General features: G+C 33.6%; 2 protein-coding genes and 1 long non-coding RNA gene across 13 annotated transcripts; 1 reads left to right on the top strand and 2 right to left on the bottom strand.

Annotated features, from left to right (window-relative positions):
• Positions 1-30,462: 30,462 nt before the first annotated feature.
• Positions 30,463-32,663, bottom strand: LOC114324567 (uncharacterized). The gene is made up of 2 exons (XR_003651555.2): positions 31,801-32,663; positions 30,463-30,921 (listed from the first exon to the last, which is right to left on the bottom strand). It is a non-coding gene; the product is annotated as an uncharacterized LOC114324567 (long non-coding RNA).
• Positions 32,664-57,144: 24,481 nt separating this feature from the next.
• Positions 57,145-125,378, top strand: LOC126888329 (collagen alpha-1(III) chain-like). Of its 8 annotated transcripts, XM_050656481.1 has the most exons (7): positions 57,145-57,308; positions 95,323-95,400; positions 100,520-100,672; positions 120,396-120,672; positions 121,003-122,709; positions 122,752-122,772; positions 122,815-125,378. In XM_050656481.1, the coding sequence occupies exons 1-7, from the start codon at positions 57,234-57,236 to the stop codon at positions 125,313-125,315; spliced, it is 4,812 nt and encodes a 1,603-aa protein (XP_050512438.1). In that variant the 5' UTR covers positions 57,145-57,233; the 3' UTR covers positions 125,316-125,378. The 8 variants fall into 8 exon arrangements, with proteins under 8 accessions (XP_050512438.1, XP_050512437.1, XP_050512435.1 ...); XM_050656480.1 differs by lacking the exon at positions 122,752-122,772 and having other exon boundaries at positions 122,794-125,378; XM_050656478.1 differs by lacking the exon at positions 122,752-122,772 and having other exon boundaries at positions 122,773-125,378.
• Positions 69,858-77,830, bottom strand: LOC126888330 (clumping factor B-like). 4 transcript variants are annotated; one of them, XM_050656485.1, is made up of 6 exons: positions 77,604-77,830; positions 70,744-70,845; positions 70,565-70,678; positions 70,386-70,499; positions 70,207-70,320; positions 69,858-70,027 (listed from the first exon to the last, which is right to left on the bottom strand). In XM_050656485.1, the coding sequence occupies exons 1-6, from the start codon at positions 77,767-77,769 to the stop codon at positions 69,858-69,860; spliced, it is 780 nt and encodes a 259-aa protein (XP_050512442.1). In that variant the 5' UTR covers positions 77,770-77,830. The 4 variants fall into 4 exon arrangements, with proteins under 4 accessions (XP_050512442.1, XP_050512439.1, XP_050512441.1 ...); XM_050656482.1 differs by having other exon boundaries at positions 69,858-70,141; positions 77,604-77,829; XM_050656484.1 differs by lacking the exon at positions 70,207-70,320 and having other exon boundaries at positions 69,858-70,141.
• Positions 125,379-131,227: the final 5,849 nt, after the last annotated feature.

Genomic DNA, 131,227 nt, shown 5'->3' with positions numbered 1-131,227 from the left:
TTGCTAATGCACGATAATGCAAGACCTTCCGTTGCACGAACTGTAACGGAATATTTACAACAGGTAAATCTTCGAACTTTGAATTGGCCACCGCATACTCCAGATCTTAACGCGATCGAAATTTGTAGGACATAATTGGCAGAAGACTACGATAGGGTTTGTCACCTCCTAGAACCTCACAAGAGGTAGAAACAGTAGCTCCCGAGATTTGGAATGATATTGATCCAGACCAAATTGCAAACCTCATTTTGTAATATAAAAGTACATATTTCTTTTATTATCGAACATAAGCGAATGAATCAAAAAACAAAATGTTAACAAGGCCTGAGGCTACAATTGAGTTTAAATTTCAACATTTTATAAATGCTAGAATATGCCAGGGTGTTCCGAACTTTTCGAAAAAACACAGTGTGATTGTTACACCCGGTATACAATGACATTTACCTGTCTATCAACAAGATTGTTACAACGATATTGTTAAAGAATAAGGCTATACGATATTTAAAAAGTCACTCAAATCGGACAACAGGTTTACAAAATTTGAAACATCAGAAGTGTTCCAATTTTAAGATGGTACGTTAATTTATTGGAGTAGTGTTGTTTCGATGCAGGGCTGTTTATTATAGCTACAAAATAGGTTCAGAACCACTGTATTTACATTAGTCTACGTGTTCTATGGCGTTCCCATTTCATGTTATTTGTAGTTTTCGCTTAGCTTCTTAAGCTTAGGTGGAAACCAATATATTGTGTTTTGAATGGGCCGAGCCTGGGGTTATAAGTGTTCATTCTATTTACGGTATCTTTAAGTTTTCTTTCTACTTCTTCAAATATTTTTTGAATATTGCACTTATGACTAACATTATCGTAAGCTGCTGTCAAATCAATTAAAGCGATGTTATGAATTTCCTCTCAAATCACTCTTCAATATATGTTCTGTCCATCAACTTTTTATATCGAGTAAAAAATTCCCTTTTCGTTGCTCTCTTCTTCTACGCTTGATGGACTCAAAAGCGTTTATTTGTAGAGTATGTTTCCTTTTTCTGTTGTTCTTCTTTCTCCGTCATTATGGTATCCTTCAATACACGGCACTGCGCTGTGTAAACACGAATTGAAACAGTCGAAATCACCGACCGCCGAAGCGTTGATACGGCACTGTCCCGTTACGGTCACGTCACAGTATATAGAGGTTCCCTCTTTATACTGTGGTCACGTCACGGGAGTATGTGAATCGACTTTAAATGTTTTTTTATTATAACTTGCGAGATTTTAGAAACTAGTTTTTTATTGTTATCGACCTTTAGTTTTTAAATATTAAAAAAATTTACTTTTACAATATTACTTTTTATTTGGCGATTAAAAATTTTGGCGTTCACAACTTCCGTATGTATGGTTAAAATTTGCTTTTGATTATATTATTTTTTAAAATGCTCTTGCAAAGATTTTTGAGAGACATTTACCTACTACGGTGAAGCAATCACCATGACACTAGTCAAGAGGATAGGTGCATCTAATTTTAGTTTACCTATAATTAAATATAATTTAAACGTAATAATTAAATTTTGTCAATAGTCCTGTTGCCAGGGGGGGTACAACGGCCTCCTTAATTCAGATGGACTTACCCAAGTTTTTTTTATATAGTTTGACCCGTAGAATACGAATTTTTTGGGTAACAGTTGATCCGGATGTCGATAAGATTGTTATAGACAAAGAACTTGAGGAATTACATAACAGCGATTTCTCGCAAAACAAAACACCTTTTTGTATTTTTTGGGTCATTTTAAGCAAAAAATATTCCTACAAGTTTTTTCGTAGAATGCATAGTTTTCGAGATAACCGCGGTTGAACTTTCAAAAAATCGAAAAATTGCTATTTTTGAACCCGAATAACTTTTTATTAAAAAATAAAGTAGCAATTCTGCTTACCGCATTTGAAAGTTTAAGTCAAATTATATCGGTTTTGATTATTTGCATTGCTAACAATTAATTTTTTTATTGTTAAACTAATCTATAAACACATAGTGTTTCCCGTGCCTAATACATGCGTTTTAACGCATGCTACGTAGAAATTGCCTCGCTTGCACTCGTAGCTACTCTGCCTACTCGTTCGATTTTAAATGAGAAATCATTGAAAACATCACTCACATACTAGGTGTTTATAGCTTTGTTTAACAATAAAATAATAAATTTTTAGCAATGCAAATAATCAAAACCGATATAATTTGACTTAAACTTTCAAATGCGGTAAGCAGAATTATTGCTACTTTGTTTTTTAATCAAAAGTTATTCGGGTTCAAAAATTACAATTTTTCGATTTTTTGAAAGTTCAACCGCGGTTATCTCGAAAACTATGCATTCTACGAAAAAACTTGTAGGAATATTTTTTGCTTAAAATGACCCAAAAAATACAAAAAGATGTTTTGTTTTGCGAGAAATCACTGTTATGTTATTCCTCAAGTTCTTTGTCTATAACAATCTTGTCGACATCCGGATCAACTGTTACCCAAAAAATTCGTATTCTGCGGGTCAAAATATATAAAAAAAACTTGGGTAAGTCCATCTGAATTAAGGAGGCCGTTGTACCCCCCTGGCGACAGATGTTTTAGACATTAAAAAAACTGAGCACAGGCTGCTCAAATCCACTTGATCTCTAACCTTAAGATGCCCAGTGGTTTTTGATAGGCCTAGATAGGGTAGGCCCTTTTTCCCACATCGGTGAGACAATATTTACTGTCTTTTTTGCTATGCTCTCTCTTCTTGACTTATGCACATTATGACATAAATTGAAATAATTGTGCTGTCTGTACGTATGCACAGTGAATAGTATATAGACTGTGAATAGTTGTATTTATATTTGCGACCAATATCTTGTTTATCAATTTGTATTTAAATCAAGTGCAATTTGCCAGATGTGGCTTAACAATACTCATATCTGTGAATTATGTGTGCCAATATAGTAAATATAAGTCTATTAAAATAAGTGTATATATTTTAAGCTGTATTTGAAGGTGCTATATATATTTTTGTTTTGGTTTCTGCAATGTCCGATGTGGCAGCTAATATTTAATAATTTGGTTAAATGTTAAGTATCTAAGGTCTGTATATTTTCATTTTGTATGCTTCATGGTTATCTCATTATTTAAGACTGAAACTGGTGCAACGAAATCTCTTCGATAAAATAATTTTTTACAGTTTATCGTTAGGTTAGGTACGATCATTTTTTTTATTTATTGTATACAACATATATACCAAAGTTTGAGTTAAACCTAGATATTTATTTAGACCCTTACAGAGTCTTTAAATATCATGCTTATATGACTGTTTGTTAAGATTAATCTAACTTAATAATCTGAACAAGAACCAGTTTTTACCTGTTCTTTTACAGATTAGAAGCTACTTGCTAGTTATCATCCTTATTAGATATTTTACATTTCTTCCACTGTAGAGTGGATTTAAATAGCTATAAAAAATCATTGAAATGTATTTATGAATAACGAAGCTATGGCAACTTTTAAATATAATTTAAGATAAAGTTTTAAACCTCAACAAGCTATGAGTTCAAAAAGAACAAGCCTGTATCAGCTGACTGCCAGGGAGACATATTTTTAGTTTAAAGCCTATACTAGATTTACAATCAATATGCAGTAGAAATAAACAAATCAAGACACGTCAAATGCTACTAGGAGCACTCCCGAATCATAATTTACAATGTATATACATTGTAAATCCCAAATCATGATTTACAAAGTTTATACATTGTAAATTACGATTCGGGAGTGCTCTTAAATAGTAGCATTTAACGTGTCTTCGTTTGTTTATTTCTACTGCATCTTGGTTGCAAATTTAGTATAGTTGTATCTACTAATCCACCAATAAATTGGACACATTCATTTCACTATTTCTAATTATATTCTTAGTTGTTGGAGAGTAATTTCTTCACATGCCTGTCGAATAATTCTTGCACGAAGTTTGTCTGCGTCTATTGGATGGGTTTGGTAAAATGTTTATTTGATAACTCCCTAGCCTAGAGGAAAAGGTATAAAATTATGAGATTTGGATATCTGGGTAGCTAATCTATTTAGCAATTGCTTCAAAGTTGTGGCTTAATGAACAGAACACTCAGATAACTAATGTTTGTTTTTAAACCAGGAGGAGTAAACTAAAAAGGCAGATTGGCACCCAAGAAAGTCACTAGAAAAATCACCAAATACATCTTCTTTTTTGGTTGATCATATTGACCTTCGACGGTGATCCATACATATACTTATACGTCGCTAAATAGTTCGAAAAAAAAACTGTTTTTTATATAAAAGTAGACTAAAAATCTAAAAATTGAAGAAATAAAGCAGAATACAAAAAAATCGCCTATGTAACTTAATTAACCTATGAAATGCCAGTAATGTCAAAATTTTATAATAGTGGAGTAGACTTACCTGAGGTTGGACCAATTACAAACAAGAATTACCGTGCGGTAAATTTCAAATACTCCTCTTGGTTTAAAAAGAGACCAAAATTTAATTGTTCATTAAAGTTCACAGGTAACTCTTTAAAAATTCCTGAAAGTATTTTTTGAGGTCGGATTTTTCTCAAATAATTCGCTCACACCAGAGATTTATTTTGTGAAAACACTCTGGCTTTTACAGTTTATTACCAATGAGGATTATCTGCTGTCCAATAGCAACATTTCTGTAATGGTAGGTACTACTATATTTCTAGTGAAAGTGGCATCGTCGGCAAAGATCACATATTTTAAAAAATTGATATTGTATAAAAAATATTTCAACTCATTTGATCGTTTCCTCTTCTTCTTTTATGATATTATTTTTAAAATTAGCTTTGTTACTGCAATCTAGTCATTCAATATTCTTATCTGGTACTTCTATCGTTGTCTTCCAAAATAATATTTATGTATAACATATATTTACATATTACATATTTTACATATTAAATATTTACATATTATGTATAATTAAATTTTTTTAAATTAATCTTGCAGCCATGACACACAATGTTATTAAAAGACTTAGAAGTAAATATTGTTGCAACGTAATTTAAATTTGTTATAAATGTTACACAGTACATAATATCATTTTCATGGCAACTAAGTTGAAATGTTAAATTTTATAACTTGTAAAGTTAATAATCTTTTTACAATTTTCAACAGCTTTTTCATTGAGTAGTTATTTGTAATTAAATTTATTTAAATAATTATAATTTTTATAACTAGTTGTTGATACAGGGTGTTCCTTTTGTGACTCGAAGCTTAATGAGTTTTAAAATTTTAAGTTGTCGTAACTTCTAATTATTGTTACAGTAAAGTAGAAATAGACATTTAAAATAAAAAAGTCGCTAATAAAAATGATCCATTTTCGACTTAGACACACTATAACATTATATGTATATTAACATAATTTTAGTTTGTTGACGCCCTTTAGCAGAGAAACTTAATAATATTTGTTTTTAAATATATTTACTAATACTTTTTGTTTATTATAAGACACTAGTCATTATTGTCCTAAGTTATATTAATATTTTTAATATTTATTTTCATTAGTTATTAGACGATATGTTCATTGCAATAGCCGAAAATATGTGTAGGCGGTAATTTTGTGGAATATTTGTTGTACCAGTTTATTTATTTATAATAATAGTAGTAGGTAGACTATTTTCCATTAAGTACGAAGAAAAATATACTATTTTATTATTAAATAATTATGTTATAGTTACTTATTATTTTAAAATCAATAGTTCTCTTATAAATTTCTCATTTAAGTTCCAAGCAAATATATTTTTTTAAATAGTCTAATGCAAAATTTTAATCGGTAGTTGTAATAATAATTTAATATATATCTTGTTATATTTTCAGTAACTTTATATTACTGCTTTTTCGAGGTGGTCTCATATGCAACCTTCTTTAAACTGAAAAACATGTTTATCCATAAAATTTAAAAGAAAGCATAGTTTCCTTTTAGCTTCCAATGATTCTAGCGATTTTACAACATCTTTTTTCAATCAAAATAATTTCTGGAGTTAATTTCCTCAAATATCTCTTCGTTCGAGCTGAATTTGGAAACCCACAATAATCGGGAGTGGAGGGGATCTGGAAAATAAGCAGTATGCGAAAGAGATTCTAAGCCCTAATAATTCTAATAAAACTAATTAAGGGGAAAGGCGCAAAATTACGACTGTCAAAATTTTCAATGTGTTTTAAATGTATCCTTTTTTTCGAACCCTGAGAAAACTAATTAGTATTTTTGAAAAATTTAAACGCAGAATGAAAGAGTACTTTATTACCGAGGGCCGAAAGTCCCTCGAATATAAAATACTAGAATAAATAAAAAGTGTCTTTTGAATGAAATATTTGAAATTAAAAATCACACTTAGTAGAAGTATTTTCTTTTATTTTCACCCCTGTAAATTATTAAAATAAATGTTATAGAAGTTTTCAGGAACTTTCGGCCCTCAATAATAATGTAATATTTCATTCAACCCTTAAATTTTTCAAAAATATTTATTAGTTTTCTCAGGATTCAAAAAAAAATGAATATATTTAAAACACATTGAACATTTTGACATGCGACATTTTGCGCATATGTACTTAATATTATACATAATATGCAATCCCAAAATACAGTAGCAATAACCTTTCCGACCCATTGAAGAAATATTTGCCGCTTCGAAGCACTTTTGCCGCCAGGCAGCAGTACACTGCCATCTGTTCATTAGGTTCTAGTAATGGATCTAGGTTTCACCAACGGTTACCAGTTGATGACAAAAGTCAGATGGATTACGTTTTGTAAGGTCCAAACACTGCTGAAAAGTGGTCATATGATTATATTTTTGCGTCAATGGTCAGCAAATGCATGAACATTTTTTCATATTCAAAACTTTAATTTAAAATATGAATAGCGCGATCTTTACTAACACCTCTGGCAGTTGACGAACCTATACTTTACGATGAGCTAAAACCATTTCACAGTCTCCTGTCCAACAGCATCAGAGAACTGCCCAGTACGTGGTTATCTAATGTAGATAAACTATTACTACGAAAATGAATAACCATTTTCAATATATTGGGATATATGGTGGGATATGTTATATGCCATTAGAGTGAAAACTTAGTCTATTACTACGAAATTCACGACACAAACATTTGATAGAGCAGTCTAAAGAAGCATTGGTTGCCTAATATTTGTAAGATTAACAGTATAAAAACAGTGCAAAAGATCCGTATGTACTAAAGGGCGATATAGCGTGTTATGTGGAGCGCTTCACTACGAGACAAGATCCCAAACCGCCAGCTAGGACAAAGATCACGAGTGGCTCATGTAGTAGAGAGAATATCAACACTGAAATGGAACTGGGCAGGTCACGTGGCTCGAATGATGAACATATAGCAGATGGACAAAGCGGATACTGGAATGGAGACCAAGAGATTATGCCTACCGGAGCAAAAATCGTCCACCAATTCGTTGGTCTGATGATCTAAAACGTTGTCATAGGAATTAGATGCAAGAGGCACAAGATCGAAATCATCATCATCATCAGGGCTTTTCATTCCGGGTGGAATGTTTGCCGCTCTTACTTAGAGCTCTCTGATTCGCTTATTACGGTGAATCACTCCGCATTCCACTTGTATGTTGTCAATGTTTCTTGTATGACTTGTCTTTCGTTATAATTTTCTTCCATTCATTTCGATATGTGCAAAGTTCTCTCTAGTTTCTCACTTCCAGAATTTTGATATCTCTCATGACCTGATCCTCCCATCTCCCTCTGGATCTTCCCCTTGGTCTTTCAGTTTCTGATTTCCATCTGATGATCTTCTTAATCAGTAGGTCGTTTTTCCTTCTCTCTATGTGTCCCAGCCATCTCAGCCTCTGTGCTTTAATAAATCTAACTATATCTTCTCCCTTCATTATGTCTCTTAGTTCATGGTTCATTCTTCTTCTCATTTCTCCGTTGTCCATTCTTATCGGGCCCCTAATCCGCCTGAGGATTTTCCTTTCGAATATTCTCAATTTTTCTTCATCTTTTTCCGTGAGGCACATTGTCTCGGCTGCGTACGTAACTACTGGTCTGATTGCAACTCTGTATATTTTTAGTTTTGTATTTCTGGATAAGTTCTTGTCCTTCATAAGCCTATGATATCTTCAGTATGTTTTGTTACCTGCTAGTATTCATTCCGTTACTTCTTCACTTCTCTTATTTTGGTCATTCACTATTACTCCCGAATATTTAAATTGTTGGACTCTTTCAAAAGTGTAGTTTTCTATTTTGATTTCTCTCCTCCTGTTATCTTCTCTTCTATAGCAGAGTAGATATTTTGTTTTTCCTTCGTTAATTTCTAGACCTCTTTTCCGTGCTTCTTTTGCCACGATTGTTACTGCTTCTTTTAATCTTTCCTTGTCTCTTCCCATAAGAACTAAATCATTTGCATATGCAACTATTTGTGTTGAGGCGTGGACTATAGTTCCTTTAATTTTGCCTGCTGGCCTTGACTGTTCCTTTTACTGCTATGTTAAATAATGTGGTTGACAGGGTAATTAATAATGCCTTGTCGCACATATGTTTCTATTGCAATTGATTTTGTGCTACCTACTTCTGTTGTTACCTTAGCTCGAGATCCATTCATGGTCATTTTTGTTAATCTGATTAACTTTGCTGGTATATCTTGATTTTTCATTTCAATAAATAATTTATTTCGTCCAATACAGTCAAAGGCTTGTCTGAAGTCTACGAAGAAGATGTGGAGTTCTATGTTGTGTTCATGGCATTTTTCGATTGTTTGTGTAACTATGTGGATCGCACCTGTAGTGGATCTGCCTTCTCTGAATCCTTGCTGATAGTCCCCAATTTTTTCTCTTTGAATTGAGTGAGTTTTGTTTGATGAGGGCTGTTAGAATTTTATATGTTGTACCCAGTAGAGATATTCCTCTATAGTTGTTACAATTTGTTACTTCTCCTTTCTTAAATATCGGTATAATTCGGTCTTCTTTCCAATCCTCGGACATTTCTTCTGCTTCCCATATTCTAACTATTAGGTTATAGATGCTTGTTAATATTTTTCCCCTCCGTAACAAGATCGAAATAGATGGAAAATTATGACGGAGATAGTGGACAAGCAGTGAACAAGCGAAGATTGAATGATGATGAAGATTTGTAAAATTGTCGTTTTTTTAAATATTTATATTTTTTAATTACATGGAACATTCAAATATCACTATTATATTTTTCTTCGTATGGTATATTTTGTGTTATGTATCTTACTTTTAGCACATCGTAATATTAGCCGATAATTTTTTGTTTTACCCAAATATACGTAACAAGTAGTCATGATAAATATTCTAAATATTTTCGTGATGTATTTGACGGTAGACGAGTGTAACTAGTCGTTCGAGCGCTTCCCAAAGAAACTAATAAGTTATAGAGGAAGCGCGTTTAAGTCAGCTTAATTTAGTTATTATTTATTTTCTTCAACTAACACAACAAAAATAACAGTCATTTAGAGAGGTTTAGAGTTTAGTTTTGTAGGGATCGTTTAAGCTTTTTTAATGGGTTAACATATTTAAGAAAGAAGTACGATGAAAAACTTTCAATCAGTTAATCAATGATGGATATTATATCATTGTGAGATGCTTGCCTTAGTCGGCGAACACAGTGGAGGCGGTTTCCACTTACGGTTAAACCGCGCGGACCCGCTTTTAACCGTTTTAAAAATGAATGCACCTCTTGAAATGTACACGAACATAGCCAAAGCAGGTTCGCGCGGGCCAACCGCTTTAGCCCGCCTGACCGCTTTTACTAGAATGAGAATTTAGTTTTTTCCGCGCGGTTTTAATGTTTACTCGAATGAGAATTTAGTTTATTTACTCTTTTTGTCGCGCGAGTTCAGTGATTTTACAATGAATATGTAAATATGTATTTATGTAAATTACACCAGTTTTTAGTTAAACGATACTCCACTTTCTCCAAAATATAATTAAAAGTCTCTTGAGTCATTCTCATATACTGGAAGAATCGTTCATTATCTTCTTTTAATTTTTGAACTATGATGAACATAGATGATGATATTCTCCATAAATTAATCTTTCTCGATTAATAGGATGTACACCAACTCTCTTTCTTTTCAGTTTAGTCAAAACAGAATCTAAAGCAATTATATCGTCATCGGAAGACGACATTTTGCTAAAAGTAGTAGACGCAACTGAAAAATTTGAACGATCTCTCTCGCTTTTACCCGTCTTCACTGTGTTACCATACCCGCGCGCGAGAACCGCTCGGTTTGCCCGTAAGCGGAAACCGCGTCCACTATGTGTGCCGCCTTAAACTTATGTACCTAGTGTATTTTTTCTCTAAGATTCTGGTCATTGTATAACGCTACTTTATCTATCATTAAGTGACCTTAATATGTATTAGAGGTCTTTTACAATACATCTATGTTTCTCTCTCAGTTAACTAGGTCACGTTGCCTTTGTCGTGCTTCGTTTTTCCTCTTTCTTATTTCCCCCTGTACCTCATTCCAAGTGCCTTCTCTCCCTAGAATTTTCTCAGGTATATTGTTCGAAGTTAGTTCCACTTCCACGACCAAGTTAACGTTCTGCCGCTCTCTGTGCCATCTCTCGTAGATAAATTTGTACATTTGTAAGCTCCGCAGGGTCACGTTTACTTCAATACACGCAGGAATCCATTAGTCCTGTCGCCAGGGGGGGTACAACGGCCTCCTTTTTTCATATGGACTTACCCAAGTTTTTTTTATGTATTTTGACCCGTAGAACACGAATTCTTGGGTAACAGTTGATCCGGATGTCGATAAGATTGTTATAAACAAAGAACTTGAGGAATTACATAACAGCGATTTTTCGCAAAACAAAATATTTTTTTGTATTTTTGGGTCATTCTAAGAAAAAAATTTTCTTACAAGTTTTTTCGTAGAATGCATAGTTTTCGAGATAAACGCGGTTGGACTTTCAAAAAATAAAAAGATTGCAAGTTTTGAACCCGAATAACTTTTGACTAAAAAATAAAATAGCAATTCTGCTTACTGAATTTGAAAGTTGAAGTCAAATTCTATCGGTTTTGATTATTTGGATTGTTAAAAATTAATTTTTTTATTGTTAAACAAAGCTATAACCACATAGTTCTTGAGTGATGTTTTCAATGCATTTCTCGTTTAAAATCAAGCGACTAGGCGCGCCTACCAACCAGTTAGGTAATTTCTACGTAGCATGAATTAAAACGCATGCATTGGGCACGGGAAACACTATTTGTTTATAGCTTTATTTGACAATAAAAAAATTAATTTTTAGCAATGCAAATAATTAAAATCAGTATAATTTGAGTTGAACTTTCAAATGCGGTAAGCAGAATTGCTGTTTTATTTTTTAATCAAAAGTTAATCGGGTTCAAAAATTGCAATTTTTCGATTTCTTGAAAATTCAACCGCGTTTATATCGAAAACTATGCATCCTACGAAAAAACTTTTAAGAGCATTTTTTGTTTAGAATGTCCCAAAAAAATACAAAAAAATGTTTGGTTCTGCGAATAATCGCCGTTATGTAATTTCTCAAGTTCTTTGTTTATAACAATCTTATCGATATCCGGATCAACTGTGACCCAAAAAAATTCGTGTTTTATGGGTCAAAATACATAAAACAGACTTGTGTAAGTCCATCTGAATAAAGGAGGCCGTTGTCCCCTCTGGCGACAGGACTACATCGTATCTTTTCTGAAGTGCTTCAAACAACACCGGATGAAACCGGATTAACGGTGATTCCGTTTGACAACAACACAAAAAACTGCATATATAAAATACTCTGTGAATGCAACAGTTTCTAAGTGGGAGAAACCGCAAGAATTGCCAGTATAAACGAGCATAAAACATACTCATGATCAGAGAACTTGAGAATGTCTGCATGGCAGTAGCAGACTTAGGTTGCCAATAATAAAAGAAGAAGTCAGTAACAAGCATATACCAACAATAGCCTAACAAGAAGAAACAAACAAAACACTCAAAATTTGATACAATTAGGGAAAAATACTACCCTCTTATTTTTTTAACTATGACTGCTGTAGCCTTTAAGATTGAGGCCAAATATGTCCATTTTGAAAAGACATCACAACAAATTGGATATACATTTTAGAAGAGTTTTTTAAAATAATCTTTTTTGAAAACGATTTCCGGAGTGGAAGTCAAAAAGTCAAACAAAATGTAAAGTTCATTACAATCAACAATTACTGTGGCTTAATCCCATATCCCATAGATTCAGATCAGAAGTTCTCAAACCAATTCAAGACCGAGAGAGGTGTTAGACAAGGATGCGTATTGTCACCTGATTTATTTAACATTTATGGTGAACATGTCATGAGGATGGTTTTAGAAGGATGGGCCGGTGGAGTAACAGTAGCTGGTAGGAAAATCTCCCAATTTAAGATTTGCTGATGACACTACACTTATAGCAGCAAATGAGCAAGAAATGTTTGATCTTCTGCGAAGAGTTGAGTACGAAAGCAATAAAGTTGGTCTGAAAATCAATAAATCTAAGACAAAAATAATGGTGGTCGACAGATTTGACACTATTCAACTGACTAACATATTAGAGGAATACCAGATAGAAAACACCTTTGTCTATCTCGGGTCTAGTATAAGTAACGATGGTAACTGTGAAGCAGAAGTTCGGAGACGTATTGGTATGGCAAAAAATGCAATGAGTCGCTTAACAAAAGTTTGGAAAGACAGATCTATCTCTCAAAATATCAAGATGAGACTGGTGAATGCCCTTGTATTCTCAATATTTCTATACGGAGCAGAGACTTGGACTCTTCGCGCATGCGATCGCCAAAAAATTGATGCCTTTGAGATGTGGTGCTGGAGAAGAATGCTGCGCATACCGTGGACAGCTCATAGGACAAACGTTTCCATTCTAAACCAACTCAATATTAAAAAAAGGCTGTCCACAATATATCTGCAACGAATTCTGCAATTCTTTGGTCACGTGGTTCGCAGAGGTGACGACAGTTTGGAGAGATTAATTGTTTCTGGAAACGTTCCGGGGAGAAAATCAAGAGGACGATCACCAACTAGATGGTCTGACCAAATAAAGCATTCAGCTGGAAACTCATTCTGCGAAGCTCTTAGAGCAGCTGAAGATAGAGACCAATGGAGAAACATTGTTAGGAATATTGGAAGAAATCACGATCCTCAGTAATGGGGAAACGACAGGAGAGAGAGAGAGAGAGAGAGAGAGAGAGAGAATCCCATATACACAACATTTAAATTAGACATGCCACAAAAAAGTAGTTTCAGAACCTTGTACTTCTTACTAAAAAATTTAAGCGATCTCCATTTTTATATCGGCTAATGATATAAAAAATACTAGTCATATAATTTTAGTTCAACTAATTCACTAAGTGATATATTATTATTTTATTACGTTTTTTTTTTCTGTAAGAGTTGTACTTAAAGGGCCGAATGGTGCAATATTGGTAGTCATTAGATAATTGTGTGAAAATACTGCAGACATATTTTACTGAAAAGTGATCTCCATCTAATTTTATCGAAGTAGTTTGGGTATACAAACAATAAAAAATGATGCAGTATCATTAGTTAGATTTGAGTGTTATTTATGTTTAATTATTTAATAATAATAGTCTTCATTCCTATCCTTGATCCTATATGAATTTTAGTGTGTTTTATTATAAATTTACTCGTAATTTTTGTAGATTTGTGTACTTTTATACAATATATGTTTTTAGTCAATATTACACCTGTAATTTTTATTTCTTTCCCTTTCCTAAGAAATTTTCGAAAAAGAATTTCGATTTTTTATTGAGATAAAGAGTGGAGGTCTGGCCATTAAAAACTCTAATTTAGTGCCACAATGTAAGAGATGCCAAGCATATGGGCATCCTTGGAAATACTGTACCCAAGAACTAAGATAGAGTCAGCTTATCGCCAAAACAAGCTAACTCCTCTTACCGATACTGAGCTAAGTTTGCCTTTGTACTTGAAAATTCTCAAAGAAAATCAGATAAGTCCCAAACAGATTTTTAATGTGACAAACAGAATGATCTCAAAAAACTAACTGAAATGGTAAAACTTTTATTTAGCCAAAAAAAGATATATCTTTTATTGATGCAGCTCATTGTTAAAGTAAAATAATATTTTACCTTTTATAATAGTTATTTTTCTAGTTCTGTTAAACAAGATAAGTGCCAGTTAGGTTATTTTTGCTGTACTATTTCAGTATAAATATACAAATTTTAAGTCATGCCATGGACAATCGTTTGTAGGTTTGTAATTTCATGTACCTGAAAAAAGAAGAGAAAAAGCAGGAAGTGTTATGAAACAACGAGCAAATTATAAACGATAAAATATCTGCCAATAATAGACTGAGAGGATAGGAACTTTTATTATTTTGTATGTGTAAAGAAGTTATTAAACATGCCTTCAATGTTAAAGGAGAAGAATATTTATTTGTTGGCAAGACAGTTTGTGGACAGAAGTGGTAAAAATGTACTATAATATCCTCCTCTATTTTATAATAGTGGTTATGTAATGTTATATGTCAGTTCATATTTTATTAGTTGTCACAATAAGTACGGTATTACCAAGGTAACCAGGAACTTTGGAAATTTGGCACAATTGTTAAAAAGTATAGATTGTTACATTACCAAGTCCAACTTGATGATGGTTATTGTCTAAAACGTCACATTGACCAAATTCGTAATACCATGGTACCTAAAAAGAATGTGACCTTTGTAAACGAACCAGAAGTAATTATTTATCAGCCACAGTATCAAGAAGCCCCCTGCATCTTCTGCCGTCTATCCAACGTTCAGTTCCTCCAGTTCATTTACATCAAAACCCTATCAGCGAAAATGTAGATCCAATATAGAATCTGATCATCCTGAGAATGAACTGGTACTTATTAATAAACCTGCTGCGGTGCCCATTAATGAACCTGCTGCTGAATAACGGAATGCTCTTCCACAGTTAAGAAGATCTGAACGAATTCGACTTCTAAATTCAAGATTTTAGATTTAGGTTTTAAATTCTTTTGTATTTTATAAGTTCAAAATAGCGTGGGACACTATAATATCCTCCTCTATTTTATAGTAGTTGTTATGTAATGTTATATGTCAGTTCATATTTTATTAGTTGTCAAAATATTATTATAGAAATGTCCTATTTATTCCATCTGAAGATATAATATGTACCCTACAACAAAACAACCGATTCTGATTTAAAAATCATTAAAAAACATAGTGAAAGCTTTTCTACTAATCCCACTATGTATACTAGAAAATCCACGAAGAGGCAGTACCTGGACTGCAAACTGAGCATGCAAAAATATACAGCTTATATTAAGAGGCAACAGTAGCGATCAACAGGTAGCAATAAACGGGGTCAAGATTACGGCTGTAATTTTGAATATTTTGTCGAGATATTTGGCACACATATTCGTAATATAATAAAGGAATGGCGGTACAGAGCCCAATTTGAGAAATATATTAGTATGTGGAAATTACTCTGTAATTAAATACAATAATAATAAATTAAAAACGAGCCTGTACCATTAAGAAGAACAAAAAAATACACTTTCTTCAAATAAACTTTTTTATCCCATGCCTAGATTTTGCATTTTGGACCTACTAAAATTTTTTATTTCTAACAAGAAATCAAACATATTATAAATAATAAATAATTAGGCAAAATAGAGAAATTGTCACTGTCATTTTGACAAACCTGCGTCAAATTTTCTTTTATCTGTTCTGTTATCTTTATCGATATCTCTTCAGTGCAGTAGTGTATTATTTTAAGAATTCGTTATTGTTGCTTCATAGGAAAGTAGTGTTTATTTATAGTTAATTTATTATATTTTTGTGTAATAGAACTAAGCTGTTGGCATATTTAAAAAATAGATTATTGTTAAATATAAAGGCAGGTTTTGTTTTTATTTGATTTAGAGTTGGATCACCATCTCCATATAGCAATTTCAGCATCTATGCATCATCAGTGAAGCTAGGTAGTCACAACTCTAAACCAAATATCAACACCCTGCCTATGTAAGGGAAAACATCGCGATGCAATGATTCTACCTTTTGAGACGCAAAACAGCGACATCTCTCGTAATACGAGGAAGACGAAAAGCCCTAGATTCAAAGTTTACTACATTTAAACAATAAGAAAAATTATAAATTAGGTTATTGTTCATTGTGAGTTTAATTATATTGTAGATAGCTAAGTACCTATATTTTACGTAAAAATATTTCGAATTCTAATGTGAGTATATAAAGTTTTAGGAGGATTTTTTATTATAAAAATATTATCAATAGTTTAACAAAATGGGAAAAGTTAATCAAACCAAAAATAAAGTGAAACCTTCCAAGAAAAAGCCCATTAAAACCGTGCCAAAATTATGCGACATGGAAATTATGAACTAAATAAAACACAGCTCTTGTTTCACTTCACAAAGAATGGATTATTTATTATTACTATGTCGTGCAAATACCTATGTTAACAAATTTTCACCCACTTTGGTTTATTTTCATAAATATTAATTTACTACTAACAAAATTGTTTTCGATTACTTCCATTTAGCGCGTCTATGAGTATAATTGTCAAAATATTCATCTTAGATAATTTCAAAGATTGCCACTGTTGCCAAAGTTTCGCAGACCTTACGAAAAAAGGTATAATACCACAAACCATACATACTTATAGACGATTCACGTAAATTGTCAAGGTCAAGACAGCAAATTAGTTACCATTCCAATCCAGAGATGTCGCTGTCAGTCAATTCTCTTGTCATATTTAACAACTGACAGTTGACAATTAAATTAATTGGTTATTTACTTTTTATTTTACTGTTTGTGGCTTAATTATTTTATTACAGTGGTGTTACGTTTTTAATAAGATTTAATCACAATTTTAATTAATTGTATTAACCTCCTCTCCGTTTTTATGAGTAGAATTTTTAGTTTACATTGATCATCCCGTGTTGTGTTTCTCCACATTTAAAAAAAAAACAATATTGGGATAAACCGTAATCGTACCCCCTCCTAACTGCCAAAGTGTCATGGCCGCCGTCGGGACTTATTGTGCTGACATTTACAATGTTTACATATAGAAAAGTTTGTTTTTTTCTGCTTATAATGCCGTTTTCTAAAGATATTAGTGAACAAAATCGATTTGCTAACAATATTTAATATATTTTAAATGTGCTAAAATTGGATTCAACAGCAAAAGTCGCATAAATAACATATAAATAACGAATTTGTTTACCTATTACAAATGGGGTTATGTGGTTGTAACTGTTTATTTTGGGAATAAAATGAAAATGATCAATTAAACGACTGGAAAACTGTAAGTATTACAATTAAAACATGTTTATCCTATCACAAGAGTTCACTTCATTTTAAGAAAGCTAATTATTATTATACAATAGACATTTATAAACTGCCATGTACTTTTAAGGTTACTTTTGATCTGTTTTCAACATAGATATATAATACTCTAGATTGCGCCCTGCGATCTTAAAATGGGTGACGGTTGCGACAGAGATAAATGAGCCTATTTGGTCGGTAGTCTCTTTTTAATTTAAGGGGAATATCGACGACGTGAATATCCCACTTTATCGAGTAATACGTGTTGACAGTTGGAGCGGGTGGTGACGGGAAATGGTCTTTGGTCTTCGGACGTGGATAATCGTGGTTCGAATCCCATACCAACTTTACTTTTTTTATTTTTATTTAATCAATATTGCGTTTATTAGATATTTTTCATCTGAAAAATGGACCTAAGTAAATCTAGCAGATAATAAATGTATCTATAGTAAGTTAATATTGGAATACATAATTTGTGAACTGCATAGTAAAATAAAAGTCATTCGTTATTAATATAAATTCGTCCTTATTCGAATTAAGTGAATGTTTGTTTTGCTTCTACTTTTTTAAAAAATTGTAACAATAGTTTCATAAATAAAAATAATGTCTAATTACTTATAATTGAATCTGTCATTTCAAAAACAGCAAAGTCCACAATTTTCAGAAACTAACTTTTTGAGAGGAATAGCCTCCTTTAAGATAAACGTTGTGTGCAAAAACGACACCAGTCCAGTAAAAACATTAGGAACAAAACTACAATATAACTCTGAATTTTGATGTCATCCATTTCATCCAACTTTCGACTATATAGTTAGTTTTCTTTGCTCTTCTGTAAAATTAGGAATATGTGACTCATGTTGTTTTTGAAATGACCGATTCAATTAATAAATCGATGGTACATTATGTTGATATTAATTATTGGTAATTTTTTACGAATATTTTTAACAATTACTTTATACTATTTACAATTAACTTATTAAAAAAATAACATTGGCTTTTATATTTTTAAAAATCTATAGGTACCTACACAGTTTTTCTTATTTGTTATATATTTCTTTGCATAGATTTACTTTAGAGATGTAATAATATCTAATAAACGCAATATTGATTAAATAAAAAATAAAAAAAGTAAAGATGGTATGGGATTCGAACCAGGATTATCCACGTCCGAAGACAAACGACCAGTTCTCGTCGCCATCCGCTCGAACTGTCAAACCATCAAAATACTCGACGACAGAGTAGGATAGTGACGTCGTCGATACTCCCCTTGAATTAGAAAGAGACTACCGACCAAATAGGCTCATTTATCTCTGTTGCAACCGTCACCCATTTTAAGATCGTAAGGCGCAATCTAGAGTATTATATATCTATGGTTTTCAAAGCTTATGATTAAATTTTACCTCTTTATTAATTAGATTTGCCAACAAAAGATGCATGATTAAGGCCAAATGCAATTCCTTTGCTAAAGTCATAAAAAAAGTACAAATACAGTTAAAAAAATTATTTTAAAAAGGTCTCTCAAAAGACATGAAAATATACAACAACTCAAAAAACTAGAGAATGTAAAGAAAGCCAGGTTATTGGAAATGGAATTCCTGTTTAATTGAAAGCCAGTAAACTATCCAAGACTTTTCAGAATCAAATGTGTCAACTTGTAAAAACGATTCTTCTGACATTTTTAGTAAAAACCAGATTATCCTCAAGAAAAATTCTGTTTAAGTGAGACTCGAAAGTCATATTTGTGAATGTGTCATCTTTGAATGAAACAATTTTTTTACCTAAACAATTAAATGTATGGATCTAATTAAAAACAATGCTGAATCAAGTACAGTTACAGAAATACAATCCTTTGAACTTCTAAATGTGATTGTTGAAAGTGTCGAAATAGCTACTGCATAGGGATTCGAAAGGGATAGACTTGTTATGAACGCACTTGATCATGTACTTCTTACTGTTATAAAGTTGAAACAAAACTTATTTTATGCTTTTTTATCAGTCACTTTTAATTGTGTATCAACTTTACGTGGTACATCGTGCAAAAATTGCTAAAAATGCAAACATTATATTTATTTTCTGTGTTACATTGGATAGTATGATTGAATGTCTTCCTCTTTTAGATAGTGAAGTGAAGAACATCTTGAAGTTCCAATGATGTTTCAAGATGAGGTAAATCGACATAATTGTATGTTAGAAGGACAGAGAATATGAAGAAATGTTATTGCTGCATATTTAGTGTAGTGAAATACAAACTTCAAACATTATAATATATTTTTTGATTTCAAACATTTCATATGATTATGAAAGAACATCTTTCTTTTTAAAACAATGAAGAAGTGAAGAACATAATAAAGTTCCAACGAAAATGATTCCAGATGAGGAAAATCGAAATAATGGTTGTATGTTACGTGTATAGAGAATATGAAGAAATGTTATTGCTGCAAACTTAGTGTAGTGAATTAAAAACTTATTGTCAAATACAAATCAATTTATTTCATACTTTTATAATATATAGTGATATAATTTTATATGTGTTCAAATAAAAATATTAATAAATAAAATACAATAAACACAAATCATGTATATCTTACAATGAATTACAAAATCAAAAATTAATTACAAAAATATCAAAATAAATCTAAAATATTAAAAAGTTACATATAATTTTTATAGTACCTACATACTTTGGTTGGTACTCTAATAATTTGGAGATCCATTAAAGTTTGTAGATGGAAATTGCAGGTATCTAAAAAATATAATAATATAAAGTAACTCAACAATCTCTTTTTAATTAGGGTAGCAGTTGATAAAGATGACCCTTGCTCGGGAAATCAAATGTATCTAAAAAAAAATTAAGTAACAGCTTTCTAACAAAACAATCTTAGCACTAAACGGAAACAAAGATACTGGTAAGTATTAAAACATTTTTTGAAAAATCTTTCTGAAAGTGAAAATAAAGACTACTCTCTATGGGAACAACTAAAACTGGGCATGCTTTACAAAAAAATGTATCCAGAACAAACTTCTTCTCTATAAGGCAATACTACGACAAGTCTGGATGTACAGGATTTAAATCTGGGGAACTGCCAGTAATACAAATATGCAAAAACTATTAAGATTCTAATCCGAAGTATTTTATGATGTCCGATGTTTTTAGTACCACTACCAAATATCATGCTAAACTGAAAATTATAGGGTAAAAATCTGTCTGATCACCCAAACTTTTAAAAGCTGGATGCTTATCTGATCTAGTCCAGAGGCTGGTTTCGGTATTGCAGCTATAAAATACTTAAATAGTAAGCATGGAAATTTTTATTATGGTCCGCCTTGAGGCAAACTAGGGCACTAGAGGGTTAAGAAAAGTTACAGATCTCTACACCACTGGGAAGTAGATAGTAGTTACTAATTTGTAAAAAAGTCAGAAATATGGTAATGTAGACTAAATTAATATAAATATGTAAAGAGTTCTCACCCCTGAGTGTAGTTCCCACTGTGTCATTTTTTATATCTGTCATATTGTTATCATGATAACAGATTGCATTAAAGTTAAAATAAAAAAGAATTAAAGAAGTTCATATAGTCCTGTCGCCAGGGGCGGTACAACGGCCTCCTGTATTCAGATGGACTTACCCAAGTTTTTATTATGTATTTTGGCCCGTAGAACACGAATTTTTTGGGTAACAGTTGATCCGGATGTCGATAAGATTGTTATAAACAAAGAAGTTGAGGAATTACATAACAGTGATTTGTCGCAAAACAAAACATGTTTTTGTATTTTTTGGGCCATTCTAACCAAAAAATGTTCCTACAAGTTTTTTCGTAGGATGCATAGTTTTCGAGATAAACGCGGTTGAACTTTCAAAAAATCGAAAAATTGCAATTTTTGAACCCGAATAACTTTTGATTAAAAAATAAAATAGCAATTCGGCTTACCGAATTTGAAAGTTCAAGTCAAATTCTATCGGTTTCGAATATATACATTGCTAAAAATTTATGTGTTTATGGCTAAAAAAAGCTATAAACACATAGTGTTTCCCGTGCCTAATACATGCGTTTACATGCATGCTACGTAGAAATAGCCTCGCTTGCACTTGTACCTACTCTACCTACTCGTTCGATTTTAAATGAGAAATCATTGAAAACATCACTCCAGCACTAGGTGTTTTTACTGTTGTTTAACAATAAAATAATAAATTTTTAGCAATGCAAATAACTAAAACCGATATACTTTGACTTGAACTTTCAAATGCGGTAAGCAGAATTGCTATTTTATTTTTTAATCAAAAGTTATTCGGGTACAAAAATTGCAATTTTTCGATTTTTTGAAAGTTCCACCGCGTTTATCTCGAAAACTATGCATCCTACGAAAAAATTTGTAGGAACACTTTTTGGTTAGAATGGCCCAAAAAATACAAAAACATGTTTTGTTTTGCGAGAAATCGCTGTTATGTAATTCCTCAACTTCTTTGTTTATAACAATCTTATCGACATCCGGATCAACTGTTACCCAAAAAATTCGTATTCTACGGGTCAAAATACATAGAAAAAACTTGGGTAAGTCCATCTGAATACAGGAGGCCGTTGTACCCCCCCTGGCGACAGGACTAATAAAAATACTCTATTTTTGAAAAAATATTTAAGTGCTTAAATACTTTTTTAGATAAAATATACATAAAATTTATTTTTTCTACAACCGTCTTAAAAATGCAACTTTCAGCACTCCATACAAGCGTTAAAAACGCTACCTTAAGGCACTAGTGCTTTAAAATTTTTATGGCACTGCAGTTCGTATTGACTGTATAGGCAATTTTGATGTAATGTCAAAAAAATATAAAAATGGAATGTCAGTTCAAGTAATAGTTATTTATGATATAAGTGTTAAAAGTACACGTTTAACCCTTAAACGCCCAACCTTTTTTAGGTCCCATGTATGCCCAAGGGTGGGTAAAAAATGTCCACCTTGAAAATAGCTAATATATTTATTGAGAGTTGTTGGAAATGGATTAAACTTAAGAATCTGATGCTTAAGAAACACAGCATCTTCTAAAATATTAATATAAACAATTTACAAACCTTAAAACAAAATTACAATATAAATAAAAATTAACATACCAGTAACTGCCATTAATTCAAATTTGTCGATTTTCTCCACATTCTTCCTTTCAGCCTCCTCATTGGCAGAGAATTATGTCGATAATGTAATTATACGTCGATAATTATATGGATTATGTTCCTACCAACGAGAAATTATAGAGAAACCTTTAGTAACAAGTTTTACAAAAGGTGTACTTTTTATGACCACCCATATTTAACTCAAGATATTACTTTTATTTTCAAAAATATCGGTAAAACCAAATTAACATTAGATAAAGGGCTGTATTTGTAACAATAAATAATTTTTGAAAAATTTTTACACATGTAATAAATAAGTTACAAGGGAATACGCATTAGGTGGACATTTTTTACCCACCCTTGGGCGTTTAAGGGTTAAGGCACGCATGTGAAAGTTTGCAGAATGAGCGATAGCGAGTTCTGCAATTCACATGAGTGCCTTAAAAATGTACTTTTTAACACGCATATCATACAATATTTTTTCTACAAACGTAATTACAGGACAATATCTACAAAAACTTTTACTTGAACTTGACTGACATTCCATTTTTATATTTTTGTGACATTACATCAAAATTGTCTATACGGTCAATACGAATTGCAGTGCCATAAAAATTTTAAAGCACTTGTGCCTTAAAGTAGCATTTTTAATGCTCTTATGGAGTGCTAAAAATTGAATTTTTAACACAGTTGTAGAAAAAAGTTTTTGTAGATATTATTCTGTAATTACGTTTATAGAAAAAATATTGTATGATATGTGTGTTAAAAACTACATTTTTAAGGCACTCATGTGAATTGCAGACTTTCACATGCGTGCCTTTTAACACTTATATCATAAATAACTATTAAAAAACTAACAGAAAATAGTAAAAATATTTGAATGAGCATAAGTAAAAAAGTCACTCTCTCAACCAATAAACATTTGTGATTAAAATTAATATACTTAATTGATTATAATATGAATGTGTTCTTGTAGAGTTTCATATAATAATTTCCATTTGACTAAAGAGACACAAGCTGGAATACTTAGGTCAATAATACTTAGGTATGAAACACCCTAAAAAATATGAACTTTTGCATTTGATAATTCAGAGAAAGATCCAAGGTAAATGTGGTTCTGGTAGAATCTCACAATCATAGCTGAACAATCTAAGACCATAGTATGGAAAATCGACTCCATCATCATTAGTTAGAGCTGCTGTCAATAAAGCCACAATAGCGAATATGGTAGCCAATATGATATCCAACAATTGATAACAGTCATGGAACTAAAAAATGTATTATTTCAAAGTGTTTATGGGATAAAATTAGTAAGAGTGACATGATACCTAACAAAAATTTGATTCAGAAGATTTAACATAAAACTTGTAATTCTCTTATACTAAACTCACAATAAAGATGCACCAGAAATAAACAACCCAAGACATGTTGAATGATACAAATAGCACTCCCGAATCATGATTTACAATGTATAAACTTTGTAAATCATGATTTGTGAGTGCTCCTCATAACATTCATCATGTCTTGTGTTTGTTTCTTTCTAGTGCATCTTTATTGTGACTTTAGTATTATAATTATATACAGTGTGTCCACGGTTGGGGTGCCCAAGAGGAAAAACTTTTTTATTTTCAATTTTAGCGAAAAATGTCATTATTGATAAAAAGTTTTGCTTGTTCTAAAACCCCATAAAACGAAATAAAATTCAAGTTTTTAAATCCTGCTTAATTTTGTAGCCAATTTTATGTAAATCCCTATTTTATGTAAATTTTTGCACTAAGTTTGAAATCTTAACAATAATCTAGTGTTGCCAAGCCACAATGTAGCTTAGTAACTATCAACTTCGATAAGTAATTTGCGAATTGTCAATTTTTTTGACAATGTTAAGCGTTCAATAAAGAATTTATCTTGTGATAAATTTCATTATTAAAATTGTTGTATTAATAATTATCAAATTAATAAATAATTGGATGATTCAAGGAGAACGACAAAGTCTGGCTTCGTAATCCAGAGAAGTGAAAGGGTTGTTCTCCCAAGTTATTATTGTTACAATTTCGAACTTAGTGCAAAAATTTATAGGGATTTACATAAAATTGGCTATAAAAATAAGCAGGATTTGAAAAACTTGAATTTTAGTTCATTTTATGGGGTTTTAGAACAAGCAAAACTTTTTATCAAGAATGACATTTTTCGCTAAAATTGAAAATAAAAAAGTTTTTCCTCTTGGGCACCCCATCCGTAGACACACTGTATTACTATTTTTATAATAAAAAGATTATAATTTATAAAATGTGATGCTGTATATGATTTCAAATATTAATCTTTTCTATTACCATATAAAAAAATATTGCCTTTACTCAAAAACATTTTATTTATCATAAAATTTTTAAAGATATATTTAAAAAGTTCATAAATATTAATATCCACAGAGAACGGCAGTTCTCACCAGTGGCGCACAACACCCCTACATGCGACACTATATATACACGAAATTTTCGATTTTCTAAACCTGACTGAATTTAAACTTGGGCCAAACCCCATCTTAAAGTTTAGGAAAAGACTCGTCCATTCATATGTCAACCATCAATTTTGGTCCAAGGGTGTGGATTTTACGGCCCTTCCCATTTAATGCCTGTTTTTCGTTCTCGTCCCCAAAACTCCCAAAAATTTAAGCCCGACCTTTGCGGCTTCTGATAGCACAGATAATTACCTTTCCAACGCATGTTAAATTTTGAAAATCGGTTATACCATTCAAAAGTTATCGAGCTCAGAAATATGACTCAATTTTTATTTAAAAAATGGAAAATGTTTGTGGATATGTATGTACAAAATATGTATGTACAAATACAGCTTGTTTTATATGTTCGTTCATGGGTATTCTTTCATTTTTCCGACTGTATGTATGTATGTATGTATGTGTGTGGAAAAGTTACACCGATCTGAATAATTTTTTCTGTGTTTCAAGAATGTGTGAGGGCCGATTCAGAACCGGTCTAATTTTTGACTTCTGACTACCCTTAAGCCAGCTAGAGGGCTAGGTAGATACAAAATAGCATATTTTTTGGGCGTATATATCTTAGGTTTAACAAAAGACAGGAAAACCGCAAATACACCAAATCAATAGGGTTGAGTTAAGCTTTTAAATGGCGCATAAGCGATCAAGCTGAGACATACACACTGCTCACCATAGCCAAAAAACTGAAAAATTAAACTTTGAAAATTTTGGTTTTTCGACAATTACTCAAAATTTCAACCTACGAATTGCGCCAATAACTGAGCGTTTGTAGAAGGACTCAGGACGCGTCTAACGGTGTATACCTCATATCTGGGAAAATTCGAATTTTTAAGTTATAGGCTTCATAAGTATGATCAAATCTATTTCTTATGGGAAAAACGGGTTTTCAAGCTCAATAATTCCTGTAATACGTTCAGTTATCACACTCAATCTTGGATGCATCAGATACTACTTGTCAATACGTTTCAAATTCATGTTTGGTGATCAACATCAGGTAAGCCGTTCAGAAGTTATAGAGCTCCAAATGTATAATTAGTCCAGGAACTGTAATTTTTCACTTAGCAATTTTTACAGAATGGATAGATTTGTTTGAAAATTTGACAATAAGTAGTGGATAGTCCAAGGATCAAAATCTATATGATGCAGAAATACGCTTTTACCATGGGGTGTGACAACCAACCTCATCTCGAGGGTGGAAATTTTTTATTATATTTTGACCGCAAATGCTGGTAAAAATATTAATTATAAGCAAAAAATGTTCATTATACATTTTTTTCATAAAATTAATAGTTTTCGATTTAGTGGTTATCGAAGCTGTTAGTTTTATATCGAATAAATTACTAGAGACCGGCAGTTCCCGCCAGTGGCTCAGAAATTCACCCCCCTACACACGACACTATTATTTGCACGAAATTTTCAATTTTCTAAATCTGACTGAATTGAAAATTGTGCCAACTCCCATCTTCAAGTTAAGAAAAAGACTCACCCATTCATATGTCAACCATCCATTTTATTCCAAAGGTGTCGATTTTACGGCCCTTCCTATTTAGGGTCTGTTTTTCGTTCTGGTCCCCAAAACTCCCAAAAATTTTAAAAATTAAGTCCAACCTTTGCGGCTTCTAATAGAACTGATCATTACCTTTCCAACGCATGTCTAATTTTGAAAATCGGTTATACCATTCAAAAGTTATAGAGCTTAGAAATGTGACTCAATTTTTATTTAAAAAAGAGAAAATGTTTGTGGATATGTATGTATGTGTGTTTAAAAGTTAAACCCATTTGATATTTTTTCTCTGTGTTTGAAGAGGGGGTCAGGGCCGATTTAGAACCGGTGTAGTTTGTGACTTTTGACCACCCATAAGCCAGCTATAGGACTTGGTAGGTACAAAACAGCATATTTTTTTGGGGTATATATCTTCGGTTCAAGAAGAGACAGGAAAACCGCAAATACACCAAATCCATAGACTTGAGTTAAGCTTTTAAATGGTGTCTAAGCTGTCAGGATCAGACATACGCACGGCTCAGTATCGCCGAAAAACTGAAAAACTAAACTTTGAAAATTTTGGTTTTTCGACAATTACTCAACATTTCAACCTACGAATTGCGCCAATAACTTAGCGTTTGTAGAAGGACTCAAGACGAATCTAACGGTGTATACCTTATATCCGGGAAAGTTCGAATTTTTAGGTTATAGGCTTCATAAGTATCATCATCCAGCCTCAAAAGTCCACTGCTGAACATAGGCCTCCTCCCCTCGTTTCCAACCCCATCTATCCTGCGCCGCCCTCATCCAGTTTTTATTTACCTTTCTTAAGTCGTCAGTCCATCTTGTAGGCGGTCGACCGACGCTTCTCTTGTCTTCTCTTGGCCTCCATTCCAATAACCTCTTCGTCCATCGCCCATCTGTCATTCTGGCTACGTGTCCTGCCCATCTCCACTTCAACCTGGCTATCCTCTCGATGACGTCAGTCACCTTTGTTCTTCTCCTGATTTCTTCGTTTCTGATTTTGTCTCGCAGAGTTATTCCTAACATTGACCGCTCCATTCTTCTCTGCGTGACTCTTAGTTTGGTAGCCGAGGCTTTAGTTAAGGTAAGTGTTTCTGATCCGTACGTCAAGACTGGGAGGACGCACTGATCGAATACCTTTCTCTTTAGACATGTGGGTAACTCACTTTTAAAAGTTTCTCTCAGTTTTCCAAATGCTGCCCACCCAAGACCGATTCTTCTCTTCAGCTCATGAGTCTGGTTATCCCTGCCAATCGTAATTTCATGTCCCAGGTATTTATATCTATCTACGAGTTCTATTTCCTTCCCACCAATACTGATGTATTAAAGTATGGTAAGATAATCATATAAGTATAATAAAATCTATTTCCTGTGGGAAAAACGGTTTCTTAAGATCAATAATTCCTGTAATAGCTTCAGTTATCATACTTGGCCTTAGATCCATCAAATACTACTGGTCAATACGTTTCAAACTCATGTTTACTGATCAAAATCGGTTAAGCCGTTTAGAAGTTATTAAGCTATAAAAGTATAATCCAATTAACGATTATTCTCGAAATGGTTTATGTAGTTGTAGTGGTTACGACGCTAAATTTGATCTGGCAACGGGCAATCCGATTTCATTTACCGGCCATCTCAATATTTTTGTTTCAATCTATTTCGAATAGAAAAAAATCTAGTGTACATTCGATAGATACTAGATTATTTGGGATATAATGCAACAAAGGTGACCATTTATAAAGCTTGACGTGTAATAGGTAGTGTGACCAACTCCAATTCAGTCGAACTCGGGACAAAGCTGAAAAAAATACTTAAAATCCGGGAATTTTCAATGAAAATCGGGCCATGTTTTTCAAATATAGAACTTTAATATCATCATTTTATTGATAATTTAACATTTTTATGTTGACAATGATATTTTTGTTGGGATTAAGCAACAATTGATTGTAATTATAACTACATTTTTCTTAGTTTTTGACGTTTCGACTCCCAATCCGGAAATCGTTCTTAAAAAAGGAAATTTTTTATGTTGTACTAGTATTACAAAGAGCACTGAACGCTAGAATGCTGGGAAAAAGACCGGTTGGAAAGCCAAGAAAGGGCTGGGAAGACACAGTAAACAGCGACGCACAAGCACTTTTAGGAGTCCGTGTATGGAGAAGAGCAGCCACATACAAACAACAAGGGTGGAGGCAAAAAATAAAGGAGGCCAAGGCTCAATTCAGACATTGTCGACTTTTTTGCGTCCCACCAATTCAATTTAATGTGAATTCTTAAAAGAATAACGTATTCAAAATTTCAAAATAAAATTTTACCAAAACGTTAAAATTCGGATGGCCCAGAAGCCTTGTCCGGGATGACACGACTTCGTAATTCAACACTAGTAATAGGGGAACATTGCATTCAACTTCATACATTTAATTTATAAATAACTTTGAAAAACTCCTGATACAAGAATAAAAAACCGCTAAACGCCGTAAAAATGAGTGGCGCATAAAATATTCCAGCTACAAAAGATCTGATATGAATATTACGTGGCGCGAAAATGGATTTTCATTTGATGCAAAACAAAATTCTAGTTTTATTTTAAAAGATTTTTCCATAATATTTGCTAAATTTGAAGTAAACGCGCCACAAAAGAGTTTTAAAATGCAAACTGTATCAAAGTTACTCTTTTGTGGCGCGTTTACTTCAAATTTAGCAAATATTATGGAAAAATCTTTTAAAATAAAACTAGAATTTTGTTTTGCATCAAATGAAAATCCATTTTCGCGCCACGTAATATTCATATCAGATCTTTTGTAGCTGGAATATTTTATGCGCCACTCATTTTTACGGCGTTTAGCGGTTTTTTATTCTTGTTAATTTATACAAAAACATTAAATATTTTAGTTTTACTGGTTTATGGCTGTAAGGTGTCTCTGAATATTTTTCACTCTTTTATAAGATGTTTCGAAAATTGAAATATCTCTGAAAGTTTTTAATATTTAAAATCAGTTTTCATAAATTTATCATCGGTTAATATTAGAGATCTTAAGTTCACAGTGGCACAAACAACTGAAAATATCTTCTGCAAGTGGAAGAAGACTAACATACATTTTACATACATTAAATGTTTTTATTTATTTCGTTGGATATATCTATGTGTACTCAAGCTTTAGCTATCTTCATTGTAAGAATTTTAAGTTTAGCGTGATATTTGGTAGTGGTACTAAAAAAATCGGACATCATGAAAGACTTTGGATTGGAATCTTTGTAGTCTTTGCATATTTGTGTTACTGGCAGTTCCCCAGAATTAAATCCTGTACATCCAGACTTGTCGTAGTATTGCCTTATAGAGAAGAAGTTTGTTCTGGATACATTTTTTTGTAAAGCTCAGTGGTGTCATGGCAAAATTAGCAGTGCGGGAACGCAGTGCCGGAACGCACTGCTAATTTTTGTTTACAAAACCTAAATTCTCTATTATTTTTTTTTCTTTTCTTAACCAGTGCGGGAACGGCGTTCCCACGCGTTCCCACATCATGACACCACTGTAAAGCATGCCCAGTTTTAGTTGTTCCCATAGAGAGTAGTCTTTATTTTCACTTTCAGAAAGATTTTTCAAAAAATGTTTTAATACTTACCAGTATCTTTGTTTCCGTTTAGTGCTAAGATTGTTTTGTTAGAAAGCTGTTACTTAATTTTTTTTAGATACATTTGATTTCCCGATCAAGGGTCATTCATCTTTATCAACTGCAACCCTAATTGAAAAGAGATTGTTGAGTTACTTTATATATTTTTTAGATACCTGCAATTTCCATCTACAAACTTTAATGGATTTCCAAATTATTAGAGTACCAACCAAAGTATGTAGGTACTATAAAAATTATGGGTTACTTTTTAATATTTTAGATTTATTTTGATATTTTTGTAATTAATTTTTGATTTTGTAATTCATTGTAAGATATACATGATTTGTGTTTATTGTATTTTATTTATTAATATTTTTATTTGAACACATATAAAATTGTACCACTATATATTATAAAAGTATGAAATAAATTGATTTGTATTTGACAATAAGTTTTTAATTCACTACACTAAGTTTGCAGCAATAACATTTCTTCGTATTCTCTATACACGTAACATACAACCATTATTTCGATTTTCCTCATCTGGAATCATTTTCGTTGGAACTTTATTATGTTCTTCACTTCTTCATTGTTTTAAAGAGGAAGATGTTCTTTCATAATCATATGAAATGTTTGAAATAAAAAAATATATTATAATGTTTGAAGTTTGTATTTCACTACACTAAGTATGCAGCAATAACATTTCTTCGTATTCTCTGTCCTTCTAACATACAACCATTATTTCGATTTATCTCATCTTGAAACATCATTGGAACTTCACGATGTTCTTCACTTTACTATCTAAAAGAGGAAGACATTCAATCATAGTATCCAATGTAACACAGAAAATAAATATAATGTTTGCATTTTAGCAATTTTTGCACGATGTACCATGTAAAGTTGATACACAATTAAAAGTGACTGATAAAAAAGCATAAAATAAGTTTTGTTTCAACTTTATAACAGTAAGAAGTACATGATCAAGTGCGTTCATAACAAGTCTATCCCTTTCGAATCCCTATGCAGTAGCTATCTCGACACTTTTAACAATCACATTTAGAAGTTCAAAGGATTGTATTTCTACTGTACTTGATTCAGCATTGTTTTTAATTAGATCCATACATTTAATTGTTTAGGTAAAAAATTTGTTTCATTCAAAGATGACACATTCACAAAATAATATTTATATATATGACTTTGAGTTTCACTTAAAACAGAATTTTTCTTGAGGATAATCTGGTTTTTACTAAAAATGTCAAAAGAATCGTTTTACAAGTTGACACATTTGATTCCAAAAAGTCTTGGATAGTTTAGTGGCTTTCAATTAAACAGGAATTCCATTTCCAATAACCTGGCTTTCTTTACATTCTCTAGTTTTTTGAGTTGTTGTATATTTTCATGTCTTTTGAGAGACCTTTTTAAAATAATTTTTTTAACTGTATTGGTACTTTTTTTATGACTTTAGCAAAGGAATTGCATTTGGCCTTAATCATGCATCTTTTGTTGGCAAATCTAATTAATAAAGAGGTAACATTTAATCATAAGCTTTGAAAACAGATCAAAAGTAACCTTAAAAGTACATGGCAGTTTATAAATGTCTATTGTATAATAATAATTAGCTTTCTTAAAATGAAGTGAACTCTTGTGATAGGATAAACATGTTTTAATTGTAATACTTACAGTTTTCCAGTCGTTTAATTGATCATTTTCATTTTATTCCCAAAATAAACAGTTACAACCACATAACCCCATTTGTAATAGGTAAACAAATTCGTTATTTATATGTTATTTATGCGACTTTTGCTGTTGAATCCAATTTTAGCACATTTAAAATATATTAAATATTGTTAGCAAATCGATTTTGTTCACTAATATCTTTAGAAAACGGCATTATAAGCAGAAAAAAAACAAACTTTTCTATATGTAAACATTGTAAATGTCAGCACAATAGGTCCCGACGGCGGCCATGACACTTTGGCAGTTAGGAGGGGGTACGATTACGGTTTATCCCAATAATAGATCCTGAAACAGTTTATTCCAATAGACAAGTGTGCCATCAACATTTCGGGCCTATATATTTTTGGAAGTTTGTAAAAGATTATAAGGTAATATTTATCTAACCAATCATCCTACAAGATTCTTTCAAAAATTTTCATTCAACTTAATATTACACATCAGTGCTTTCATTTCAATATTTGAAGTTTTCAGTAAAATATTGAATACAACATTGAATTTTCTCTCTGTTGTTTTAATTTCCTGCGAAATTTCATAAAAATCCCGCAAAATTTATAATTTGAAATTCCCACGTAACTAAAATTTGTCAATTTAGTTCCCATTCCAATCAAGAGATGGCGTTAATTCGATCCGAAAGATTAACATGGTCGTGAAACGTCTATGAGTATGTATTGTTTGTGTATAATACTATCTCCTGAATTTATATTGATGACGCGCTTCTGTATGCTCTAAAGGGATGTGTGAAAATCGGAATCTAAAGCCGGTTTCCAAAATATTTTTTAAAGAGATGTTCTGTAACAATTATGATATATCTTTGTTTACTCCTAAAAAGGATTAAAGTCAAATATGTGTTAAATATAAAGGCACGTATCCACTACGTTCGCAAACCTCTTGCGCCCCGCGCTCCTTGCAACTGCTCTAATTGCAGAAAATAAAAAACAGAAATATGAAAAAGATCAACCTACCAAGTATTCTAACTAAACTGAAGAGTAACTGAAAATAAATAAAATGTCACTGTTTATAAAAGAACACAGAGAGCCAGTGCAGTGCTAATAAGAAATGTAGCTTTACTATTCGCTCCGTACATGACGGACACCTAGCGTTGTCTCCTGACATTTTGGACAGTGGCGTACTGAGCATGGTTCTGCGGGTTCCGCGGTACCAGGGACCGGGCCCCGCAGGGGCCCGCTCTAACGTGCTTTTTGCTTCTTTCGTTTCTAATTTGTTTCTACACAAGTACACACTACGAAATGTAACTGTTTAATACATTTTAATTTTTGTGTAGGTATTTATAAATAAAAACAAAAAAAACTATTCATTAAAACATTTGAAAACCTTTATTAAGAAATACAGAGAGGTTCCTTCAAGGTTACACAGAGAGGTTATTGCAAGGTTCCTTCGTTTTACCTGCTAAACAAAGCCCTTATCTCAACACTTGTTTAGAATAACCGCCGGTGCCTGCCTAAACACGTGCTAACACAAACACTTTTGTATTTTTTATATTAGCACGATCCATGAGTAAAAGTTGTAAACTGCAAAGTTACAGTAATTCGGGAACAGATATTCAATGCAAGATTTATACACCTTTATACACTTTTATAACACTTTTGTATTTTTTATATTAGCACGATCCATGAGTAAAAGTTGTAAACTGCAAAGTTACAGTAATTCGGGAACACATATTCAATGCAAGTTTTATACGGTCATAAAAATAATACCAAGACGTTCGATGCTCCTTTTGTTCGCATTTATAGCACCCTCATAACACTGCAGAAATATAGACAATTATAGTGGTAAGGATAATAATGAGAATAAAATATAGACACTAATTTATTTTTAAGAAAATCTCGTCGTTTGATTGATATAAACTTCACCGATTCAAGGTTTTTTTTAGATATTTTTTTATTTAAGGGTTTTATCTCCCTAGATATTTGTCTGTAACTATTTAACTTATGGGCCATTCCACGAATATACGACTGTTTTGGATTATCGCGACAACGAATATTTTAGTGTGCATCATAAAAAGTACGATAGTAAATGGCTCTAATATTTATTCCAATAAACAACAATTTAATTTGCAATTTACTTTCTTTCTTCATATTTCGCACAGTAAAATATTCGATGTCAAGGTAATCCAAAACAGTTGTATATTCGTGGAATAGGGTATATTAATAAATGTATCACATATGGAATTTGAGAATCTATTTTGTTGATATAAATTTCATTCCAATGTTCATTTTTTAAAGTTGAAGTAGTTTTCCGATATCGGTTTTTAATTTATTATGACTGCTAATATTATGTCAAAGAAAGAAAGTGATATTGTGCCGATGTGTGCTTTTGCCCAGGAAAACAAAAAGTCCAAAATATTTACAATAGCAAAACCTATATTTTTTTACTACTTGAGATTTTTGGTACCACCAGTAATTTTTAAGTTATTTAAAAAAAATTTTTCATAATTAAAAAAACAATTTTTACTTAACCAATTTTTTTCAAAAATGAGAACCGATAATACTTACAGAGGTCATTTAAACACTACATAGGTAAGTCAAGTAACTTGTGAAGCGGTAATGATTAGTTTCATATGAAATGCTAATTAGGTGGTGATTTTTACGATTTTTTTTACCAAGAAAAGGGACCAACTTTGTTTTGAGCGTACCTTGTTTACTTTTGATGCTAGAAGCTTAAAAAAAACAGAAATTCAGCTTTTTTAAACACTTTAAAAAAGGTGTGATGAGTTAAAAAAAATAAGAACCTACTTTTCATTACCTACGACTCTGCTCCTACTGGGTCTACAGAGGACTTTTTGAGTTATTTCCGAAAAACTGTCTAGAAACGTAGTTTTTTTGTTGAAAAATGAAAATATTCACTCGCAAGCAACTCAAAAAGTATTGACTTAGTGAAAACATTCTATGGAACTAAAGTTGCTTAGAATTAGTTAGTTTATCCAATTCCGGACTTATCTTGAAGGTGTGACAAAATCACACATTGGCACAATATCACTTTTTTTCTTTGACATGTTAGCTATGTTTATGCTAAATTTCATATCAATCCAAAGGGTCCTTTAAAATTTGGAGCAAAAACCGTGAGTAAAATGAACTATAAATTAGCTTGAGTTTTTATAAAAAAATGTATGATACATTTTATGATATATGATAATTTATATTCAATATTTATTAAAAACTTTTGATGGGTATACAATGTGTGGTTTTATTGGACAGGCGGGCCCGCATCCCAACTGGAACCAGGGCCCGCTGATCTATCAGTACGCCACTGATTTTGGCCGACAACAATTTGAAATTAAGCATATACTAAATACATAGTAAGTTGCAAATTATTATTAATAAGTTTTTAAACGATATTTTTCCAATTGATGTACACAAAGGATGTAGTATTAAGAACTGGATTTCTAAAAATTCATCACAATAATTTAATCTTTTTAACCCCAAACGGAACAAAAAGGGAATAATCTATCCTCGTTCTTAAACTAGGAGGAGTAATTCAAGTTTGCCGCGCTATAATGCTTGTTTGTAAATGGTCCAAACACAAGCAAGTTTACTTCACTAAATTTTTGACAATATTGACTTTTAAATTTCTTTCGTTAATTAATTATATCGGCGATTTTTTGTATATTCAGAGTTATTTCTTCAATTTTTAGATTTTTAATCTTCATTTATATAAAAAAAACTGATGCTTTTAGAACTCTTTAGCAAATTGTTAATAATCTTATAAGTGGTCTAATACTGATTACTGAATTAGCGTCGACATGGTCAACCACAAAAGAAGATGAATCTGGTGATCTTTGTAGTGACATTATTTGGTGTGAATCTGTCTTTTGAGTTAATTGCTCCTAGTTTAAATATATGTTCTCTAATTTACTTGTCATTGTTGGAGATCGATAAAATGTATGCTTATTTTTTGGCTGTTATTAGCATAATTAAACACCTAAGCAACATTTATTTACCATTGTTGATAAAAGTTATACAAACAATGACACTGATATTAGAAAGAATCGCCATAATTTTCATATTTCGCCGCTACGGACGCTGGCATCGTTTCGTGTATCCCCCACCATCGTCACGCACGGAGTGAATTATACTATCGTTTGTTGGTCCTATTAAATTCTTATTCTTTTGTTTATATCTAAAAATTCGTGGTGTTATTTGCTCCTATCACTATTAGTTTTTCTCCTCTCTTTCATTAATGCTTCTATTTAGGAACTACTTCGTTATTTGGTTTCCTTTGCAGTTTGTTTTCTAGATTTCGCCTATAGCTTCTATTATAATGTCATTCAGGCTCTTTACATTTAGTCATTGCTTTCCAGAATATTCTTCGAATATTCTTCAAATGTACACTAAGCACCAAAATTAACACACCACCTTAAAAATGGGACATTTTTGATGTCTTGTATTTCCTAAACCTGCTGTCCGATATTTTAGTAATTTTTTTAATATTTTATAGTTTTATTCTTCAAGAATATCGATGTAATAATATTGTTGCTAAATATATAAGTGTCATTGTATACCGGGTGTAACAATGATAGTGTGTTTTTTTTCATCAAAGTTTGGAACACCCCATGGAATATTCTGGCGTATATAAAATATTTAACCCGGCACCTGCCACGTGGCTTTGCAAGACGTCAACTGCCACGTGGGGTGCTCACAGCACCCCTTAAAAGTTTTCTGGGATCTACTTGTTTATAAACAAAATAATGTGTGTTGAGTTACGCAAGAATATAAAAAACATGTTTTATTAACTTATTAGCTACTAATATATTATAAAAGTTAAAAAATAAAATTAAAAAGGTATTATGAGCAAATTAGCAAGTACCAACCCATAGTAAATGAAGTGAAGTAAAATATCTAAAAAATTAAGATTTATTGAGTATAGAGACAATACTAATGATTAAAATCAGTTATTACAATAAAAAATGTAAATCTGACCTGTTTATCAAAAACACAAAAAAAAAATTTAAAATTTAAACTGCCAGATGATGACACCCCGATTCGACTTTAGAGCTACAAGTTCAGAATGACACTAAATAACCACTTCAAACGCAAACAGATCTATGCTATATAATATTATAGAAAGCTACTGTGACGCACAGCACGGTTAACAAACTTGAAATACCAAATATTCGATGAAAATGTGTTATGGGGTGCTGGTAGCACCCCACGTGGCAGGTGCCGGGTTAAATTAAAACTCAACTGTAGTCTTATGCTTTCTTAACATTATGCTTTTTAATTCATTAGCTTATGTTGGATAATAAAAAAGTTAGGTACTTTAACAACTAGCCATGTTCATCATCAATACAGGGTGTTTCTAAATAAGTGCGACAAACTTTAAGGGGTAATTCTGCATAAAAATAATGACCATTTGCTTTATAAACATATGTCCGCAAATGCTTCGTTTCCGAGATACGGGATGTTGAATTTTTTCTTACAAACCGACGATTTATTTATTGCTCTAAAACTGGATGAGATATGCAAATGAAATTTGGTAGGTTTTAAGAAGTAGTTTATATATTACCCGGTCATATTACCCGTATGCACGCCAATGGTGATTGCACAATTTTATATTCACCATTGGCGTGCATACGGGTCATATTACCCGGTCATATTACCCGTATGCACGCCAATCGTGAATATAAACTTCTTAGTTGTATGCCAAAAAATGCGCAATAACTACCTCTTAAAACCTACCACATTTCATTTGCATACCGCAACCGGTTTTAGAGCAATAAATAAATCGTCAGTTTGTAAGAAAAAATTTAACATCCCGTATCTACGAAACGAAGCATTTGCAGACATATGTTTATAAAGCAAACGGTCATTATTTTTTCATGCAGAATTACTCCTTAAAGTTTGTCGCACTTATTTTGAAACACCCTGTATTGATGAAGAACGTTGCTAGTTGTCAAAGTACCTAACTTTTTTATTATTACGCTTAAGCTAATGTATCAAAAAGCATGATGTTAAGAAAGCATAATGAACAGTTGAGTTTTAATTTCAATATTTTATATACGCCAGTATATTCCACAGAGTGTTCCAAACTTTGAGGAAAAAACACATTATCATTGTTACACCCGGTATACAATGACACTTATATGTTTAGCAACAATATTATTACATCGATATTCTTAAAAAATAAAGCTATAACATATTAAAAAAATCACTAAAATCGGACAACAGGTTTAGGAAATACAAGACATCAAAAAGTCCCATTTTTAAGGTGGGGCGTTAATTTTTGTACTTAGTGAATTTGTATTATCAGAGTCTGTCCAGGTAGGTCTGGACTTCTTTTTAATCATTTAGTATCTCTCATTCTCAAGTTCTATTTCTATGAAGGCTTTGACCATTCCGTGGTCGCTACCAGGTGAAAATTGGTTTAGGACTATAACCTTTTTAAAGATTTGCTCCTTGTCAATGATCATAGAAGTGATTTCGTATTTTGAGCAGGAAACCAAGTTTACGTGGAATTAGTCATAGTTGATTGTAATGACAATTACATTTTTACCTAAAAAAATATGACGTTTTGATGTTGAGACAATCTCCTCAATGAGTGGTTCTACACTTTTATCATTTTCATTTTATTTTAGGGGGTGTTTGGTCTGATCTTAAAACGCGATTGCCAAGACATATTGACCGGTTTTTAATAAGAATACATTTCCCTAATTCCAGTTATTACAGTTATTCCGCTGATACCCGGTCCTCACCAGAGCCTCGTTTGTGATAACAGAGTTGATCAAAATGAAGGTTGAAATTTGAGTAGGAGAAGCTATTTGGCACGCATCGCTACCCCATTAGAACCCCTATCAGATGGTACTGCTATGTATTAAATAAAGTAGTCACATTTTATAATAATAAGTTTGGTTTTGTGTGTCGTATTTAGAGTAAATTATATTATTTATAAAAGTGTGTACCACTAAAACTAACCTTGGCATCAATAAGAATGATTAGTATTGTGTAGTGTATATATCGGATATCAGTTATTTGAACATTCCTTCTGACCTTATGGATGATATAGACATTACCCTAGTACTTTCGTAATTTAAAAAAGAAAAGAAGTATATACCTATAGCCTATAGCTACATAAATATCAGTCAAAACATTTACTAGTATTTAATTAACCTATACAGATCGAGATAGAAAAAATGTGTTTTGCATAGTTAAATGATATGATGATAAATATACAGGGTGATTGATTAAGAATGTCCAATCTCTAAGTTGTAGATTCTAGACCTCAAAGTATTAAGATTTAACTCAAATCACTTTTATCAAGTATGATTCGTTACTGAGTTACAGGGTGTTTTATTTAAAAATTTAAAAATTATTTGTACCCAGTACTTTAAAACTATTTAACATAAATGTCGTTGTCATACTCAGCAGAAAGTGAAGGTACTGTATGTACAATACACCCTTCTAAATTATGATAAACGTTTCCGGCTACTACCAGAGGCGTACCACAGAGGACAGTAAATAGTTGACCCTTCCCAAATTCTACCCCACTGGCGGAATTGCTATTTAAGCGCAATTTTTCGATTCTCCAATACTGTTTGTAAATAATATATCTACTTTTTACCCGAAAGGATAAAGCCATTAGTTTTCGAGATATTTAAAGTTAAACATGTAACGGCACAGTTATTTTTAGTCCTGTCGCCAGGGGGGGTACAACGGCCTCCTTTATTCAGATGGACTTACCCAAATTTTTTTTATGTATTTTGGCCAGTAGAAGACGAATTTTTTGGGTAACAGTTGATCCGGATGTCGATAAGATTGTTATAAACAAAGAAGTTGAGGAATTTCATAACAGCGATTTCCCGCAAAACAAAACATTTTTTTGTATATTTTGGGCCATTCTAACCATAAAATAGTCCTACAAGTTTTTTCGTAGGATGCATAATTTTCGAGATAAACGCGGTTGAACTTTCAAAAAATCTAAAAATTGGAATTTCTAAACCCGAATAACTTTTGATTAAAAAATAAAATAGCAATTCTGCTTAGCGCATTTGAAAGTTTAAGTCAAATTCTATCAGTTTTGAATATTTGCATTACTAAAAATTTATTTTTTTATTGTTAAAAAAAGCTATAAACACATAGTGTTTCCCGTGCCTAATACATGCGTTTTATACATGCTACGTAGAAATCGCCTCGCTTGCACTTGTACCCCACTCTACCTACTCGTTCGATTTTAAATGGGAAATCATTGAAAACATCACTCAAGCACTAGCTATTTATAGCTTTGTTTAACAATAAAATAATAAATTTTTAGCAATGCAAATCATTAAAACCGATATAATTTGACTAGAACTTTCAAATGCGGTAAGCAGAATTGCTATTTTATTTTTTAATCAAAAGTTATTCGGGTTCAAAAATTACAATTTTTCGATTTTTTGAAAGTTCAACCGCGTTTATCTCGAAAACTATGCATCATACGAAAAAAATTGTAGGAACATTTTTTGGTTAGAATGGCCCAAAAAATACAAAAAAATGTTTTGTTTTGCGATAAATCGCTGTTATGTAATTCCTCAACTTCTTTGTTTATAACAATCTTATCGACATTCGGATCAACTGTTACCCAAAAAATTCGTGTTCTACGGGTGAAAATACATAAAAAAAACTTGGGTAAGTCCATCTGAATACAGGAGGCCGTTGTACCCCCCTGGCGACAGGACTATTTGATTAATGTATTGTGCCGCTTAATTTTAAACTTCAAATTTCTTGAAAACTAATAATTTTATCGTTAAGAATGAATAATAATATCAGCAGAAAAAAACAAATATATGACAACATCTAAATACCCACTACGATGTAAAATCGAAATTGATGGGAAAATAATACAGCATGAAGCAAGGTTTAGATATCTGGGAATAGATATAACCAGTTACGGAGATGTTGAAGAGGAAGTACGACAACAAAGCTTATAAGCAAGTAAAGCGGCGGGATCTCTTAATGACAGAATCTGAAAGAACAAACACCTAAGACAAGACACAATAGCAACAATCTATAAAGCAGCAATTAGCCCTATATTGACATACACGGAGGAGACAGGACCTGAAACATCTAAAACGAGACGACTACTAGAAACAACAGATATGAAAATACTTCGACGAATATCAGGGAAAAGTCTGTTGGATAGGGAGAGAAGCGAAAACATAAAAAGATCATGCAATGTAGAAGACATTAATGGATGGGTGACAAAACGGAAACAGGAGCGGAACGAACAAATTAGTAGAATGACAGAGGATAGGATAGTACTATTAGCACAAGATAAGTCACCAAATGGACGGAGTAGTATTGGCAGACCAAGAAAAAGGGTACACGACAATTAGACCGAAATCATTAGACCGAAAGCAGAAGACCGAACTCATTAAACCGAAAAGCACTTTACCGAAGCCTCACTAGACCGAACAGCATTAGACCGAAATGGTACATAAATTAAAAAAGATTGCAGTAAATTACGCTAAGATTTTGTATATCTGTCTTTTTGTTTATTGTATTTTTTTTGTAATATTTTATATATAGACTGTGTAAATTGTTACTCTGTACAGTCTGATATGAAAACATGTGCATCCGTTAAACACATTAGTGGAGGTAAAAATAAATTAAGGGTAGAGTGACGTTAAAACACCATTTTAACTTTTTATAATAACCATCCAAATAACATTTATTTGTAATTACATTAGCCTTATCTCTTTTACTGCGACAAGTAAAAAGAACTGCTTTTCGGTCTTCTGCCGTTCGGTCTAGTGAGGTTTCGGTAAAGTGCTTTTCGGTCTAATGAGTTCGATCCACTGCTTTCGGTCTAATGATTTCGGTCTCTTTACAGTAAACCAAGAAAAAGATACTGCAATAATTTAAATAATTTAGGAGTCTAATATTGAAGAAGAAACAGGCTTTACAGTCTACATATATGAAGAAAGAAGAAGTAGTAAATAACTAATAATATACTCTTCATTCTTAACGATAAAATTATTAGTTTCCGAGAAATTTGAAGTTTAAAATTAAGCATCACAATATATTAATCAAAATATCTGTGGCGTTACATGTCTTTAAAATTAATGACATTGTTGCGAGTGAAGAGTATATTAATTATATTATATTACATACAGAGTATTGGAGAATCGAAAAATTTCGGTAAAATAGCAATTGCGCCAGTAGTGTAGAATTTGGGAAGGGACAAACATTCACTGTCCCCTGTAGTACGCCTCTTGTAGTAGCCAGAAACCTTTTTTTGTTATAATTTAGTAGAATGTAAAGTAACTACATTTTCTGCCTTTATATATGTAAAATAATTAGTAATATTATAGTTCAAATTTAATTCTTTTCTAAAACTGAAAAGATAAATTCAGCAAGTCGTACTGCTACCACATGTCTTCTTTAATGTCTACTTTTTTATATGCTGACGTATTTGCTTTGCATATTTTGGGAATAACTGGACATACTAATACATTTTGGCTTAAGTAATTTAAGTAACTAATGCCTGGTTGCACCAACATATCTTAGGCTTAAGACGTGCCTTAAACTCCACTTACGAAACATACGCATTGCACCATTGAGTCTCAGAACAATTTGCAGCTTGCCACAATGGATTGCCACGTGGACTTTATCTTAAACTTATCAGTTATAAGCCCTATCTATAAGCTGAGCTGGGCTAAGCTGGAGCTTAAGATTTGTTGGTGCAACCAGGCATTAGACTTGAGTGCGAATCACTTGTAATAAAGTAAACTATACAGGGTGTTTCATTAATAATTGCGAATATTTTAACTGTAGCTTCCTAGGCTTGAAACATTAAGATTTAATCCAAATCACTTAAATAACATATGGCTCCTTACTGAGCTACAAGGTGTTTTATTTAAAAATTAAAAAAACTGTTTCTACCCCACGCTATTGTACTATTATAGAATAGAATAGAAATATGCTTTATTGCCACTGAAAATTTTTACAATTTTATGGACAAAGCTTACATACAGTCAAAAGAAAAACATAATATAAATAACAAATAACAACTACAATTTACTAAAATTAGATAAATCGTCAACAATGTACAGTATAAGATATAAAAGCCAAGACAAAAACAATTTATTGCAAAACATATATAAATTGCAAATTTAACATACAACAAATAAAATAAAATAGGTACAACATAAGGAACTGACAAGTTTATGCTACTGCGCATGGAACCCAATTTTCTTAGTTATTCATTAAGAAATTCTTCTATTGAATAATATGGTCTTTTGGATAGATAGGCTTTTGTCATTTTTCGGAACTTAGGGAAAGATGTTGCAGATTTATGTTGTAACGGAAGATGATTGTACAGTTTCTTTGCGGAATATAATATAGATTTCTTTACTAACTCAGTGGATGGAATCGGTAAATAAATATCAAAGATTGAATTTCTGGTGGAGTAAAGATGATTGGGCCTTGATGGAAAGACATGAAGGTGTTTACGAATTAAACAAACCGTTTCTAGAATATATAAAGATGGAAGTGTTAAAATTTCGTGATCTCTGAAGTAACTTCTGCAATGTGTAGATCTTCTGAGGCCAAACAAATATCTTATTGCTCTTTTTTGCAATCTAAAAATGACATCAAATTGAGCAGCTGTACTAGAACCCCAAAAAGGAAGACCATATCGAAGATGAGACTCGAACAATGAAAAATATGTTATTTTAGAAGATGCTAAATTGAGTTCCCTTGAGACAGATCGTATTGCATAGCAAGCTGAGGCGAGTTTCTTACTTAACGAATCGATATGAAGGGACCATTTGAGGTTGCTGTCTAAAAAATACCAAGAAATTTTACAGAATCAACGGTACTGATCTGGCTGTTATGAAGTGGCAAAGGTTGAAGAGCTCCTTTATAGGATAATGCTACTGTTTTATTTACGTTAAAAGAGAGTAAATTAGAGTCAGACCAGGTCTTTATCGTCAGTAGATCCGAAGTTATAGTTTCATGAAGGGATGCAATAGTTGAGTTGCTCCAAGTGATACTGGTATCATCAGCAAAAAGAAAAATTTTCCCATTGATTTTTAAATTAGTAATGTCATTTATAAAGATAAGGAACAATATAGGACCCAATACTGAACCTTGTGGTACTCCACAGACGATGTTTTTGAGACTAGAGTCAGTATCATTTGCTCTAACTAGTTGTTTCCGATTATTCAAGTAGGATTGGAACCAATTCAAAGAAATACCTCGAATTCCATAGAAATTTAGTTTTGTAATCAAGATGTCGTGATTTACACAATCAAAAGCTTTGGCATAGTCGCAGAAAACAGTGGCAGTATAAAGATTATTGTTTAGTGCTTGGTAAACCTCATGTAGTACAGAAAACATGGCATCAGTGGTACATTTATTTGTTAAAAAGCCGAACTGATTTTGTGATAAAATGTTGTTATCAACGATAAAGGACATAAGTCGAGTTTTAATGAGTCTCTCAATAATTTTGGAGAGTACCGGTAGTAAGGCAATAGGTCTATAGTTGCAGGCATCAGATTTTTCGCCACCCTTATGAAGAGGAATAATAATGGCTGTCTTTAGGCACTCTGGAAATTTACCTTTTTCGAAGGAATCATTAATTAGTGAGAGGAGGATTTCCAACACATTTTCTGAGATTGGAGAAAATTTTTATAGATAGTCCATCAGTACTACAGGATGATTTGCTTTTGATACAATTGATTGTTTGGATAAGTTCAGAGTTATCGAATGGTCGTAAAAAGAATGAATTCGAGACCTGTCTTGAATTAGGAAGATAGGAAATAGGATCTTGTTGCGGCAAAATTGTTGATGTTATATTTTTACTCACATTAACGAAGTAGTCGTTTAGACTTTCAGGATTTGGAAGGGAAAATGATTGAGCTGTGTGAGTTTTATTTCGAAGATCGTTTATTATAGACCAAGTCTCTTTTGCAACACTTTTAGAGCTTCCCAGACGGTTTTGATAATAGGCTTTTTTAGCTGACCTGACAAGTTTTAGATGTGTTGACCTGTACTTCATGATATATTCAGTGACAGCAACATTGGTAGTAAATTTCTTGATGTATAGTAGTGAACGCATATTCTTAGCTGATATGCGAATACCTTTCGTAACCCAAGGTTTCCGATGTTTTGGCTTAATAGGAATTAAAGGAAATGCCTTATTGAAGATGTGGAGAAGCTTATCTAGAAAAACACTGAAATTATAGTCCACGTCTATAGAAGGAAATTGCCACTCAGAAGTTAAGCATAAATTTTGGAATTTACGAAAATTCCGGGCGGAAAAAATCCTACCTAAACGTCGGGTTTTTGAGGAGGGTTTGCTGAAGATGTTAAACTTCGTATACACTGCTTCATGATCAGATAGTCCCGCATTAATAACTGTAGAGCAGACATCAAGGGGTGAGAAATCTGAGACAATATAATCGATTATGGTAGATGTAGTTTTTGTAATCCTTGTAGGAGAATCAACGTGCATTGAGAGACCATACGATTCAAATATGTTTGCCAGGGACACTTGGGTAGCACTAGCAGCAGCATAATTAATGTTAAAATCACCGCATAGAATTTTTCTGCTTTTATGAGGCAGGTCATCTAACAAATTTAGCAGGTTCTGAAAAAATAGTTCCACGGTAGAATCAGGTGATCTATAAATGCAAATAATGTAAAGATTAAGATTTTTATTATAAACTAAGGAAAACTCAAAGAAGGATTCACTTAACAAAAAGTCATATTTTGTTACCAGAGAAAAATCATTATTTCTAGAGAGAATCAGGGTGCCTCCATGAGCCGAACTTGGACGATCATACCTGGCAATTGTGGTATATTTTTCTACAAAAAAAGGCTCGTTAACTTCAAGCCAGTGCTCTGTAACCGCAACTATCGGAGGAAATCCTAATTCCTCCAGAAACAAAAATAATTCATCAGTTTTATTTCTTATAGAACGAATATTAATCAGAACCATGCCAAAGTTGTCATCACTAAAATAATTTGAGGTTTCTAGTCCCTCAGAACACGTCGTGTTGTTTAAAAATTTCGCTTTGGAGAGCCAGTGGAATAATAACTTCGGTGACATTCCCTTGACTTTTGTAGGTGTATAATTCGTTCCGAAGTTAGATAGGACCTATAAGCGGCAAGATCAGCTTCCACTTCAGCTGGACCAATTCCATAGGCATGGTTAAATTCTAGAAGAACTTTTCGTAGTTCTTCAGTCTTAGTAGGTAATCCTTCGGAAGCCAAAAAGAGTTTCACTATTATTGTACTATATTGTATTTTCATAGCGGGGTACAAGTGGGGCACCCCGTTTGTACCCCGCTATGAAAACTAGTTTTGTCATATTCTTGTCATTCTTGGCAGAAAGTGTAGGTACTGTATACCCTACTAAATTATGTTAGCTAAACGTTTCTGGCTACTACCAGAAGCTAACGACAAAGGACAAGTGAATGGTTGACCCTCCCCAAATTCTACGCCACAGGCGGGATTGTTATTTGAGTACAATTTTTCGATTCTCGAATACTATATTTATAATTATAAATAACATACTCTTCATTCATAACGATAAAGTCATTATTTTTTGAGATATTTGAAGTTAAAAATGAAGCGGCAGTTATTTTGATTCAGGTATTAATAATTATGTCGGTCTTTTTGTGTCATCGGATTGCATATTACGTAAATGAAATTATCGCTATTAACAAAAAGACAATAATGTTATTTATTGAAATTTCTTGAAAGGAATAGATGCGTTCAACATTTAAATACGAATTGTAGTTATAAAAACAACCATTTTGTTATAATTTAAATAAAAGAACAATTTTAATAACACCAAAATATAAAAAAACACATTTTAACTTAACGTTTTCATAAAAGATGTTCAATGTGACGCACATTTACCTCAATAAACTTATCTATCAATTCTTTCGTTAAATGATCTACCTTTAAAAAATATGTTTGGCTGATTGGAAATAAAATTCTTCTTCTTCTTCTTCTTCTTTTATATAGGCAGTACTGCCTGTTTTTCTTCAACGGTGCCTTTCATTCTGCCCCTAAGTTGTCATTCCATCTTTTCCTTGGGCGTCCTATACTTCTCCTGCCTAACGGTGACTTGTCCCTGGCTATTCTTACTATCCTTGATTCAGACATCCTGCTTATGTGCTCATTCCACTCTTCTTTTCTGTTCTTTACCCAGGTATTTATATTGTCTACTCCACATATGCATCTGATTTCCTCACTTCTTACCCTATCCTGTAGTCCTTTTCCAGCAATCCTTCTTAAGATCTTCATTTCGTTGGTTTCCAGATGTCTTCGTATTTTGCTTGTATCTGGTCTTGTTTCGGCCGTGTAAGTCATAACTGGCCTAATAACTGACTTATATATTCGGGCCTTTGTTTCCAATCTTAGGTGTTTGTTTTTCCAAATTGTGTCGTTTAGGCACCCGGCCGTTCTACTGGCTTTAATTATTTGGTCTTTTACCTCTTCTTCGATATTGTTGTCGGCTGATAGATTAATTCCCAGATATTTGAAAGTCATTAATTGTTGTATAATTTGATTGTCTAACTCCAATTTGCATCTTATTGGTTCTTTGGCAATTACTAAGCTTTTTGTTTTTTGGACTGATATTTTCATATTCATTTCTTTTGCGTTAATGTTGAACTCGTGCAATAATCTTTGTAGGTCGTCTTCGCACTCTGCTACTAACACGGTGTCATCAGCGTAACAGAGTATTTTTATCTCTCTATTGCCCATTTTGTACCCTCTTTTTTTCTTGACTTGTTTTTTTATTGCATCCAATATTATGTTAAACAGTAGAGGGCTTAGTGAATCTCCTTGCCGGATTCCTGTGTTTGTTTCTATGGGTTCTGTTATTATTCCATTGACTTTCATCTCTATTTTATTTCTTACATATATGTTTTCTATCAGTTTTATGATATCCAGTGGTAAATTTTTCTCATATAGAAGGTGTATCACATCTTTTAATTGGATTCTATTAAACACTGCCTGGGATAACTATCAGGTGCATCGAGTAGCTTGGTAGTCATCACAGCCGGTCCCAAGCCCGGATAAAAGGGGAGGGTTAATAGGCGAGGTTAGCAACCTACCTATCGTAAAATGAAGCAATGCTCAAAGAACCAACGGGATGCCTCGGAAATAAAATTAATGTAATTTATTATTTGCTGCCATAGTTTTTGACGATTATTTAATTCTTGAGAGTAGACCAGTGATTCAAATTAAAAATTCAAATTCAAATTCAAAATTCAAAATATCTTTTATTAAAAAAATTGTAAACAACACACTTATAGCAAATTGTCACAATTGAATAATAAGTGTCTAATATACATACAAAATTACAATTACAACTACTACAAGTTAAAAGTTAAAATGTGTGATTTAAAAACTCATACACAGAATACGGTTCTAAATCCAATAAAATGCTTTTTATTTCAGTTCTAAATATATTAAAATTCTGTTGCAATTTAATTCTAACAAGTAATTTGTTAAAAAATTTTATACACGAATATGTAGGTCCTCTCTCTGTTGCGACTAGCCTATGTATAGGAAAATTGAGCCCTACATACCTAGTGGGTATGCTGTGTTTTGGTTCAGAATGTGTAAACATATCCCTATTCTTGAACAGGAACAGTAAATACTCATATATATATATATATATATATATATATATATATATATATAATATATATATATATATATATATAAAGCCCTGCCACCGTTAATAATCCTAACTCCTTAAATTTTCCCCTACAGGTCCTATGAGCTTTTATCTTGAGCATTGTTCTTATTGCTCTCTTTTGAGCAATGAATACTCTATCAACATCAGTTCCTCCGCCCCCGAAAATAATACCATATCTGAGCACTGAGTAGATGCTTGCAAAATAAACTGTCTTAAGGTGTTGTAAATTCAAATACTTAGACATTACTCGTAATGAATAACATGCCGTGTTGATTCTTTTGCGAACAACACACAGATGCTCTGACCAATTCAGATGTTGGTCTATGTAAATACCCAAGAATTTTGTATTTGTTGATAATACAACAGTTTGATCATCCAACTCAATCTCCTCTGGAATTATCTCATTATTTTGCTTTGTGTGAAAACAAACACAGTTAGTCTTTTCGGTATTTAAAACCAATTTATTTTTTAAGAACCAATTCTGAGCTGTTTTTAAGTGACCTGAAAAAATACTCAGAAGATCCTCAAACGTTGATGCTAATGTTAATAAGTTTGCATCATCTGCAAAATTTACAAGGTGAGACTTGCTGTTCAGTATTTCGCTACCAATATTGTTAATGTAGAAAACAAAAAGAAGTGGTCCCATGACACTGCCCTGAGCAATACCGAATTGTAAATTCCCTTCTTATGAAGAAAACTGTTGTCCTTCTCGAGTTATAATAACTTTTTGTCGTCTGTCGCTGAGGTAATCTCTTATCCAGTCCCGAGCAGGGCCACGAATTCCATATCTTTCTAGTTTGTCGATCAAAATATGATGATCTATGCTGTCAAACGCTTTTGATAAGTCCAGGAGCATTCCCAAGGGAATCTCCCTGTTCTCCCATCCATTCAAAATCTTAACTACGAATTCGTATGTAGCTGTTTCAACAGACCTTCCCTTGAGATACCCATGTTGTGATTCAGCAATTAGGTGGTCATTATTGAAAAAGGCTATAAGTCTTATGCACATTGCTATTTCGAAAATTTTTGAAAATGTCGGTAGTAAACTTATGGGTCTATACTTTTCCAATTTGGTTTTATCTCTCTTTTTATGTAAAGGTTTCACTAGGGCTAACTTTAGTTGGTTAGGGAAAATACCATACTTAAAAGAGTTATTAATAATGTGGCACAATGGTTCTGCAATCTCTTCTGCACAATGTTTCAACAGATTCGCTGAGATCCCATCATAACCTGCACTTTTTTTATTTTTTAGTTTTGAGATGATATTAAGAATTTCAGAAATAGTTACTGGTATAAGAAAAAAAGATTTGATATTATATGGAATACTGCATGAAAAAGTGGCTTGAGGTTGAGATTTTATTAAATTAGGGCCTGCATGAAGTACAAATTTGTTAAAGTTATTACAAATATCCTCAGGCTTAACACTAATATTCGAAGTTTGATCGACATATTCTGTAACTGTACCATTAATTTCCCTAACAATCTGCCAAACACATTTTGATTTGCTTTCACTGTTATTTATACGTTCTTCATAATGAGCACTTCTTGCATCGCTGAGGAGACGATTGTATTCCTGTTTCTTTGTTTTGTAAGCCTCACTATAGACCCTGTCAGACCTACTAAGCACTAGAAGGATGTCTAGCTCATTCTTACATGCAGCAACCTGCTGATTAGGTTTTAGTATTTTTTTGCCGTACATTTTTGATGAACTGAGACTATAGGAAAGCAATATTCAAAGGTAGACCCAACAATGCTGACAAAAGCATCCCATTGCTTATTTACCAGTGATTCAGGGGTAAAATCACCGAGTCCCATTTTTGACTAAAAAGCACAGACTTGAAGTTATTTTTATTTAAAAATGAATAACCATTTTCAATTTCGTTGCAAAACGAAAATACAGCCGAACCATATTCCAGTCCAATCAGAGAGTGCTGCAAGCACCTCTACCGGTTTCGAAACTTATTAGTCTCTCATCAGGAGGCACATATGCTGCTCTCCCTGATCCAACCAAAACAAACCCCAGCGTGCAGTCCCGAATTGCAACGGACGAAATGGCATAGATGCCCTAGCGGCAACTGCTAGCAAAAGACTAAGTTTTCACTCTAATGGCATATAACATATCCCACCAGAATGAAAACAATGGGAACCTTCTCTGGTTACACCTCCGAGGCTTCTACAATTTGCAAGCCATACGGATGCTGAGACTAAGGAAGATGAGGGAATTCTACAATTTACAATTCACGTCACATCTGCTCAGCGCGGTAAAATTCCAACGAGACTGGTTCCCTTCATACTCCACACAGAGTAAATGTAAATCAAAAATGAATAACCATTTTCAATTTCGTTGCAAAACGAAAATACAGCCGAACCAAATTCCAGTCCAATCAGAGAGTGCTGCAAGCACCTCTACCGGTTTCGAAACTTATTAGTCTCTCATCAGGAGGCACATATGCTGCTCTCCCTGATCCAACCAAAACAAACCCCAGCGTGCAGTCCCGAATTGCAACGAACGAAATGGCATAGATGCCCTAGCGGCAACTGCTAGCAAAAGACTAAGTTTTCACTCTAATGGCATATAACATATCCCACCAGAATGAAAACAATGGGAACCTTCTCTGGTTACACCTCCGAGGCTTCTACAATTTGCAAGCCATACGGATGCTGAGACTAAGGAAGATGAGGGAATTCTACAATTTACAATTCACGTCACATCTGCTCAGCGCGGTAAAATTCCAACGAGACTGGTTCCCTTCATACTCCACACAGAGTAAATGTAAATCAAAAATGAATAACCATTTTCAATTTCGTTGCAAAACGAAAATACAGCCGAACCATATTCCAGTCCAATCAGAGAGTGCTGCAAGCACCTCTACCGGTTTCGAAACTTATTAGTCTCTCATCAGGAGGCACATATGCTGCTCTCCCTGATTCAACCAAAACAAACCCCAGCGTGCAGTCCCGAATTGCAACGAACGAAATGGCATAGATGCCCTAGCGGCAACTGCTAGAGAAGGTTCCCATTGTTTTCATTCTGGTGGGATATGTTATATGCCATTAGAGTGAAAACTTAGTCTTTTGCTAGCAGTTGCCGCTAGGGCATCTATGCCATTTCGTTCGTTGCAATTCGGGACTGCACGCTGGGGTTTGTTTTGGTTGGATCAGGGAGAGCAGCATATGTGCCTCCTGATGAGAGACTAATAAGTTTCGAAACCGGTAGAGGTGCTTGCAGCACTCTCTGATTGGACTGGAATATGGTTCGGCTGTATTTTCGTTTTGCAACGAAATTGAAAATGGTTATTCATTTTTGATTTACATTTACTCTGTGTGGAGTATGAAGGGAACCAGTCTCGTTGGAATTTTACCGCGCTGAGCAGATGTGACGTGAATTGTAAATTGTAGAATTCCCTCATCTTCCTTAGTCTCAGCATCCGTATGGCTTGCAAATTGTAGAAGCCTCGGAGGTGTAACCAGAGAAGGTTCCCATTGTTTTCATTCTGGTGGGATATGTTATATGCCATTAGAGTGAAAACTTAGTCTTTTGCTAGCAGTTGCCGCTAGGGCATCTATGCCATTTCGTTCGTTGCAATTCGGGACTGCACGCTGGGGTTTGTTTTGGTTGGATCAGGGAGAGCAGCATATGTGCCTCCTGATGAGAGACTAATAAGTTTCGAAACCGGTAGAGGTGCTTGCAGCACTCTCTGATTGGACTGGAATATGGTTCGGCTGTATTTTCGTTTTGCAACGAAATTGAAAATGGTTATTCATTTTTGATTTACATTTACTCTGTATGAAGGGAACCAGTCTCGTTGGAATTTTATCGCGCTGAGCAGATGTGACGTGAATTGTAAATTGTAGAATTCCCTCATCTTCCTTAGTCTCAGCATCCGTATGGCTTGCAAATTGTAGAAGCCTCGGAGGTGTAACCAGAGAAGGTTCCCATTGTTTTCATTCTGGTGGGATATGTTATATGCCATTAGAGTGAAAACTTAGTCTTTTATTTTTATTTGTAATTGAAAAAATTATTTTTTTAACTTTTTTGAGTTTTCCACTTATTTGCAAAGTAAAGGACACCTTCTGGGCAGTATGGTCAGACATATGAGTGCCTACCACCTCTGCATCAAAAACGTTTATATTAGTGTAAATATTGTCAAGACAACTTTGAGAAGTCCCACTTACCCGTGTATATTCTAAAATAGAAGGAGCAAAACTAAAGGACTGCAACAATTCACTGAAATCTTTAGCATTACTGTCCTTAACATTCATTATATCTAAATTAAAATCTCCAGCAATAAAACATGTGCACTGCTCATTTAGTAGTATATTTAGAACTGACTCAAGTTTTACTAAAAAGTCACGAACAGGTTTTGTGGTTGTTCTGTATATACATATGATTATGACCTTTTTTTATAAAATGAGAGTTCTACGGCAGAACACTCAAAACATTCTTCATCGCCAAATATGGTTATGTCACTTCTATGAACGTATTCTATACCATTCTTTAAATAAATTGCTATGCCTCCATATCCATTTTGCCTGCAAAATGAAGATGCCAGTGAATATCCGACCAAATTATATGCGGACAATTGATCGAGGGTTTTCCAATGTTCGCTCACACACATAGCAAGAACATTTTTTTCATCGTTTACCAATTCTTGAAGAGCATCATGACTTGTACCGATCGATTGAAGGTTTTGGTGCACTATACACACCTGGTCAGAAGCATATTTTTTAAGTTGATTATTGAACCTATCTATTGAGGTGATAGATTCTTTAGGTTTAAAAATTCAATAACATAAAGACCGACTGGCCAAAAATCAGGAGTTAGGACTGTGGGTATGCTCTCTTGTGTTACTCCATTTTAAAAGAGCTAATGAACTTTTTTTTGTGCGCAACTTTTCTATGACACTGTTTTGAATCCCATTTTCTTGTATGTATGATTGCACATCAGTTGCTGTTGAATCCTCAGTGAGACCCGACAAGAAAATCCAACTATAACTAAATACACTGGGGGCAATTTTAAGATTGGAAATACCATTTCTCTTGCCTTGAAGGGGTGCTGGTCGTTTATTTTTAAGAAACCTCTTTTTCTTTGAGGTTCCCAACCATCCTTATGTTGATTTTTACTTGACGATGATGGAGTATAGTAGTATAGTATGTATATGGAAAAACTATTATGATTGTTTTCACCAATTTTGAAAAAATGTGAAAACGTTGAATTATCCGTGACTGCCTGTCCGTTTGTAAACACAATTTCTCCGTGATGAGGTCAGATAAATGACAAGTGAGGTGTCGAACGAAAGCTTATAACCCAAGGATGGTATTAAAGGTGAAACATTTTACCTCGGACTTCCAGTTTTAGAATTGCAACCGGAAGTACTGTTTTAAAGTCGCCGAAATCGTACAAGCGATATATTATTCGAAGCGCCTTAGCAAGACTAAAACAAATATATACTTCCGGTTTCATGTCTGTCTGTCTGTCCGTCTGCCTGAAAGCGTATATAACTCCTCCGTTATTAAAACTGATAGAATGACAAATGAGGTATTGAATGAGAGCTTATAGCCCAAAGATGCTATTAAAGGTAAGAAATGTTATCTCGTACTTCCGGCAATCGGAGGTACTGTTTAAAATACTGGACTGGTATATTACTGGACGCCACGACTCATCTTAGCAAGACGAGCATAAATACACTGGAGTGCAAAATTAACCGGACACCTTAAAAATGGGTCATTTTTTATATCTCGAATTTTCTAAACCTGCTGACCGATTTAAGTCATTTTTTAAAATATGTAATAGCCTTATTCTTTAACAATATCGCTGTAATAATATTGTTGCTAAACAAGTAAAATTTCATTGTATACCAGGTGTATGAATGAAAATGTGTTTTTTTCTCGAACTTCGCATCACTCTGTGGAATATTCTAGAATTTATAAAATACTAAAATTAAAGCACAACTATAACCTGATGTTTTCTCAACATTCTGTTTTTTATTTATTCGCTATGTTGGATCATAAAAATGTTAGGTACTTTAACAATAATTAGCAGTGTTTTTCATCAATACAGGGTGTTTTTTTTTTAAATAAGTATGGCAAACTTCAAGGGGTAATTCTACATAAAAAAATAATTACAGTTTGTTTGTTAAACATATGTCCGCAAATGCTTCGTTTCTGAGATAGAGGGTGTTGAATTTTTTCTTAAAAACTGACGATTTATTTATTGCTTTAAAACCAGTTGAGATATGCAAATGAAATTTGGTGGGATTTAAGACGTAGTTATTGTACATTTTTTGAAATACAAGAATGTAAGAATTTAATATTCGCCATTGGCGTACATACGGGTAATATGACCCGTAAAAACATGGCTAGTTGTTAAAGTACTTAATTTTTTATGGTCTAATGTAAGCGAATGAATCAAAAAACAAAATGTTGAAAAAACATACGGCTACAGTTGTATCTTAATTTCAGTATTTTATTAATGTTTGAATATTCCACAGAGTGAAGCGAACTTTGAGAAAAAATCACAGTTTGATTGGTACACCCGGAATACAATGAAAATTGTTAAAGAATAAGGCAATAATATATTAACAAAATCACTTAAGGGCAGCCAAAGTTCGAAAATTGAATTTTTTAAGTGTTTTTGGGTTATTATTGAAAATTATTAGAAAATATCAATGGCTACAAAATTATTTGTTTTTTAAGATTCGCACTAAACTTAGCGTGTACCGGTCAACAGCAAAACCAGGATGATCCAAAGGGTGGGGGATTAAAACTCCTGGAGTGTCTCTGGGGGTATGGATTAAGCTCAAAGTACATCCCAATGGGGGGTTATAACCCCCAAAACCCTTCTTGGTTACGCCACTGGTACCGGTAGCTTTCTTTATAGCCTATTAGAGTGTTTTATATTTTTGCAATTTCCCGAATACTAGGTTTTTTAAATTTTGATGTCAAATATCTCTGGATCCTTAGATGATAGAAGGTCCAAATTTTTACAGTAGTTGTAGATAGATAATATCAAGTCCCGCGTAAAGTTTTATTGAAAATGTATAAAAACAAGTAAAATAGTAGAGTATTTTCAAAAATTTTAAAATAAATGTTACCTTCACAGTAACTTTACAAAAATGATAGCAGCAGATGGTAAAAGACTCGAATTGAATTGAAATGAAACCGTCTATTTTTAAATGGAAACATATTGGAATCGTTCAGTCTTAGGTAAGAAAATTACTTAAGTATATAAAACTTTGTAAAGCAATTTCAATTTTTCTGCAAATATAAGTTTTTCTTGCATTTAATGCATTGGATCCTTTATCGACTTTGGCAGGTTTTTAGATAAGTTTTCTTTTTAGACATCTAAAATCTAAAGAATTTTTGCTATTGGTACCTACAATCCGAGAAAATGAAACGTATCATTGTCCATTTGAAAAGAATAAAAGTGTCGGTAAAAAACAACCACGTGCATACGGCGCAGTTTTTGATAGAGAATCAAAAATTTCATTAGTACGATGGAATAATAATTCTATAGTAATGGTTGGCAATCATTTATTTAACATGGAGCCTCTTAGTCTTTTGAAGCGTTGTAACAGACAGGAAAAGAATGATCGTTGAATATCGTTATATGAGTGGTGTATACGACAACAGCATTGCAAATCATAAGTCAAGAGTTGATTTTTTTGAAAAAAAAAATGGTGGTGGCCAATGTTTGTGAATTCTGTGTGAATTTGACAGTATGATTGTTAGTTGCTAGAAAATTAATAACAAAGTCAACAAATCTCGAATGGCGCAATTACAATTTAAATTAGGTACATACTGCCTACCGTCTGATCAAAACGGAATAAACCAGTTGCGCGAAATATTTCAGGACTGCTGGAAGAAGTTTGATTCAATAATTTTACTCCCATATCTGCCAGTTATCTATCAAAAGCAAGAGAGTAGTGCAGTTTGTCTCAAATATACAATTCACATATGCGTTAAATGTAATGTTTCTCCAATAGGATATCAATAACAGGATATCTCAATCTTTCTTATTTGAAACAATTTCATGAACTGTAGTTATTTAAAATTGTGAATTTGGCCAATAGTGCATTTTCGCACCTGTAGAGAAAACAAAAAATTAAATATTGAAATATTGTTCCAAATTTGTCCGACAGCCACAAAGTTTATGTGATAGTAGTTCACATAAATTTAATATCCTACTTAAGTCTTCTTAAAGTAAATTAAAGAAAAAAATTGAAAAAAGTTTAATAGTATTTACCAATGCCTTATAAACGGACCAGTCCTATTTAAAAAAAAAACAAAATTTAATTTTTTTTTCAATTTTGTTTTAAACACATTTTTGAAAATATTTTTCTAATTATTATTACAGCTGCCGGTAAAATAGAGGTTAAACAAATGAAGATCAACTTATAAAAGGAGTTGTTAAATTTTAAAAAATATATTTTTGAGTAGTTCTTTAGATAAATAAATAATTTTAGAAAATAATCTACTGAGATAAAGACATAGTTACCATAAAATTAATTAAAAACCACCATAATTAACCATGAGAAAACCACAACAAATTTCGAAATTGGTTTTTATATAATAAAAACCAACACACAGACATAAAATAATCCAAGTATGTTAACGTTTCGATATCTTTCACAGGGGACACCATGTCAGGGGTCATTCGTAAACAGGAATAGATTCAACACATTTGTTGATAGACCGCTAAGGCGGTCACTACTCCAATCATGCGAAGCAAGTTTTTCTGTGTGATTTTTGTGATTTTTTACAATTTTCCGCTGTATCGACAAGATTCGATTGAGGTAAATATGCATCGATGTTGTTTATTTATTGAACGATGAACTTTCGTGTTATTTTTTTATTTTATTTGATAATAATGTGTTTTTACTAGTCAAGATTATGGCGCCAAATCGGTACCTCGTGTGTATTGGTACAACTATGTGTAAATTTTGGATAAGTTGAAAGACGTTACATTTATCAATAAATTAAACAGTTTTTTTTAAATATTTCAATAGAAAAATTATACTTGGCATTAAAAGTGTTGACAAAATTAGTATAGGGCAGTCAGTGAGGGTATTTGGCTCCGAATTCCATCCTACTACATCGATTTACTTGATATTTTCATAGTAAGTAGGGAATAGCTCAAGAAACAAAGTCTACCCTATGCCGATGTGCGCTTTTATCTTCGGGGTGGTTCCCACCTCTTCTCGGGGGTGAAAAATGTTTTGGTTAAAATAGCCACGGAAAATGCTAGAGAACCTAATTTTAAGCAAAAATTGGTCTGTAATTATTTTTTGAAAACTCAATACTTTTTGAGTTATTCGTGGTTGAAAATTGGCCATTTTCATTGAAAAATGACCCTTTTTCGGACGGATTTTTGCGAATACCTTAAAAACTATGCATCCAACAAAAAAAGTATATAAAATATTTCTGTAGGTTATAAAAAAACAAAGAAAATCGTTCCTTAATAAATCTTCTAGTTAAAATACAAAGAGGGTTATGGTATGTGAGAAGACTTTTTTTTTTTTTTCAGCATGCTCAAATCGGTGTATTCAACTTGAAATAACAGAGAAACGGTCGATTATAGGTGTATAATGATACAAATAACTTTTGTAGTGCTTGAAAAGATCTTTAAAACGAGCAATACTAAATGTAAATCACATTCAAACTAAGCGAAATGTTCTGCAAAAAAGTTGAAGACTAATGTATTTTAAGAAGAAATGTAATAGGTCTATTTTAACTCCTCATCCATCAGAAATTAAATACATCGTTTTCCTTCTACAATACTTTTTATTATAGTGATATTTCTATGTTCAAAAAGTTAAACTGGTTTGAAATTAATGGTTTTTGAAAAAAATAAGAGCAAATTATAGAGCCCATTTTTAAATTTTTTTAAAAATCTTCCTTTTTCTCCACGTAACTATAAAATGATAAGAGATACGAAAAAAAGATACCACACAAAAATGTAGGGTTTTTTGATAAAAATATCCTTTTTATTTTTCATTACTGTATCTCTTATAATTTCAAAGTTACATGGAGAAAAAGGAAGATTTTTAAGAAAATTTAAAAATGCGCTCTATAATTTGATCTTTTTTTTTTTCAAAAAACCACTTTAAACACGTCCAACTTTTTGAACATAGAAATAACACTATAATAAAATGTATTGTAGAAGGAAAACAATGCATTTACATTTTGGTGGATGGGGGTTAAAATTATTTCTCATTTTTTCTTAAAACACATTAATTATCAATTTTGTTTGCAGCATACCTCGCTTAGTTTTAATGAAATGGACCTTTAATATAGCTCATTTTAAAGGTCTTTTCAAGCACTACAAAAGGTATTTGCAGCATTATACACCTAAAATTGACCGTTTCTCTGTTATTTCAAGTTGAATACACCAATTTGGGAATGTACCAAAAAACAAACTATTTTCACCTACCATATCTCTTTTTGTATTATAACTAGAAGATATATGAAGGCAAGTGTCTGTTTGTTTTTTTTTATAACCTACAAAAATTGTTTAATATAGATTTTTTTAGTTAGATGCATATTTTTTAAGGAATTCGCAAAAAAAACCGTTCGAAAAGGTATTATGTTTCAATGAAAATGGCCAATTTTCAACTACGAATAACTCAAAAAGTATTGAGTTTTCAAAAAAAAATTATAGAACAGTTTTTGTTTAGAATTAGGTTCTCTAGCGAATTCCGTGGTAATTTTAACCAGAAAATTTTCCACCCCTCAGGAGGGGTACACAAGATAAAAGCACACATCGGTATAGGGTAGACTTTGAATTAGAAGATAAGTAGAGGCTAGGTCCAAAATTTCATTAAAATCCATGCAGTAGGATAGAATTCGGAGGTAATATCCTATTCCTGCTCCCATTGACTGGCGTAGTAGTAAAAAGCAATAAAAGTAAAAATTAATGTACATACCTACAATAATAATAATTCTCTCTACTGCCTTTACTCCTCATAGAGTATTAGGCGCTCTTACGTTTCTTAGCCAAAAGTAAAAGATGGTTGATTGGTTGGATCAACGTCTCCTTTCTGTTTTACTCCATTGAAATTTTCTGTAAAGTCTTTTTCATTCCTATCTATTTCTAGATCTCTGTGTGATATCTCTCAATCTGAGGCCTATTTTTCATGATATATTGTTGCTGTTCTTTTTTAGCTATCATCCAGTCTTTCTCTTCTTCTTCTTATTCTGTCTGGCACTCTGGTATTCTAGCTGACTGGTATTCGAGCGCCAGTCTGATTACATTCTTTTGATGTTTCCTTAGTGCATGTCCAATCCATTTTCATTTCTTTTTTTAATCCTAACTGTTTTTCTTTTGTTCTATTCTTCTCAATAACGATTTATTTATAAAGGTTTGTAGTTTTTTGGTAGTCGTTTCGTTGTTCTTCAAAATTCTGCGCCATAAAATAATATTCTCGTAATACAACCATTACATATTTTGATTTTGCATATTGTGCATGTGCCTTTACTATTCTTTTTTATACTTCTGATCTGCTACCGCATTTTTTCCTCTGATATGTAAAGTTGTCTACTTCCTTTATTTGTTTTCCAATTATTTTAACTTTAGTTTCTTAGCTGCTATTTTTTAAGAGTTTCGTTTTTTCTGTAATAAACTAAATTTCTTTTTCCTGTTTATTTTTGTCTGTAAGTAAAGTTTTTTCTGTAATAAGATAAAAATGTAATAAACTCTATTTATCTTATGGACGATTACATAGGTGTATTTTGCAGGCTTGTCGATTTTCTTCTGCATATGATTGATGTGTTCGATTAGGAGAAAAATGTCTTCTCTGAACTCCAAGTCGTCCAACTGGTTGTGTAAGTTTCACCTAATACCTCCTTTTTATCGTTTACTTTCTCCATGATCCAATCCGTTATGATTAGGATTAGTGTCAGGGACAGAATAGTGGAGTCACTGAAGGTGGATATGAGCTATTACCTCCGATTTCGTTGAACCTCCATCGATTTGCATGAAAATTGGTGATTGGTTAGAGGATATCTCAAGGAACAAAGGTGACATGGTGCCAACTTGCGCTTTTAAACTGGGGGTGGCATCCACCCCCTCTCAGGGGTGAAAATTATTTTATTAAAAGTAACCCTACAATTCGATGGAGGGACAAATTCTAAGAAAACTTGTTATTAAGTTATTAATATATAAGTTACTAAGTTATTAAAATAAATCAAAACTTTTTGAATTATTAAAGATCAAAGATTTTAATTTTTTTTGAGAAAAATGCATGTTTTTAACCGATTTTTCATCAATAACTCAAAAACTGTAAGTTTTTACAAAAAAGTTATTATTATCAAAATTAAAGCTAATAAAAAATTAAATAAATCCCTTATTAAAAAAACCTTTTGATGTTAACTAAAAGTGAGTTATAGGTAATTGAATGTATATTTTTTCGGCGAGTAAAAAACTCTAAGTATTCAAGCTGAAATAACGAGAAATTGACGCCCTTGATCACATAAACTTATTAAAGATTTGTCAAAGTACTTAAAAATATCTATCAATTGAGCCCCCGAACATTTTGATAGCGTTAAAATTTATGCTCCAAAATTTTTTCCAAATTTATCTTTTAAAAATTTTTCCAAAAAATGTTATTGTTTTTTTTTTTCAATAACTCCGTTCGTGTTCACGATATCAGGTTCACCTAAAAACTGTTTAAAAGCTGATTCTAAGTGCTATTTAAGCACGTTGAACCTAATCTTTGAAACCCCTTACTTTTTTAAAAATAAAAGGTTAAATGGCCCCGGTTGCATGGTTCCCACAGCAAAATTTAAGATTTTAACGTTTCTATCTCGGTTATTTTTGACCCTATACAAATAGTAAAGCAGGTATAATATTTGGTACAGAAAAAACTAAAATTTGGTTATATATAATTTTTTACGTATATTGAGTATTTTTGGAGTTATTATCAAAAGAATATGAGAATTACAATAATTTTAAAAATTATGATTTTTTTAAATTATATATTTTTTTCAAAAATATGCATTCTAAACCGGTCAAAATTATCAAAAACATTAATTTTGCTAATATAAAGAAGTTCTTGTAAGAATTACTATAAATTTTAATTTTTGTGGAAATGGCGTATGATTTATTTTTCACGTTTTCCTAAAAAATTCGAAACGGTTCTTTTATTTTCATCACAGCTTGCTTAATTTTGATACTCTTGCCTTGTTCTAAAGCTCATTTGATAGGTATTCCGAAGTACTTTAACAAATGTTTAGCAGGAATATTTTATGCATTGCATCGTGTTCCCGTTATTTAAGCTTGAATACTTAGATTTGAGTACTCGTAGAAAAAAATACACATTCAATTGCCAATAACTCACTTTGAACTAACATTAGTTTAGTTGTTTATGTAAGGAATGTATTCAATTTTTTATTACCTTCAATTTCAGTAATAATAACTTTTTTGTAAAAGCTTATAGTTTTTGATTTATACGTGAAAAACCGATTTAAAACATGCATTTTTTACGAAATAAAATCTTTGGTCCTTAATACCTCAAAAAGTGTTGATTTATTTTAATAACGTTATATAACAAATTTTGCTTATAATTTGTCCCTCTATCGACTTATGGTATTATTTTTAATAAAATAATTTTCACCCCCGAGAAGGGGTGGCATCCACCCCCATAGTAAAAGCGCAAGTTGGCATCATGTCACCTTTGTTCCTTGAGGTATCCTCTAATTACTCACCAATTTTTATGAAAATCAATGGAGGTTCAACGAAATCGGAGGTGAAAACCTTCAGTGACTGCACTAGAATGCATCTTTGCTTAACTCCACTTTATAAAGCTAGATCTTCTATCATTTCTTCCGCATGTTCCAGTCTGGCTCTGTATACCTTGTAGAATAATCTGATTAGGTTTATGTATTCCGTCGGTAGTCAATATTGTTTCAGAACTTTCCACATTTGCTCTCTGTTTATACTATCGAAGGACTTTTCGACGTCCATAAACATAATATATGTATTTCTTTGTCATTCTAATTTATTTCAATATATTTGTAAGAGTACAAAAATGTGGTGGGTAGCCTATTTTTCATGATATATTGTTGCTGTACTTTTTTAACTATCATCCAGTCTTTCTCTTCTTCTTCTTATTCTGTCTGGCACTCTGGTATTCTAGCTGACTGGTATTCGAGCGCCAGTCTGATTACATTATTTTGGTGTTTCCTTAGTGCATGTCCAATCCATTTCCATTTCCTTTTTTTAATCCTAACTGTTTTTCTTTTGTTCTATTCTTCTCAATAACGATTTATTTATAAAGGTTTGTAGTTTTTTGGTAGTCGTTTCGTTCTTCTTCAAAATTCTGCGCCATAAAATAATATTCTCGTAATACAACCATTACATATTTTGATTTTGCATATTGTGCATGTGCCTTTACTATTCTTTTTTATACTTCTGATCTGCTACCGCATTTTTTCCTCTGATATGTAAAGTTGTCTACTTCCTTTATTTGTTTTCCAATTATTTTAACTTTAGTTTCTTAGCTGCTATTTTTTAAGTTTCGTTTTTTCTGTAATAAACTAAATTTCTTTTTCCTGTTTTTTTTTTTGTCTGTAAGTAAAGTAAAGTTTTTTCTGTAATAAGCTAAAAATGTAATAAACTCTATTTATCTTATGGACGATTACATAGGTGTATTTTGCAGGCTTGTCGATCTTCTTCTGCATATGATTGATGTGTTCGATTAGGAGAAAAATGTCTTCTCTGAACTCCAAGTCATCCAACTGGTTGTGTAAGTTTCACCTAATACCTCCTTTTTATCGTTTACTTTCTCCATGATCCAATCCGTTATGATTAGGATTAGTGTCAGGGACAGAATAGTGGAGTCACTGAAGATGGATATGAGCTATTACCTCCGATTTCGTTGAACCTACATCGATTTGCATGAAAATTGGTGAGTGGTTAGAGGATATCTCAAGGAACAAAGGTGACATGGTGCCAACTTGCGCTTTTAAACTGGGGGTGGCATCCACCCCCTCTCAGGGGTGAAAATTATTTTATTAAAAGTAACCCTACAATTCGATGGAGGGACAAATTCTAAGAAAACTTGTTATTAAGTTATTAATATATAAGTTACTAAGTTATTAAAATAAATCAAAACTTTTTGAATTATTAAAAATCAAAGATTTTAATTTTTTTTTTTTTGAGAAAAATGCATGTTTTTAACCGATTTTTCATCAATAACTCAAAAACTGTAAGTTTTTACAAAAAAGTTATTATTATCAAAATTAAAGCTAATAAAAAATTAAATAAATCCCTTATTAAAAAAACCTTTTAGTGTTAACTAAAAGTGAGTTATAGGTAATTGAATGTATATTTTTTCGGCGAGTAAAAAACTCGTAAGTATTCAAGCTGAAATAACGGGAAATTGACGCACTTTATCACATAAACTTATTAAAGATTTGTCAAAGTACTTAAAAATATTTTATCAATTGAGCCCCCGAACATTTTGATAGCGTTAAAATTTATGCTCCAAAATTTTTTCCAAATTTAACTTTTAAAAATTTTTCCAAAAAATGTTATTGTTTTTTTTTTCAATAACTCCGTTCGTGTTCACGATATCAGGTTCACCTAAAAACTGTTTAAAAGCTGATTCTAAGTGCTATTTAAGCACGTTGAACCTAATCTTTGAAACCCCTTACTTTTTTAAAAATAAAAGGTTAAATGGCCCCGGTTGCATGGTTCCCACAGCAAAATTTAAGATTTTAACGTTTCTATCTCTGTTATTTTTGACCCTATAGAAATAGTAAAGCAGGTATAATATTTGGTACAGAAAAAACTAAAATTTGGTTATATATAATTTTTTACGTATATTGAGTCTTTTTGGAGTTATTATCAAAAGAATATCAGAATTACAATAATTTTAAAAATTATGATTTTTTTAAATTATATATTTTTTTCAAAAACTAAACCTTTTTACTAGACCCTTTTACTTTTTTACTAAGTTTTACTAAACCGGTCAAAATTATCAAAAACATTAATTTTGCTAATATAAAGAAGTTCTTGTAAGAATTACTATAAATTTTAATTTTTGTGGAAATGGCGTATGATTTATTTTTCAATTTTTCCTAAAAAATTCGAAACGGTTCTTTTATTTTCATCACAGCTTGCTTAATTTTGATACTCTTACCTTGTTCTAAAGCTCATTTGATAGGTATTCCGAAGTACTTTAACAAATGTTTAGCAGGATATTTTATGCATTGCATCGTGTTCGCGTTATTTCAGCTTGAATACTTAGATTTGAGTACTCGTAGAAAAAAATACACATTCAATTGCCAATAACTCACTTTGAACTAACATTAGTTTAGTTGTTTATGTAAGGAATGTATTCAATTTTTTATTACCTTCAATTTCAGTAATAATAACTTTTTTATAAAAGCTTATAGTTTTTAATTTATACGTGAAAAACCGATTTAAAACATGCATTTTTTTACGAAATAAAATCTTTGGTCCTTAATAACTCAAAAAGTGTTGATTTATTTTAATAACGTTATATAACAAATTTTGCTTATAATTTGTCCCTCTATCGACTTATGGTATTATTTTTAATAAAATAATTTTCACCCCCGAGAAGGGGTGGCATCCACCCCCATAGTAAAAGCGCAAGTTGGCATCATGTCACCTTTGTTCCTTGAGGTATCCTCTAATTACTCACCAATTTTTATGAAAATCAATGGAGGTTCAACGAAATCGGAGGTGAAAACCTTCAGTGACTGCACTAGAATGCATCTTTGCTTAACTCCACTTTATAAAGCTAGATCTTCTATCATTTCTTCCGCATGTTCCAGTCTGGCTCTGTATACCTTGTAGAATAATCTGATTAGGTTTATGTATTCCGTCGGTAGTCAATATTGTTTCAGAACTTTCCACATTTGCTCTCTGTTTATACTATCGAAGGACTTTTCGACGTCCATAAACATAATATATGTATTTCTTTGTCATTCTAATTTATTTCAATATATTTGTAAGAGTACAAAAATGTGGTGGGTAGCCTATTTTTCATGATATATTGTTGCTGTTCTTTTTTAGCTATCATCCAGTCTTTCTCTTCTTCTTCTTATTCTGTCTGGCACTTTGGTATTCTAGCTGACTGGTATTCGAGCGCCAGTCTGATTACATTATTTTGGTGTTTCCTTAGTGCATGTCCAATCCATTTCGATTTCCTTTTTTTAATCCTAACTGTTTTTCTTTTGTTCTATTCTTCTCAATAACGATTTATTTATAAAGGTTTGTAGTTTTTTGGTAGTCGTTTCGTTCTTCTTTAAAAATTCTGCGCCATAAAATAATATTCTCGTAATACAACCATTACATATTTTGATTTTGCATATTGTGCATGTGCCTTTACTATTCGTTTTTCTACATCTGATCTGCTACCGCCATTTTTCCTCTGATATGTAAAGTTGTCTACTTCTTTTATTTGTGTTCCATTTATTTTAATTTTAGTTTCTAAGCTGCTTTTTTTAAGAGTTTCTTATTTTCTGTATTTATATTATTGACGATTACATATGTGTATTTTGCATGCTTGTAGATCTTCTTCTGCATATGATTGATGTGTTCGATTAGGAGAAAAATGTTTTCTCTGAACTCCAAGTCCTCCAACTAGTTGTGTAATTTTCACCTTATACCTAGTGTGTATCGTTTACTTTCTCCATGATCCAATCCGTTATGATTAGGATTAGTGTCAGGGACAGAACGCATCCTTGCTTAACCCCACTTTGTATAGCTATATCTTCTACCATTTCTTCCGCATGTTCCAGTATGGCTCTGTATACCTTGTATACCTTGTAGAATGATCTGATTAGGTTTATGTATTTCGTCGGTAGTCTATATTTTTTCAGAATTTTCCACATTTGCTCTCTGTTTATACTATCGAAGGACTTTTCGAAGACCATAACCATAATATTTATATTTCTTTGCCATTAGCTAATTTATTTCAAGATATTTGTAAGAGTACAAAAATGTGGTGGGTAGTAGAGAGTTTAGCACGAAAGCCTGCTTGGTTGTTTCTTAGTTTCTTGTCTAGCTCTGGCTTCAGTTTGTTCAATATGATCTTGGACATTTTATTGGATATGGCGCTCAACATTTGTATTGCTCGCCAATTCTCGCATCTACTTAGAGCGCCCTTTTTTGGTATATTAATAATTACACCCTCGTTCTGTTCATTTGGTAGATTCTCGTCGACCCATGTCTTATTAAGGAGTTTGTGTAACATTTCAACTGATTCGTTTGCGTCGTCTTTTATTAAATCTATCGGTGGGTTGTCACCTCCAGCTGCTTTATTTTTTTTTTGTAGTTGTTTCTGTGTGTTTCGTATTTTTTCGTAATTTCATCGATGTTAACTCATCTATTTAATTTTCTTTATCTATATCTGGTATTGCCTTGTAATTGGTATTTCTTCGAAGTGTTCTTTCCACCTTTTCATTTATGTATTTATGTATGTATTTCATATTCTGCTTTAATTATATTTGCTACATCTATTTTTATTTTTGATTTGTTTATTACTTTTTAGTGTTTTTCCTGTCAAATTTTGTATGGTGTTATATTATGTTATCAGGTGGCTTTCTTATGCAACTATTTACGTAATTCCTCTTATCTTTTCAGGCTTCCTTTTTAACGTGTCCCTCTTTTTTAATGTCTTTCGGGTAACCCATTTTCTGTTTTTCCTATTTTGCATTCCAATCTGTTCATTTGCAGTTTTTGATATTATGCCCTTAACGTTCCTCCATAACAATTATAATTATAGTTGCTTAAGTTGGAGCCTACTCAATCAAATATTAAATTTTAGTCTTTCCTTGTTGTATGTAAGGTCTTTTTATATTGCTTAGGAATATTGAATATTTTGGTCGTAATACCTTTTAATAAAATTTAAGATCATTAGTTTAATCGATACTAATCACAATTATTTATCTACTTCGACTATTTCTTACTTATATTTTATTTGGCTCATTTTTAATTAGATTGATGATCTTCCAGTTTGTCGTCTTTACAGTAGAATTTATCAACTACCATCTCATATCTGTGAAACGTCATGGAAGAAAAGGGGCTATCCGAAATACCTTTGAAATGCTTATCTCTTTCTTAAAGCGCTGTCTCCGTTCCAAAAGCTGGCAATCATCAAAGCTATTCGTACCTTCGAGACCGAGGTTTTAAATGTATGGTTATTAGTAATTTTGAACCATTGAATCAGATTATTCAGCCAGTAATTAATATATTTTCCTTCTCTCTTCTCTCACTGATTTTCTCTACATTATGTCGAAGTAATTAATACTTCGACTGGCCCAACGAAGACTGTAGTAACTCATTTTTTATGTAATTGAGATAATTATAAAAATGTATTTACACTGTTACCAAAATTCATTAATCTATTAAATGGATGTTTTTATAGCATTAAGTGATACTTTTAATAATGATCTTACAAGGGTAAAACAGATTTAAGACAGAAATGGTCATAAGTGACTTTTGAATGAGTTACTATAGTTTTCGATGGAGATATTTTTAAAGTAATAAATACCAGAATTATTTGTTTCTTAACTTTATTTATATAAAATGCTACATTTTGAAGAAGCTACTGATATAATTTGCAGTTTTATATTTTAATTCAATTTTCCTCATCCGACTCTTCTTCGCTCTCAACTGAATCAACTTCGAGCTCGACTTTTGGAGGTACATAACTCTTTGAATTAAGATTTTTATAAAATCCATGGTACATTGTGGGTATTTTGCCGGTATTACACAGCCACAGTAATCCTTTTAGATTTTTTTCTTCAATTGGTAATGGTGCATCATACAGTTTCGGTGGAAATTTGATAGTAGTGGAAGGCCGTCCTCTGCATTTTCGATTTAATTTTATGTCACAACCTCTAAAACCATCATCGAATTCGTATTTAAACATTATAGAATTTTGGTGTTCATGCGAAAATTTTATTTCTCGTATTTTGCTAACTTTTATTGATTTCTTTTCGTTGTCAAGTTTCCAATTCTCGGTATCAGTCAGTTTTTTAAAATTAAAAAAATTATCTTGGGACATTTCCGTAACATCATAAACTCTTCCTGTAGTTTTAGCCATTCTAATTAATGTAACCCACTGTTCTGGCACATATACAACCGATTGCCTTTTCTTTGCATTTTCGATAACAGCATGCATACTGTCACCCTCGTTCTGAGTGTGGCCTTTTTCCAGAAATCTGTGAACAATATCAATATGGAAATGAGCAGCAGCAAAAGCAAACATCGAAAACACAAAACGATTCCTATTTTGTCCCCCACAGTTGTCGGAGTAGAATATTATCGTTTTAACACTTTGTTGTGCCTTGAGATCTAAAAATTTCCAGAGGCAACTGGCAATTTCATTAGGACCTCTTTTAGCCACCTGCTCGTGCCATACATAGCAGTAACCCTGATTATTTCCAACATCATAAACTGTAAAGTTATATGTAGAGTATTTGCTTTTGTAGTAAAAATCACTTACGTTAGACAAAGGGGTAGCTAAAACCTTTTGAAGGTCAAAGCAAGCCACACACAAGCTCTTATCATCTAGTGCAAGCTGTTTGTCTATGTCTTTTAAGTTTCTGATAACTTCTTTGTTTTTCATATGGGACTCATATTGTTCGAGCAATTTTGCTTTTTCAGCATCACTAGCCATATTAAAAACAGAACAAACAGTACACTGGTCCTTTTTTGGTTTAAAGAACCCAATATTGAACTGTTCATTGAAAATATCTCTATACTGGCGTGACGTGGCAGCTGTAGTGATGTTATTTTTTTTGCAATGCTCGTTGTACAATCGGTACATTTTCTGGATAGTTAGCCCTTCTTCAAGGTACATCTTCATCGTATTCTTACGGGTATAATGGGAAGGTACTACAGGAAACTGACTTATGTGATTTTTTACGTTGTCTATAAGTATTGGTGATAGTTTATGTGGTATTTTAGTGTGCTTTCCACGTTTATCTTCCTCTAATGATCCACCATCTTTCAGTTTCCTTAATGCTGTAGTGATCCAAGTTTCTGAAACGTTAAGGGTTTCCAAAAACATAGTTTTGCAAACACGTTGTTTTTCATTGCGAATGTAGAAGTAATATTTTCGAGAGTAATTTCTTCGAGACCGTTGTTCTGCAGTAATAGTTACTTGTTTTTTGGCAACCTGTCTCACATGACGAGCAATAAAATCCCACTTTCTAGTATGATCTTTTAACTTCCAAAATTCATTGAAACAAAGGTCTCTATCTTCTTTAGCTATTTTGGTAGCACATTTTAGTCTACATGTGTTTGCGCATAGTGCACCCATCTGTCTTCCTTTAATTTGAATACCTTTTCGATTTTCATGTTCAAGTCACAGGTTTAGACTTGTTTTAGATTTTTCATCCGTCCACTCACTAACGTCTCTAATTATTTTCCTACTTACTCTCTCTATATTGCCTCTGCTTCTTCTCTTTCTATTTGTGGTTGCTTCAGTTATATTCTTATTAGGTTCAATTATTACTTCAGGGATGTTTTTGTCTTCTGTCGGAATGTAATCTGGGTCAGTATCAGAGTCTGCATGAAATGGTTCCTCGTCGCTTTCATTCTCAATTATTTCATTTTCATTCCTATTGGCTTCATTCTCTTCTAAGCTTACTAAAATTAAACAAAAATGAGGTAAATGCCTACGTAATATTTTTTCATGCGGAATTTAAACCAACCTGTCGGAATGTAATCTGGGTCAGTATCAGAGTCTGCATGAAATGGTTCCTCATCGCTTTCATTCTCAATTATTTCATTTTCATTCCTATTGGCTTCATTCTCTTCTAAGCTTACTAAAATTAAACAAAAATGAGGTAAATGCCTACGTAATATTTTTTCATGCGGAATTTAAACCAACCTGTCGGAATGTAATCTAGGTCAGTATCAGAGTCTGCATGAAATGGTTCCTCATCGCTTTCATTCTCAATTATTTCATTTTCATTCCTATTGGCTTCATTCTCTTCTAAGCTGACTAAAATTAAACAAAAATGAGGTAAATGCCTACGTAATATTTTTTCATGCGGAATTTAAACCAACCTGTCGGAATGTAATCTGGGTCAGTATCAGAGTCTGCATGAAATGGTTCCTCATCGCTTTCATTCTCAATTATTTCATTTTCATTCCTATTGGCTTCATTCTCTTCTAAGCTTACTAAAATTAAACAAAAATGAGGTAAATGCCTACGTAATATTTTTTCATGCGGAATTTAAACCAACCTGTAAAACATTCAGGATTAATATCAGTCTCGTGGTCACCAGGATCCTCATTCGCCTTTTTGTATTTGCTTTCTTCTACAATACTTTCAGCAATATGTTTACCTTAAAAAATAAGTAGGTTTTTACTTTGCTGTTATTATTTTAAATAAAGTTTATTATAAATTTACCTTCAAAAGAACGATAAGAAATATCCGTTTCAGTGTTTTTATACGCTTTCTCAGCTAATTCCAATATTAACTCACTTCTGGAACACATTATGGCAATTATAACAAAACTAAACTTTTGAACATAACCTTAAACTAACGCAGAATACCGTAGTAACTCATGTTACGATACCTATGCTATCGCCTCAGATAACAACGAAGACTATTGTAACTCAAGATACGATGATTTTCTACGGTTGTTTTTCATAAATCGGAGATACTATAAAACTCTTACACGTAATATTGGTTGCATAACTACGTTTACTGAGATACGATTCTTTCCTGGGGAAGATATCATTATGTTTTATTGTTTTGCGCTCGTAACTCAAAAAGTGGAAAATTTGAGTTACTACAGTCTTCGTTGGACCATTCGACTTGTCACCTCTCGTAACATATCCAATTCTGATTTTAGTAGTTATAACAACTTTTTTTTTCATACGCCTTAACAAATCAGTATTGGTGATTCTCTGTATCTGATTTTAAACTTTTTAATATTACACTAAACTCATTATACAGAAATTCCACTTCATTGACATATTTTATTTCTGCAGTAGGGCCATATACCTGTTTTATTTCCGATATTACGAAAATGCCTACTCTATTTATACAAGAATAAAAAACCGCTAAACGCCGTAAAAATGAGTGGCGCGTACAATATTCCAGCCCAGAAAAGATCTGATATGAATATTACGTAACGCGAAAATGTATTTTCATTTTGCTGCAAAACAAAATTGTAGTTTTATTTTAAAAGATTTTTTCATAATATTTGTCCAATTTGAGGTAAAACGCGCCACAAAAGGGTATATTGATACAGTTTGAATTTTGAATCTCTTTTGTGGCGCGTTTACTTCAAATTTAGCAAATATCAAAAAATATTTAAAATAAAATTAGAATTTTGTTTTGCATCAAAATGAAAATACATTTTCGCGCCACGTAATATTCATATCAGATCTTTTCTAGCTGGAATATTGTATGCGCCACTCATTTTTACGGCGTTTAGCGGTTTTTATTCTTGTATCAGGAGTTTTTCAAAGTTATTTATAAATTAAATGTATAAAGTTGAATGAAATGTTTCGATTACACGTTAAGCTTTATAAATGGTCGCCTTTGTCGCATTATCTCCCAAATGATCTAGTGTCCATCGAATGTACACTAGATTTTCTTTCTATTCGAGATAGATTGAAAAAATATTGGGATGGCCGGTAAATGAACTCGGATTGCCCGTTGCCAGATCAAATTAGCGTCGTAACCACTACAACTACATAAACCATTTAGGGAATAGTTTTAATTGGATTATACTTTTGTAGCTTAATAACTTCTAAACGGCTTAACCGATTTTGTTCACTAAACATGAGTTTGAAACGTAATGACAAGTAGTATCTTATGCATCTAAGGTCAAGTGTGATAACTGAAGCTACTATAGGAATTATTGAGCTTGAAAAACCGTTTTTCCCATAAGAAATAAATTTGATCATAATTATGAGGCCTATAACTTAAAAATTCGAATTTTCCTGGATATAAGGTAGACACCGTAAGATTCGTCTACAGTCCTTCTACAAACGCTCAGTTATTGACGTAATCCGTAGGTTGAAATTTTAAGTAATTGTCGAAAAACCAAAATTTTCAAAGTTTAGTTTTTCAGTTTTTCGGCTATACTGAGCCGTGTGTATGTCTGATCCTGACAGCTTAGACAACATTTGAAAGCTTAACTCAACGCTATTGATTTGGTGTATTTACTGTTCTCCTGTCTCTTCTTGAACCGAAGATATATACGGCCAAAAAATATGCCGTTTTGTACTTACCAAGTCCTATAGCTGGCTTATGGGTAGTCAAAACTCACAAACTACACCGGTTCTGAATCGCCCCTCACCTCCTCTTCAAATGCAGAAAAAGAAATTCAGATCGGTTTAACTTTTCCACACACATACATACAGACATATCCACAAACATTTTCCGTTTTTTAAATAAAAATTGACTCATATTTCTGAGCTCGGTAACTTTTGAACGGTATAACCGATTTTCAAAATTAGACATGCGTTGGAAAGGTAATGATCGCTTCTATTACAAGCCGCAAAGGTCGGAGTTAAATTTTGAAAGTTTTTGGGAGTTTTGGGGACGAGAACGAAAAACAGACCCTAAATAGGAAGGGCCGTAAAATCCACACCCTTGGACCAAAATGGATGGTTGACACATGAATGGGTTAGTCTTTTTCTGAACTTTAAGATGGGAGTTGGCCCAGTTTTCAATTCAGTCAGATTTAGAAAATCGAAAATTTCGTGTATATATAGTGTCGCGTGTAGGGGATGTAGGTGTGCGCCACTGGCGAGAACTGCCATTCTCTGGTAATATTGTGGATCGCCATTAACATTCTCACTATAATAGAATATACCATATTTTTGTCTGTAAGTTCCTGAACCACGCCATTGTGATCCGCTTACACCAATATCTGACAGTTTTAAGCGTTTTGCCTCATGAACAAGATTTTAAAATTTACCGGAAGCATAAAGGCTTCTAACGTTTTATTTGTCTATCTTAACAGTGGATTTTGCTATTTTGAACTGAGGGATACTTAGTACCCCTTGCCCACCAAGGAACTGTCCGAAACTAATGGCCGTGATTTTGTTTTTCGCCATAGCCATATCCTGTTAAATAATTAACAGCAGTATCCTGCAGCTCAGACTCCGAATTACCAACAGGGAACATTCAATAGATATAGTTTTAAGCGTGACTAAGAATAATCAAATAAATCCGCGGTTCAACTAGATATAGGGTCGTTACTATTTCATCAACTAGACTTTTTAACTTATTATGATGCATACATACATGCACACTTATAGTAAGTTTGGGAGTGTGACTTACTGTCTCGCGCAGGTGGACAGGCTATTTCTACCAGTGGGGGAAGGAAAGGGCCTAGCCGGGTAAGATGATGAAAAGTGCCCCCAAGTCGATTCGAATTCCATAAAGGTCAACGTTTAGCATATATAGTGAAACAAACTTTTTGAAATTGCTAGCCCCCTAGGTGGTCATGTGACCCACCTAGAGCCTAATTAGGGTTTCTATGTTTTTATTTTTTATCTCAGCCGCATCGAGAACTAGCGAAAAACTTTAAATAAAACAGTTATAAGCTTTAAAAAGTTCTGTCCGAAATTTTTTTTTAATTTTTGGCGGGAAATTTAAATTTTAGAACGATTTTAAAGATTTAAATGAGTATAAAAAAATAACTAAGATATTCGTTTTCACGAAAAAAATATATAACGTGTATTTTTGCAAAATATTTCACCCTGAATTTTTTCAAATTTTTAAAATTGGTGAAACGCACCTTTAAAAATAAAAAATCGCATTTTTTCGGTTTTTTTTTTTTTCGTTTTTTGATACAATTTTTTATACATATTTTTTAAAAAAGGTAACACCGTCACTAGTATAGGTAAAAAACTGAAAAATAATTGGGGTTTGCTAAATAAAATTTTTTTGTAATGCCATTCATTTTTAAGATACAGGGCGTTGAAGAAAACAAAATTTTACACATTTTTTACGATTTTGCCGAAACTACTGGCAACATTGTAATAAAATTTAGCGAGTTTTAGGAGTTAGTTGTTGTGCATTTTTTGTCATACAACTAAGAATGTTATATTTATCATTGGCGCGCATAGGGGTAATGGTCTGAACTTCACCCCAATTATTTTTCAGTTTTTTACCTACCCCAGTAACGGTGTTACCTTTTTTGAAAAATATGTATAAAATTGTATCAAAAAAACGAAAAAAAAAAACGAAAAAATGCGGTTTTTTATTTTTAAAGGTACGTTTCACCAATTTTAAAAATTTGAAAAAATTCAAAGTGAAACATTATGCAAAAATACACGTTATATATTTTTTTCGTGAAAACGAATGTCTTAGTTATTTTTTTATACTCATTTAAAATTTTAAAATCGTTCTAAAATTTAAATTTCCCGCCAAAAATTAAAAAAAAAATTTTCGGACAGAAGTTTTTAAAGCTTACAACTTTTTTATTGAAAGTTTTTCGCTAATTCTCGATGCGGCTGAGATAAAAAATAAAAAACCTTAAAATCCTAATTAGGCTCTAGGTGGGTCACATGACCACCTAGAGGGCTAAAAATTTCAGAAAGTTAATTTCACTATATATGCTAAACGGTGACCTATATGATGGAATTCGAATCGAGTTGGGGCACTTTTCGTCATCTTACCCGGCTAGGCCCTTTAAAATAATTTTTAATATATATATTCAATTAAAGTGAATAATTACAAAACTGGCTGTTTCCATGTTAACACTAGTAAACAAGAACCACTGCGCATTGTCGAGTTATGAATCATATTCCCAAACTTAAGTTTGTTGCAGCTATCATGCTTAACTGGCAGGACAGTCGTAGCATAACTGGCTCATCATAAAGTGAAGTCTGTATTGTTACTACTACGTTTCCAAATCCCGAAATATAACACCCTCATGCCCAGAGTATGCGTGGTACAGATAGAAAATTGTGGTTTAATAGTCTAAGAGCTAGTGAACCCTCCGACTAACGGTCGTCCTGTAAGGCTAAAAATTTTTCTAGTGATAATTCATAGCACACCAAGGCTAAAAACCATGACCTAGCAGGCCTCAGCGGTGCATGTGTATCTACCAGGTGAATCGAAAAGTGCAAATTTAAGGGGTAAAATAAACTTTCCCCTGTAAGGTTTAAATTTAAGTATGTGTTTGAGTAAGTCATTTAGAAGAAATGTGTACAATGACAGGCAATTCTGAAGAGCATAAGACCTTACCAGGCGAGGGGAAAGATTAGAAGTTTTTCCTAAAATTATTCTTTTTGCATCGAACAAATTTTTTTTAGGTTTTTTGAATTATTTCAAACAGAAAACGTCTTTAGTGATTTTCTCTTAAGTTAATAGTTTTTGTTATATGAGCGATTGAAAATTTTGAAAATTGAGAAATCGGCCATTTTTAACCCTAAATCGGACATTTATCTAAAAATTTCAATGTTGCCAAGGTACGTAGATATTTTTTAAACATTGATTGATGAAATCCCGAAGAGTTTTTGGCAATAAAATATTGGAAATCCCTTTGTTTTTTTAATTGCTAATCAAGCAGGTGCGACACTGTAGTATAAGTGAGGACGTTTGAGTTTGCATAAATTCATTATCTCGAGAATGGGCAAATTTCAAGAGAAATTCTCAAACAGGTCGATTTTTATTTTTAAATTAGGACTTTTTGGCATATATATAATACTAGTGACGTCATCCATCTGAGTGTGATGACGTAATCGATGATTTTTTTAAATGAGAGTAGGGGTTGTGTGACAGCTCATTTGAAAGGTTATTGAATTTTCTATTCACTAATGTAAACATTAACATAATTATTAATACAGGGTGTACAAAAAAAATTTTTTTATTAAATTAACTTTGATTAAATTTGACAAATAGAAGAAAAATTTTTTTTGTACACCCTGTATAAATAATTATGTTAATGTTTATATTACTGAATAGAGAATTAAATAACCTTTCAAATGAGCTATCACACAATCCCTACTCTTATTTAAAAAAATCATCGATTACGTCATCACGCCCAGATGGATGACGTCACTAGTATTATATATATGCCAAAAAGTCCTAATTCAAAAATAAAAATCGACCTGTCTGAGGATTTCTCTTGAAATTTGCTCATTCTCGAGATAATGAATTTATGCATACTCAAACGTCCTCACTTATACTACAGTGTCGCACACGCTTCATTAGCAATTAAAAAAACAAAGGGGTTTTCGATATTTTATTGCAAAAAACTCTTCGGGATTTCATCAATCAATGTTTAAAAAATATCTACGTACCTTGGCAACATTGAAATTTTTAGATAAATGTCCGATTTAGGGTTAAAAATGGCCGATTTCTCAATTTTCAAAATTTTCAATCGCTCATATAACAAAAACTATTAACTTAAGAGAAAATCACTAAAGACGTTTTCTGTTTGAAATAATTCAAAAAACCTAAAAAAAATTCAATTGTTCGATGCAAAAAGAATAATTTTAGGAAAAACTCCTAATCTTTCCCCTCGCCTGGTAAGGTCTTATGCTCTTCAGAATTGCCTGTCATTGTACACATTTCTTCTAAATGACTTACTCAAACACATACTTAAATTTAAACCTTACAGGGGAAAGTTTATTTTACCCCTTAAATTTGCACTTTTCGATTCACCTGGTAGATACACATGCACCGCTGAGGCCTGCTAGGTCATGGTTTTTAGCCTTGGTGTGCTATGAATTATCACTAGAAAAATTTTTAGCCTTACAGGACGACCGTTAGTCGGAGGGTTCACTAGCTCTTAGACTATAAGTGGCGCCCAATATTCAATATGGGGGAATATAGTCTTTATAGGGTATGGGTGCATTGGTATATCTGACAAAATTACGTCCACGTCCCAAGTGGAATACGGAGAAAAAATGAAAAAGAGATAATCCAGAAAAGAACACAGAAATAAGGGAGGCTTCTGAGTCTACATATCAAAATGTAAAGTTAATGAACCAAGAGGCAATCCCGGAAGGGATGATCGTCTCTGCCCTAAATAGTTTAGGACTTAATCTAGATCCTACCAGAGAACAACAACCACAATTTTAACAATTTAGTTTTCATATTTTCTACAATTCTTAATCAACTTACCTAAATTTTGGCTAGACCGCCAAACTACTTCCGCAGTTTTTGTCGATAATCTAAAATCCTTTTCTTGGTAATCAATTCTGCCCAATAGTAAACCGTCGAAACCCACTTGAGCAAATATGGAAGCCATCTCTTTGCTATGACCAAATGGATCGATCTGCCATCCCATTTTTGGCCTACCGGATTCTCCAAAGGAATCATTTTTTTTTTCTGAAACGAAAACCACGTATATAAGTAATAGAGATTAAGGAAGATTGTGGTCATTGTTCTCTGATCCTACTGGCAAATCATTAGTATCGTAAGAGAGTTTCAGCAGAACGTGTTAAAATAAAATGAGTAGAGGGGCGATTTGAGATGAGGCCACTGTCTCTGCAGTTAACATCCCAAAAAAAAAACATTAGCACAGCAAGGGGCCTTCAGTAGAACTTATGCTATGAGAAAGATTGGTGTCGCCTTAATACCCAAACTTATATGTAGCAGTTTTGCTGAGGTCTTGAAGACTGGTGTAATAATTAATACCCGATGTATACTACACCAATTAGCTTCAGTACAACCTCTGTGAATATAAACAAACAATAAGGGAAAGTATACCGGCCACTAGAGATTTGGAAAACAAAAATATTGATGAAATAAATCAGCTATTAACCGATACATTAGCAAAGGCGGGAAAAGAGGTAGCACAAACAAGAATAAAAAAGGAAAACTATATATCCCAGGAAACAAAAAATCTCATGAGCAAAAGAAAAACACTAATAGAACAAGATAAGAGAAACACAGTAGATTACAAAGAGGTAAATAAAGCTATCAGAAGGAACATCAAGGAAAGTCAAAGGAGAGTACAGGAAGAAAAAAATAGAAAAAAACCATTGAACAAAATAAAAATATGAAGTGCTTAAAACGACAGCTTGGAAGCATACAGATTAATAGTATAAAGAACAAAGAAGGCATAGAGACCAATAATATAGAAGAAATTATACAAATAATACAAGAATAGTATAAAAACCTCTACAATACAAAACAGAAACCAACACAAGACCTCCTTAAGCAATTACAAATAAAAATAAAAATGTCAATTCCGACTTACAACCAGAAATCAGTAAGAATAAGATAAAAAGAGCACTCAAGGAGATGAAGAATAATAAATCGCCAGGAAAAGACGGGATAACTGTAGAAATGTTAAAAAATGGTGGGAAAACAACTAGATAAGTTTTGTACACACTTATGAATAAAATATTAATGACAAAACAAATACACAACACTTGGAACGAAGCAGTAACATTGTTACTATTTAAGAAAGAGATAAAAAGGATCTAAAGAATTACAGACCCATAACTTTACTAAATGTGATGCACAAACTATTAACCAATATATTAACAAACATATTAACAACTAAATTAGATGGATACCAGGCAAGAGAACAAGCTGGATTTAGAAAGAGCTTCAGTACAAGTGACCACCTTTTAACGATGAAGATATTAGCTAACGAATATCATATCCCGCTATACATGGCGTTTATTGACTTCGAAAAAGCATTTGATAGTGTGGAACACTTCGCAGTACAGAATTCCCTACAAAATAGCAGAATAGACTACAGATATACCGACTTAATTACAAATATATATAATAAGGCAACAACAACTATTAAGCTAATGAAACAAACGGAGCCTATTAAAATAAACCGAGGAGTAAGACAAGGAGATACCATCTCGCCCAAGCTATTCAACCAAGCGCTAGAAGATGTGTTCAAACAACTGCACTGGGATGGTTTGGGTATAAACATAAACGGGCAATATCTGAATCACTTACGATATGCTGATGATATTGTATTAATAGCAGAAAGAAGTGAAGAATTACAAAGAATGATGAAAGAACTAGATAGATAATCGACAAAGATAGGACTGAAGATGAATTACAGTAAAACAAAAACCATGACAAATCAACAAGAAGAACTAGTAATTACAGTGGCACAAACAAGAATAGAACAAGTAAAAGAGTATATATATCTAGGACAAATCACTAGAATAAATAAGAAAATCAGACCAAATAAATAAAGAGAAGAATAAGATTGTCCTGGACATCATTCGGAAAACTGTCTTATATTCTAAAGAACAGAAAATACCCGCAATACATAAAAACAAAAGTCTTCAATCAATGTATACTCCCTGTTTTAATATATGGCTCTCAGACATGGACGTTTACAAAAGAGAATGTGGAAAAATAGCAAAGACAGAAAGAGCCATGGAAAGACAAATGCTGAACATTAAATTATCAGACAGGAAAAGAAACGAATGGATCCGTAACAAAACAAAAGTGGAAGACGTCTCTACCCAAGTAGCAAAGCTTAAATGGAAGTTCGCCGGATACACCCTACGGCAGAAGGATGAAAGATGGACTAAGATGATTATACATTGGAGACCATGGAACCACAAACGAAAAAGGGGAAGGCCACAGATGCGATGGTCACATGACCTGAAGAAACACACTGGGTCAAAATGGATGCAAATTGCCCAAGATAGAGAGGCATGGAAGAAGGAAGAGGAGGCCTATATCCAAGGATGGATGTTTAGGACTGATTAGATAGATAGATAGATATACAACCTCTGTAGGACAAACTGCTTCCAGACAAAAAGAAAAAATCTATTCAAATAAATGGAAACGGTTAAAAACTGATGAAACGTTAACATTTCGAGCCGTAAGTTATAACAAACTAAAAAAATATGTAAATATTTGTCAATTCCAAAATATTTAGATTGTTTTTGATTTTTATTTTTGACTGTTAAAATCCTGACATTTCAGTATTTTTTTTATTTACAATTGTATACTACACTGTGTGATATTGTAAAATAGAACATGACTGTTTCAGTGAACCGTCAACTAGGCACAAAAACAATATGTTGGCATTTTGATAAGACATTTTTTGTACTAAATTCGAAAGCGGTTAAAATAATATCCGCGGATAAGGAGATATTTATATACATTTCTTAACGAATTTATCGACAACTTTAAGAACAAGAGTGGATTACAAAATATCTAATCTCTAGTTAATAGAATATAGTTTTTAAGTAATTCAAAACTTTGTTTGTTTTGTTTTTATCCATCGCGCATCGTTTCAATTTACACACATTTTTAAATTAAGTTAAATATCAATCTGGTGTTGATATATTGATATTAATTTTGAAATTTAAGCAATTACTGGAGTTTATGGATAGGAAAAACTTACCGGTTATAACCTAAAACCGGTTTTTTTTTCTTCTGCAATAATCGGTTTTTCGTTTGTTTTTTTTGTCACAGTTATAACCGGTTTTTTCTTTTTAAAGTAATAACCGGTGAAAAACCGGGTAAGTGGAAAAAATATTGAATTCAGAGAAAAATGTGAAAATTTTTCACCCACCGCGCGAAAATGAGAATTTTGAGCTAACTGAAACCGATTTCACAACACTGATGAGTGATTGCTATACTGATATGGACTGATATACATTCGAATGGAGTATCGCAAACTGAAGCGCAATGTAAATGTAACCTATTGGGTATTGGCTGTGACTAAAAAAACCGAACACCGGTTTTTTTGACCGGTTATAACCGGTAGGTTAAACCGTAGGTAAAAAAAAACGGTATAACCTAAAACCGGTGTTTTGTCAACAACCGCCATCCCTACTGGAGTTTATAGGTACTAAACGAAAGATTTTCTGTAGATAACATAGTGAAATGCATTATAGCTTAAATACTTCTGAGTACGGTTATCAAGCTTACACTTTTAAAAGGTAAATTATTCAAATCTGTCTTTCCATTATGTTCTTGGTGTAGCCACATGTTATTTATCTTCTTTGATTCGTAAGCTAACTTATTTTGCCTTATATTTTATTAAAATTGTGTTGAGTTTAATTAAATTTTTCTTGACACTAATAGGTATATATCGTACTATATCCATATCGTCAGCGAAAGCCAATACAGTCGAACCCACTTATTATAATACCGGTTAACGTAATATCCCGGTTTAAGGAATCAAAATTTGAGGTCCCAAAACGGTTTTAATATGCACATATGATTGGTTATCAGAATATCCCTGTTATAGGAATTCTTTTGCTTGGCACGAAGGCTATTCCAATAAGCGGGTTCGATTGCATAACGCAAGGACCTTTAATTTATAGAGGAGAGTTTACTTGTTTGTTTTTTGCAGGATGCTTACTAAAGCGATGTTAAAGATTTGTGTGGATAACGTAGGTATATCTCTGATTAAGACCACAATTGATTGTAAATAGTGTCGACAGCTATCTTTTAAGTCTTTCTGCACTTTCGCATTCCTTTACACAAGTTTTTGTTAAATTAATCAACTTCTTCGTTATGATCAGTTCTACCACGACATTCCACAGCCCCAATTTTATAATGCTATCATGACTGCTTACATTGCTTACAATCCATGAAGAGCAGCTGATGCAGTGTATTGTTGGATTTCCAGCATTTGTCCATTATTGTCTAATCGTAAAAATCTGATAATTTTTAATCGGTTTTTCAGATTAAAGACAACAGTCAGACCAATCCTAACATATGCAGCAGAGACAAGGACAGATACAAGAAAGACGAAACAACAAATCAACAATATCGAAATAAAAGTATTAGGACCAATAGTGGGCATATCATTAAGAGACAGACAAAGCAACAGAAGTACATGCGAACAATGCAAAATTCAAAATATTAACAGGTGGATAAAAACAAAAAAAAATGGAAGGAACATGTAAACTGAATGGTACCAGATAGATTAGCCAACATCTGTAAAAATAACAAGCTGTATAGCAGAAGATCCGTTGGAAGGCCGCCGAAAAGGTGGAAAAGCAATGTACAGTTAACAATAACTGAAACAGAATAAGACGCAGGCAAACAGGAGTAATCCTAGTCGCACGAAAAAGAGGATGGTTTTTCCTAAAACCACACTGATAATTTTTTATCTGATATTCCACGTACTTAGTCAATTGTTCAAATTGTATTGGAGAAAATACTTATACCTGTCTATATTCCTACAGATTGCGAACAAACTTTCTATTGATCTGTTATTATGGCAGCAAGTACAGCTAGAGCACAACGTGACACTTATTCCGGTATGTCACAACCTCAAGTTCAAGGAAGATTTAAGTATGGAGTAAAATATACATGAGCTGCAGGAGCAGTACAAGCTGATTCCGGAGGAACCGGATTTGTTAAGAATTTTACTAAGACTGGCCCGTTTATTCCAACAAAAATTGATTTTAGTGTTGCAAGAGAGAAACTATCACAGAAACAAGTTCAACGTGCGACAACAGTATCAAAAACTAATTCAAAAAGGGTGGCCATTCCTGATGAACCCAGTCCATCCACTACGGTGAGAGACCCATAAATGCAAAAAAAATTAAAAAACCAAATCCATAAAAATTAAATTCAAACCATGATCCAGTCAATTTGTACTCTACGAGCTCCCTAGTGGGAAAGTTTTGGGGTAGTTCTGATTTCTTTCATTATATATGGATTTTGGGCTGCTGAATCCGAATATGAGGTTTGCGGACAAAATTTCTTGCCGGAACTTTGAAAAAATCGAGAGAAAATCGAAAAATTTCAGCTTTTTTCCGCATTTCTGCTCAAATCTCGAAAACTATTAACTTTTAGTAAATGATCTTTTAACAGAAATTAAAGTACTTAAAATTATCTACAAACATCACTATTTACTTTTTTTTTCAGACAAACCGTTCGGTCTAAAGTTCAAGTTGAAAATTGCCAATTTTTAACGGTCTCGGCTAAACCCACTTTTTACATTCCAAAACTTTAGTTTTTATTAGAATGCTGTCATTTGATAAATTTCTCCTAGTTTTCTGTACAAATAATAAATGTTAGATCATAATATGAATATGGTATGTCTCTTCTCACAGCTTCCATAAATCCATTCCATTCTAATATACCGAGAATGTCTCTGCTTTTCCCTTAGAGCTACAGAAGATCAGGCACAAATGGAGTCACAGTTTCAGTTGGTGTGAACATTCCCTTCGGATCTTGATTTCTGATAAACCTTGAGGTTTTGTCCTTTCAAAATATATTAGTTGAAGAGCTCTCTGACTTCCATAAACCGCAGGTGCGGGTTTAGTTTTTAGCCGAGGAATAGATTGGTTAGGAGCTATTGCATGTTTTGGTGCAATACAAGAAATGCCACCCATGACGTAAAAAGTGTGGTATCCGTCGATTGTATGTACGTTAACCCTTTCTGTCCCAATGCTGCATATATATGTTTTTGAAAAAATGGGTCTGTATTCCCAGCCGCCGTATATATACGTTCAAGGTGTTATGGTCTCAATTTACCAAAGCCGAAAATATGCGTTGCTTATGAAATTTTAGACTCATTGGGGTCCCAATTCCGTAGAGATATGTCCAAAAATGTTATATTATTGTTACCAAACTCTCAAAATGTTGGCACCTAAGACAGGTCATGCGGACCCATTGCCGTATATATTTGTTCACATATTTTAGATATATGCTATATTGTAGCACTGGTGGCAACGCTTATAGGTAGCTGCTAGAAGGTGAAGCGTTTGTAGCCACAGAAAAGACCAGAAAAAAAGAAGCGAATCGAGATACATGTGTGCAAGATGCGGAGTCGGCCTTTGTGTAGTGTCATGTTTTGAGGAGTACCAAACAAAAGAAAACTTTTAAGGTTAATTTACATTACATTATTTTTTTTTAAGTTAGTTACATTTTTTCAAGTTGGTTTTGCTCTCTGATGGGTACTTTTGAAAAGAAAACGTTGGTTAAAAAAACTCATTAAAAACATGTTTTGGTCATTTATTTGTTTATTTATATGCGACGTATATATAAGGCAATGGGACTCTAAGCATGAAAAAACCTTTGGGATTGCGGGACCAACATGCAAATTAAGGCCTGGTATAGAAAGGGTTAAAATCAGCGTTTTCGTACACCTGTTGTGTAAAGCATGGCTGGTCAATTTTCTGCGGATCGCCTGCGATTGCTGACACTTCCAGATAAGCAACGTACTTGCTCAAAGTCTTGTAGCGGCAGTAAGGCCCAGATAGTAGTTGGTCTCACCATTCCTTGCAGGGTTGGCCGTTTTCTCTACAAAAAGTACGGCTCAAGAAAATAGGTTGATGTAGGGATTTTTGATTTTGTTCACCCTATACAGCTGTTCGCCTGGAAGTGTCAGCATTCGCAGGCGTTCAGCAGAAAATTGACCTGTCGTGCTTTACACAGCAGGTGTACGATAACGCTGATTTTAACGTACATACAATGGACGAACACCACACTTTTCACGTTATATGTGGCATTTCTTGTATTGCACCAAAACATGCAGTAGCTCCTAAGCAATCCATTCCTCGGATAAAAAAGAAACCCGCGCCTGAGGTTTATGGAAGTCAGGGACCTGTTCAACCAATTCATTTTAAAAGCACATAACCTTAAGGTTTATCAGAAATCAAGATAACAGATCCGAAGGAAATGTTCACCAACTGAAACTGTGACTCCATCTGTGCCTGATCTTCTGTGGCCCTAAGGGAAAAGCAGAGATATTCCCGTCCTCTTAGGACGGAATATACTCATGGAAGCTGTCAAAAGGAACATACCATACCTATGAACTAACATTTATTATTTGTACAGAAAACTAGGAGAAATTTATCAAATGACAGCATTCTAATAAAAAATAAAGTTTTGGAATATAAAAAGTGGGTTTTGCCGAGACCGTTAAAAATTGGCAATTTTCAACTTGTACTTTAGACCGAACGGTTCATCCGAAAAAAAAAGTAAATAGTGATATTTGTAGATAACTTTAAGTACTTTAATTTCTGTTAACAGACCATTTACTAAAAGTTAACAGTTTTCGAGATTTCAGCAAAAAACGGAAAAAAGCTGAAATTTTTCGCTTTTTTCGCGATTTTTTCAATGTTCCGGTAAGAAATTTTGTCCGCAAACCTCAATAATTCGGATTCAGCAGCCCAAAATCCATATATAATGAAAAAATCAGAACTACCCCAAAACTTTCCTAGTCAAAACACAATATTATTGAATCGCCAACCAAATAGAAAAGATTGTGATGACGAGTATTATGATGACTATGAAAATGAAACTGAAAAACCAAAAATCAGAATCACAATCTGATCACAATCAAAGACAATACATTATTTTAGATCCATTGGAAGATCTATATGTAATTGTGCATCAAAATAAAGGTGAGCTGCTTGGTGACGGTACCGTTATTCAACCAGTTGAAACTGTTCCGGGTATTCCAGGTTATGAAATAACCCTTAGATTTAGGAAATAGTAAAATCTATAGCAATGGCCCAATGGCAAATATTTTAGTTGTTTGGATGCTGTAGAATTCGTTGTCAAATCAGTTCTTCTTTTCAGTCTTCTTTCCGTATCTTACGTTGGTTTGGATACTGTAAGTAATTGAATTTTTATTTATTTTTTGCATTACGTCAGTTTTGTTTTGATTTGCTGTAGATTTCAAAGTAGTCTGCGCTGTTGTTCAGTTGATTTTTGTATCTCTTTGAAAGCCTCAGTGTTCCATATCGGAATTAGAGATTCCAATTGCTAGATCGAGCATCCAGCAATCCAGCTGGATCCAGCGCTTTTTTTACATGCTGGATCCACCAAACCATGCTGGATCCAGCAAAGCGGATCCGCAAACGTTTTAAAATCGAAATAAGTGACTTTTAGTGTCTTCATTAGACTCTTTATTCTAAGCCGTGACTCGGCAGCTCGCCATTCTATCACTCTAGCAGTAGCCCAGTATACTGTAAAGTTTCTATAGCCTAAAAGTTTCAATCGATAAAGCGTTGATATACATTGATTCTGCGAATAAAAATCTCTGCTGACGAGTGGTCAATAATAATCAATGAGTTGATCGCCACTCTTTAACCGGTGAAGCTTACTGTAGAAGCTCTTTGCATAAGAGAGTCACTTTGATAACGGCCGATACAACCATGAAATTTGTCTTAGACAAACTAAATAGCCAGGACTCTAGCCTTAGTGCCGATATATTGGAAGCACTATACAACAGAATCGCGGAACGGCGTCTCTCTGAAATTACAGGTATATTAGTGTACTTAAAAACACCAAAAAAGTATGACGAAGAACTAAACAATTCTGGTTATTTCCTCATGCCGAATAAGAATGCAATGCGATAAGAGATGGAAAATTTGTCGTATAAATAAACAAGCGATTGTGGAACCAGTGCAAGAGGACATAATGGAAGAAGAAGCCCGTGAATTTTGCTTTATAACAAGAACTTGAGATTGAATTGAAACGAGAACGAAAAAACTTTTATAACAAAAAAAAACTGGTTTTCAAAAAGATTATGAAAAGATTTTGGGAAAGGAAATGGCCGTTTATGAGACCGAAGAAGTAAAAGGCGATCATTTGTCCATGGTCTATGACTATTTAATGACCTTAAAACCGACCAGCATAGAGGCTGAAACGGCTTTCTCCGCAACCGGCTATATGCGCAATGCTGTGCGAAGTAGGTTAGTCCTATGTTTTTTAAGGTCTCACTTCCAAAAAATTAAATAATTCAGGTTTCTGTTGTTTAGAAATTTACAATTATAGACAAAAAAAACATTACAATCGTGTTTTTATTTTGATTCCACATTTTGCTGGATTAGCGCTGTATCCAGCTGGATTCAGGCCAATCTTGCAAAAATCCAGCTGGATTGAAAATGCTGTTTGCAAATCGAAATCTATTTTGATTTACAGTCTTTTTGTGCAGAAAGTGTTTGTCTGCAGTTAGCTTCAATTAAAAAATGGCCACAATTTGCGTCCAGACCCGAGCATCTAAACATTCCGTATATGTATTTGGAACCTAGGAGTTTTCTATTGGTTCGTTGCAGCACGCGGTCATATTTTAACCAATAGGCGGCGAGGTTCCAAACGCATATACGGAATGTTATTCGGTGCCAAATTCATATAAGGAATGTAAAATATTCGTACACCGAAAAAGATAAGTTTTTATTAGAGTCTCTTAAAAGGAGATTGATTTTAAAATACTTGTTACTGTTGAATGAAACAAAAATAAAACAATTATAGTATTTGGAATGTTATTTGGTGGGAAATTCATATACGGTATGTTAAATATTCGTAGAACAAAAAGACGATTTTTATTAAAGCCAGTTGAAATGAGACTGGTTTTTAATAGTATATTATGCAACGAGCACTTAATTATGGTCATTATGAAGCGAGTGTAAGGGATACGAAACGAGCCACCTAGCGGCGAGTTTCGTATAGAGTACGAGCTTCATAATGATAATTAAATACAAGTTGTATACACGATTTTTTCTATGATCGTTCACAAAAAAAATATATTCAAATTTATTAATTTTGTAACGCAAACAAATTAAGTAGTTTGTGAGTCTGACAGTTTGTTTACATATTGAGAACTGTCAAAGCGTATATATTTGACTCGCCATTGGTTACTGCGCGTGTGCCACCTTTATCGCGAATGTCATATCGCGATTCTATTGGTTAAAAATCTGTATCTTATTGAAAATCTGTATCATAATGAAGTTCATTATGATGCAGGTAGTGACATCATAATTGATATATTATAGTATGAGAATAGAAAAATTATTGTTAATGTATTATTAAAGATCAATAAGGAAAAAGGTTTTCCTGTAGTTTGCTGTGTACCATATAATACAATAAAAACGAATAAAGTTCTTTATAAAAGGTCTATATTTAAAATCCCTAAAAAGGGCTACACCACAGAACTAGTTTTCGATTGGTTGACCAATCATCATCAGTGCTTTTTTAAAATGAATATAACCTTATAAAATGGTGCAAAGGTTTTAAAATTTTGACTACGGTTAAAAAAAGGTGTACGTTATACTCACGTGATCTTACATGCTAACCACCAAAGTATTTGTAATTATGTAATATATGTAAATAAAATTTGTAATATTATATTTTGGTGGTTAGCATGATAAGGTCACGTGAGTATAACCTACAACTTTTTTTAAACGTAGTCAAAATTTTAAAACCTTTGCATCATTTTATCAGGTTATATTCATTTTAGGAAAGCACTGATGATGATTGGTCAACCAATCGAAAACTAGTTCTGTGATGTAGCCCTTTTTAGGGATTTTAAATACAGACTTTTTATAAAGGACTTTATTCGTTTTTTTGTATAATATGATATACAGCCAACTACAGGAAAACCTTTTTCCTTGTGGATCTTTACATTAACAATAATTTTTCTATTCTCATACTATAATATATCAATTATGATGTCACTACCTGTATCATAATGAACTTCATTATGATACAGATTTTCATTAGGATACAGATTTTTAACCAATAGATTCGCGATATGACATTCGCGATAAAGGTGGCACACGCGCAGTAACCAATGGCGAATCAAATATTAAACAAAACATGTCTTTGACAGTTCTCAATATGTAAACAAACTGTCAGACTGACAAACTACTTAATTTGTTTGCGTTACAAAATTAATAAATTTGAATATATTTTTTTGTGAATGATCATAGAAAAAATCGTGTATATAACTTGCATTTAATTATCATTATGAAGCTCGTACTCTACTCGCCGCTAGGCGGCTCGTTTCGTATCCCTTATACTCGCTTCATAACGATCATCATTAAATGTTCGTTGCAAAATATACTATTAAAAACCAGTCTCATTTTAATTAGCTTTAATAAAAATCGTATTTTTGTTCTACGAATATTTAACATACCGTATATGAATTTCGCACAAAATAACATTCCAAATACTATAATTGTTTTATTTTTATTTAATAATACAGTAACAAGTATTTTAAAATTAATCTCCTTTTAACAGACTCTAATAAAAACTTATCTTTTTCGGTGTACGAATATTTAACATTCCGTATATGAATTTGGCACCCAATAACATTCCGTATATGCGTTTGGAACCTCGCCGCCTATTGGTTAAAATATGACCGCGTGCTGCAAAGAACCAATAGAAAACTCCTAGGTTCCAAATACATATACGGAATGTTTAGATGCACCCGGGGATGGCTCGCATTAGTAATACTACCTACTACAAGTATTCTTATGGATATTTTTATGATCGAACATCATTGGCCCAATAAAAATATTCTTTAATTTTGCAAAATACACTAAGAACTAAAACCATTGAAGCATTCGTATAGGCCATATTTACCGATATTGGATCTAAATAGTTGTCTTTCTAAGCTTTAAAATCTCCTATTAAAATGGTCACATTTTGTCTAGGCAATACTACAATAAACGTCTTTAATAGGCGAAGCAACGAAGCACTAAAAAGCCCAAAACCTAGGAATTTTGTTGCAGTAAGATGAACCGTCATGCAACTTTGTGCATTCGATTCAAGAGAGTGTTAGGCAATTTTGTGAACTAAATTATCCTCCGGCAAAAATGTTTGTGCATAAGAAAATGCATTTTCAAAGTGCATCTGGAAGAGATGGAAAATGAAAAATTTAGAACTCAGGAAATATAGACGAAAATGAGTTCAATTTTTATACTAGGGGGTTTTGGTGGTCCCTGAACACGAATTTCATGACAGCGATGGTCTCCGAGGCACCAGGTGGCCAGGTGCTTAAATAGGCTTAGGTGGCTTAAATAGGAACCCCCATTTTTATTGCAGATTTGGATTCCGTACGTAAATAAGTAACTTTTATTGGAGACATTTTTTCGAATTATGGATAGATGGCGCTATAATCAGAAAAACACTATTTATTAACACACTATTAATTTATTTACTATTAACAATTCTAAACAATGTTTCGAATGTTGTTCTGAAGCTATTTCCTTGTGGTATTTTTATAATCAACTATTTTCAATGGGAAATAAGCCACAATTTTACCAAAAAAATGATTTTATTAATCTCGTGATTTACTGTGGAATCTCTAACGCGAGAATTTTACTGTCATCGTTGCATTTGGTTGTCTTTTTAAAGACAGATCACATGCTATGATTTTTTTGTGACGGATATTCTTGAGTTGGGATTGATTTCCAGGGGCGGCCCGTCGGGTAGGCAAGGTAGGCGCCGCCTACCCTCTTCAAATGTAGTACAATAATATAAATTATTAATATAAATTACTTATTTCAAAATTGTAATTTATAAATTTTGACACAATACCTACAATAAAATAGCAAAAATTATCCAAATTATTTTTAAAAATATCCATAAAATTTTCTCCGTAGTTATAATTATTGTACGCTCCTTGTAGTATCAGTAGTACTGCATAAGATTCTATATTCTTCCTTGGTCAGGCACTTGAAAACGTAGCCTGAAATAGAACGACGCCAACACTGAATTGACGTGCGATCTCTCTCTGTTTACGCGAGCAGGCCTGCTGCAGGTCTGCTGGTAGCGACCGTATTCTACGATTTTGAAAGGGCGGATAGGCACAGAGTCTTATAGCCGGACCTACAAAATTTTATCAGTTGCTTCTCTTGTGTCTTGTGAAACTGTTTTAAATAATTGTTTTTTGATTTTGGCTGTTATTAGTAGGTTAAGTATTGAATAAAACTAGGTAGGACAATTTAAATTTGTTTATGAAAACTGAATAATAAACAGGTAAATTTGAGATCGGTCTATTGAAGGGAATTTTAATTTTATATTAATTTAGTAATAATTCACTAACGACAAATAAATCTGTGAATAGTTATTTGTCAGTCGTCCATTATATTTTTATTGTGTTTCAATACAATTTGGATAATTTAAAGTTAAACTGACGAATTGTGTTATTAGATTATATAGATAATTAAAAATTTAAAGCGAGGTTCATTGTTAACTTATCAATTTATTCGAAGAGTAAATTATTATTTGATACATAAATAAAATAAGTAATATTTGACGTTGTTGAAACGTAGGTGTGTTAGTTTTATTGGTGGAAAAACTTTAGTCATCGAATATAAATATTTTAAACGATGTAATATGCAGTTTGATCGAGACGCCTTTTTCAAGGCGCCAAAATCAAGAAAGATCAGAAATTATTTCAATGGGCCGGCCTTTACCAAATTTAACAATTTTATCCACAGATAAGGCAAAAGACAATCGACCATTTTCGAGATCGTTTAAAACAATATGGTATGAAAATCATAAATGGCTAAGCGGAAGTTATTTTAAAAATTCACTTTTCTGTTGGCCTTATCTGTTGCTCTCAAATTTGAAGTAAAATGTTTGGATGAGTCAGGGATATTCAGATTTGAAAAATTTATCAGCTAGTGTAAAAAAACATGAATCTTCGAAAGAACATTTAAACAATTGCTTAGGTTTAAAACGGTTAGAAAAAAATAAACAAACTATTGACAGTGCTTTAGCTGGACAAATTTCTCTATCTAATAAGATATATTATAATGAAGAAGTTGAAAAAGATTGAAGAAGTTGAAGAAATTGATGTTTCAATTCTGTTAGTAAAACAAGAACTTGCATTTCGCGGTCGTGATGAGAGCCATAATTCTTCAAACATGGGTAATATTTTAAAGAAATTTTTAATTTAGTAGTTAAACGCGATCAGGAAATCCAGGATCATGTTAAAAAATAGAAGGGGTGTTCACGGGTTTGTCAAAAACAATACAAAATGATTATCAGATTGCCTTGCCGATTACGTAAAAAATGAAATTTCAACAGAAATTAATGAAAGTCAATGTTTTTCTATACTAGCGGACGATACTACTGATATAACCGAAAAATCACAGTGTACTTTAACAATCCGTTTTGTTAACAAAGTTGGTCAGGTAACAGAAAGATTTTTAGGGTTTTTTGATGTTAGCGAGAATAGATCTGCAGACGCTCTAAATAGTTTAATTTCAAACGTGCTTGAGCCATATGATTACAAAAATAAATTAATTGCTCAATTTTACGATGGTGAAAGTTCACGGTTCTTTAAACGGATTACAATCAAAAATTAAAGTAGATGCTCCAAAAGCAATTTTTACACATTGTTGCGCTCATAGATTACATTTAGTATTGCAAGACGGCTCAAAATGTATTACAAATTGTAGGATATTTTTTGTCGCCTACCCGAAGTATATGTGTAGCCTACCCGCATACTGAGGTTACGAGCCGCCACTGTTGATTTCATGTAATCGAATGAACTATCTTTTAGTAAAGTCATCCCAGGAACGCAACTCATAAATATTGGCGATATCATTTTAAAGTCTTCTACTTTACGTCAGTACGTCTGAATTGCCAATATAAATGAGTCAGATTAAATAAATTATTAGAAGAATTTTTCTACTTAGCAACCACATTTTTGTTTATTTTAGTAGTATTTTGTATTTTGACAACGAAACCCAATTTGGGCTTCGAAACGTTAATAAAATCATTTTTTTGGTAAAATTTTGGTTTATTACCCAACCCATTGAAAATAGTTGATTATAATGTTTCGAATATATGTTAGGTACTTATTTTTTCATGAGGAATCCATATCTGCAACAAAACATGGGGATTCTTATTTGATTTTAAAGCTTCCATCTATCTCGAAAAATACTATCTTGAAAACATTTAAAATTAAACACGTATTTTTTGGTTTGTTATTTGGAAGTTTATTTCTCAAGATATTAGACCGTTTCTAAAATTTACCTATGGTATCCCGATAAATCGTTTTTTTTTTTCGCTTTTAGCGCCATCTATACACAATTCGAAAAAATGTCTCGAATAAAATTTGCTTATGTTTACGTAAGCAATCCAAATCTGCAATATCAAATGGGGGTTTCTATTTAAGATTTTAAAGCAACCCCCATATTACCTCCAGGGAGTAGAGCGGGGGTGTCGTGTTTAGTGTCATTCGATAGATTTTTTAAAAATATTGAAAACGTATTTTTCAGCTTTTCGATCCAATTTTCATTTCGCGAATTATTCGATAGTACCGCGAATTATTTGATGGTCCCAGGCGACGAGTTCCACCCTGGGCAACAGGTACCTCGGAGACCATCGCCGCCATGAAATTCGTGTTCAGTGACCTCCAAAACCTTTAAGTATAAAAATTAAACTCATTTCCGTCAATATTTCCAGAGGTCTCCATTTTTCATTTTCCATTTCTTCGAGTGCACTTATTGAGAAAATGCATTTTCTCATGCACAAGAATTTTTGCTGGAGATCAATGTAGTTCACAAAATTGCCTGACACTCTCTCGAATCGAATTCAAAAAGTCGCATGACGATAGATCTTACAAAATTCCTAGGTTTAATGTTTAGTTGCCTCGCCTATAACTCGTGATGAAAGACATATTAAAATTTAATTAAGCCGTCCTATCTTTCGGTTGGTGCATGAACTTAGATAAAATTGAGATGTATAAGGACAGGAATTTAAAAGTAGAGGCTAGAGGTAAAAAACTTTCAGCATGCCCAAAGTGCTCTTAATGTTTTATTGGTGATATAAGCGAGGTGTGTAATCCATGTCTCAATTCCATCAAATGAAAAGTATTCTAGACACGAATCCTATAATACAGGCTAAAATTGAGATGGTATGATATTATGATATATACGAGGCAGTCAAGAAGACAAGTGCGGCAATTTGACAATGGTTGGCAATAGAGAGGAAGACTGAGTTATTTATTTTTATTAAAAATACTAATATACTATATTCTTCTTAAAGTGCTCTCTCATCAATGGAGGTTGGCTACTATAAGTGCAAACTCTTGTCTGTCTTCAGCTGTTCTTATTAGCTGTTCAAAATTTAGCCCTGTCCATTGTCGGATGTTTCTTAGCCACGATAGTCTTTTCCTTCCTCTCGTTCCCTCGATGTTTCCTTTCACTCTTAGTTGAGTATATTGGTATTTACTTATTATTTCTCAGTATGTGGCCTAGGTATGCTTTTCTAAATTTGACTGCGTTGAAATATTTTTGTTTTTTGTATACTCTATACAGCATTTTTTCCTTTGAGTTATGCGACATCCATGAAATTTTGGGGTTTCTCCGGTACATCCACAGGCCTCCAATTTATTTACGGTTAATGTTTTAAGGGTCCACGTTTCAACTGCATAGAGAAAAGTCGACTAGATATAGCATTTCGATAAAAGTATTCGAATTTCGAGTTTTATTCGAGAATCACATAAGTCTTTTCATCTTTTTGGGCAGATGTTCTGGCCTGTTTAGATTTCTATCGATCCAACACCAAAGGTACCTAAATTTATTGACCTGTTTTTAAATGTGCCCGTATATTGTGCAAGGTTGATGTACTTGATGTTTTTTTCGGATTGACATCACTTTTGTTTGTATTTTCATATCGAATTGCTCACAGACTGAGTTGGTACTGTATATGAGTCAAGTTGATCCACAATCAACCGTATCATCGGCGTAGTTGATGCTGTTGATGGTTACGGTATTTACCTTGACTCCATCTTTGAAATCCTCCAGTGTCTCTTAAAATAGAAACTCGTAAAAAAGGTTAAACAGCAGGGTTGACAAAACGCATCCTTGTCTAACTCCCTTCATAATTATTATTACTACTGTGGACGTGGAACGTTCGATCCTAATTCTGGCGTTTTGGTTCCAGTATACGTTTTTAGTAGTTTGATGTCTTTGAAATCTAAACTGACCTTTTGAAATCGTTCTAGTGGTAAATCGTGTCTTATTCCGTCACACGCTTTTTCAAAGTCTATGAAGCATAAAAATATATCTTTCTGATGATCGTAGCATATATAGCATAATGTTCTATTCTATATTACCCTGAAATAATTCAACTATTATGTATCTTTGAATAGTTCTAAAATTTTTGTAATTATTTTTCATTCTAGAATAACACCATTCTTAAACAGAATGTTTCCACGACGGAGACACCCATCAAATCAAGACTTTTGTATGATTACCAAACAGTAAGTTAATTTGATTAAATAAAGTAGGTATATAAAATAAATAACGCAAGTAAATCATATAGCAAGATATTTAGGATATATAAAGACGTTAAATAGGGGAGTGCATATAGATTTTCACTTCGGAAAAAATCAAACAAGATAGAACTTTTTGTAATTTTATTAATAAATGTTTAGTAAACAACATATCAAAAAGTTCTACTCGAAAAATGGGTGCTTCATTTTTTATTAAAGAAATGAACTGCGAAATTAGATGTCTTTTAAATAACTCGGAAAATATAACTTTTAGAAAAAAACTGACTTGATCATTGCAAAATTCAGAAAATTTTACAAAATAAACCTTACATAAAGATTTTTCTAAAATTAAATCTGTAGCTTCTATAATTTTTTATTTTTAACGCTAAAGTCACCCTTCTCACAAACATTGGCGCACTGTAAACTAGCGTACGGCGAAGTGCACGGTTGAGTTATTTTAATGTAATTCTTTATCTAATCGATCAAATGAAATTTTAAAAATTGGACATGAAAGAAGAATAACTAAACTATCTTATGGTTATAATAAAAAGAAATAAAATGTATGGGCATAAGTAAGGTGTGGGCTGAAAGTGAGACTTACATGAATTTTGTTTAAAAATGATTTAAAAATGTGTAACTAATACAATTTTTCTTATAAAACTCTAAATTTTGCACAACTTACCTTTCAAACATCCTACTAAACGATGTTTTATTCAAAAAAAATCTCAAAAATTTAATTCAAATGATGCGACGTCACAAATATGTAATTTTTGAAAATGTTATAGATTTACAGAAATAACACCACTTTAAGACGGTATTACTCAAGTTTGAACATATCTATTACAGTTGTGTAGGTGATTTTTTAAGACTAGGATGTAGTCTTTAAAATGCACTAAATTATTTTACTTTAGAAATGAAATAAACTATTTCTTTTTAAGAAAATTAAGAAAGATAACAAAAATGTAATACAAAAACCTAAAATTACCAGCCAAAAAAATGTTTATACAAAGTGATCAAAACTGTTTTCTGTAAAACTTACCTAAAATACATTTAATAATTAAGCTTCAACAATAATAAATGTTCAACAAAAAAAAATGTTTTTTAGTTCTTATACAGTATGTCTGCGTAACTTCGAACCTATTGATATCTTTTTTATTATCAGTCTTTATTCTTTATAAAATACTTAAAAGAATAACTTTTTTTACGAAAAAAAGTTATTCTTTATAAAATACTCTGCAATAATAATTGTATACGAGCTATGTCAAAAAATATGAATTTCACTCAAGAGTAAAGTACCTTTATAATTCACAATATCGAAAATTGTTATTAAAAAAAGTTGTTTGGAATTAAAACATATGTTTTTAGTGTTCAATTACATCCTTCTAATTAAAATATTGTGAATAATAAAGGCACTTAACTCTTAAGAAAAATTCATATTATTTACATACCTCGTATAAAACTAACAAAGTTTGATATTTGATGGTTGTATCTTAAGGCGGAGATACATATGCGCTCTGCTCGGTGTGCGAGCCGCTCGCGCGCAGCGTATTCGTCAGATTAGTACGTGTTTTCAAGTGACGCACAAACGGCACGCACACGGCGCACCACTATCTAAATTCTGTCGGTTTTTCAACAAACGCTTTGATGGTTCGCAATACGTATTTGGACGGGTTTGCGAGTGGTTTGTTGGTTTTGGCACGCATGAGTTGAATATTTGTTAGTAATGGAATGGTCGGAACTGTCGGAAGGAAATTGATGTTTACCGTGGAAAATCATTATTGTGGGATCCTCAATAAAGAACCATTTAATTTAAAGAAACAACTTAAATCCGATTTGAACGGAAATAGAAGCTGAAATAAAAAAATGTACACGCGGACCTTTTTAAAAAATGTTAGTTCATTGTTGTACTAAAAATAACATGTATTAAAAATAAGATTTATTATTTTATTTGGGCATAAGCCACAATTCGAGTTTGAAATCAAGTTTACTTGACCTTTCGACTTTCACTTCGGAAATAGTTATCAATATCAAAAAAACATTCATAAGCAGATATATATTATGTGTCACCGGAAAGCGAAATAGGTAACGCACGACTTGGAGAACCTATAGTTTTCTAACTTCGTGTCTGGTGAAGCAACGCAGTTGAAACAAGCGGATATATTATAATTGTGTCACCGGAAAGCGAAAAAGGTAAGGCACAACTTGGAAGACCCAATAGTTTTCTAACTTCGCTTCTGGTGAAGCAACAGAGTTGGAACAAGCAGATATATTATAATTGGGTCACCGGAAAGCCAAAAAGGTAACGCACAACTTGGAAGACCCAATAGTTTTCTAACTTCGCTTCTGGTGAAGCAAAGGAGTTGGAACAAGCAGATATATTATAATTGGGTCACCAGAAAACGAAAGAGGTAACGCACAACTTGAAAGACCCAATAGTTTTCTAACTTCGCTTCTATTGAAGCAACGGAGTTGGAACAAGCAGATATATTATAATTGGGTCACCAGAAAGCCAAAACGGTAACGCACAACTTGGAAGACCCAGTAGTTTTCTAACTTCGTTTCTGGTGAAGCAACGGAGTTGGAACAAGCAGATATATTATAATTGGGTCACCGGAAAGCCAAAAAGGTAACGCACAACTTGGAAGACCCAATAGTTTTCTAACTTCCCTTCTGGTGAAGCAAAGGAGTTGGAACAAGCAGATATATTATAATTATGTCACCGGAAAACGAAAAAGGTAACGCACAACTTGGAAGAGCCTATAGTTTCCTAACTTCGCTTCTGGTGAAGCAACGGAGTTGGAACAAGTAGATATGTTATAATTGTGTCGTCGGAAAGCGAAAAAGCTAACGCACAACTTGGAAGACCCAATAGTTTTCTAACTTCGCTTCTGGTGAAGCAACGTAGTTGGAACAAGCATATATATTATAATTGGGTCACCGGAAAACGAAAAAGGTAACGCACAACATGGAAGAGCCTATAGTTTCCTAACTTCGCTTCTGGTGAAGCAACGGAGTTGGAACAAGTAAATATGTTATAATTGTGTCGTGGGAAAGCGAAAAAGGTAACGCACATCTTGGAAGAGCCTATAGTTTCCTAACTTCGCTTCTGGTGAAGCAACGGAGTTGGAACAAGCAGATATATTATAATTGGGTCACCGGAAAGCGAAAAAGTTAACACAGGGCTTGGAAGAACCTATAGTTCCCTAATTTCGTTTCTAGTGAAGCTACGCAGTTGAAACAAGCAGATACATTACAATTGCGTCACCGGAAAACGAAAAAGGTATCGCATGACTTGGAAGTACCTATAGTTCTCTAATTTTGTTTCTGGTTGTAGGAACAAGCAGATATATTATGGTAGGGGAGCAAAGTATGCTAAATGTGCAGTCACTCGAGCGCTTTGGGGACCTATTGGGTTGTGATTATTAGGTCCTAAAACCAAAAAAGTTAAGTAAAATTTTCCATTTTAGTGGGGACTTCCCATTTTTTAATTTAATTTTACATTTCCAACAATCTTTTTTCCGATTATAGCGCCATCTATCCATAATTCAAAAAAATGTTTCGAATAAAAGTTGTTTATTTTTATACAAACAATCCAAATCTGCAATAAGAAACGGGGTCTACCATTTAAGATTTTAAAGTAACCCCCCACCTCACCTCCGTGGGGGGTCGTGCTTGGAACCATTCGATAGATTTTTCAAAAACATTGATAAAGTGTATTTTGCAGTTTTTCGATATGATGTTTATTTTGCGAAAGATCGCGGGATTTGTATTTAAAATTTTAAATTTACCCCCCACCCCTCTCCGTGGGGGTCAAGTTTGGTATTTTTCGATAGATTTTTGAAAAATATTGAACACGTAGTTTTTAGTTTTTCAATCTGACGTTCATTTCGCGAAATATTCGCTTTTTTTTGTGAAACTTTTTGACTCACCCATTTCCGTACGCCCCGCTCAAATCGTCATATTTTTGAAATATAGACTCTTTTGCATGTACTTAACTTACCTTATCTTAATCTGACAATTTCGAATATTTTAAGGATAGATTTTTTTTCGGGCCCCCCTGAACGAACTCCCCTGTGTTAAGAGCCAATATATGGTGGAGGTACATCTGCAGGGTACCACGTTTCTCCCCATATGATAATCTGACGCGCTCGAGTAACTGCAAAAATCCCCGCTTGGGCTCCCCTACCATTATATTTGTGTTGCCAGGAAGCGAAAAAGGTAGTTCCCGAAATGTTCCCAAACTGTGGCTTATTCCACATAAAATAGTAAATTGCATAAGATGACACAAGAAAATAGTTTCAGAACAATACCAAAATAAGATGTAGTAGAAGTACAGGACAGAGACATGATTATCTACAATTACTAAACGTTCGTAAGTTTCCTCTGGATCGTCAAAATGAAAAATTTTAACGAACAATAACCGCGCCACGAACGCGCGGCGCACACACGGCGCGGAGTTCGCGGCGCGGATATGTATTTCCGCCTTTAGATTTTAGACCAGGTAGAGCATTTTATGAAGAAAAGGCATTTCGTAAAATTGATAATAAAAAAGTTTTCCATGTAGTACCTAGCTAGCAAACATACTGTATAAGAGCTTCTGTATAAGAATTTTCAAATTGTAATGCCATATTCTGATTCAGCATAACCAAAATTGAAATATATTTGATCAAAGAAAAATGATGAACTCAACGATATTTTTAAAATTATTTATACAAAAAACAATTGTTATTGTTTAAACAATTAATAAACAATTAGCGGCCAAATCTGCGAGTAGAACTTTTTACTTTAACTTGTATATAAACTAACAAAAAAGGTTTTAGAAAAATATAAGCTTGTTTGAATTTTTCCAAAACAATGCATGTTTTCGTTATAATTGCACTCCCCTAAAAAATTAAAAGCATGATTAAAATGATGCTCGGATGAAAAAAGATGTATTCAACTCGACAAGACATTTCCTATGCCAACGCCATTTTTATATATTATCTTATCTAATAGCTGTAGTTAAAATTAAATAAATAAACAAGTCATGAATTTTATTGAATAGATCGTAGATCATCCTAGAACTTTATCGAACAACTTTAAATTATTGTTTTTTTTTTCTTTTCAGCATGCAGTCGCCTTTAAGGATCTCATAGAATCAAAATGTATTTTGGAAATTCTTAGTGGAAACGACAGCGTCATTACCAAGTGGAATTTAAATGGAAGAAGAGGTAGCATATCAAAAGATTTCCTCCACAACGAATTATTGTCAAAACGTCAGGTGAAATCATAGGATTTAAAAATAGTGTGAGAATGTAGGGTTGCTAAGGAATGTATGATGATAAAATTGTGTAACTTTTTTGTGTAAGAATATTACTTCGGTGTTTTCCCACAGGTCTGGTATTCGTTTTTCTGTTAGGTTCTCTTGCCTTGGTCGGCACGATTTCCAGCGCATTTACAACAAAGAATACTATAGACATGAATATGTCTGTTTTTTTGAATGAGCCTCCAGTAAGTTGTTGTTTCATCGTTTTCGTGGTCTTCCCACTGATCGTCTTCTTATTGGGGAACCGTCTCTTGCTGCCCTTACTTTACTACTATTATCACTTGTTCTATTATCTGACCCTCCAGCTCCAATTTACATCTGATTGGATTTGATGTTATAGCTCAGCTTCACTTTGAGAGATTAGTATTGCATCGTCTGCATAACAGATTATTTATTATAACCCTTTCATCATTAGATTATTTTAAGTTGGTTTTCTTCCATTTGGTATGCTTTTTTTCGTTCTTACTTTTTTTATTATTCCATTCATGATCAGGTTGAACAAAAAAGAATTCAATGAATCCTCCTGTTTTATCCCATCGCCAGCTTCAATTGGATATAAGTTAGTTTATCTTCTATTTACACTTTTATTGTGTTGTTCTGGTAGATGTTTTCAATCGTTTTAATTATTCCTAGAGGAACCTCTGTCTTGAGTACAATAAATGCATAACGTCCTTTAATTTGACCTTGTCAAATGCTTTCTTAAGGTCCACTAAACATAATTATACCGGTTTGTTATATTCTAACAATTTCTTTTGAGCTTGCCTCATTATACTATTATGTAGCGTCGGTGCATGATCTTCTCGACCTAAAACCTTGTTGTTCTTCTGCTGATGTTATAATTTCGTTTAGTTTGTTTGTTATCACTTTGGTTGTTAATTTTGTTGTGTTTAATAAGTTAAGTTCTCTGCAATTATCCGAGCTCGATTTGTCACCTTTTTTTGAAAAGAGGCATTAGGATGCTTGATCTCCATTCTTGTGGTATTCTGTTTTGTTATATTATTTTTTGGTATTAGTTTTAATAGTTGTTTAGTCAGATTTGGTCCTCCATACTTTAAAAGTTCGTTCGATATTCTGTTATCTTCTGGAGATTCTCTATTTTTAATTTCCTAATGCTTCCTTTACCTCTCCCTCCTCGATGTTTATTTCTTCGTTTGTCGTAACTTCAGGTGTTGGTGGTTCATTACTGTTGCCTTTAACAAATAGAGATCGGAAGTAGTCTGCCCACGTTTCTGAATATGTTTCGTTTTTATTAATTCGTTCATATCTTTTCTTTGTCTTCCGATCATTCTCCATACTTCTTTTTGTGTTCTGTAGAAGTCGTGTTCCATCTCTTTTCAGAAACTCTGCCAATGTTCCATTTTTATTTGTCTGACTAAAGTATTCGTTTATTTTTTGCTTTAAAGTATTCGTTTAAGTAGTTATATGCTTGTTGTGTTTGTTTTGTTCTGTATTGTAAAAATACTTGCTTCTTTTCTTCACATTTTATCTTCACTTCCTTTCTAAAGCATGGGGTTTTCTTTTTTGATATTTTAGTATTCGTTACTTTCCTCTCTCCAAGTAATTCTGTTGCAGCGTTGATTATGCTATCTTTGAGTTTTTGGCAGCTTTCCTCGATGTTATCGTTTTCTAATATTTAATTCTCAGCAATTTCCGCTGATGTCCAAATTAGATATTTTTGGGAGACTTTGCGAGCCGAAGTTTCGAAAAGTTCTGTGATCTGTTAGCGGGATTCGTTTGGTAGATGTGTAAAGGATGTATTTCATTAATGATTTGTTTTTTTTTTGGTCACTGTATTCCCTTATTGCCGAAGGGATGAGTTGGTTCTATGAGAACGCTACATCAAGTATATGCGCGTCTGCTGCCACTTCATCCTCCCATCTCTTCCGTGGCCTTCCTTTTGCTCTTGTTCCCTGCATTTTACTATCAATTAAGGGCTCTTTTCGGCAATCCTTCTGTCTCCAATGTAGACTCTCCATTCTCAGTACATGACTAGCCCATCGAAGTAGGTATTCCAAGTTTCTTCTTCTTCTTGTGCCACTCCAATCGGAGATTGGAAATCATTAAGGCTACCCTGACCTTGTTTACAGCTGACCTAAAAAGTTCATTAGTGGTGCAGCCCAACCACTCTCTCAAATCTCGCAACCATGATATTCTTCTACGGCCTGGATTCCGTTTTCGTTCTATTTTTATATAAGTAATGCGTATTTATGACCTCTCATCAGGTGACCCAAATACTCGAGTCTTCTTCGTTTTATCGTTAACAAAATTTCTGGGTCTCTTCCTATCCTTCGTATTACTTCAAGATTTGTGATTCTTTCAACGCAACTTATCTTCAGAATTCGACGGTAGCACCACATCTCGAAACTTTCAATATTTTTTATGTTGTTCTGTTTGAGAGTCCAGGCTTCTACACCGTATAATAGCGTATTAAATACGTATCCTCTTAGCATTCTTAATCGTAGATGGATGCTTATATCTCTGTTGCAGAAGAATTTTCTCATCCTTATGAAGGTGTCCCTGGCAATTTCGATACGTCTTTTTATTTCATTGTTTTGGTCTCCAGTTTCGTTTATTAAAGTTCCCAAGTATTTTTAACTTGATACTTTTTCAATTTAAATGCCGTTTATACTAATATGTGCTGGTTGTGTCATGATTTTACTGAAGACCATATACTTGGTTTTTTTTGCTATTAATGTTTATGCCATAATTGTTGCAAGCAATATTTATGTTTGTAAGTAATCGTTGTAATTCTTCTACTGTTCTTGCAACTAGTACAGTGTCGTCCGCGTATCGAATATTATTTACAACCTCTCCATTGATTACGATTCCTTCATTTGCTTGCAAAAGGGCTTCCTGACAGATGCTTTCACTATATACATTAAATAGCAGTGGTGACAAAATGCATTCTTTGACACTACGTATTTCTATTGCTTTTGATATCTCATTTTCTATTTTGATGTTAGCATTCTGATTCCAATATAAGTTGAAAATTATTCGCAGATCTTTATTATCTACGTCTTTCACTTCAAAAATGTCTCTTCGCCTATCGTGGTGTACTCTGTCATACGCTTTTTCAAAATCGATAAAACATGCATCTACTTCTTGATTAACGTCTAGGTATCTTTTTGTAAGAACATTCAAACCGAAGAGAGCTTCTCGACTACCTAGTCCTTTTCTGAACCCCATCTGTGTATTACTAATATCTGACTCCAACTTTTGATAAACTCGGTTGTGGATGATATTTTAGAAATATCTTTAGTAGATGGCTCATTAAAGATATTGTTCGATGTTCTGAACATTATTTTGCATTGGATTTCTATGGCAGTGTAACGAATGTAGATAGCTGCCACTCTTGAGGTATAATACCAGTATTGTATACTGTGTTAAATAAGTGCAATATTATACCTATTGATCCATCATTCAAGAGCTGTAGTAATTCAGTAGGAACTTCATCGGGTCCATTTGCCTTTCCAGTTTTGGAATTTCTAAGTGCCATTTCTACTTCACATTTTATGATTTTAGGTCACGTTTCACCATTTACCTGGACAATGTTATTTCTGTTGTCCTCAAACAATTCTCTTATGTATTCACTCCATCTATTAATTTTTTCTGTTAAGTCTATAATAATATTTCTGTCTTTGTCCTTAAGCAAACTTATTTTGATGTCTTCTTTGGGTCCCTGTAAGTTCTTTTACTTTTTTATGTATATTGAATGTGTCATACTTTCTTTCATAGTCTTCCATTTCTACACATTCTTCTTTAATCCATGATATTTTGGCCTTCTTTATTATTTGCTTTATGTTCTTATTAACCTCTCTGTATTTTTCTGAATTATTCTTCAATTTGCGTCTTTCATCCATTAGTTCTAGTATGTCTGGTGTCATCCACACCTTATGTTTCTTTGTAGATTTGGTTAGGTTCTTTCCCGTAGTTCTCATTATAGTGTTTATATACTTCAGTTTTTCATCTATGTTATCTGTTATCTGTTCTGCGGATTTGGTTTTCTGCTACACTGAGGCTGGTGTTGATTTCTTCTCGCACTGTTTGTCGTCGGTGTTCACTTTTAAGCTGGCCTAAGTCTAACGCTGGGATGGGGGTTTTTTTCATTTTCTTCTAACACAGATACTATTGGATTATGATCCGAACTGATGTCAGTTCCAGGGTAAGTTTTAGTAAGATTTAACGGCATTACGGTATCTTTTTGTCACCATTATGTAATCTATTTGGTTTCTGATTACTTTTTCTTGTGTGTGTTGAGGTGACGTCCACGTATACAGTCGCCTTGGGGGTAATTCCAAGTTTAACACATTCTAAAATGGGTGTGTCCTTGAACAGTTTGTAGAGTTCATGGTCTTACCTAGATCCCCATACTCCATTTTCGTTAATACATCCAAATATCTCTTTTAGGACTTTTCTTTCAAAGACTTTCAGCTTTATTTTTGTATCTCTGTCATCACCTATGTCTCGGATCCATATCATACTATTGGTCTGTTAATGTTTATCTTTACGTTCCATCTCCGCGACGAAGACTGGCAATCATCATTTCTATTCTAACTTTTGACCCTACAGACCGAAAGATTTCAGTTGAGCTGCATCCAAACCATCCTCTGAGATTTCTGAGTCTGATAATAGCAAACCCTAATTTTCGATCTTAAGTGTATTTTTGTAGAGCGGAACAAGAAAAATAAGCTTTATTTTCCTTTACTATTCTCTTTTTAATTCCGATTGCTCTGTTCCAGCCGTGTTTAATGCAACTCCCAAATATCTGAAACTTTCTCCAGTTTCAATATCGTCTTCTAATTCAACTGTGCGTATTACTCCTAGCTTTTGCCAGTGTTAACTTTTTATTTTTTGAATATTTATTTCTCTCCTGGTCTTTTTTGCAACTGTTTTTAGTTGCAAATATATTTCTTCCATCCCCTCTGCTGCGAGACATAATGCTGATGTCGTTGGCAGAGACGGCAATCTGTATTGATTTATTTGTTAGGAGATTAGTTCCTCCTATATTAAGCTGTTTTTTCACACATTCGAGAGTCAAAGTGAATAGCGTCGGTGCCAGCCCGTCTCCTTGGTTTAATCCTTTGATTATTGAGAAGATCTCAGTGAACTTATTTTGTACATAACATTTGCTGTTAACGAATCCATTGTTGCTTTTACTAGTTGGATGTATACGTTTGTTCAATTGAAACGAATCTTTGATCAGTTTAGCCCTAGAAGCAACAGTAATCACTCAACTGACGTTCTGCAATGTTCTTGACGTTCTTATGTTTGTAAACGTCATACTGATCCATTCCTATCATATGTATTTGACTGTGATTTTAAGTAATGTAACTTAAAAATGGCGTTTGTTGTTAACAATCCGTCCTAATATAATCAGCGTGTGGTCATTCGATTTTAGTATGCTGAAGGTTTGCAATCACTGCAAATTCATACACGAATGTAAGTAGTGTGCGGAAACGTATGTTTTGTCTTTGCGTATCCAACTAAAGGAATGGTTCGAAATTTTAAGATTCGGAAGACAGAAGATGTGCGTAATGCATCAACAGGCAGGAATGTGGTATGTGTGGAAGACTTGATTAGAAAAAATCGTATAATTTTAATCAGAGCAATTTCAGAAAATATTGGAGTGAGTGTAGGATCTCTCCATAGTATTGTACACAAACCGAGTTACACACAAACTGGGTTACACACAAACTGGGTTACAGCAAAGTTTCCGAAATGGGTTCCTCGCCTTTTGTCAAAGCACCAAAAAAGCTTGCGAATGGATTTATCTTTGCAACGTCTCACGGAATACAGGCAAAACGGTAATGACGTTCTGTCGTCAAGCTCTTGCATGGTATCATTCGTCTGCACGACAACGCTCGGTCTCATGTTGACAAAGTAGTGAAAGATCTACAACAAAAGAGATATAAAGGGTATTAGAACATCCACCTTATATACCACAATTATCGCCTTGTCATTGTCACATCTTTGGGCTACTGAATTCTTAGAGCAAGACCCATAAAAATTCTTTTTACAGGAAATACATGAGTTAGTGAAACAATTGTATACGTGCTTTCATTGTAGTAGTAACAATTTATTGATATATTTAAAAATTTATCAATTTTTCTAGACCAAAAATGAATTTGGACCTGCCTCGTATATTTAGGAGATGTTAAATCTATGCAATATTTGATATAACTTCTGTCCAATACTTGAGTCGTAGGCCTATTTGAAATCTATGAATATGTCGTGGACGTCAATATCATATTTCCACGATTTGTTTAAAATTTGTATCACTGTGAATAGCTGGCCAGTTGTAGATCTTCCTTATGGGAAACCTGTTTGATATTCAAAATCCACAAGGAAGAATTTCCTGTAGTTGTTCGTCCGCTATAACTTTTCCCATGCGCCACGATTCATTTTCAAACAAATTAAGTCAAAACATAAAGTGAAACGAACGTCGATGTGTATATACATTTTGTATACTGTATACTATATACTACACACATCGGCGTACGTTTCACTTTATGTTTTGACTTAATTTGTTTGAAAATGAATCGTGACACATGGGAAAAGTTATATCGGAAGAACAGTACCATCAATTACAAGTAAATTTATCGAAAAAAAATTTCTTAGTAAAAGGTATATTTATTTAAAAACCTTACCTAAAATGAGTATAACCGTATTGAAGACAAAAGTTAAAGTTAAAATGTTGATCAAGGTAAAAAACAAAGTTTGGTTATACTTACAGGCTTGACATGCTGATCCACCCAAAAATAAAGAGGTTAAACCTTTTTATGTTGACTAAATGTCTTTCATTGTTAAATTAGTGATTAAATGCAAAGAATGGAAATAATCCCTAAGGATAAGGCCCTGGGGCACTATATGACTCTCAAGAGGCAAGTGCTAGGTGAAAATTAAGTCTTCACGTTGTGAGCGGTGAATGGCAACTAAAGTAAAAGTTTAAGAGCATTTCCGTCTGATTTCAGGACGAAACTGTCAATGGAAGGTGAAGTTTTGTGAAATGATTTAAGGTTGCACTAGCCACTACATTTAAAAGTTGTTTGTGGTAAAAAACAATAATAACAACAAACATCGATGTGTGGGGATTATAAAAATTCAAGAATTAGTAACCATAAATTATGTAAGATGTAAAATTAGCGAAGTTGAAAAATTTATTAATTATTAATAACCTACACATGAATGGATATAATATGGTTTACTGTAAAGAGACCGAAATCATTAGACCGAAAGCAGTAGACCGAACTCATTAGACCGAAAAGCACTTTACCGAAACCTCACTAGACCGAATAGCAGAAGACCGAAAAGCAGTTCTTTTTACTAGTCGCAGTAAAAGAGAGAAGACTAATGTAATTACAACTAACTGTTATTTGTATGGTTATTATAAACAGTTAAAATGGTGTTAACGTCACTCTACCCTTAATTTATTTTTACTTTCACTAATTTGTGTAACGGATGAAAATTATTTCATATCAGACTGTACAGAGTAACAATTTACACAGTCTATATATAAAATAATACAAAAAAATACAATAAACAAAAAGGCAGATATACAAAATCTTAGCATAATTTACTGCAAACTTTTTAAATTTCTTTACCATTTCGGTCTAATGCTGTTCGGTCTAGTGAGGTTTCGGTAAGGTGCTTTTCGGTCTAATGAGTTCGGTCTACTGCTTTCGGTCTAATGATTTCGGTCTAATTGTCGTGTACCAATATGGATAGGCGAACAACAATACATGCTTTGAAATTTAGTGAAATATATTTCATTGTTATAGTTATTAAAAAATAATAATAAACTTAAAGATAAAACCCATAACTAAATTAAAATTCATGGTGACGTTTCAATTATTACTTTAATCATCGTCAGAATAATAAGTTTCTTGAGCGGATGCTTTAAAATAATTTCAAAGGAACAAAGAATAATTAATGAAAACGTAAAAATGACATTGACAATCATTGGGTTAATGAGTCAATAATTTCAAACACGCCATGTCTTGTTGCGTATTTAAGGGTGGCTTCAAAAGAAATATGGATAATGCCTCCTTGATGCTGAGTTCCGTTGGAGAACTTGCATGACCAATTATTGAGAAGTCCTTACGACTAATAGGGTGGTCAGAATCAGTCATATGTTGGAATACCGCTGAATTTGGAATTGTTCTTGATCGTCTTCCTAAGTGAGGAGTGACACCTAAGTGTTCGCAACATCTGACATTAAAGTGACGTCGAGTCTTCCCGACGTACGTAGCTGCACAGCTACTACATTTGAATTGGTATATAATGTTAGATGCGAGATCACTAGGAATCATGTCTTTCACATGGAAAAGAGATCCTATTCTTTCCAAAGTCGTGAAAGCAAATCTTAATTCTATAGAGGGAAATGCTTTTTTAATTGTTCTACGGATGTTGCGTCGGATTTGTAAGCTGTGGTAACCAGTATATGGAAGTTTGATATAGATCTTTTCTTTGATTTCTTCTACTTTGCTGTTTGGTTGGAATTTGTTATTGAAAAAACGTCTGATGTATCTTTCTAAGAAGTTCAACGAAAAACCATTTTTACTTAAGATCACCTTTATGTTTTCTAACTCTTCATGTAGGAATTGCCAGGTTGAACAGATAGTGAAAGCGCGGTAAACAAGTATATTGATTAAACTTGTTTTGTATTTGTTGGGAATGAAGCTATCTGCGTTTATATACAGGCCGGTGAAGGTTGGTTTTCTATATATTGAAGTGGAAAAACCTGAAGGTGATCTGAAGATGTTAATTCCTAAGAAGGGCAGATTTCCATTGACTTCAATTTCACTAGTAAATTTCATATTGTGGTGTTTCTGGTTGAGATAATCTAAAAAATGTTGAATGTGATCGGTATGTTTGAAGATGAGAAAAATATCATCCATGTATCGTCTATAAAGAAGTGGCTTAAAATCAATTGGACAGTCAGCTAACCATGTTTTCTCATGGTGACATAGAGAAGTATTCGCGAAAACTGGTCCTAAAGGAGAGCCCATTGCAACGCCATCTATTTGTCTATACACTTTTCCGTCAAAACTGAATAGACATTCTTTGGCAGCTAATGTCAGTAGGTCTTTAAATTTTGACTGCTTCATTCCTAAAAAGTTTGAATTGGAACTTGGAAAAAGTGGTTTCATCTAAGGGAACGTTTGTAAACAGACTTTCAACGTCGAAACTGACCATAATTCCATCTTTGTGTCTGTCTTGGTTGGTAATTTCCTTCGCAAATGAAAATGTATCTTTTACTGTGAATTCGTTTTCAGTCAGTATTTGAAGGTGTGGGACAAGATATTTAGCTAACAGGTAGTTTGGAGTATTGATGGAGCTGAGAATCGCGAGAATTGATGGAGCACTTTTAGACCGAAATATATAGGAGAGGGCAAAATAAGCTCTGTTTGCCTGCGTTATTCTCTTCCGTATTTCTCCATCTTCTGATCCGTCGGCATATATTTCTACTCCTAGGTATGTAAACTTTCCAACCGTTTCAATGTCATCTTAATGTATAATGTTTTGTGGGACTATATTTCTTCTCGTCTGAGTCATTATGTTTGTTTTTTTCTGTGTTAATTTCCAGAAGTGTAACCAGGATGATCCTAAGGGGGGGGGGTTACATCTACTTGAAGGTCTCTGGGGGTATGGAATAATAATTGTGTTGTAAATCCAAAAGGGGGGGGTTATAACCCCCAAAACCACTACTGGTTACGCCTATGTTAATTTACAGACCTAGGATTTTTGTTTGTGTTTTTAAATCTGCGTATGTTTCCTGTGCTCCTGTTGATGTTCTACTCATAGTATTAATAGCATCGGCATAAGCGGCCAGTTGAACATGTTCGGTTGGTCAGTAGGTTTTCTCGTCCAGTTTGCATTTGCCTAACCGCATACTCCAGTGCCAGGTTAAACAATGTTGGGGCCAGCCCATCTCCCTGTTTTAGTCCCTGTGAAATTTTAAAAAAGTCTGTCCGGTGGTTTTGTATTCGTACACATGCCTGAGTTTTATCCATTGTGGCTTTAATGAGTCTTATTAGCTTGTGTGGTATTGCCAATTCAGCCAATATATAGTATAGTTTGTTCCTTTTGACTGAGTCGTATGCCTGTTTGAAGTCTACAAACACGTTGTGAACATCAATATCGTGTTCCCATGATTTGCTCAAGATCTGTTTGACTGTAAATATTTGATCCAGTGTCGATCTTCCCCATCAAAAGTCCGTCTGATACTCTCCAATAATATTTTCTGCTTTAACTAGTCTACCTTTTTAAAATAACTTTTTCATCCTTTTTAAATTAAAATTGGAAGAAAACCCTTTGTAAAAGGTATAAAATTTAAGAGCTACATCACAAAACGTTTTCGATTTTAATAAAAGTCATCATCATTGTTAAAACAGGTTGGATGCCAGCTGAGCCACCAAAGAAATACTAGGGTAAAAACCCTTTAAATATTATATAGTTGCATTAAAGGTGCATACTGAATTAAAACTCCATAGGATGGATATAGATGAAACAGAATAATGTCATTAGCCAAGGTAGGCTTTCCAACACGTGGGATGTAAATTGAGTTGGTTACATTACAACAATTTAATGGCAACTATTGTATTAAATTAAGCTAACTAAGTAAAAGGTTTTTACCCTAGTATTTCTTTGGTGGCCCAGCTGGCATCCAACCTGTTTTAACACTGATGATGATTTTTAATAAAATCGAAAACGTTCTGTGATGTAGCCCTTAAAGGGATTTTTAATAAAAATTTTATACCTTTTACAAAGTATTTTTTTCAATTTTTTTGATTGATGGTATACCTACAGCCAACTACAGGAAAATTTTTTTCTTTTCCTTGTGGATTGTCTTTTTAAATTAGTGTTGAGGAATCCATCAATATCTCATAAACTTATAAATATATTTGCACTTACAACATTTTACATTAGTTTACCCTCTACATCAAGATTTGCATTTTTATGTTCTCATATTTTTCTTGATATCAGGCTTATAGAGCTCTTTGTCTGTCCGTGTTACTACTGGTTACAACAATGATGATTACACACTTTCTTTATTCCAACCTATTTCATTAGCATCATTTGTGTTAGGTCACAAATAATTATATCATAAGAAAATTTCAACTACCTACAACCTATACTTCGCTTCTATCAAAACTTAATATTTTAGAAAAATTCATATTTATTTTTCCTGTCCCTGGGGCATTTTAGCATAGATTGACATATTATTATTTTTAAAAATAATAAACTTAAAGATAAAACCCATAACTAAATTAAAATTCATGGTGACGTTTCAATTATTACTTTAATCATCGTCAGAATAATAAGTTTCTTGAGCGGATGCTTTAAAATAATTTTAAAGGAACAAACAATAATTAATGAAAACGTAAAAATGACATTGACAATCATTGGGTTAAGTCAATAATTTCAAACACGCCATGTCTTGTTGCGTGTTTAAGGGTGGCTTCAAAAGAAATATGGATAATGCCTCCTTGATGCTGAGTTCCGTTGGAGAACTTGCATGACCAATTATTGAGAAGTCCTTACGACTAATAGGGTGGTCAGAATCAGTCATATGTTGGAATACCGCTGAATTTGGAATTGTTCTTGATCGTCTTCCTAAGTGAGGAGTGACACCTAAGTGTTCGCAACATCTGACATTAAAGTGACGTCGAGTCTTCCCGACGTACGTAGCTGCACAGCTACTACATTTGAATTGGTATATAATGTTAGATGCGAGATCACTAGGAATCATGTCTTTCACATGGAAAAGAGATCCTATTCTTTCCAAAGTCGTGAAAGCAAATCTTAATTCTATAGAGGGAAATGCTTTTTTAATTGTTCTACGGATGTTGCGTCGGATTTGTAAGCTGTGGTAACCAGTATATGGAAGTTTGATATAGATCTTTTCTTTGATTTCTTCTACTTTGCTGTTTGGTTGGAATTTGTTATTGAAAAAACGTCTGATGTATCTTTCTAAGAAGTTCAACGAAAAACCATTTTTACTTAAGATCACCTTTATGTTTTCTAACTCTTCATGTAGGAATTGCCAGGTTGAACAGATAGTGAAAGCGCGGTAAACAAGTATATTGATTAAACTTGTTTTGTATTTGTTGGGAATGAAGCTATCTGCGTTTATATACAGGCCGGTGAAGGTTGGTTTTCTATATATTGAAGTGGAAAAACCTGAAGGTGATCTGAAGATGTTAATTCCTAAGAAGGGCAGATTTCCATTGACTTCAATTTCACTAGTAAATTTCATATTGTGGTGTTTCTGGTTGAGATAATCTAAAAAATGTTGAATGTGATCGGTATGTTTGAAGATGAGAAAAATATCATCCATGTATCGTCTATAAAGAAGTGGCTTAAAATCAATTGGACAGTCAGCTAACCATGTTTTCTCATGGTGACATAGAGAAGTATTCGCGAAAACTGGTCCTAAAGGAGAGCCCATTGCAACGCCATCTATTTGTCTATACACTTTTCCGTCAAAACTGAATAGACATTCTTTGGCAGCTAATGTCAGTAGGTCTTTAAATTTTGACTGCTTCATTCCTAAAAAGTTTGAATTGGAACTTGGAAAAAGTGGTTTCATCTAAGGGAACGTTTGTAAACAGACTTTCAACGTCGAAACTGACCATAATTCCATCTTTGTGTCTGTCTTGGTTGGTAATTTCCTTCGCAAATGAAAATGTATCTTTTACTGTGAATTCGTTTTCAGTCAGTATTTGAAGGTGTGGGACAAGATATTTAGCTAACAGGTAGTTTGGAGTATTGATGGAGCTGAGAATCGGTCTTAGAGGGCCACCAGTTTTGTGCACTTTTGGGACTCCGTATAAACGTCCAAGTTGTGAACCAGTGGGAGCAGTTTCTTTGAATATCTTGGAAGAACAATTTTTAAGTTTTTTCCGGAAATTGTCTTCAAATGATAACATTAATTTAAATAGGTTATTAAATGGTATGTTAATAAATTTTGTGTTATCCGATAGAATGTTGTTTAATTTTTCTACGTAATTTAAGCGATCTAAAATGACTATTCCGTTGCCTTTATCTGGCCGGATAATGATAATGTTTTTATTTTTTTGTAAATTACGTAAGGCATTAAATTCTTCTTTAGTGAGGTTTGACTGTGGGGGCTTAAAATAGTTTAAAGAATTCAGTGCTATATCTTTAAGGCGGGCTGTTATGCCATCTAGCGTTATTCCACAGTTAGGTTGTAAACAGGTATTTGGGTGTTGATTGGACAAGAAATCGACCGACACCATCGACGTTCCAAACATTTCCAAAAAAAAGACCAAGAACAAAACGTCATATTTAAAATTTCAATATCTTTTCTTGATTATCTTGGGATTTCATCCTGTTGGAAGAGTTCCATAAAGAAACGGCTCACAAAAACATCTTTAATACACAGTAAAAAACTAAGAAAATTATTAGGATCATTCACTGGACAGTCATCTTTATCCGCTGAAGAAGTAAAATTTTTAACTTTTCCACATATTATGTACTTAATGAAACTGAGAAACGTGTTTTATCCAAAGGCTTAAATTATGCTTTAGCTCCCCAAAGAATGAACAAAATGAACTTCGCAGTACCGATGGGGTATACAGCACGCCACATCCACAATTATGCCAATCAACACCCAAATACATGTTTACAACCTAACTGTAGAATAACGCTAGATGGCATAACAGCCCACCTTAAAGATATAGCACTGAATTCTTTAAACTATTTTAAGCCCCCTCAGTCAAACCTCACTAAAGAAGAATTTAATGTCTTACGTAATTTACAAAAAAATAAAAACATTATCATTATCCGGCCAGATAAAAGCAACGGAATAGTCGTTTTAGATCGCTTAAATTACGTAGAAAAATTAAACAACATTCTATCGGATAACACAAAATTTATTAACATACCATTTAATAACCTATTTAAATTAATGTTATCATTTGAAGACAATTTCCGGAAAAAACTTAAAAATTGTTCTTCCAATATATTCAAAGAAACTGCTCCCACTGGTTCACAACTTGGACGTTTATACGAAGCCCCAAAAGTGCACAAAACTGGTGGCCCTCTAAGACCGATTCTCAGCTCCATCAATACTCCAAACTATCTGTTAGCTAAATATCTTGTCCCACACCTTCAAATACTGACTGAAAACGAATTACCAGTAAAAGATACATTTTCATTTACGAAGGAAATTACCAACCAAGACTGACACAAAGATGGAATTATGGTCAGTTTCGACGTTGAAAGTCTGTTTACAAACGTTCCCTTAGATGAAACCATCAATATAATAATAAATTCACTTTTTCCAAGTTCCAATTCAAACTTTTTAGGAATGAAGTATGCACCAAAATTTAAAGATCTACTGACATTAGCTGCCAAAGAATGTCTATTCAGTTTTGACGGAAAAGTGTATAGACAAATAGATGGCGTTGCAATGGGCTCTCCTTTAGGACCAGTTTTCGCGAATACTTCTCTATGTCACCATGAGAAAACATGGTTAGCTGACTGTCCAATTGATTTTAAGCCACTTCTTTATAGACGATACATGGATGATATTTTTCTCATCTTCAAACATACCGATCACATTCAACATTTTTTAGATTATCTCAACCAGAAACACCACAATATGAAATTTACTAGTGAAATTGAAGTCAATGGAAATCTGCCCTTCTTAGGAATTAACATCTTCAGATCACCTTCAGGTTTTTCCACTTCAATATATAGAAAACCAACCTTCACCGGCCTGTATATAAACGCAGATAGCTTCATTCCCAACAAATACAAAACAAGTTTAATCAATATACTTGTTTACCGCGCTTTCACTATCTGTTCAACCTGGCAATTCCTACATGAAGAGTTAGAAAACATAAAGGTGATCTTAAGTAAAAATGGTTTTTCGTTGAACTTCTTAGAAAGATACATCAGACGTTTTTTCAATAACAAATTCCAACCAAACAGCAAAGTAGAAGAAATCAAAGAAAAGATCTATATCAAACTTCCATATACTGGTTACCACAGCTTACAAATCCGACGCAACATCCGTAGAACAATTAAAAAAGCATTTCCCTCTATAGAATTAAGATTTGCTTTCACGACTTTGGAAAGAATAGGATCTCTTTTCCATGTGAAAGACATGATTCCTAGTGATCTCGCATCTAACATTATATACCAATTCAAATGTAGTAGCTGTGCAGCTACGTACGTCGGGAAGACTCGACGTCACTTTAATGTCAGATGTTGCGAACACTTAGGTGTCACTCCTCACTTAGGAAGACGATCAAGAACAATTCCAAATTCAGCGGTATTCCAACATATGACTGATTCTGACCACCCTATTAGTCGTAAGGACTTCTCAATAATTGGTCATGCAAGTTCTCCAACGGAACTCAGCATCAAGGAGGCATTATCCATATTTCTTTTGAAGCCACCCTTAAACACGCAACAAGACATGGCGTGTTTGAAATTATTGACTTAACCCAATGATTGTCAATGTCATTTTTACGTTTTCATTAATTATTGTTTGTTCCTTTAAAATTATTTTAAAGCATCCGCTCAAGAAACTTATTATTCTGACGATGATTAAAGTAATAATTGAAACGTCACCATGAATTTTAATTTAGTTATGGGTTTTATCTTTAAGTTTATTATTTTTAAAAATAATAATATGTCAATCTATGCTAAAATGCCCCAGGGACAGGAAAAATAAATATGAATTTTTCTAAAATATTAAGTTTTGATAGAAGCGAAGTATAGGTTGTAGGTAGTTGAAATTTTCTTATGATATAATTATTTGTGACCTAACACAAATGATGCTAATGAAATAGGTTGGAATAAAGAAAGTGTGTAATCATCATTGTTGTAACCAGTAGTAACACGGACAGACAAAGAGCTCTATAAGCCTGATATCAAGAAAAATATGAGAACATAAAAATGCAAATCTTGATGTAGAGGGTAAACTAATGTAAAATGTTGTAAGTGCAAATATATTTATAAGTTTATGAGATATTGATGGATTCCTCAACACTAATTTAAAAAGACAATCCACAAGGAAAAGAAAAAATTTTTCCTGTAGTTGGCTGTAGGTATACCATCAATCAAAAAAATTGAAAAAAATACTTTGTAAAAGGTATAAAATTTTTATTAAAAATCCCTTTAAGGGCTACATCACAGAACGTTTTCGATTTTATTAAAAATCATCATCAGTGTTAAAACAGGTTGGATGCCAGCTGGGCCACCAAAGAAATACTAGGGTAAAAACCTTTTACTTAGTTAGCTTAATTTAATACAATAGTTGCCATTAAATTGTTGTAATGTAACCAACTCAATTTACATCCCACGTGTTGGAAAGCCTACCTTGGCTAATGACATTATTCTGTTTCATCTATATCCATCCTATGGAGTTTTAATTCAGTATGCACCTTTAATGCAACTATATAATATTTAAAGGGTTTTTACCCTAGTATTTCTTTGGTGGCTCAGCTGGCATCCAACCTGTTTTAACAATGATGATGACTTTTATTAAAATCGAAAACGTTTTGTGATGCAGCTCTTAAATTTTATACCTTTTACAAAGGGTTTTCTTCCAATTTTAATTTAAAAAGGATGAAAAAGTTATTTTAAAAAGGTAGACTAGTTAAAGCAGAAAATATTATTGGAGAGTATCAGACGGACTTTTGATGGGGAAGATCGACACTGGATCAAATATTTACAGTCAAACAGATCTTGAGCAAATCATGGGAACACGATATTGATGTTCACAACGTGTTTGTAGACTTCAAACAGGCATACGACTCAGTCAAAAGGAACAAACTATACTATATATTGGCTGAATTGGCAATACCACACAAGCTAATAAGACTCATTAAAGCCACAATGGATAAAACTCAGGCATGTGTACGAATACAAAACCACCGGACAGACTTTTTTAAAATTTCACAGGGACTAAAACAGGGAGATGGGCTGGCCCCAACATTGTTTAACCTGGCACTGGAGTATGCGGTTAGGCAAATGCAAACTGGACGAGAAAACCTACTGACCAACCGAACATGTTCAACTGGCCGCTTATGCCGATGCTATTAATACTATGAGTAGAACATCAACAGGAGCACAGGAAACATACGCAGATTTAAAAACACAAACAAAAATCCTAGGTCTGTAAATTAACATAGGCGTAACCAGTAGTGGTTTTGGGGGTTATAACCCCCCCCTTTTGGATTTACAACACAATTATTATTCCATACCCCCAGAGACCTTCAAGTAGATGTAACCCCCCCCCCCTTAGGATCATCCTGGTTACACTTCTGGAAATTAACACAGAAAAAAACAAACATAATGACTCAGACGAGAAGAAATATAGTCCCACAAAACATTATACATTAAGATGACATTGAAACGGTTGGAAAGTTTACATACCTAGGAGTAGAAATATATGCCGACGGATCAGAAGATGGAGAAATACGGAAGAGAATAACGCAGGCAAACAGAGCTTATTTTGCCCTCTCCTATATATTTCGGTCTAAAAGTGTCCACCGATATACAAAGATGAGAATCTATAAAACTTTAATTCGACCAATAACATGATATGGCAATGAAGCCTGGGTCCTGAAAGAAACATCCAAAAACAAACTCGTCACATTCGGAAGGAAGGTACTGATTAGAATACTAGGACCTGTGAGGGAAAACGGAATCTTCAGAAGTCGATACAACAACGAACTTTATCAATTTTATAAGAAAGCAGCCCTGTGAGACTTCATTAGAATACAAAGATATGGGTCGGACATGTGATAAGAATGAGAGAGGATGGGCTACCAAAAAGAGCATTGAATGCTAGAATGCAGGGAAAGAGACCGGTTGAAAAGCCAAGAAAGCGCTGGGAAGACACAGTAAACAACGACGCACAAGCCCTTTTAGGAGTCCGTGTATGGAGAAGAGCAGCCACAGACAAGCAAGAGTGGAGGCAAAAAATAAGGCAGACCAAGGCTCAATTTGGGCTGTAGTGCCGTAGAAGAAGAAGAAGAAAACAAGATTAAAAGTTAGGACAAGGAAAAATTATATATGAGTTTCTAAGATATTACCTAAAGTGAGAAAAGAGAGAGAGAGGTGTTGAGTAAAATTGATATTTTGAAAAACAAATTTAATTAAAAAATAAAAACAAAATTAATGAATGATGAATAAAATAAATGATTTTGTGGAGTAGATTATTATTTAAAACTTTAAAAAGGGGGTAAACCCTGTAGTTGGCTGTATACCTTCAATATAACAACGTGGAATGAAGTAAACACTTCTGTTGAATGTAGGCATATATGAATTTAATAAAAAATTCTTAAAATTTTTCCACGAAAGAGTGGAAGTACAAAACGTTTTTGGTCAGACTGACCATCATCAGTATACCCGTCCAGTGTACAAGTAATTGTAACTAGCCTCTTCAATAGGTATAAAAACCTCTAAAATACATTATTGTTACATTCTATATTAAAAAGTGGTCGACAATAAGTCGATGTCTTACGATTTAAAGATCACATGTGAATGTATTTCATCCTTGCTCGAAAATGCACAAGGTAAGTACTTGTGTTCAGGTGAGAGGTTACGAACCAACGAACCAACAGTTGGTTCGTAACCTCTCACCTGAACACAAGTACTTACCTTGTGCATTTTTCGAGCAAGGATGAAATACATTCACATGTGATCTTTAAATCTTAAGACATCGACTTAATCTACATTAAGTCGACCACTTTTTAATATAGAATGTAACAATAATGTATTTTAGAGGTTTTTATACCTATTGAAGTGGCTAGTTACCATTACTTGTACACTCGACGTTTACACTGATGATGGTCAGTCTGACCGAAAACGTTTTGTACTTCCACTCCTTCGTGGATAAATTTTAAGAATTGTTTAATAAATTCATATGTGCCTACATCCAACAGAAGTGATTACTGCTTTACTTCATTCCACGTTGAGATTACAAATTGAAGATCCAAACATATTAGATGATGAGAGTACTAGGTGGACAGAATAGGATATATTAGTGTAAATGAATAAATTGAACTAGTGGAGAGTATTCCTGGATCAAGGAGTTGATATTGGTGATATGGGTTTTCGAAAAAAGATGGAAAATATAATACGTTGTGGAATAAAAATAGATGTAACTATTAGAGGTGTAAAATTATCAATAGAAACCTATAAATTTACATCATATTGATAGTTTCCCACCTTTAGACGAATCTGAGTCAAACTGTCACAGGAGAATTTTATAAAATTCTCCTGTCACAGTGGCAGTAGCCAAACTCCCCCGATACGTCTAAAGGTGGAAAATTATCAATATACATGTAATGTAAATTTATAGGTTTCTATTAATAATTTCTGACCTCTACTAGTTTGATCTTTTATTATTTCATAACGTATTATGTTTTCCGTCTTTTGCGTTATTTTGCCGGTTATTAGCGCAATCACTGTATAGTGTATAGCTTAGAAGGGACGTTTTTAATACCCAGATCCCTGCTATTCTTTTATGCTCGTACTTATTGCTTATTTTACCCCTTTCATCGTCGGGGATTCTATATTTTCGGTGTCTTCCTCAATGTGATGCAGGTTCATATGCTCTTCATTTTCTTACGTCCATGATGATATATTCCAATAAATGTTTTAATAATTTCATTATTAACAAATGTTGTAGATATGGAGATTAGCTGGTGACCGGATAACTGAATTTTGCAGAGGGTTTCCCACATATCTCATTAAAAACAATGCAGACCTAACTGAAAACCAGGAAATTATTCTTAACGATTTACCGAACTATATAATTAAAAACCGAAGAAAAAGAACTACAAGTCATTATTTTCAAGGACGAGTGAGAGGTCAGACGCAGTCTCAGTATTTAAATTTTGGAAAATCAGATGAACCTGGAAAAGCTGAAGCTGAATCTACTTATGAAGGATCCAAAGCAGTTGTTAGTAAGTATCTAAGTATCTTATAAATTACTTTCATTTATTATACTTTACTACCTTGTATATCAATTTTTATAGACAATTAGGTACATTGCGACTAAACAAACTCTCGAAAAAGAAGTGAACACGGAGTTGAATCTTGAATCCGCCAATGAACAAACAGAATAGCTTATATTGAGAAAGGAGAAGAAAAAAAAGAAGAAGAAGAAAATTTAATTGTTAAAAAACGTGATACTTTTTCTAGTGCCACCTGCGGGAAATTTAAAATATTTTTTTTGCGTTCACCGATATAATATTAAAAAGCAGATGTTTGCTAAATATACTTTTTATTTTTAGGTGGAAGCAATGGAATGGGCCAGGCTCAAAGCCAAAGCCTTCCTTTCGGTTGTGACGAATGTTATGGCAGAGATCAAGATCAAACAATAGAACTACAAAGATTACCGGGAGGAAGAATTCCAGAGGCAATTATTCAAAGACCCGGTGGTACTGATACGATAGGAAAACCAGGATGGACTGGAGGCAGTGGACACGGTGAGCCTGAATTAACTGGGCGTCCTGGACAAGCTACCGGTCCAGGACAAGTAGGAGGATGGACAGGTCAAACCGGTAGGCCAGGTCAAGTAGGAGGATCGGGTTCAACAGGAGGTGGTCAATATGGAGGAGGGCCTAGCCAACCAAATATGCCATCACGAGGTACAGGAAGAGATGGATGGCCAGGCCAATCTGAAGGTGGAGGTCAAACAGGAGGCTGGCCTGAACAAAGTGGTGGATGGCCTGGTCAAACTAGTGGAATTAGACAACCAAGTGGAATGCGACAACCAGTTGAAACGGGACAACCAGGTATAATAGGTCAACCAGGTGGATACGGCCAGCCAAGTGGAACAAACCAACCAGGTGGAATCGGGCAACCTGGAGGATATGGACAACCAGGTGGAACAGGACAACCAATTGAAACGGGACAACCAGGTGTAATAGGTCAACCAGGAGGATATGGACAACCAAATGGGGCAAGACAACCAGGTGGAATCGGACAACCAGGAGGATACGGGCAACCAGCTGGAACAGGACAACCAGTTGGAACGGGCCAACCGGGTATAATAGGTCAACCAGGAGGATATGGACCACCAAGTGGAACGGGATACCCAGGTGGAACATTGCAACCAGGAGGGTATAGACAACCTGGCAGCCCTGGACAATCAGGTGAAATAGCACCACCACGTAAAATAGAACAACCAGGTGGAATTCAGCAACCAGGAGGAATAGGGCAATCGGGCGGTTACCCAGGAAGACCTGGCGAAATACCACAAACAAATGAATGGCCTGGACAAGCTGGAGGTATTCCACAGCCAGGAAGGTGGCCTAGTCAAACAACTGGTCAGACCGGGACCAACGGACAAAGAGGTCCTGGTCCAGTTGGTGGAGTAGATCAAAATGGAATACCGATAGAGAGCTGGCCGGCCAATGTAGGTGAAAAACCAGGTAGCGTCGGGGATTGGCCAGGTCAACAATGGCCAAGTCACGTAGGCGGATCTGCACCAGGTGGTACACAGCCATCTGTTCCATTAGGTACTACTGGGCAAGATCAAGGACCTAGACAAACAGGTGGATGGCCCGGATCAACCGGTCCACAGCCACCTTCTCAAGTAGGTACTACTGGGCAAGGACAAGGACCTAGACAAACAAGTGGCTGGCCCGGATCAACGGATTCACGTAATCCTCCACTTATTCGTCCAGATCAGTCTGGTGGTTCCGGACCTACTATAGGACAAATATCTAAATATCCATATGGTACTGGAGTATTTGGAGGTAAATTAAGTGGAGATTATCAAGGGCAGCAAGGTAACTACGGTAGATTTTCAGGTCAATTTTCTGGCCAATACGAAGCTTATGGACCTCAAGGTCCACCGCGACCAGGTGAGTTAGGATACGGACAACCAGGTCAATTAAGATATCCAGAAATTTCAAGTACACCACCAACAGGTAGACCTGGACAAGCAGGAACCGGTACTAGACCTGATCAAGCAAGTGGTCCAGGACAAACAGGTGGCTGGCCAGGACAAACAGGTGGTTGGCCAGGACAAACAGGTGGTTGGCCAGGACAAACAGGTGGTTGGCCAGGACAAACAGGTGGTTGGCCAGGACCAATAGGAAGTCCAGGACAAATAGGAAGCCCAGGACAAACGGGTGGTTGGCAAGGACAGGTAGGAAGTCCAGGGCAAAGTGGTGGTTGGCCTGGTCAGGGACTAGGTCCAGGAGTTACAGGAGGTACAAACGGACCAATTAGTAGTTGGCCAAGTCCAGTTGGAAGTCCCGGACAAGGTGGAAATTGGCCTAGCCCAGGCATCCCGGGAAATGTTGATGGGAGACCAAACACTGGCTGGCCCGGAAATTTATTAACCCCAGGACAAGTACCCGGACCTGTACAATCCGGAGGATGGCCTGGTCAAAATGGTGGTAGTTTGCCTGGGCCAGGGCAGATAGGAACTACAGGACAAACAGGAGGATGGGCTCAAACTCCACCTTCGGGCACTGCTGGAGGTGGAATTCAAACAGGTAATTTGCCCGACCAAGGAGGAAATGTAGGTCCTGGTGGGGGTAGCCCAACTGGCGGTTTGCCTAGTCCAGTAGGTGTCCCAGGACAAAATATTGGTTGGCCCGGTCAAACTGGAACTCAAGTATCTGGTTATCCTGGTCAAAATGGACAAAGTGGTGCTTGGCCTGGACAAGAAGGTGGAACAAATCACCCTGGCTGGTCAGGTCAACCAAGTGGAACAGGTCAATTAGGTGGTTGGCCTGGACAAGTAGGAACTCAAGGGGGTGGTCAAGGTGGCAGCACTGGAGCACCAGGTCTAACGCCTGGGCAAACAGTAGGGGCCGGTCAAGATGGTGGATGGCCTGGTCACGTAGGAGCTCCAGGACAAACTGGTGGTGGAGCCGGTCAAGTTGGCGGATGGCCTGGTCACCTAGGAGCACCAGGACAAACTGGCGGTTGGCCTGGTCAGGTAGGAACACCAGGTCAAACAGGAGGCTGGCCTAGTCAAAGTGGTCCTGGTTCTTTTGTAACAGTACCTGGTCAGACGGGGGGAGGAACTGGAAATGTACCTGGACTAATCGGTGGACCCGGCCAAGCAGTTGGTGGTCAAATTTCCGCCGTAGAATCAGATGATTCAGATTCACAAGTGCAAACTTCCGTTCAACACACAGAAAACGGAACAACGGCTGAAGCTCAAGCACAAGGAGTCTTTGGCGGAGGTACTGCACAGTCTCAAGTTTCTGGAACCTATTCTGGATCTGGTTCGTTTAGCGCTTCTGCGGGGTCGGATGATGGTAAAAGAGGTGCCCAAACTCAGGTATCTGGTGCAAAAGAGGGAGCTCAAAGCTCTGCCCAGGGAAGAGGCGGTGTAGGTCAATCACAGTCACAAGTTGTTTTCTCGCATGAAACTGGCCAAACCAGTTCAAGTGCACAAAGTGGTGGTATTACCCACGGTACACAATCGCAAGTACAAGCATCAGAAAAAGGAGGCCTAGCTGACGCACAATCGAATGGCCCTGGAAGTACGTCGTCTCAAGCTCAAATTGGATTTTTACCGTATGACGAAAATGACGCTGATAACGGCACAGAATCATTTATGGGAGGAGGTACTGCTGGAGCACAAAGTGGCACTCATTCCGGAATGTCCCAATCTCAAGTTCAAGGAAGATTTAAGTATGGAGTAAAATATACAGGAGCTGCACAAGCTGCTTCCGGAGGAACTGGATTTGGTAAAAATTTTACTAAAACTGGCCCGTTTAATCCAACAGAAATTGATTTTAAGGTTGCAAGAGAGAAACTGTCACAGAAACAAGTTCAACGTGCAACAACAGTATCAAAAACTAATTCAAAAAGTGTGCCCATTCCTGATGAACCCAGTCCATCCACAACGGTGAAAGCACCCATAAATGCAAAAAAATTAAATTCAAATTCAAACCAATCAAATAAAAAAGATTATGATGACGAGTATTACGACGACTATGAAGATGAAACTGAAAAACCAAAAACCAGAAGCATTATAACACAATCTGATCACAATCAAAGACAACACATTATTTTGGATCCATTGGAAGATCTAGATCTAACTGTACATCAAAGTAAAGGTGAACTACTTAATGAGGCTACCGTTATTCAACCAGGTGAAACCGTTCCTGGTATTCCAGGTTATAAAATACCCCTTGGATTTAGAGGAACAGTAAAATCAATAGCAAATGGCCCAAATACGTACGCTATTGGTAAAAATTCCCATGCTCAAAGCGTTACTCTTTCTCCTGGCAGCGGAAAAATTATTTACAAAAAACCATTTTATGCAGTTACGTCAAATACTCATTCAACAAATGGTCAATATGGTTATGGATCTGGATATACGTATCAACCTGCTTATTCACCTGTCAAGTACCAATTAAAAAGTGGCAAAACATTACCAAATTTTGTTTCTATGACTAAATCCGAGACAGGATCAAGAAATCTATATACTGGAAAGAAAACACCAAGCGTGTATTATACCCAATCGTCTACATGTGGTATTTTTACCAATCAATGTATATTTAATGCGGGTCGAAAATTATGTTTTCCTAAAGCTAAAACAAACCCCGATGGCACCATAATGGGGTGCTGAATGTATTTATATATAGATTAAGTTATTATAATAAAAAACTGTAAATATATTATTGTAAATCTTTAGCCTAGTTTTAATATTAAATAAATTTTACTCTGTTTTTAGAGACTCTTTACATAAACTTGGAAAAAATCAATTTTCATTTGGTAACTTCAAAGAGCTGTACTTTTTTACGTGCACATTTGTACTAAGGTAAATTAGGTTGAATCGATGTATTTTGGTACCAGAATATGTGATTTAATTTATGACCTACCTAAAACATTTTAGTGTCAAATGTTTTAGCAAATTTATTGGCATAGCCAACTAGGTAGAATCTTGTGTTTTTATTCATAATATTTTACGCATTAACAATCTTAACTACGTAGGTGTTTGGATATCTCATGCAATATTAATAAATTAAGGATCAGTCTAGATTAATATCTACTATTTTTTGAAAAATATTTTTGATTGAATATTTGCACAGCCACCTAATAAAATTTCACGTAATTGTTTTTGCAATTAATGTTTGGATTAAAGAATCACGAATGAATCAAAAATTAAAGCACTTAGGTATAGGGAATGCTTAAGATATAAAAGAGTACCATACTTCATTTCATTAGAATACTAAAATACAGGGTGTTCCATTTAAAAAAAAAAACTCAGAAAATACTCATACCGAGTTTTGACCAACCATGTATATTAATACTAAACTTTTCGCTATATTATTAATGTTTAACAATAGTAGACTATATTAAAAATCGTTTGACCATAAACAGAAACTTTGATGTCAAATCACTACAATTCTACAGGGTGTGTACTACCTCATATAATATTACAAAACTCTATATTTTACAAAAATATACAGGATGTTCCATTTAAAAAAACATAAGTTTGTGTCACCCTGTCAATACGGGTGACGCTGTATATCTGAAAATATTTTTAAATTATGGTCCTGTCCGTGCCCCAACTTTTATCTAAACAACTTTTTTTGTATCTCTTACGACAAACGATTAATTGGACTTTGTCACACTAATGCCCCACCCTGTATCTGTTCATTTCTTCACATGTTTTACCTCACGTTTCGGTTTTTGTTTTGGTCACAGATTTCTAACTTCCTTATTCCATTGAGTATATGTTCTCCAGCCTTGTGGATTTTGTGTTTGTAGCCAGATTCGATAGGCTTTCTTTTTAGTATCTACCAACTCTCCGATTTCTTGTAACCACCACTCCGAATATTGGTTTCGCACATTTTCCTTATACCACACTTATACCCTATGGCCTCTTGCCCTGTATTATGTACACAGTCTTTTATTTGACAGTGTAGTTCTCTCACCGTCTTGTTTTATTTTCTAATATTTTGTAGTTTTGTAGCCAATCTGAGTTTAAAAGAAGTTTGTAATTGAATTTGTTCAAAAATTGGGTGGAATCATTCTTTAGACTTTCTAAAATTTTAGACTTGTTTCCCAGGTATTTAACTAACACCTTTGCGAAGGTTAAGTGGCGGTCCCATCCACAATCCACTCCTCGATACACCCGTGCGTACAAAACTCTTAGGTTTGGTTTTTGGCGTATATATAGTCAATAATTAACCTTAGCCCTCTTGTGGGCTGTGTCCATGTATATTTTCTATGTAATATTTTCGTATGTCTTTATGATCGTAGAATCCATTTATTACTTTTTACGATAACCTCTCACATAAGCCAAAGGCAGGTGCCTAGGGGCCTCGACCCCAAAGAGGGCCTGGCAGGACCCAAAATGAAAAAATAATAACTCGAATTAAAGAAAAACTATAAATCATATTGTGTTAAAGAATTCAAATATGACGCAATACCACAAAAGTGATGGTGGACGTATAAAACTACATTACAATGCTCCACAAGGAAGAATTTCCTGTAGCTGGCTGTATACCATTAATTACAAGTAAAATTTAATAAAACATTTTGTCCTGGTAAAGGTATATCAGTTTAAAAAGCCCCTATAGGGCTACAAACATAGAAACAAAACGTTTTCGCTCTGTAACAAGAGCATCATCAGTGTTACAAGAACATGGTGAGCCACCCAAAAATACAACGGTTAAAACCCTTTAAAAATAGACTAAGGGCCAGTTGTTCAATCAGTAGTTAACTCATGGATTAAGTAAACCGTAATTAAATTTAATCTAAAGATTATTTTTTAAGAAGTTGTTCAATGCTAGTTAACTTTCGGATTTATTAAACCCGAGTACTGAAGCGGCGACAACGTTGCCAGTTATTAATTAACGACTTGGAACAAACTTTATCATGAAAATTGTACATAAAAATGTGTTCTGTGTTATAAAGTTAATGATTTTTGACATGTAGTGTTTAATACATGTCAACTACTACTGAAAGAGATTTTAATTTACATTATTAAACATATTTAAAATGGAAGAAAGTATTAAAAGTACAACTGCTAACTTTGCGTAAAAAAGCATGTTTAAATAGTAATGTTAATTTTTTAGCTTATAAAAATAATTCCTATTCCTTCACAAAAATTTCATTAACAGTTTTTCCAATTTGTTTTTATCTGCTTTTTACACAAAATGAAAAAAAAAGTGAAACTTCGAGAAATATGTATTTATAAATAATTAATAATTATCATGCATAAATTTGTAGAAAGCATAAGTACCTATACACTGAGAGATCTAATTTATTTTTGTACTGGCTATATGTGCATATCAGTGGGTTATAATAATATAAATTTTTTAAGAAACACATTTTTTTGAAGTCAAAAAAATTATATTAAAAACAGCTAAGAAATAATATTCGTCCTCTGTCATATTTCTGTCATCAAAATAAAAGAGAAATAGCCATTATTATTAGAGACACGAAATTGTAATAGATTATTACTGCATTATTACTGCAAATCTTATCTACGACTGAAAATTTATAGAACGAACAATTCGAAATACATACATATCTAGCTAGTGCAATAACTATGGTTGTTCCAATTTGGAATTTTCTTGAAAATATTTAATTTAAAACCAGAAAGTAAGGTTACAAATCTTTAGTTAACACCGTTATTCCTTCGTTTTTGAGCGATTAAGAGGAAACAGTAGCGATCAACAGGTAGCAAAAACGCGTTCCAAGATTGCGGCTGTAATTTTGAATATTTTTTCGAGATATTTGGCACACGTATTCGTAATATAATAAAGAATGGCGGTACAGAGCCCAATTTAAAAAATATATTAATATGTGGAAATTACTCTGTAATTAAATACAATATTAAAAAAACGAGCCTGTACCGCCATTAAGAAGAGCAAAAAAATACACTTTCTTCAAATAAACTTTTTTATCCGATGCCTAGATTTTGTGTCATTTTGGAACTACTAAATTTTTTTATTTCGTTAGTAGTTCCAAAGTTACACAAAATCTAGGCATCGGATAAAAAAGTTTATTTGAAGAAAGTGTATTTTTTTGTTCTTCTTAATGGCGGTACAGGCTCGTTTTTTTAATATTGTATTTAATTACAGAGTAATTTCCACATATTAATATATTTTTCAAATTGGGCTCTGTACCGCCATTCTTTATTATATTACGAATACGTGTGCCAAATATCTCGAAAAAATATTCAAAATTACAGCCGCAATCTTGGAACGCGTTTTAGCTACCTGTTGATCGCTACTGTTTCACCTTAAGATAATCTCTTGTTAACAGATGGCTAAGTGTTAAACTTGCATTGAACAACGCAATATTAAGTTTAATTGAAGATTATTTTTAATCTGAAGATAATCTCAAATTGAACAATCGGCCCTAAAAGTCTTATATAAATGTAAACATCGTAAAAACCAAATAGTTGCCTGTCACCTCTTATAACATAATGGCCTAATTAATTAACCCACTTACCACGTGTGGGAGTCATATGTTGCCCTAAAGCCACATCCATAGGAATTTTATCCATCCTTTGGATTTTACTATGTTTATATTTATATAAGACTTTTAGTCTATTTTTAAAAGGTTTTAACCTTTGTATTTTTGGGTGGCTCACCATATTCTTGTAACACTGATGATGCTCTTGTTACAGAGCGAAAGCGTTTTGTTTCTATGTTTGTAGCCCTATAGGGGCTTTTTAAACTAATATATCTTTTACCAGGACAAAAATTTTTTATTAAATTTTACTTACATTACAAAGCATTTTGTAAGATCGAAAGCCTAGGTTATGAGAATAAGTCGCTAATGAATGCCATTTGGTAGAAAGAACAGTACTGCCAATGCAGAAATCTTCACGGTTTCTTAGATTCAAAAAGTAGTAAAAGCAAGAGGAATGAATGAGTTAGAGCCCCCTCCCTTCCCTCTCCTACAGTACCCATGCCTTTCGCTCTAGGTATGGGTAGTGGAAGTTTTAGGTCCAACTCATGTGCAATGTTTAAGCCCCGATGGAAATAAGAAAAAAAGTTTCGAGACTGTTGCAGAAAAACGCAAGAAAAAGAAAGAGAGAAAAGATCCTTAAGCAAGAACTAAAGCTGAACCAAAACTTATTTAAACTCGATTCCACACGGAAATCCACAACTAGTAAAGCTTCAACCAATGAAAATTCACGATGCACGTAATGCAATAGATATAACTAAGGGAAACATAGCTTCCGCAACTGAAGAAGGTGAAAAAACATGCAACGACAGTTCTATTCCAGTTCATGAATTTAAAGAGCCAGAAACCGAAACTAAGTTAGAAATTGAAGTTAAAGATATGTTGGGCCCTAAATTCAGAAACGACATGGGAATATGGAATACCATAACTGAATAAGTACGGAAATTTTGAATTGGGAAATATTCTTCAGAATGTAAAAATATTGATGGAAGTTTTTCAGCATCAAAAACCAATTTTGAAGGCATTATAAGATTTGTTACACAATCTATGGTTTTTCGAAAAAAATCAGTGAAAGAAAAATTACAAGAGATTGGCTACTCACACGCCTGTCGCAGGGGCAATCTAGAGTTTGAGTCCTTAATTGCTTCCTTAAATGTGATGTGTGTAGGCAAGCAGGAGCAATTTTCTAAATCGTCTCCTAGGCAGGGCGGCAGAAGCTCCGAAGTTCCCTAGCTCCCTAAATCAGACCATGCCGCCCTGCCACTTCACACGTCTGTAGTGTGATTGGGCAAATTTGAGTCAGTTCTTACATAACCAACGCAGCGCGTGTATCAGGAATTATTGTTGATTAGAACAAAGAACAAAGAATCTTGTTTTTTTAATATTGGTGGTGTCACCAGTCACCATATCAAGGAGATACTCCCAATTGTTGCATGATGTTTATGTGGCACAAATCTTTTCTTTTCTATATCCACCCCTTCACCCAGTATCTTCTTTTTTCTTCCTTTTTTTTGGTAGAACAACGGAAAGAGTTAATGCTACACCAATTTTTTGCTTTAATGACAATATTGTCTCCATCTTTTTGATTTAGCGCGGCACAACTCACACTTACTTGCACACTGAACCTGAACAGTAAAATAAAAAAACATCCAGGGGCGTGTGTAGTAAGCTTCCTAGATTGCCCCATCAACCGTGCGCCTTAGGTTGCCCCGCGGCAGGCGTGTGAGTAGCCCGCTTAATGTACTTACTCTCCCGAAAATGGAAATGTTTACTACTTTCCATGTATTCTTTTTGACGAACACGACACAAGCTTCACAGCAGAATATTCAGCATCTACCAACAGTTGGGAAGTTATCATCCAATACTTAAATGAAACTCCACTAAACCATAACATTCGCCACGATCTAGTCTTTAAAAGAACAAGCAGCACCAGATGCAGTACAAGGGCTGATGCAAGAAGAGCTTTGTCTAAAAAAGGTTATAACGCCTTCAAATCTGCTCTTGCTTAAGACACTAATCATAAAGGTGAAACAGGCAAAGTGTTTGGTGAAAGAAATATCAAAAAAAACATTCATAATGAATGAATTTTGGGCAATAATTTTAGAACGC

Source organism: Diabrotica virgifera, chromosome 7 (assembly GCF_917563875.1).
Source record: "Diabrotica virgifera virgifera chromosome 7, PGI_DIABVI_V3a".
Taxonomy (NCBI): domain Eukaryota; kingdom Metazoa; phylum Arthropoda; class Insecta; order Coleoptera; family Chrysomelidae; genus Diabrotica; species Diabrotica virgifera.
The sequence above is the reverse complement of the archived record's forward strand: the minus strand, read 5'-3'. Positions and strand labels throughout refer to the sequence as shown.

Coding starts and splice junctions, on each gene's coding strand:
- LOC126888330 (XM_050656482.1), bottom strand. CDS start 77,769: ATGGGATGGCAGATCGATCCATTTGGTCATAGCAAAGAGATGGCTTCC. Junction 70,846..77,603: donor GCGGTCTAGCCAAAATTTAG/GTAAGTTGATTA, acceptor TTATTTTTTAAG/GTAAACATATTGCTGAAAGT. Junction 70,321..70,385: donor CCTAGATTACATTCCGACAG/GTTGGTTTAAAT, acceptor GTTTAATTTTAG/TAAGCTTAGAAGAGAATGAA.
- LOC126888329 (XM_050656473.1), top strand. CDS start 57,234: ATGCGAAGCAAGTTTTTCTGTGTGATTTTTGTGATTTTTTACAATTTT. Junction 95,401..100,519: donor TTTTGTATGATTACCAAACA/GTAAGTTAATTT, acceptor TTTTCTTTTCAG/CATGCAGTCGCCTTTAAGGA. Junction 100,673..120,395: donor AATTATTGTCAAAACGTCAG/GTGAAATCATAG, acceptor CAAATGTTGTAG/ATATGGAGATTAGCTGGTGA.